Source organism: Drosophila ananassae, chromosome 2R, assembly GCF_017639315.1.
Source record: "Drosophila ananassae strain 14024-0371.13 chromosome 2R, ASM1763931v2, whole genome shotgun sequence".
NCBI lineage: Eukaryota > Metazoa > Arthropoda > Insecta > Diptera > Drosophilidae > Drosophila > Drosophila ananassae.
Genome location: NC_057928.1, coordinates 10497575 through 10635882, shown reverse-complemented (window position 1 = coordinate 10635882; position 138308 = coordinate 10497575). Strand labels below are relative to the sequence as shown.

General features: G+C 42.9%; 11 protein-coding genes and 1 long non-coding RNA gene across 16 annotated transcripts in view; 5 read left to right on the top strand and 7 right to left on the bottom strand.

Moving 5' to 3' along the window:
• The window catches only part of LOC123257068, a 3324-nt gene extending 2193 nt beyond the window's left edge, over positions 1 to 1131 (top strand). Inside the window, exon 1 of the mRNA XM_044714504.1 lies at positions 1 to 1131. This exon is cut by the window's left edge and continues 2193 nt beyond it. Within this exon, the coding sequence (XP_044570439.1) occupies positions 1 to 1131 (1131 nt within the window).
• Positions 1132 to 3663: 2532 nt separating this feature from the next.
• On the top strand, positions 3664 to 6987 carry LOC123257067. Its single transcript, XM_044714503.1, has one exon. The coding sequence runs from the start codon at positions 3664 to 3666 to the stop codon at positions 6985 to 6987; it is 3324 nt and encodes a 1107-aa protein (XP_044570438.1).
• Positions 6988 to 20147: 13160 nt separating this feature from the next.
• Positions 20148 to 21148, bottom strand: LOC6496458 (trypsin beta). Its single transcript, XM_001967759.2, has one exon. The coding sequence runs from the start codon at positions 21032 to 21034 to the stop codon at positions 20267 to 20269; it is 768 nt and encodes a 255-aa protein (XP_001967795.1). The 5' UTR covers positions 21035 to 21148; the 3' UTR covers positions 20148 to 20266.
• Positions 21149 to 21181: 33 nt separating this feature from the next.
• LOC6506420 (trypsin alpha-3) lies at positions 21182 to 22290 on the bottom strand. Its single transcript, XM_001957878.4, has one exon. It carries the CDS (start codon positions 22218 to 22220, stop codon positions 21291 to 21293), a length of 930 nt encoding a protein of 309 aa, XP_001957914.1. The 5' UTR covers positions 22221 to 22290; the 3' UTR covers positions 21182 to 21290.
• Positions 22291 to 22589: 299 nt separating this feature from the next.
• Positions 22590 to 23492, bottom strand: LOC6506419 (trypsin alpha-3). The gene has a single exon (XM_001957879.1). It carries the CDS (start codon positions 23490 to 23492, stop codon positions 22590 to 22592), a length of 903 nt encoding a protein of 300 aa, XP_001957915.1.
• A 13812-nt stretch (positions 23493 to 37304) lies between these two features.
• LOC6506418 (flocculation protein FLO11) lies at positions 37305 to 41599 on the bottom strand. Its single transcript, XM_032454758.2, has 3 exons — positions 41168 to 41599; positions 39983 to 40451; positions 37305 to 39337 (listed from the first exon to the last, which is right to left on the bottom strand). The coding sequence occupies exons 1-3, from the start codon at positions 41265 to 41267 to the stop codon at positions 37489 to 37491; spliced, it is 2418 nt and encodes an 805-aa protein (XP_032310649.1). The 5' UTR covers positions 41268 to 41599; the 3' UTR covers positions 37305 to 37488.
• A 15737-nt stretch (positions 41600 to 57336) lies between these two features.
• Positions 57337 to 61347, top strand: LOC6493521 (dynein axonemal intermediate chain 3). The gene is made up of 5 exons (XM_001957881.4): positions 57337 to 57920; positions 57985 to 58649; positions 58703 to 58856; positions 58915 to 60588; positions 60645 to 61347. Exons 1-5 carry the CDS (start codon positions 57673 to 57675, stop codon positions 61297 to 61299), a joined length of 3396 nt encoding a protein of 1131 aa, XP_001957917.2. The 5' UTR covers positions 57337 to 57672; the 3' UTR covers positions 61300 to 61347.
• A 2682-nt stretch (positions 61348 to 64029) lies between these two features.
• LOC6506417 (gamma-tubulin complex component 2 homolog) lies at positions 64030 to 66505 on the bottom strand. The gene has a single exon (XM_001957882.4). The coding sequence runs from the start codon at positions 66353 to 66355 to the stop codon at positions 64217 to 64219; it is 2139 nt and encodes a 712-aa protein (XP_001957918.1). The 5' UTR covers positions 66356 to 66505; the 3' UTR covers positions 64030 to 64216.
• Positions 66506 to 68616: 2111 nt separating this feature from the next.
• On the top strand, positions 68617 to 123802 carry LOC6493522 (triple functional domain protein). 3 transcript variants are annotated; one of them, XM_001957883.4, is made up of 17 exons: positions 68617 to 69021; positions 77968 to 78732; positions 78807 to 79127; positions 91903 to 92026; positions 92460 to 93239; positions 95600 to 95683; positions 96116 to 96239; positions 109111 to 109471; positions 109867 to 110547; positions 120150 to 120275; positions 120334 to 120917; positions 120978 to 121142; positions 121199 to 121931; positions 121991 to 122204; positions 122261 to 122377; positions 122432 to 122830; positions 123098 to 123802. In XM_001957883.4, the coding sequence occupies exons 1-17, from the start codon at positions 68842 to 68844 to the stop codon at positions 123295 to 123297; spliced, it is 5958 nt and encodes a 1985-aa protein (XP_001957919.2). In that variant the 5' UTR covers positions 68617 to 68841; the 3' UTR covers positions 123298 to 123802. The 3 variants fall into 3 exon arrangements, with proteins under 3 accessions (XP_001957919.2, XP_032309629.1, XP_014764429.1); XM_032453738.2 differs by lacking the exon at positions 68617 to 69021 and adding an exon at positions 71962 to 72476; XM_014908943.2 differs by lacking the exons at positions 68617 to 69021; positions 77968 to 78732; positions 78807 to 79127; ... (4 more) ...; positions 109111 to 109471; positions 109867 to 110547 and adding an exon at positions 117808 to 117957.
• Positions 123803 to 124030: 228 nt separating this feature from the next.
• LOC6506415 (ubiquitin-related modifier 1 homolog) lies at positions 124031 to 124734 on the bottom strand. 3 transcript variants are annotated; one of them, XM_001957885.4, is made up of 5 exons: positions 124630 to 124732; positions 124508 to 124575; positions 124374 to 124455; positions 124255 to 124303; positions 124031 to 124193 (listed from the first exon to the last, which is right to left on the bottom strand). In XM_001957885.4, exons 1-5 carry the CDS (start codon positions 124665 to 124667, stop codon positions 124125 to 124127), a joined length of 306 nt encoding a protein of 101 aa, XP_001957921.1. In that variant the 5' UTR covers positions 124668 to 124732; the 3' UTR covers positions 124031 to 124124. The 3 variants fall into 3 exon arrangements, with proteins under 3 accessions (XP_001957921.1, XP_044570658.1, XP_014764766.1); XM_044714723.1 differs by lacking the exon at positions 124255 to 124303 and having other exon boundaries at positions 124374 to 124432; positions 124630 to 124734; XM_014909280.3 differs by lacking the exon at positions 124255 to 124303 and having other exon boundaries at positions 124630 to 124733.
• Positions 124735 to 126432: 1698 nt separating this feature from the next.
• On the top strand, positions 126433 to 127216 carry LOC116655927. Its single transcript, XR_006507057.1, has 3 exons — positions 126433 to 126630; positions 126695 to 126784; positions 126844 to 127216. It is a non-coding gene; the product is annotated as an uncharacterized LOC116655927 (long non-coding RNA).
• A 1008-nt stretch (positions 127217 to 128224) lies between these two features.
• On the bottom strand, positions 128225 to 129111 carry LOC6506412 (transmembrane protein 70 homolog, mitochondrial). The gene is made up of 2 exons (XM_001957887.3): positions 128512 to 129111; positions 128225 to 128457 (listed from the first exon to the last, which is right to left on the bottom strand). Exons 1-2 carry the CDS (start codon positions 129007 to 129009, stop codon positions 128245 to 128247), a joined length of 711 nt encoding a protein of 236 aa, XP_001957923.1. The 5' UTR covers positions 129010 to 129111; the 3' UTR covers positions 128225 to 128244.
• Between the last annotated feature and the right edge of the window lie 9197 nt (positions 129112 to 138308).

Here is a 138308-nt window from a genome sequence, read left to right as displayed (position 1 = left end):
CTAGCTCCAGGATGCCGGATAACTAACCTAATAGCGAGGAGTTTTCACGAGAAGTACCATCATCTTGCTCACGAGACTGCAATAAACGACATCAAGGCTTCGTTTTACATCAGCCGCCTCCGAGTGTTGTATAAATCCGTGCGGAGTACATGCCAACGATGCAAGGTTGACAGTGCAGCTCCCAGACCACCCCAGATGGCACCGATTCCGAGAGCGAGAATAGGAAGCTTCCAGAGACCGTTTACCTACACAGGCGTCGACTATTTTGGCCCGTTATTGGTGAACGTTGGCAGGCGCAAGGAGAAGAGATGGGTAGCTCTGTTCACCTGCCTCACGTTGCGCGCGGTGCATTTCGAGATCGCCTATAGTCTGGACACAAGTTCATGCATCATGTGCCTCTCCAATTTTATGGCACTTCGAGGGACTCCGAAGGAAATATTCTCAGACAATGGTACGAACTTCAGAGCCACGGAAAAAGCCGTGCGAGAAGAGCTGAAAAAGATCGAGCACGATAAGATCACCATTAAGTTCGATGGCATAAAGTGGCGATTCAACCCACCAGGAGCACCACACATGGGTGGAGCATGGGAGAGACTTGTCCGTACAACAAAAGGAATTTTGAAAAACATTTGCCCAAGTTACTCCTTCAACGACGAGGGCCTGAGAAACGCCTTGATGGAGGCGCAATTTATCATCAACTCGCGACCGCTCACGTTCGTAAGTCTGAACACTGAGGATGACGCCGCTCTGACCCCGAACCACCTATTGTTGGGGTCAGCGAATGGATACAAGCCACTGCCAAAAGAAGGGATGAATCTGCAGCGTAGATGGATTGAGACTCAGCGCTTCGGGGACCGTTTTTGGCAGCGATGGATTAAAGAGTATGCGCCCGTATTAACCAGGCGCACCAAATGGTTCGAGAAGGTACCTCCCATAACCATTGGGAGCATCGTAGTCATCGTAGATGAGCTTCTACCCAGGAACTTGTGGCTAAAGGGACGAGTGATCGACACAATGAAGGCCAAGGATGGACAAGTTCGACGAGTGACTATAAAGACCCAGCACGGCGTTTTGGAGAGACCAGCAACGAAGATAGCGGTTTTGGACGTCGGCTTGGAGGATGGTAACTGACCACGAACCGGGATCAATTACGGGGGAGGGAATGTTGCCGCCGTAACAGAATTTTGATTTAAATTTGAATTGTTTAGAATAAGCACACATATGTAAACTTATCGATAGGTTTAGTAACGGCCAAAAGAAGGAAAAGCGTCGGCCATCGCTATTAGAAAGAAGAAGAGAAATACGGTGAAGTTAACGTGTGGATAAAACACGAAGTTTTTTAGCGCGCCTTTACACTTTTGTTTCAAGCTTTTGATTAATAAAGATTAATAAAGATTAATAAAGATTATTATTAAGGAACATTAAGTGTTTGCTAAAGAAACGTGGGGCCACACGTCCCGGAGACAACATTTCTAAAAAACTTCGAGTTCTAAAAAACTTGGTTCTATAAGACTAAGACCTCGTTCTAGAAAAACTTCGTTACCTACGGATCAAAGCGTCGGATTCCCAGCAGATAACAGCTAGGTCGAGCTGATCACGTCGATTACAGGAACGAAAGGACTTTGCGGATCAAGGCAGAGGTAAAGGCGTGGCTGCCCTAGAAAGAAAAGCTAGGTAAGCACGCAGATCGAACGAAGAAGCACACGTATACATGCAGACGCGTCAGAACACGCACGCCAGTTAGAGTGGAGCATGAACATAGAAGTGTGCCAAATTTGTGAGAACAAGAACGAGACAGCGTCAGAGAATTGGGTTCAGTGTGACGTTTGCGGAAGGTGGTACCATTTTGAGTGTGCCGGCGTAGAGGACGACATTGAGAGCAAGGACTGGAGTTGCGATTTCTGCCTTGCGGGTTGCAGCCACATAGCACCATACGGCAGTATGCAAAGATCACCGGTACAGCCTCAAACACGCGAAGACGCAATGGCCACCCCCGAACCCCACGACAAAGCGCTAGCTGTCGATACTCTAATCGATATGGCCGGCAGCGGAGAGAACACACACGCGCAGGAAGGAAATCCGGAAAGGAATAGGAACCAATTGCTTTTAAAGATGCTAGAGGAGAAAAGGCAATCGGAGGCAAAGTTTATAGAAGAAAAGTATAAACTTCTCATGCAGATGAATCCCACTGACGTACCGGAAGCCGGGATGGTTCGAGCTACAGATTCACCAACGAGCAGTCAAATAGCGGCCCGGCAAGCTATACCGAAAGATCTTCCAACATTCAGTGGAGATCCGGAGGAGTGGCCGTTATTTATCAGCACGTTCGAACACAGCACCACAGCAGCTGGATACACCAACGTGGAAAACATGCTACGTCTGCAAAAGTCGCTTAAAGGAAAGGCTCGTGAACTGATTAGGGATAAACTTCTACTTCCGAACCTAGTTCCAGATGTCATCAGCACTTTGAAGATGTTCTTCGGCAGACCAGAGCATATCCTAGAAAGAATGGTGGAAAAGGTGCGAAGACTGGCACCACCCAAAGACAGATTGGAGGCGTTAATAGAGTACGCGCTAGCAGTTCGCAACGTCTGTGCGATTATGGAGGCATGCGATCTGAAGGCACATCTTAACAATCCAATGCTGGTTAAGGAGCTCGTAGATAAGCTTCCCAACCAACACAAGCTAAATTGGGCAATGCAACCTCGCGATGATAGGATAGCAGCAGTTAAAGCATTCAGCGATTGGTTGTACAAGATCGCAGAGGCAGCATCTTCAGTAGTGGCGCCATCGTTTTACAAATCAGGCGCAGTTAACACTCACAACAGTCGCGCAACGCAAGGACAAGCACGATCGAACGCGAGCCAAACGGAAGCAGCTCAGCAGCAAGTTCAATCGGGGTGCGTGGCGTGCGGCGACATCAGTCACCGCCCACCACAATGTCAGGTGTTCTTGAACCTCGACACGCAGCACAGGTGGCAGATAATCACATCGAGTAAAGCATGTTTCTGCTGCCTCAAAGTACATCGCAATAGATGCCGAACCGGAAACTGTGGAATTAACGGATGTACAAGGCGGCACCATGAGCTACTTCACACGGAACAAGGCAGTACACAAAATCTCGTGAGTACGCATCAAGACGACAACTACGGAAGTCAATTCTTTCGCATCATTCCAGTTAAGCTACGCAATGGCAGCAGGATGATCGAAATCTATGCATTCCTAGACGAAGGATCATCCGTGACTTTAGTAGACGCATCTGTATTCCAAAGATTAGGAATACAAGGCCAAGCTGCGCCAATGTGTTTACAGTGGACCGCAGAAACAACTCGAATTGAGAGCGAATCCGTAAAAGCATCAGTCCAAATCTCTGAAACCAATTCCGATAGATTTTATTGGTTGAACAACGTCCAGACCGTTCAGAACCTAGCACTGCCAAAACAGACAGTCGAGATGAAAGAACTACGTAGCAGATTCCAGCATCTGAGAGACTTACCGCTAGAGTCCTATTCTGCCCAGCCGACATTGCTAATCGGGTCGAATAATTGGAAGCTAGCAGTCCCTCGCAGGATCCGAGAGGGGAAATGGAACGAACCGATAGCATCGAAGTGTATGCTAGGATGGACCATCCAAGGATCGACGAACCCCCAACGATCTATTGTCATGCATCACTGCGACTGCGATTGGCAGGAGCTTCATGACGACATCAAGGACCATTACAACCTCGAGACGCTCGTACCACGTAAGCTATATTCAGCCGAAGATAAGCTAGCAGTCAAAATATTAGAAACCACCTGCCAAGAGAAGTCAGGAAAATATGAAGTCGGTTTTCCGTGGCGTGGTGGCATCGACAAACTGCCAGAGAGCCGCGGTAACGCTCTGAAACGCCTTACCTGCATAAAGAAAAAGGTATCTCAGGAACCTGATATGTACGACAAGATTGACGCCCAAGTCAGGAACCTTCTAGACAAAGGATACGCGGTTAAGCTATCCAAGGAGGAAACCTGCCGTGAGAACAGCCGTACGTGGTATCTGCCGATATTCATAGCGCGAAATCCAAATAAGCCGAGTAAGCTAAGACTGGTATGGGATGCAGCCGCGAAGTCACACGGATGTGCACTGAATGACTACTTACTTAAGGGACCAGATTGCCTGAACCCACTCATAGAGGTCTTACTAGCCTTTCGTGTCAACAAGATTGCGATTTGCGGAGACATTGCGGAAATGTTTCACAGGATCAACATCCGTGAGGAGGATATGCACGCGCAACGATTCTTGTGGTATGACAGAAGCAGCGATAAAGTAGAAACCTATGTTATGCGGGCTATGACTTTTGGGATCAGTTGCGCACCATTCATCGCTCACTTCGTTCGAGATAAAAATGCAGAAGCCCATCAAGAAGATTTCCCATTGGCCTTAAACGCCATCCAAAAGGCGCACTACGTTGACGACTACATCGATAGCATGAGGAACGAACAGGAGGCCATCCAGACCACCAGACAAGTCATAGAGGTTCATCGAAGAGGCGGATTCGAGATCCGAAACTGGTCTTCTAATTCAAAAGAAGTCCTTAAGAGCTTGCAAAGTAATGGCAATGTTGGTAGCCAAGAACCTGTGGATTTTTGTTCGACTGAAAAGATACTTGGTATGTCCTGGGACCCACATAAGGATGTGTTTAAGTTTCTCTGCAGATTTGCAAGGCTGAAACGCGACGTCCTGGCAGAAAACATAGTCCCGACCAAGCGAGAAGTTCTGCAAGTCCTTATGTCGATCTTCGATCCATTAGGATTCTTGTCGTGCCACACGATTGGGCTGAAAATACTTCTCCAGCGTATATGGCGGCTAAATATCGACTGGGATCAGGAGCTGCCCGAGAAGATTCTGGAAGACTGGCGCCTTTGGAAAACTCTTTTAGGGCAAATCAGGATTTTCGAGGTGCCGAGATGCTTCTCCCCAGACACATCAGATCCCCGCCAAACGGAGCTCCATACATTCGTCGACGCCAGCGAGTATGCGTATTCTGCTGTCTGCTACTTGCGTGTAGCAATGGATGCCAAAGTCGACGTCTCTTTGGTGATAGCGAAGTCGAAGGTGGCACCTTTAAAACCACTCTCGATTCCGCGTATGGAGCTGCAGGCAGCTGTTATGGGAGCACGCTTAGCCCACAAGGTGATGAGCACGCGCAACCTGCGGATCGACAACGCCACATACTGGTCAGATTCAAAGACAGTACTGCAGTGGCTGACTATGGACCCCCGTAACTTTCATCAGTTCGTGATGCACAGAGTCGCCGAAATCCTGGAAACAACGCAAGTCGAGCAATGGCGGTGGGTACCCTCGAAGCTGAACGTAGCAGACGGAGCTACAAAGATCACCGACCAAACCCAGCAGAAGACGTGGATAACGGGGCCAGGGTTCCTAAAAGCTGAATCCAGCCATTGGCCAACATCGACAAAGCAGGAGAGCATCATCGATACTTCAGAAATACGGAAGCATGTGATGACAACGTGCGCGAGATCAGTGGTTATGTTCAATGCGCACCATTTCTCGAGCTGGCGGCGGATGTATAGAGCAGTGGCGATAATATTCCTGTTCGTCGATCGGTTACGAGCGAAATGCGCCAAGCAAGACATGCCAACAGCCACGACGATGGACCATGTGAGGAAAGCGAAAATACTACTTTATAAGCAATCCCAAGCCATCGCCTTCGCCGAAGAGTTGAAAGTGCTATCCGTGGGAGCGACGCTGCACAAAGGAAACAGATTGGTCGGATTAAACGCATATGTAGACAACGATGGAGTACTGCGGACTAGAGGCAGACTGAACTCAATTGACATAGCTGAAGACGCAATTATACTAGCTCCAGGATGCCGGATAACTAACCTAATAGCGAGGAGTTTTCACGAGAAGTACCATCATCTTGCTCACGAGACTGCAATAAACGACATCAAGGCTTCGTTTTACATCAGCCGCCTCCGAGTGTTGTATAAATCCGTGCGGAGTACATGCCAACGATGCAAGGTTGACAGTGCAGCTCCCAGACCACCCCAGATGGCACCGATTCCGAGAGCGAGAATAGGAAGCTTCCAGAGACCGTTTACCTACACAGGCGTCGACTATTTTGGCCCGTTATTGGTGAACGTTGGCAGGCGCAAGGAGAAGAGATGGGTAGCTCTGTTCACCTGCCTCACGTTGCGCGCGGTGCATTTCGAGATCGCCTATAGTCTGGACACAAGTTCATGCATCATGTGCCTCTCCAATTTTATGGCACTTCGAGGGACTCCGAAGGAAATATTCTCAGACAATGGTACGAACTTCAGAGCCACGGAAAAAGCCGTGCGAGAAGAGCTGAAAAAGATCGAGCACGATAAGATCACCATTAAGTTCGATGGCATAAAGTGGCGATTCAACCCACCAGGAGCACCACACATGGGTGGAGCATGGGAGAGACTTGTCCGTACAACAAAAGGAATTTTGAAAAACATTTGCCCAAGTTACTCCTTCAACGACGAGGGCCTGAGAAACGCCTTGATGGAGGCGCAATTTATCATCAACTCGCGACCGCTCACGTTCGTAAGTCTGAACACTGAGGATGACGCCGCTCTGACCCCGAACCACCTATTGTTGGGGTCAGCGAATGGATACAAGCCACTGCCAAAAGAAGGGATGAATCTGCAGCGTAGATGGATTGAGACTCAGCGCTTCGGGGACCGTTTTTGGCAGCGATGGATTAAAGAGTATGCGCCCGTATTAACCAGGCGCACCAAATGGTTCGAGAAGGTACCTCCCATAACCATTGGGAGCATCGTAGTCATCGTAGATGAGCTTCTACCCAGGAACTTGTGGCTAAAGGGACGAGTGATCGACACAATGAAGGCCAAGGATGGACAAGTTCGACGAGTGACTATAAAGACCCAGCACGGCGTTTTGGAGAGACCAGCAACGAAGATAGCGGTTTTGGACGTCGGCTTGGAGGATGGTAACTGACCACGAACCGGGATCAATTACGGGGGAGGGAATGTTGCCGCCGTAACAGAATTTTGATTTAAATTTGAATTGTTTAGAATAAGCACACATATGTAAACTTATCGATAGGTTTAGTAACGGCCAAAAGAAGGAAAAGCGTCGGCCATCGCTATTAGAAAGAAGAAGAGAAATACGGTGAAGTTAACGTGTGGATAAAACACGAAGTTTTTTAGCGCGCCTTTACACTTTTGTTTCAAGCTTTTGATTAATAAAGATTAATAAAGATTAATAAAGATTATTATTAAGGAACATTAAGTGTTTGCTAAAGAAACGTGGGGCCACACGTCCCGGAGACAACAGAAGGAAAATATGGCCCCCAACGATGGCTGTAACATATCTTGCCCAATTTCCATGCGATTCTTGCGCGGAATACCTTAAACGATTTGTAGATAGATTCTCCAGCATTCTGCATCAAAATCTAGGAACGAAATATTTTTTGGATTTTTTGTAAAAATTTCCAGGGGGTCCCCTTCAAAAGTGATGAAAGACGCATGGAAGGAAAATATGGCCCCCAACGATGGCTGTAACATATCTTGCCCAATTTCCATCCGATTCTTGAACGGAATACCTTAAACGATTTGTAGGTAAATTCTTTATCATTCTGCATCAAAATCTAGGAACGAAATATTTTTTCGATTTTTTGTAAAAATTTCCAGGGGGTCCCCTTCAAATGTGATGAAAGAAGGAAAATATGGCCCCCAATTTCGATTTTTTGTAAAAATTTCCTGGGGGTCCTCTTCAAAAGTGATGAAAGACGCATGGAAGGAAAATATGGCCCCCAACGATGGCTGTAACATATCTTGCCCAATTTCCATGCGATTCTTGCGCGGAATACCTTAAACGATTTGTAGATAGATTCTCCAGCATTCTGCATCAAAATCTAGGAACGAAATATTTTTTGGATTTTTTGTAAAAATTTCCAGGGGGTCCCCTTCAAAAGTGATGAAAGACGCATGGAAGGAAAATATGGCCCCCAACGATGGCTGTAACATATCTTGCCCAATTTCCATCCGATTCTTGAACGGAATACCTTAAACGATTTGTAGGTAAATTCTTTATCATTCTGCATCAAAATCTAGGAACGAAATATTTTTTCGATTTTTTGTAAAAATTTCCACGGGGGTCCCCTTCAAAAGTAATGAAAGATGCATGGAAGGAAAATATGGCCCCCAACGATGGCTGTAACATATCTTGCCCAATTTCCATCCGATTCTTGAGCGGAATACCTTAAACGATTTGTAGATAGATTCTTTATCATTCTGCATCAAAATCTAGGAACGAAATATTTTTTGGATTTTTTGTAAAAATTTCCACGGGGGTCCCCTTCAAAAGTAATGAAAGATGCATGGAAGGACAATATGGCCCTCAACGATGGCTGTATCTTGTCCAATTTCCATCCGATTCTTGAGCGGAATACCTTAAACGATTTGTAGATAGATTCTTTATCATTCTGCATCAAAATCTAGGAACGAAATATTTTTTGGATTTTTTGTAAAAATTTCCAGGGGGTCCCCTTCAAAAGTAATGAAAGATGCATGGAAGGACAATATGGCCCCCAACGATGGCTGTATCTTGCCCAATTTCCATCCGATTCTTGAGCGGAATACCTTAAACGATTTGTAGATAGATTCTTTATCATTCTGCATCAAAATCTAGGAACGAAATATTTTTTCGATTTTTTGTAAAAATTTCCTGGGGGTCCCCTTCAAAAGTGATGAAAGACGCATGGAAGGACAATATGGCCCCCAACGATGGCTGTATCTTGACCAATTTCCATCCGATTCTTGCGCGGAATACCTTAAACGATTTGTAGATAGATTCTCCAGCATTCTGCATCAAAATCTAGGAACGAAATATTTTTTGGATTTTTTGTAAAAATTTCCAGGGGGTCCCCTGGAAAAAGTGATGAAAGATGCATGGAAGGACAATATGGCCCCCAACGATGGCTGTATCTTGCCCGATTTGTAGATAGATTCTTTATCATTCTGCGTCAAAATCTAGGAACGAAATATTTTTTGGATTTTTTGTAAAAATTTCCAGGAGGTCCCCTTCAAAAGTAATGAAAGATGCATGGAAGGACAATATGGCCCCCAACGATGGCTGTATCTTGCCCAATTTCCATCCGATTCTTGAGCGGAATACCTTAAACGATTTGTAGATAGATTCTTTATCATTCTGCATCAAAATCTAGGAACGAAATATTTTTTCGATTTTTTGTAAAAATTTCCTAGGGGTCCCCTTCAAAAGTGATGAAAGACGCATGGAAGGACAATATGGCCCCCAACGATGGCTGTATCTTGACCAATTTCCATCCGATTCTTGCACGGAATACCTTAAACGATTTGTAGATAGATTCTTTATCATTCTGCATCAAAATCTAGGAACGAAATATTTTTTCGATTTTTTGTAAAAATTTCCAGGGGGTCCCCTTCAAAAGTGATGAAAGATGCATGGAAGGACAATATGGCCCCCAACGATGGCTGTATCTTGCCCAATTTCCATCCGATTCTTGAGCGGAATACCTTAAACGATTTGTAGATAAATTCTTTATCATTCTGCATCAAAATCTAGGAACGAAATATTTTTTCGATTTTTTGTAAAAATTTCCAGGGGGTCCCCTTCAAAAGTGATGAAAGACGCATGGAAGGAAAATATGGCCCCCAACGATGGCTGTAACATATCTTGCCCAATTTCCATCCGATTCTTGAACGGAATACCTTAAACGATTTGTAGGTAAATTCTTTATCATTCTGCATCAAAATCTAGGAACGAAATATTTTTTCGATTTTTTGTAAAAATTTCCAGGGGGTCCCCTTCAAAAGTGATGAAAGACGCATGGAAGGAAAATATGGCCCCCAACGATGGCTGTAACATATCTTGCCCAATTTCCATCCGATTCTTGAGCGGAATACCTTAAACGATTTGTAGATAAATTCTTTATCATTCTGCATCAAAATCTAGGAACGAAATATTTTTTCGAGTTTTTGTAAAAATTTCCAGGGGGTCCCCTTCAAAAGTGATGAAAGACGCATGGAAGGAAAATATGGCCCCCAACGATGGCTGTAACATATCTTGCCCAATTTCCATCCGATTCTTGAACGGAATACCTTAAACGATTTGTAGATAAATTCTTTATCATTCTGCATCAAAATCTAGGAACGAAATATTTTTTCGACTTTTTGTAAAAATTTCCAGGGGGTCCCCTTCAAAAGTGATGAAAGATGCATGGAAGGACAATATGGCCCCCAACGATGGCTGTATCTTGCCCAATTTCCATCCGATTCTAGAGCGGAATACCTTAAACGATTTGTAGATAAATTCTTTATCATTCTGCATCAAAATCTAGGAACGAAATATTTTTTCGATTTTTTGTAAAAATTTCCAGGGGGTCCCCTTCAAAAGTGATGAAAGATGCATGGAAGGACAATATGGCCCCCAACGATGGCTGTAACATATCTTGCCCAATTTCCATCCGATTCTTGAGCGGAATACCTTAAACGATTTGTAGATAAATTCTTTATCATTCTGCATCAAAATCTAGGAACGAAATATTTTTTCGATTTTTTGTAAAAATTTCCAGGGGGTCCCCTTCAAAAGTGATGAAAGATGCATGGAAGGACAATATGGCCCCCAACGATGGCTGTAACATATCTTGCCCAATTTCCATCCGATTCTTGAGCGGAATACCTTAAACGATTTGTAGATAAATTCTTTATCATTCTGCATCAAAATCTAGGAACGAAATATTTTTTCGATTTTTTGTAAAAATTTCCAGGGGGTCCCCTTCAAAAGTGATGAAAGACGCATGGAAGGAAAATATGGCCCCCAACGATGGCTGTAACATATCTTGCCCAATTTCCATCCGATTCTTGAACGGAATACCTTAAACGATTTGTAGGTAAATTCTTTATCATTCTGCATCAAAATCTAGGAACGAAATATTTTTTCGATTTTTTGTAAAAATTTCCAGGGGGTCCCCTTCAAAAGTGATGAAAGACGCATGGAAGGAAAATATGGCCCCCAACGATGGCTGTAACATATCTTGCCCAATTTCCATCCGATTCTTGAGCGGAATACCTTAAACGATTTGTAGATAAATTCTTTATCATTCTGCATCAAAATCTAGGAACGAAATATTTTTTCGAGTTTTTGTAAAAATTTCCAGGGGGTCCCCTTCAAAAGTGATGAAAGACGCATGGAAGGAAAATATGGCCCCCAACGATGGCTGTAACATATCTTGCCCAATTTCCATCCGATTCTTGAACGGAATACCTTAAACGATTTGTAGATAAATTCTTTATCATTCTGCATCAAAATCTAGGAACGAAATATTTTTTCGAGTTTTTGTAAAAATTTCCAGGGGGTCCCCTTCAAAAGTGATGAAAGATGCATGGAAGGACAATATGGCCCCCAACGATGGCTGTATCTTGCCCAATTTCCATCCGATTCTTGAGCGGAATACCTTAAACGATTTGTAGATAAATTCTTTATCATTCTGCATCAAAATCTAGGAACGAAATATTTTTTCGATTTTTTGTAAAAATTTCCAGGGGGTCCCCTTCAAAAGTGATGAAAGACGCATGGAAGGAAAATATGGCCCCCAACGATGGCTGTAACATATCTTGCCCAATTTCCATGCGATTCTTGCGCGGAATACCTTAAACGATTTGTAGATAGATTCTCCAGCATTCTGCATCAAAATCTAGGAACGAAATATTTTTTGGATTTTTTGTAAAAATTTCCAGGGGGTCCCCTTCAAAAGTGATGAAAGACGCATGGAAGGAAAATATGGCCCCCAACGATGGCTGTAACATATCTTGCCCAATTTCCATCCGATTCTTGAACGGAATACCTTAAACGATTTGTAGGTAAATTCTTTATCATTCTGCATCAAAATCTAGGAACGAAATATTTTTTCGATTTTTTGTAAAAATTTCCAGGGGGTCCCCTTCAAAAGTGATGAAAGATGCATGGAAGGACAATATGGCCCCCAACGATGGCTGTATCTTGCCCAATTTCCATCCGATTCTTGAGCGGAATACCTTAAACGATTTGTAGATAGATTCTTTATCATTCTGCATCAAAATCTAGGAACGAAATATTTTTTCGATTTTTTGTAAAAATTTCCTGGGGGTCCTCTTCAAAAGTGATGAAAGACGCATGGAAGGACAATATGGCCCCCAACGATGGCTCTATCTTGACCAATTTCCATCCGATTCTTGCACGGAATACCTTAAACGATTTGTAGATAGATTCTCCAGCATTCTGCATCAAAATCTAGGAACGAAATATTTTTTGGATTTTTTGTAAAAATTTCCAGGGGGTCCCCTTCAAAAGTGATGAAAGACGCATGGAAGGAAAATATGGCCCCCAACGATGGCTGTAACATATCTTGCCCAATTTCCATCCGATTCTTGAACGGAATACCTTAAACGATTTGTAGGTAAATTCTTTATCATTCTGCATCAAAATCTAGGAACGAAATATTTTTTCGATTTTTTGTAAAAATTTCCAGGGGGTCCCCTTCAAAAGTGATGAAAGAAGGAAAATATGGCCCCCAATTTCGATTTTTTGTAAAAATTTCCTGGGGGTCCTCTTCAAAAGTGATGAAAGACGCATGGAAGGAAAATATGGCCCCCAACGATGGCTGTATCTTGCCCAATTTCCATCCGATTCTTGAGCGGAATACCTTAAACGATTTGTAGATAAATTCTTTATCATTCTGCATCAAAATCTAGGAACGAAATATTTTTTCGATTTTTTGTAAAAATTTCCAGGGGGTCCCCTTCAAAAGTGATGAAAGATGCATGGAAGGACAATATGGCCCCCAACGATGGATGTAACATCCGATTCTTGAACGGAATACCTTAAACGATTTGTAGGTAAATTCTTTATCATTCTGCATCAAAATCTAGGAACGAAATATTTTTTCGATTTTTTGTAAAAATTTCCAGGGGGTCCCCTTCAAAAGTGATGAAAGATGCATGGAAGGACAATATGGCCCCCAACGATGGCTGTATCTTGCCCAATTTCCATCCGATTCTTGAGCGGAATACCTTAAACGATTTGTAGATAAATTCTTTATCATTCTGCATCAAAATCTAGGAACGAAATATTTTTTCGATTTTTTGTAAAAATTTCCAGGGGGTCCCCTTCAAAAGTGATGAAAGACGCATGGAAGGAAAATATGGCCCCCAACGATGGCTGTAACATATCTTGCCCAATTTCCATGCGATTCTTGCGCGGAATACCTTAAACGATTTGTAGATAGATTCTCCAGCATTCTGCATCAAAATCTAGGAACGAAATATTTTTTGGATTTTTTGTAAAAATTTCCAGGGGGTCCCCTTCAAAAGTGATGAAAGACGCATGGAAGGAAAATATGGCCCCCAACGATGGCTGTAACATATCTTGCCCAATTTCCATCCGATTCTTGAACGGAATACCTTAAACGATTTGTAGGTAAATTCTTTATCATTCTGCATCAAAATCTAGGAACGAAATATTTTTTCGATTTTTTGTAAAAATTTCCAGGGGGTCCCCTTCAAAAGTGATGAAAGATGCATGGAAGGACAATATGGCCCCCAACGATGGCTGTATCTTGCCCAATTTCCATCCGATTCTTGAGCGGAATACCTTAAACGATTTGTAGATAGATTCTTTATCATTCTGCATCAAAATCTAGGAACGAAATATTTTTTCGATTTTTTGTAAAAATTTCCTGGGGGTCCTCTTCAAAAGTGATGAAAGACGCATGGAAGGACAATATGGCCCCCAACGATGGCTGTATCTTGACGAATTTCCATCCGATTCTTGCACGGAATACCTTAAACGATTTGTAGATAGATTCTCCAGCATTCTGCATCAAAATCTAGGAACGAAATATTTTTTGGATTTTTTGTAAAAATTTCCAGGGGGTCCCCTTCAAAAGTGATGAAAGACGCATGGAAGGAAAATATGGCCCCCAACGATGGCTGTAACATATCTTGCCCAATTTCCATCCGATTCTTGAACGGAATACCTTAAACGATTTGTAGGTAAATTCTTTATCATTCTGCATCAAAATCTAGGAACGAAATATTTTTTCGATTTTTTGTAAAAATTTCCAGGGGGTCCCCTTCAAATGTGATGAAAGAAGGAAAATATGGCCCCCAATTTCGATTTTTTGTAAAAATTTCCTGGGGGTCCTCTTCAAAAGTGATGAAAGACGCATGGAAGGAAAATATGGCCCCCAACGATGGCTGTAACATATCTTGCCCAATTTCCATGCGATTCTTGCGCGGAATACCTTAAACGATTTGTAGATAGATTCTCCAGCATTCTGCATCAAAATCTAGGAACGAAATATTTTTTGGATTTTTTGTAAAAATTTCCAGGGGGTCCCCTTCAAAAGTGATGAAAGACGCATGGAAGGAAAATATGGCCCCCAACGATGGCTGTAACATATCTTGCCCAATTTCCATCCGATTCTTGAACGGAATACCTTAAACGATTTGTAGGTAAATTCTTTATCATTCTGCATCAAAATCTAGGAACGAAATATTTTTTGGATTTTTTGTAAAAATTTCCAGGGGGTCCCCTTCAAAAGTGATGAAAGACGCATGGAAGGAAAATATGGCCCCCAACGATGGCTGTAACATATCTTGCCCAATTTCCATCCGATTCTTGAACGGAATACCTTAAACGATTTGTAGGTAAATTCTTTATCATTCTGCATCAAAATCTTAAACGATTAACCTTAAACGATTTGTAGGTAAATTCTTTATCATTCTGCATCAAAATCTAGGAACGAAATATTTTTTCGATTTTTTGTAAAAATTTCCACGGGGGTCCCCTTCAAAAGTAATGAAAGATGCATGGAAGGAAAATATGGCCCCCAACGATGGCTGTAACATATCTTGCCCAATTTCCATCCGATTCTTGAGCGGAATACCTTAAACGATTTGTAGATAGATTCTTTATCATTCTGCATCAAAATCTAGGAACGAAATATTTTTTGGATTTTTTGTAAAAATTTCCACGGGGGTCCCCTTCAAAAGTAATGAAAGATGCATGGAAGGACAATATGGCCCTCAACGATGGCTGTATCTTGTCCAATTTCCATCCGATTCTTGAGCGGAATACCTTAAACGATTTGTAGATAGATTCTTTATCATTCTGCATCAAAATCTAGGAACGAAATATTTTTTGGATTTTTTGTAAAAATTTCCAGGGGGTCCCCTTCAAAAGTAATGAAAGATGCATGGAAGGACAATATGGCCCCCAACGATGGCTGTATCTTGCCCAATTTCCATCCGATTCTTGAGCGGAATACCTTAAACGATTTGTAGATAGATTCTTTATCATTCTGCATCAAAATCTAGGAACGAAATATTTTTTCGATTTTTTGTAAAAATTTCCTGGGGGTCCCCTTCAAAAGTGATGAAAGAAGGAAAATATGGCCCCCAATTTCGATTTTTTGTAAAAATTTCCTGGGGGTCCTCTTCAAAAGTGATGAAAGACGCATGGAAGGAAAATATGGCCCCCAACGATGGCTGTATCTTGCCCAATTTCCATCCGATTCTTGAGCGGAATACCTTAAACGATTTGTAGATAAATTCTTTATCATTCTGCATCAAAATCTAGGAACGAAATATTTTTTCGATTTTTTGTAAAAATTTCCAGGGGGTCCCCTTCAAAAGTGATGAAAGATGCATGGAAGGACAATATGGCCCCCAACGATGGATGTAACATCCGATTCTTGAACGGAATACCTTAAACGATTTGTAGGTAAATTCTTTATCATTCTGCATCAAAATCTAGGAACGAAATATTTTTTCGATTTTTTGTAAAAATTTCCAGGGGGTCCCCTTCAAAAGTGATGAAAGATGCATGGAAGGACAATATGGCCCCCAACGATGGCTGTATCTTGCCCAATTTCCATCCGATTCTTGAGCGGAATACCTTAAACGATTTGTAGATAAATTCTTTATCATTCTGCATCAAAATCTAGGAACGAAATATTTTTTCGATTTTTTGTAAAAATTTCCAGGGGGTCCCCTTCAAAAGTGATGAAAGACGCATGGAAGGAAAATATGGCCCCCAACGATGGCTGTAACATATCTTGCCCAATTTCCATGCGATTCTTGCGCGGAATACCTTAAACGATTTGTAGATAGATTCTCCAGCATTCTGCATCAAAATCTAGGAACGAAATATTTTTTGGATTTTTTGTAAAAATTTCCAGGGGGTCCCCTTCAAAAGTGATGAAAGACGCATGGAAGGAAAATATGGCCCCCAACGATGGCTGTAACATATCTTGCCCAATTTCCATCCGATTCTTGAACGGAATACCTTAAACGATTTGTAGGTAAATTCTTTATCATTCTGCATCAAAATCTAGGAACGAAATATTTTTTCGATTTTTTGTAAAAATTTCCAGGGGGTCCCCTTCAAAAGTGATGAAAGATGCATGGAAGGACAATATGGCCCCCAACGATGGCTGTATCTTGCCCAATTTCCATCCGATTCTTGAGCGGAATACCTTAAACGATTTGTAGATAGATTCTTTATCATTCTGCATCAAAATCTAGGAACGAAATATTTTTTCGATTTTTTGTAAAAATTTCCTGGGGGTCCTCTTCAAAAGTGATGAAAGACGCATGGAAGGACAATATGGCCCCCAACGATGGCTGTATCTTGACGAATTTCCATCCGATTCTTGCACGGAATACCTTAAACGATTTGTAGATAGATTCTCCAGCATTCTGCATCAAAATCTAGGAACGAAATATTTTTTGGATTTTTTGTAAAAATTTCCAGGGGGTCCCCTTCAAAAGTGATGAAAGACGCATGGAAGGAAAATATGGCCCCCAACGATGGCTGTAACATATCTTGCCCAATTTCCATCCGATTCTTGAACGGAATACCTTAAACGATTTGTAGGTAAATTCTTTATCATTCTGCATCAAAATCTAGGAACGAAATATTTTTTCGATTTTTTGTAAAAATTTCCAGGGGGTCCCCTTCAAATGTGATGAAAGAAGGAAAATATGGCCCCCAATTTCGATTTTTTGTAAAAATTTCCTGGGGGTCCTCTTCAAAAGTGATGAAAGACGCATGGAAGGAAAATATGGCCCCCAACGATGGCTGTAACATATCTTGCCCAATTTCCATGCGATTCTTGCGCGGAATACCTTAAACGATTTGTAGATAGATTCTCCAGCATTCTGCATCAAAATCTAGGAACGAAATATTTTTTGGATTTTTTGTAAAAATTTCCAGGGGGTCCCCTTCAAAAGTGATGAAAGACGCATGGAAGGAAAATATGGCCCCCAACGATGGCTGTAACATATCTTGCCCAATTTCCATCCGATTCTTGAACGGAATACCTTAAACGATTTGTAGGTAAATTCTTTATCATTCTGCATCAAAATCTAGGAACGAAATATTTTTTGGATTTTTTGTAAAAATTTCCAGGGGGTCCCCTTCAAAAGTGATGAAAGACGCATGGAAGGAAAATATGGCCCCCAACGATGGCTGTAACATATCTTGCCCAATTTCCATCCGATTCTTGAACGGAATACCTTAAACGATTTGTAGGTAAATTCTTTATCATTCTGCATCAAAATCTAGGAACGAAATATTTTTTCGATTTTTTGTAAAAATTTCCACGGGGGTCCCCTTCAAAAGTAATGAAAGATGCATGGAAGGAAAATATGGCCCACAACGATGGCTGTAACATATCTTGCCCAATTTCCATCCGATTCTTGAGCGGAATACCTTAAACGATTTGTAGATAGATTCTTTATCATTCTGCATCAAAATCTAGGAACGAAATATTTTTTGGATTTTTTGTAAAAATTTCCACGGGGGTCCCCTTCAAAAGTAATGAAAGATGCATGGAAGGACAATATGGCCCTCAACGATGGCTGTATCTTGTCCAATTTCCATCCGATTCTTGAGCGGAATACCTTAAACGATTTGTAGATAGATTCTTTATCATTCTGCATCAAAATCTAGGAACGAAATATTTTTTGGATTTTTTGTAAAAATTTCCAGGGGGTCCCCTTCAAAAGTAATGAAAGATGCATGGAAGGACAATATGGCCCCCAACGATGGCTGTATCTTGCCCAATTTCCATCCGATTCTTGAGCGGAATACCTTAAACGATTTGTAGATAGATTCTTTATCATTCTGCATCAAAATCTAGGAACGAAATATTTTTTCGATTTTTTGTAAAAATTTCCTGGGGGTCCCCTTCAAAAGTGATGAAAGACGCATGGAAGGACAATATGGCCCCCAACGATGGCTGTATCTTGACCAATTTCCATCCGATTCTTGCGCGGAATACCTTAAACGATTTGTAGATAGATTCTCCAGCATTCTGCATCAAAATCTAGGAACGAAATATTTTTTGGATTTTTTGTAAAAATTTCCAGGGGGTCCCCTGGAAAAAGTGATGAAAGATGCATGGAAGGACAATATGGCCCCCAACGATGGCTGTATCTTGCCCGATTTGTAGATAGATTCTTTATCATTCTGCGTCAAAATCTAGGAACGAAATATTTTTTGGATTTTTTGTAAAAATTTCCAGGAGGTCCCCTTCAAAAGTAATGAAAGATGCATGGAAGGACAATATGGCCCCCAACGATGGCTGTATCTTGCCCAATTTCCATCCGATTCTTGAGCGGAATACCTTAAACGATTTGTAGATAGATTCTTTATCATTCTGCATCAAAATCTAGGAACGAAATATTTTTTCGATTTTTTGTAAAAATTTCCTAGGGGTCCCCTTCAAAAGTGATGAAAGACGCATGGAAGGACAATATGGCCCCCAACGATGGCTGTATCTTGACCAATTTCCATCCGATTCTTGCACGGAATACCTTAAACGATTTGTAGATAGATTCTTTATCATTCTGCATCAAAATCTAGGAACGAAATATTTTTTCGATTTTTTGTAAAAATTTCCAGGGGGTCCCCTTCAAAAGTGATGAAAGATGCATGGAAGGACAATATGGCCCCCAACGATGGCTGTATCTTGCCCAATTTCCATCCGATTCTTGAGCGGAATACCTTAAACGATTTGTAGATAAATTCTTTATCATTCTGCATCAAAATCTAGGAACGAAATATTTTTTCGATTTTTTGTAAAAATTTCCAGGGGGTCCCCTTCAAAAGTGATGAAAGACGCATGGAAGGAAAATATGGCCCCCAACGATGGCTGTAACATATCTTGCCCAATTTCCATCCGATTCTTGAACGGAATACCTTAAACGATTTGTAGGTAAATTCTTTATCATTCTGCATCAAAATCTAGGAACGAAATATTTTTTCGATTTTTTGTAAAAATTTCCAGGGGGTCCCCTTCAAAAGTGATGAAAGACGCATGGAAGGAAAATATGGCCCCCAACGATGGCTGTAACATATCTTGCCCAATTTCCATCCGATTCTTGAGCGGAATACCTTAAACGATTTGTAGATAAATTCTTTATCATTCTGCATCAAAATCTAGGAACGAAATATTTTTTTCGAGTTTTTGTAAAAATTTCCAGGGGGTCCCCTTCAAAAGTGATGAAAGACGCATGGAAGGAAAATATGGCCCCCAACGATGGCTGTAACATATCTTGCCCAATTTCCATCCGATTCTTGAACGGAATACCTTAAACGATTTGTAGATAAATTCTTTATCATTCTGCATCAAAATCTAGGAACGAAATATTTTTTCGAGTTTTTGTAAAAATTTCCAGGGGGTCCCCTTCAAAAGTGATGAAAGATGCATGGAAGGACAATATGGCCCCCAACGATGGCTGTATCTTGCCCAATTTCCATCCGATTCTTGAGCGGAATACCTTAAACGATTTGTAGATAGATTCTTTATCATTCTGCATCAAAATCTAGGAACGAAATATTTTTTCGATTTTTTGTAAAAATTTCCAGGGGGTCCTGGAAAAAGTGATGAAAGATGCATGGAAGGACAATATGGCCCCCAACGATGGCTGTATCTTGCCCAATTTCCATCCGATTCTTGAGCGGAATACCTTAAACGATTTGTAGATAAATTCTTTATCATTCTGCATCAAAATCTAGGAACGAAATATTTTTTGGATTTTTTGTAAAAATTTCCAGGGGGTCTCCTTCAAAAGTTACCCCTTCAAAATACCTTAAACGATTTATAGGTAAAAAATGTTTGACGATTCTTCAATCTGCACTGAAATTGAAGAGGAATTTATCGGCTTGAAATTGAAATAGATTATCTTTATTTTTTCTCAGATTTTAAAACACTTAAGATCCACGATACATAATTGGAAACTTTGGTATAGACTCCGGGAAAATGTGGATCACCACAGCCATGGGCAAAGGAAACGATTCCGTAGGTGATACCACGATGAACCAAGGGGGCTCCCGAGTCGCCATAGCAATGGTCTCTTCCTGGAGCACCTGCGCAAACCATGTTTTCCGTGACAGGACGACCAATCCTCGAATAGAGATACTTGCACCGCCTTTCATCAATCAAATTAACCAGAGTGCCACGTAGCTGCTGCTCCGTAGAGGTTGAGTTTTCGTGTACAGTTCCCCAACCGGCTACCAAGAGAGTCCTTGGAACCACATTAAGTCCGGGTATGGGAAGCTTTAGGAGTTGTAGGTTAGAGTCCAATTTAAAAGCCTTGTCCACCATCAAAAGGGCAATGTCGTTGTCCAGAATGCGTAGGTTAAAGCTGGGATGTAGAAGAATACTGGCTACATTCCTTTCCTGTCCTCCCTCGGCAGGTGATGCGGAACCTGCTCTCACGAAATACCTATCCGGGTAGTGGACACAATGGGCTGCTGTCACCAGCCACTGGGAAGTAATCAGAGCGGCACTACAGCTATAACTCCCATGAACACTAACCGATGCCAGCCAGGGTGACACACTGATGGGCAGTTCCACTCCACCCACAATACGTTCCTGCAGCGATTTGGCCAAAATGTTATGGCCATTAAAGAGCAATAAAAATAGCGCCGTCAGCAAACCGCTTTGGGTCATTTTCAACTTGTAACTAAAAGTCGACTGCCTGACCGCTCGTTTGGTAACTTTATTGAGAATCAAGAATGCTAATGACCTGACCCCCAGCTGTGGCGAGCGACCTACTGAATTCGGCATGTAAATTAATGAGGGGCCAATATTCTAAAACGTGTTAGTTGGCTTAGTGTATAGTTTAATATAGTATTTTATTAAATCATTCTTAAGTTGAACGACCCACCAGGACTGGAATGTAACTTGTATGACATTTTTAAAATACCTAATACTTTCGTACAACTTTTTGCATCCACTTCACTTTTCTTTTTATATTGACATAGACACCTGGATAGTTAGCATTGGCACAACCAATGCCAAAGGATGTGATGCCATAAAGGACACCATTGTGGACCAATGGTCCTCCTGAATCGCCGGAGCAGGTGTCCCGATTCTTCCCTTTGGCACAGATCATAACCTTGTAGATCTTTATTCCCGCTTTCCGGTACATCTGACGGCACCTGGATCGCCCCACCATGCAGACTCGTGCTCTGCGTAAGTACCTTTGGACATTTTGGGCATTGGCCGAGGTGAGACCCCATCCGGTGGCCCAGTAGCACCTCGGAAATCTCTTTGTTTTGGGACTGGGCAGCTTCACGGGTTGCACACCCTTTCGGAACTTGAGGGGCTCCTTTAGCTTCATCATTACTAGGTCGTTCTTCATTGTGCGTTCACTGTATCCGCCATGGGAGACGATCTTCTGGACCTGGCGCACTTCTCCGCCACGCCTCTGCTGGGTAGATCCAGCTCTAACAGTGTAGCTTCCTGGCTTGCCTATTTTGCAGTGCTGGGCTGTGAGAATCCAACGCCTACTTATGATCACGCAGCCGCAAATGAAACTTTTCTGGTAATGCAGTGCACACTGGTAGGGGGCATTAAGGATGCTGATCTTCTCTCCGTTCACAATCCTGGTGGGCAAATAGTCCAGAGATTCGAGGGCATTGATTGCGGGATTAGTCGATATATTCCTGACGAGATAGCTCGGCCGAGTGACCTTTGGTTTCTCGTATAATATGTAGTGGGTGCCATTATCCTGGTAGTATCCAGCCCAGGCGGGACTTTGGAATTCTCCACGGAAATCTTCTTCTCCACTGGAGGCCACCAGAAATAAGCAGTAGAACAGTATAGCAAGTACATTGGCCTTCCCGAAAGCCATTTCTTTGACTGATCACCAGAACCACCGCGCGTCGACTGAGACTAGGCAGAATACTATATAAGCTCGTGACCTCTCAGCTGAAGGTTTACACTTTTTTTAGCCATTCCGAAAAAATTAGTTGGCCAATTAGTTGGGTTTTGCCAAAACTTAACCCACAGCCTTCCTCAACGAAACATTGCCAAAACAAAGTTCTATCTAGGGCATCTGATTAATTAATTAAATATGATAGAGAACTTTAGGTATAATTAATAGTCTTAATATTTCTCTTTCACTTTTAAATTAGTTTGTTTTTCTTTTAAGAAAAAAAAAAATTTATTTATAAATAAACAGGTTAAATAATTTGTATTTATTTTCTTATCGATTTATTAGCTAATACTTGTTAATACACTTTTTAATCCATTTAATAAACCGCTTCACATTTGTATAAACGCCAGGATACTTAGGCCTAGCACAACCGATGCCGAAGGACACGATACCGTAGAGAACACCCTTGTGGGTTAGCGGACCGCCGGAATCGCCAGAGCAACTGTCCTTGTACCGGCGGGCGGCGCAGATCATGTCCTTGTAAATTTTCACTCCAGTGCCCTTATATTTTTTCTGGCATTGCGCCCGGGGAATTAGGTCCACTTTAACGATACGGCAATATTTCTGGAGGTTAGCGGCATTCTCAGAGGCTATTCCAAAGCCGGATACAACAAAAGTACTGGGAAACTTTGTAATCTTGGGTGAGGGCAACTTTACTGGCCGCAGGCAGCTGTTGAACTTGAAGGGTTTTTTGACCTTCATCAGGGCAAGGTCGTGGCGCATGGTGTAATCGTTGTAGCCGGCGTTTGCCACTATGAGTTTCACGTCCCGCAGTTGCCCACCCCGGTTCACCTGCATGGTTCCAGCTCGAATCCTGTACTTGCCAGCCGATCCGATGACGCAGTGGTGGGCAGTAAGAATAAAATATTCCGTTATGATAATACAGCCGCAAATGCCGTAGCCCTCAAAGTGAATTGAACACTGAAAGTAGGCATTGCCACAAGTAGCCCTTGTGCCATTTATGATCCTGGTGGGGAAAGAGTCCTGTGTCTCCAATTCATTGATGAACGGATTCCTTGAAATATTTCCGAGTGTCGGGGGCTTTGGCTTCTCGTATAAGAAGTAGTGTGTGTCATTTTGCAGGTAGTATCCTGACCACGAAGGACTCTGTTGTCGGCCATCGATCCTGGCCACCAGGATCAACAGTCCCAGGGATACGATGAGTTCCAGAAACCGCTGGTTGTTCATTTTGATGACCGTTCGAGATGACTATCGGGGGATGACTGAAATGAGTTCACCTTTCTGATCCACCTTTCGACCTTTTGGCACGAGCTGTTCCCGCTGCTCTTTAATAGCTTTCATGATTTAACTAAAAACCTGCCCGACAGATACTTGGGCCATTTCTTTTGACCATTTTCATGGAGGTTATGGATGGCATGTGCAAATTTTAACCCAAGAAGTTAAGATTCTATACGAATTTATAATTTGCATAAATTTGGTGATTGTGTTGGATAGTTTCTAATTTTTTAAAATGAAATATTTATGCGACTTTATGGGATAGGGTCTTTATGGGTTAATCTTTTCCTGACTTCTTTTTCTTTTTCTATCTAGGTGGGCTATTAATCATGAAAGTGAAATGAAGCCAGTTCAATGCGGGATATCCTCAGTGTCTAGGTATTGTCTTTTTTGGCATGAAGCTTGTAAAAATTTCGCAATCAATTAATCTTTGTCACCCGCTCCCCCCATCCACCCACTTCTACCGCCAGAGACTGCCTGATTTTTTGCAGCAGGTTTCAAGTGCCCATTTTTGGTAGGGCACTGCAGCTCTTCCGCATGGCAGGCGGAGACAAAACAATAAAACTATTAATTTAATGTATATTTTGCGGAGCTTAATTATGTGCGAAATCACAGAGGGGACACAATGGACACAGCACAGGAATAATTAGGCAGCCAGGCGCTCGCGCACAAAAGTGAAAGGAGCAGCCATACCCAGCCTGGACTTGCACTTGGGGGCCGATAATTATATAAGCAGGCAGTCCAGGGAGTCGGGGCAGAAAGGCATAAAGGCAAAAAATTCATTAGCTCGGCGCCTATGCAAATTTTTCTGCTTCGGCTTGAATTTACGCGGGAGCTGCCAGCTGCCAGATAGCCGATAAAAGATAACGCTGGAATTTCACTCCCGCTTATCGGCGGCTTGGTTGAATGGAATGCCGCTTATAGGATGGGAGTGGGATTGGAACTGTGAACAGTGAGGATGGGGGATATCTTTGGGCCAAGTGGGCCAGCAATAATATCCGCCAGTTTCGTGTGGCGAAAAGCGTGAAGAATCGCAATTTGTATGGTTTAATTAAAAAATCTGTCAAATGCCAGGTTGTGTGCTCATTAATGGGTGCCCTGCCGCCATGCCCCTTAGGCCCTCCCTTGAAACGGCAAAATCATGCTTGACATAGCATGAACTTAGCTCCAGACCATGCCGTGCCATTATAACGCTCGATATGAGCGGCTCACGTTGATGTCTGGGGAGACTGTTGCCTGCACCTATGACAAACCAAACGCCAAAACAAAAGACTCAGGCAACGAACGTGGTTATTAGGAGCCTGTCGCTGCGCCTCTTGCATAATATGTTGGGAACATTGGGCCAAATTGATTTTTAATTATGGCCTGCCATCAAAATGTTGAAATATGAAATGAGGGGTTGTCTGTTCTGAGAAGATATCTCCTTTGGGAAGTACAGTAGAACTTCTAAAAGTCAGTTTTCAAGCGATTTTTTTTGCGAAGACTAAATATAGTGGGTATGGGATCTATGAAATTGTCTTTAGATGACATCATATGACCAAATCCAAAGAAAAAGAAATTTAAATCCTCGTTATGATCTACTGGATTACCCGCAATTCGGTGGCCCCAATTAAGCCATTAAAGTGCTCGGCAGCAACTTTCATTTTCTGGCATAATTGAAACATAATTTTTGTAGTGTAAAGTCGCAGCAGCCGGCACTCAAACACGCCAAGAAAATTTCACCCATTTCGCACGTTTCGAGCCGGCCCGATCCGAGTCGTTAGTTAATCATTTGATGGCATTGCGCAGCCTTTTTGTCAAGTCAGCACGCGAGACGCACCCGACCAGATAGCCACTCAACCAGTAGAAGATATCGGCAATTATCACCGGAGTCATCAGCTGCCGATACCGATAGCAAGTACTCCACACTGCACTCCACAGATTCCAGCCCCAATCATCCAACTCCCAGTCAGTCAGACCAGGCGCACCCAGCTCCTCCTCATCCAACCCGCTCGGGATCCGCCCATTACTGGGGAGAATTGTGACATTTAGATACAACAAATCATACCAGGCGGGGGATCATTAGGTTGCACCTGAAAGTATTTGGCATACTTTTGTAAAGAAGTAATTAAATTGAGGTTTTGGGATTTAATTACTGGAAGAAAACTTTATGGAGACCTTAACCCTGCGTGTATTATATTATCTGTTTATTTCTTCGACTCATTATATAAAAGATATCCCCAAAAACTAAAAATGATCTGATTTTTTTGGGTGTGTGTGCTGGTGTCTCCGGCTGTCTCGTTTTGTATGTCAATGGGTGTATAGAAATCGAAAGTTTCACATTTGTCAATTAAGTGTACCGAGTGGTGGCTCTTGTTGTTGCTGTTTCCACACTTCATCATGCGAGGCGGACTGCAGTCTGTTGGGGAGTTGCAGTTGAAAAGCGGCTGTCAATGAAAATGAAACTTTATTGAGATTTTTGTCCCCCTCCTCGATGCTCCTCTGGAACCCCATACGAAATTAATTAGAAAAGTGCCTGCATTTGTATCGGCGGCCGTGTCTGTTTGGGTAGCTTAATTGCTTTGACGTCTCCGTCTTGGTTGGGTATGAGGTGTGTGGTGTGCGTGTGGGGTTATATAAGTCGTAAAATACTTAAGCCATAATAATCTCCAATTGGAAACGACTATCACTTTTACTATCACCCGACTGGGTGCTGTTGCTGCTGCTGCTCCGACTCATAAAGCTAACAAGCGAAAATCGCTGACTCTTCTAACCGACAATTCTCGTATGGCAGTGAAAGTAAATGCTCAACGGGGAGCGGGTGACAATGTTGCAACCGGCCCCAGCACCTATGCATGTACTCCTGCCTCATGCCACGACTTATGCAATCAATCTCATCCGTCAGCAGCATGATCGAGCTGCTCCCGCTGCTCATTAAACGCACATAATTGTTATATCGATTCAGGCACCTACTACTACTACTCAGGCCCGCCAACGATCGACCGGTTGCATTCAATGGCCAAATTTGGTTAAATAATGCACGGCCGCTTTTACTTGACCAAAAAACCAAAAGACCAAAAAACCTGGCTGGTCTGTGAGCCAGCAACGAAAGCGAAAGTTCTTTTGTCTCGCCATGTTTCCCAAAAAGCAGCATCGATTCTTATCATATTGGAGGGTACCCACAGCCATACCCATATCCCTACCCCTGCTCGCAGCCCCGCATCCCCGACTGGCAGATTTATGCACTTTTCATTTCACTTAACAACAACAAGAGCAAAGCTGCCTCCGGTACATGAAACGATGCCGAGCAGCCGTTGCTTGCCGGCAACTTTCTTTGCCACTCTGGTCGGATCTGGAGATCCATGCTTGGTGGCTGGCTCTCCGGCTCTGGATGGCTGGGGCGATCGAAATTATTATGCGCATATGGGGGCGCCAACATTGGGACACTCGCTCCTCCTCACCCGATTCTTTAAATTGCCACTTGCACTTGACCGAGCACCGAAGTGCCACATTGCCGCAGTGCCGGTGCCCCGGTGTGTCGCTGTGCCGCAGGGGGAGGCGGAATCTCGGCCAGGACATCGCAGGGGCTGGGGAACGGGCAGTGAAAACGGATGCACAGTGACATTGTTAATTTGTATGTACAAATGTACGGAGGAATAAAATAAATTGGTTGACATGGAGGCTGTAATTTAAGATTGATCGAGAGCTTACAATATGTGTTTCAGATGAAATAATGACTGCAATTAGGGTCATCGATACCATAATTATTTGTTGGCAGAAGGAGACTTTTATTATTAAACATTAAAGACTCTTAATTCAGAAAAAGTTTTGTACAAAAGTCATTATAAAATCCTTTTTGTTTCAAAGTTTTAAAGTGATTTACTTTTCTCAATTTTATAGTTCTGTCAAGAGGCTTTTAGAAACTTCATTAAAAAGGTCCTAACTTTTTAGTAAACTCCATTAAATTTTAATTAATCTTTAAACCACTGTACCCTGCAAGGGCCACCCAGAATGTGCGACAAACTGGGCCCCAATTAAGTTTGCAGCATTTTAATCGAGCCGATGCGTTTTCGGGCATTAAGTTTTGAGTTTTTCAGTTCACAGGTTGGTTTAATTTGTGAAAGTTTTGTGTAAACAATCGCCTGGCCTGGGCCTGGGCCTGGCCGAAAAACCCTCGAGGCCCTCGAACCTCGGTGGCAGTCCTCTTTCGGCCATAAATTCAATCAGGCGTGGCCACGGGGATCGAGATCGAAAGAGGTGTACACGAGATGGGCAGACGATGTCAATATATCTTCTATATACCGTACACATAAACATATGGCTTCGGTTGACATTGGCTTAAAATATTTGGAGTAAAACTGATTTAATTGACGTTGACGTTGCGTAATCTCCAGCATTGGCCCTGGCCCTTGGATTGGCCGCATCCTGTCAGTTTAAAGCGATAACAGCACCAATCAACTGGCCAATAATGTGGCATAATTGGCCAGCCCATTGGAGTGGAGCCCCCCTTGCCGGGTCTCTGGCTAAACTGGGTTAGTGGCGCCGGCGCCTGAGCCAAAGCCACAGCTTTTAAAAGGAAAACAAAAATACAAAAAATAAACCAATCGAGGCCCAGGGAAAACTGCAGAAAACGAAGCCAGATCGTCGACCAGTTCGTGTCATGTGATTTTTATCGTTAATAGGAAACAACTGCAGCAGCAGCAGCAGCAGAAAAGCAGAAAAGCTACAGAGACAAGTACAAAGCCAAAGAGCCGCCGATTGTTTTTGTTTATTTTTTGTGGGCTTAGCTAGTTTATATACTATAGTATCGAACTGGGACTGCCAGAGCAACAAATGTTGCATTAACATGAAAAGGGTTTTTATTCAATTGCAAGCAACATGCACCACCAAGACACTATACTCTAAAATAAATAAATAAAATATCAAGTCGAATCTGTGAGTCATATTACACCATAAAAAAAAGGATCTTTGCTAAAAATTATTAGAAAATTATTAGAAAAATATGCCATGTTGTTTGTTTGTAAACAAGCTCTCATCTTTCTTGGCAAAAAGTATTCAGCAGCTGAAAAAGGGTGTTCCTTGGAAATGTTTATCAAAACACTCGTAGAAATATGATATTCTGCGTGTGTGATTCGAGAAAAGTGATCAATACACTAATCTGGCGGTTTGTTTTTGTTGTCCCGCAACTTTCATAATAAAATCAACAACGTAATCAAATTGCAAATGCTTGGAATACATATAAAAAGTAAGCAAAACAAATTATGCAAAATGTTTTAGGCACGAAGCCCCAGCATTCCCAGTTGCATTTGCAATCCGTTTAAGGCAACACAGCCCCTCACTTTCCCGCCCAGATCGCCGCCAGATCTTCAAATCTTTTTAGCCAGGTCAGTACTCTCACATTCACCGCTGACTGCTTAACTGACGGACAAGGTCTTCGTCATTTCGCTGCCATATCCATTGCCATTTTCATTTTCATTTCCATTCCCAGCTCTCTCCTCTGTCACTGCATCTCATGCTCCTCCAAGGATAGTGGTTTGCTTTCCAACGAAATCGAAAGTTCTGCCGGCGTGCGAAACTCCTTAATCAGTCCAGTTCAATGGCAGTATAATGGCTTAATGAAGCTAGTAAACGTAACCTCTTATATAGTCATGGCTATAAAAAATTCGGTCCATACAATTGCCCCAATAAATGGCTTACGACTCTTGTGACTGCCAGTTTGATTTGTTTGACTTTACGGGTTTATTTTTGATTAAGAGTAGTTATTTATAATGGAGAGTAACTATTGGTATTTTCAGATTGATTTTAAAACTAATCCAGGCTTTACTTTTAAGGAAATAGTGGTACATATATAAAGGCATTCTTATTAAGTAAAATAAATTAAAATAATTTCATTTATCAAGACATCTTACCATCGCCTTTATTTCACTTTATTATTAACTTTCAGCGACTTGGCATTTCCCTATCCGGATCGGGTATGACAGGTAATGAATGGACACGTGGAGGATCGGTGATTGTCGGTCAGTCAGCCAATCAGTCAGGGGACTTTCGTTTTCGGTGTTTCTCCTTCAGGTTCAGGTTCAGGTTGGATGTTGACAAAATGCATCCGATGCTGCCATCGGTGGCATCGTCGGGATGGGAGAGAGCTGGGCGTCGAGAGCGACAAGCCATGGAAATTAATTATAATTGGCCCCGGTAAATATGCCAAGATGCGAAATGCAAAATGCAAAATGCAAATGCGAGATGCAAACTTGTTGGCAATCAGCAAAATCAATCATCAGGTGAGCAATTGACGAGCGGCCGCCAGCAGCAAAATCAGAAAATCTGAAAAAATCACCGGCAGTGAAGCCAAAATGGGCAATAGAGTTATCAATTTTAGTGCCAACATGTCACATTGCCGTGGTTTTATTTATTTTTCGCCTGTTTTTTTTTCCTTGCAAGTGAAATTCGGTGGCAGGTGGGCCAGACAGGCGGTAAGTCTGTGTAGCAACCTTGGCGTCATTTTCTGTTCAGTCTCAGTTTCTGTTTCACTTTTATTATTTTTCCAATACACCCCGTCTCAGAAACCTCAACTACCCTGGACCTCTTTTAGCCAAGTCGTGTTAAATGCCGCGCTTAGTGCGTAAAATTTTATTTTATAGCACAAGGCATTAAGATGCGACGCTCGAAAATAAAGTTGTAGCTGAAAGCGTGTAAAATAATAACCGACTACAAGCGTCAACGAAAAACAAGAGCCTGAACAAGCCAAGGTGAAGTGTCGCGTTGCCGTGCCCCCGGGCTGTGCTACCTTTCCCCTCTCTCACTCACCTAACTAGGATGGTGTCATTTTTATGGCCCCGGCTTGTTGCACTTTCGTTGTTTATTCATCAGAGTTTTAATCAGGTGCGGTCCACTGGACACAAATTAAATAAGTATGACCGCACAGAGCGACCTACATTGTTTTAAAAAAAAGCTTGAACAATTTTTATTAAATATTGAATTTTTAAGGAGTTTTAAAGATAAGAGAATGATTGTATCTTAAAGGCATTTGGAGGAGTCTTTTCGGTCGAAACTTTTCTGAGAATAGCTAGGAGTAGCTTGTGGAATTAAACTTGATTTAAAAGGTGGTGTTGTAACTGTAATAGGTAAGTTTTCGCTTGGCTTTGAAATAGGAAACTGTCGAAAAGTTTTCACCAAGAATTACCAAAAATTAGCCAACCACCTTCGTGGCCATTTCGACCATAATTTGAGTAATTTATTTTCTAAATTGCATTTAGCTTATTGAACTGCACGCACGGCACGGTCACTCTGCCACTGCAACTGCAATTAACACTGTGCATATGCATTCACATTTTGCGTCTGGTGGTGGTGCTGATGATGTTGCAACCGCAGCACTTACCATTTACCACTTACCACTTACAGTCTGCCTCGGCCAGACCCAGACACTGACTTTGGGCCAAGTGCAGCAGCCACTCGAGGCGGGCTTGAAGTGCAACGAAATAAGGGGGCCGGGAAGGGGAGTACCAGTACCAGGGTGCAGGTATCGTCGCATTCAAATCTTCCGCATGTCAAGGTCAATTAGCATTTGGCCGCGCTTCGAGATTCAAGATTCCAGCCCCGAGCTTCAAGCTTCGAGCCGTGGAGCTTGTGCGTGATAAAAATGTCAAAAGGTTTTCATTGGCATTTTGATGTGGTTATTGCCGTTTAGCGGCTTAGGCTCTTGGCTTAGCCATCGATAAGTGTTGCCATCAGGTCGAGTCCACTCCAAAGATACTCGTACTCTTAAAAAAAACACACAAACACTATAGTACTTAGTCTGACTCTGAAACGGACAGAAGGCGGGGGCGTATCTGTGTCTGGGGCCGTGTCATTGAACCTTCGACTAGATAGAAAGTGGTCACTATCCTTGGTGATCTATCTTAGTGGCCAAAATAACATACCTACAACAGAAAAGTTTTCACTCCTTTCGCTTTCATTGCAATTACCAAATACGATTCTTATTTTCAATTTCAATATGACGACGACGACAGGCACGACAGCGATCGCACATTGGTTTCCAATAATACGGTCTGAAGGTCAACTAGGGGGCTTATAATATTATAAAGATAGGAATCTTAACTTGAAATTTCTCAAAGGCGAGATCAAGGGTAAACCAACTTCTTCAATGTTAACATGATTTTCTTACAGGAAAACTTCTTCGAAATATGTTATAATCTCTTCAACGTACATTAAAATCCTTCCAAATCCTTTAAGTCCCACACCACTGTGCCCGATCTATGAAGGAGAAAAAAAACGGCCGCGACAACGCAGCTTCGCACCAAATTTGGAGCCAGGAGCTGGAGCTCCAGCCAGCCGATGCCAGGCCATGGCAATAGCAATAACAATAACGGTCGGAGCAGCTTGATGATCGCTCCAGTGGCTCCAGCTCCAGCTCTAGCTTCAGCTTCGGTTCCAGCTCTAGCTCTACCCGGCGACCCCCAACCCCAAACCCCATCCCAAAACGCCACGATTGGTGCTCCTGCGGCGCAGCCAGAGAGATGTTGAGATGTTGGCGATGTTGTTGCCGGGGCCTATTACCATTTGGCTTAGTCAAATCGTTTGTTATGTTTTTATCTTGATGTCCAGTCACCTTGATTTGTTGTAGAAAATGCAATTTTTGGCATGCTCGTTGGTCTGTCGGCTACCGTTGCGAAAAGTCGAAGGAGCGCGGAGGCTCTGATGCCATCGATGCGTAGGGTGAATCGCAGCTTTCCCAGACACCGATCGCCGACCGACCGATGTCGTGGGTGACGGACTGCCAACGAAAGTGAAATTACCGCTGACGGTTTAGAATTGAAATTGAGCGAAAACTCTGCGCCCATGCATCAACCCCAATCAATTTATGGGTCTGCCTCGGCGGCTTCAGGTTCAATGCACTCTCCTCTAACCAACAAATGATGGCTCCCTGCGGAGTTTATGCACTTAAAAATATTTGAAGTTGTCTATCATGGCATGTCTGCATGTCTATAAGAAATAATAGATCTCAGAGATTAGAAAAGATATGAGTTTGTCTTTTTTTAGTCCCAACTTTTAAGCCTACTTTGATTTTCCAGTGTCGAATGAGATCGAAATCCTGCCGTATGCCGGTGTCAAAGTTCATCGCATGTTTTTTGGTGGGGTGGGCTGGGTTGGCGAATCTAGAAAAATGCCACATGAAATCGGTGAAACATAAAGACAATGGGCAGACGTCGACGTTGGATGCTTGTTAGGCCTCGAACAACTTGAAACAAACAAACTGAAATGCCGCTACAAAGCAACAAAAACCAAAACAAATAACAAGCAGCCAGTAAACAATAACAAAAAAAGGCAAACAAGAAATTGTTTATGTTGGTAAACAGAAGCCGATTTACTCTTTGCAAATTGAAAAGATTTTCCCAATAGATTTGGTAAACAAACTTATATATCTTTGCTTAAATTATGGCATCTATTTAGCACTACTGATTAGCACTCTTAAATTAATAAAAATAGTATACTTTATAAATGATTTGAGGTAATACATTTTCTGATAAGTAATCTTGAAAACTTCAAACCCCATTCAAAATCTTACTATACCCCTTTGGCAGAGTTACTCTTAAAAGAAAAAATAATGCAAATTTAGAGGGAGGATTGGCGGATCATTTGTTGTTGCCTTTTTGGTGGCTGTTCGGTTGTCATTATTTATTTATGCCCAAAACGTTTCATTTTCATTTGGCTTTGGCCAAAAGGGAGACATCGTTGTATTGGAGTATTGGTTTTGGTTTCGGTTGGTCTGAAACCTGAAAACTGGGTTACTGGCGCCTGTTTCGGGCTACAAGATCGTGTCATGCGATTTCTATCTCTGTGTGACTACGAAAGCGACAACCACAGAGACAACAACGTTGTCGAACTCTGAAGAAGAAAAACCCCGAAAATCGAAACAACCGAATCCCACTGACAGTGGAGAATGAGAGCTGTGTATTTGTCCGTAGGAATGGTAAACTATATACGTATGTATTTACCTGGGTAGTTGATTTTGGGGGACTGTAACTTAAACTGGGACTGCAACTGCAACTGCAACTGAAACTGCCGACTTCTGCGACTTCGACTGGGACTGCTTTGAAAACAAAAGTAAAGTGTTTGCGCCTGCGGCGTGGGCAGGAGTTGCCTTCGAAATGGGACATATAGCGAGCCGATCTCTGACTCACAAGCGCCGCCTCTCGAGCCAGTAGCTTGCGATCGAGCCCTGGGAGTGGGTCATTCAAATCTATCGCAGATGTTTTCCCCCAGATCGGAGGCAGATCAGGAGGGTAGGTGGCGGTTCTGTAGGGCATTCAATGTTCGTTCTTATTAAATTGCTCATGGAGAGAAAATGGTCGGTTATTATATATTTTAAACCATATTTTTTAGAGGTTTTCAAAGAAATTATAACCTAAAAAATTTGAGATTCTTTAAGGTATTCATTATATCTATATTAAGCCATAATAATAGTCAAAGCCCAACTATTTGTTTCAGTGTAGGTGGCGACATGTGTGCTGAGTTCCTCAGCAGTCGCACAACAAAATAGTCACGAATTAGCGCAGTTCACATGGAAATGACTTGGGCTGGGGGGAGACTTGGGTTGGGGTGGGAGGAGTGAGAGTGGTCAGGGGGTGGGGATACAAGGGTAGGGCCAGCTCAACATGGCTAAGAATATGCAGCTCAGTTCCAGATGTTGAAAAACACACACACTCATGCAGAAAGGAGGGAAGGAGAGGAATTCTGTTGCAACTGCGTCTGAAGTTCGTTGCCTAAGTCTTTTGTTTGGCTGACGCATGAGCGAAGGAACTCGAGTGGCTGGGTGTCCCAGCTGGTTTATGCGCCTGACCGCACCACATCGCACCACCTACGCACTCGCATTTCCATTTCCCTATTAGTATTTCCAACACCCCGAGTGCCCAGTTATCAACTGATAAGTAGCTTATGTAATGGCCCACGAAAATGGGTTAAAAGTCGCTCTGACAGTTTAATTTGACACTTTTTGGAACCTCAGTTTTGGACTCGGTCTCACTCTCACTCTTTCCCGCTGTCTCTGCTTTTAAATTTTTCTTTTTTTTTCTTTTTTTTTTTTGGTTGGATGGTTGGCTGGAGAGCAGGGATGACAGAGTGCTTTTTGTTTTGGTATTTTCTTTCATATTTGCTTAACAAGATTGTGTGTATTGAATTGTCATTTCTCTTGACAATTTAATTTGGATTACGCGGAGGCTACTGAACAGCACAGAGCAGTGCAACACAGAGTGCAGGTCGGTTGAAAGGCACAAAGTAAGATGATTGTTTTTATACAAAAATATATATGTGAAGTAAATGATTTTTGTTTTATTTATGTATCTTTGAAAAATGTTTACTTTGCCTCATATTAAATGATTTCAGTGGCTTTTTATAAACTTACAATTTATAAAGTTTTTTATGTTTAATATTTATTTTTTTAAAAGCTTTTAGGTTAAACAAAAAATATACCTTTCTTCTTCAAAGAATAACAGCGTATTAAGTGGAATAGTAATTTTTGAAAGAAAAAACTTAATTTTCTATGTTTGGTAGCCTTTGTAGATATAATATTTTTAAGATGAGTGTATTTTTTTTTATAAATATTTTATAAAACAGAGAAGTAAAATGCTTGAGTTTATTCCTGTGCTTTGAACACGTTTCAGCCCAACTTGATGGCCTGCAAAAACAAAAGGCTGTGCCGAAACGCATCGAAGTCGAAAAAGTCACCAACCAGCGGGCCACTGGCAGCTGGAAGACAGCTCCGAAACACCGAGAGCCAGAGCCGCAGACGCTGAGAGCCAAAGATTATTAATGGTCGGCCTCCTCCTGCATTTCCGTCTTGACCCAGGTTATGCAAAATGTTGGCAAAAGGCCAAACGAAAGCAGCCGAAAAGTAGAAATGTTTGCCTAACAAATGATTGCTATTTGGCCAGTGGAAGCGGCAACAAGTGCGTCGATGCGGCATTAAATGAAATGGAAATGAAAAGGCAAGCCATTAATTGAAAATGCGCATGCGCATGGCCAGAGTACAGTGCTGTGGAGGGTTATGTTAACCGCTTGACTGATAACATTTAGGCCAAAAGCGCACTGTTAAATGAGGTCGAAAACTGTTAGCCCCGAACTGTTATCGTGGTGGCAAGGTAAATGTAGCAGGAAGCTCTGTTTTTGGGTTGGTGGCAAGCAACCAGGCATTGTCTCAATGATTTTCTTTGATTTTATCGCACAATCAGTGCTGTTGCAGCCTGTTGCATAAACTTATTGATTTGCTATGCTAGCCGTAGCTGTTGTGAAGCTGAACATATAAACAAATCAGCTGCTGCTTGCCCCCAACAGCAATTGCATAAATCAATTTTACACAGAAAATTTGCTGTTTCTTTGGAGCGACGGACAAGCGGACAGGAGGACAAACGGACTAGCAGACTGCCTGCCCACAGTGCGTATGATCCAAACATAGCCTGGCACATGTAAATTTGATTAAAAGCACGTTTTACCACCAAACCGTAAGCTCGACAAGCTCCAACCAGAAAATGAAGTGCTAAAAATGAATTTCTTGCCTATTGCTAATTTCCACTGTCTCGGCCAAGAGATGACGCCTCCACTTTTGATAAATGAAAGTAAAAGTACAAACACTTGCACTTCATAGATCATTAGCGGAGTGGCTTTTAGTTTTTGTTTTTTTTTTGTATATTTTTGTAACGTTTTGTGGTGTTTTGTGCGTTGCTTTCTGCGTTCATTGAACGCTGGCCATGTAAAAGTCATTAAAAATAGAAATGCCACAAAAAAAAAAAAAAAACAGAAAACAAAACGAACAAACGGCAACCCATCAAAACTTGTTCTTTCACTTTCAATGTCATGCCACAAAAGCCGCAGAAGACCTTCAACTTTTGGCCTCCCCCTTCAAAGTCTCTCTTTTCTAGTCTTTCCGATTTATGTATTTTTTTGTGTTGTGATTTTTTGTTGGCGCTTTGGGGCAACTGCTTCTTCCGCTTGGAAATTAATTGCGGCATAAAGCAAACATTTTGCGAGTCAATGTACGTAATTTGAAAATCGTGCCAAAATAGATGCCACAGACAAACTCAATTTTGCTGGCTGCAGGTGAACACCGCGAAAGAGATGGCAACTGGGTGGCAGAAAGAGATAGGCAGCAGCAGCAGCAGCAGCAGCAGCATACCGACCGGACCGATAACACCCCCGCGAATATCCAATGCAAAAATATATGCCTGCTTGTGGAGTCATTTGTCTGCATGTCGCTTTGTTGAATTGTCTATTTGTTTGCCAAAAAGTGCCATGAAGACAACTTGTTGTTGCCATGTTGCAAGTGTTGCTGTTGCATTTGGCTTTGCTTAGTGCTTTTTGGCTTTTTGCTTTTGCTCCTTGCCTAAAAGCAATTTCATTTGTTGCCCCTGCTGCTGCCTTGGCTGCTGCGTCCACAACAAATTACTATCATTGCTGTTAATAGTTCATTAAGTCACGGACGGGAGAGACATGGAATGGAAGCCAAACCGAAGCCGTATGGAATCACGGCTACACGGAACGTGAAACCGTAAAACGAACTTCAATCCCGCTGCAAGTGGCAGAATAATTGAGTGAACGGCAAGATAAACATTTCAATTTTGTTATTAAGTCATCAATTAGACGAATTGAAATCAGACTTGCAGGGTGAATTGGCCGTTGCATTTCATCGATTTTCGGACATATTTATGTATTTGCGGAGCAATCTGAAAGCCATTAATGTTTCGCAATTAAAAGGTAATAAAAACTTCTTTATTTTTGGGTTATTATGGTATTGGTGGGTCTTGGTAAAAGTTATGATTTCTTTCGCAATCGTACAAAATAGTTTTAATCTATCTATGTTAAGTGTTTTATAATATTTATAAGTTGAAAGCTTTAGATTCATTTTCACAGAAAGTTATGGCAGTTAATTGGTAGGCAAGACTCTTTATAATTATTTACAAAAACGAGCTGTTTCCTTAATTTATTTTAAAACAAACTCATTACAGCAAATATCGCAGCGTTCGAGAGTGGAATGATTGGGTTTTGTGAGATTTGAGGAACTTTCCTGCAAAGCTGTTGGCTTATTCTCCTTGCCAGCCAGGGATCCTCCGTAATTCTTCCGCATCACCCAGGGAGAAGTCCGCCGGGAACTCAAAAGGGAAGCCGTGTAGGTGTGCCTACCAGGACTGCAGGATCTCAGAGATTGCAACGTGGCCGTGGATCCTCTCAGGATTTCTAATCTAGCCAGAGCTGCCTCCAGATCTGAGTCCTCGTATCCCTCCATTACCAGTTGATCGGGCGACTGGCTGAAAGACTTGACACTCGGAGTAGTCAGCTTGCTCATGGGCTGGATGACCACGTCCAAGTTGCTGCTGTCGGTGGACTTGGCGCTGGAAACACGCGAAGGCTCTGGTGATGATATCTTTGGGGTGGATGCCACAGCTTCTGGGGCTTCTGTCTTTCGAGGTGATGGTGGCATTGAGGATAGATTATGGTTTGTGGAGGATTCCGGTTCTGGACTGGGACTGAGCATCCTCAGAGGTAGATGATCTGCATGAATTATTCCTTCAGGTTTCGATTCTTTTTTTGGTGTCCTTCTAACTGTAGACTTATTTAAATCTATGAATGATGACTCTGTGGATGGTAATATTGGCTTTACTAAAGTTTTTTCTACTTTCAAAGGACTCCTATCCGGTTTTCGGAAATGTAGTTCGGTGTGAGATGATTCCCTTGAAGGCATAGCACGATTTTTCAAGGGAGTTTTAATTTTCTTCATTGAATCAAAATCAGTATGTGAGTCTTCAGTCGATGGCAACATCTTATTTTCGAAATTATTTGTAGAACTTAAGTCTGTAGAGGAAAGTTCTCTGGATGGCATCGTCAAAGGATCTTTTGACTCGGGATGTTCTTTATCGGTTTTATGAGAGCTCAATTCAGTAAAGGTAGACTCCCTGGATATCCTAGTTGTATCCTCATATAACCTGTTAGGTTTATGGGAACTAGTAGTTTTTTCCACTTGCAAAGAATCAAAGTCCGTATAAGAATGCTCTCTAGATCGAACTGTTTCCTTCTGCTTTGGTTTGGAAACGTTCTTTGAACTTTTATCCAACTCCAAGTAAGAGGATTCTCTGGAAGTAGTCAGGCTGGAAGACACCTTCGAAGTCTTTTCTCTTCTGGAGTCTTTGACTGGGGTGATCGGCTGCACTGCCCTGTTTCGTCCTGTGGGTACGAATTTTTCCCTGTCAGGGCGTAGAGGTTGATGGATTAGTCCGGTGCTCATTCTCCGCCCATAACCTGTTACTTCCGGAACGGCAGATGGTCTACCCCTGCCCCAACCGGATATCCGCTCCACAGGGGCTCTCTGGATTCCGGAACCGATGCGACTGCGATTTCCATTGGTGACCATGGGAAGAGTGATGCGATCTCGCTGGGGATTAAAGTCAAAGGCCCTGGAAGCTCCCGGATTTGAGAGCCTCGAGTTAGAACGAGAGACACTAGCGGGCTGTTCGGAGGCCACGAACTTCGCAAACTCCCTTTGACCCTTGCGAGTAGGAGCTGGCGTTACGTGACCACTGGACAGATCCGATACGGAGGCACTGGAGAGTGAGTTCCCGTCACTGAAGTGACCATCATAGTGGTTCGGCTTATCCCGGAGACTCGTGTGGTCCTGGTACACTGAGAACTTGTTCTGGCTGTGAGCGAAGCTCTCGTAGGGCTTGAACTTCTTGCTTTTGGCCAACTGATCGGCGAACTTTTCCCACTCGGTGGTGCTGGGTCTCCGCTGCTCCTCCTCCTTAATATCCACGAATCTGCGACGAACCTTATGATTTCTAGGATTTTGTTGTTTGGCGGAAGTGTAATTAGGTATTGTTTTGGAAAGATATTCAGAATATTGTTGTTTGTGGGGTGTGTGGATTTTTGTGTAGTGTATTTTATTTAATATGTGATTGTGTAGGTAACTTGGCAAGACTGTCTGACATGTGTCCACGGACAAGAGAGGGAGGACATTTCTAGTCTGTCAACCCCCCTTTAAAGTTGCTCCTAGTTTTGCACAAGTTTTCTATATTCGATGAGCCGAACAATAGATCGTTTAGTGTTTGATATTCAAAATATTACCACAATTCTACGTACAAGACTTTGCTGTTGATGTTCTTGTTAGTTTGAGTTGCTGGGATCGCAAGTAAACAAAGGCAGGATATATGATATGTACATAGAAAAAGAGCAAGTTTATTTACAATTTACATACAAGTTAGGAGAGAGAAAGAGGGAAGAGAGCAATATGTTGGTAAGATATAATAAATGTATATAATATTCGATTATCTACGACGGAACGGGTAACTACGAATCATAAGCGAACGTTGCTGGTACAAACTACGCGAAAACTTCTGGGTGCAGTGGCGCTACGGATTACGGATTACGGATTTGCGATGGGGCTACGGGTTGCGATGCGACAGGTGCTCTCTAGGCTTACTTACTCCACGGGGGCGGAGGATTCGGTGGCAGCTGGCGGGTCAACTGCAGCTGGGGCGGAGTCCTCGGTTGGGGCAGCAGGAGCTGGAGAAGCTTCCGCCGCCTGGGTGACCTCGGCACTGAGTTGCGCCATCTCCTCCAAAGAGGGCTTTGGACTGGGCGGACTGCCCTCCTCCTCGTTGGCCAGAGCTCTCTCGATCTCCGGCTCTGGGGTGGAGGTTTTCAGGCTATCGGCATCCGCCTCAACTTTGGGAGTTGGAGCACGCGAAGAACTCATCTCCGCCTCGGCACTCTCCTCCTTGGACTCCTGCGGCTGCTCCAAGTGCAGACCCTCCATCACCTTGTGCTTGGCCTCGTCCAGGACCTGAGTGCCTTCCTTAAAGGCATTGCCCAGCTCATTGGTAATTCCCGCCACGGCACTGCCAACGGTCTCCTTGGCCGTGTCCAGTCCGGTGGTCAGTGTTTCCGAGGCGTCTGTGGGTGAGAGAGGAGAATGGAAACACTTTCATTTGCCATTTCCTGATTAGAAAGCAAATACATATAATTGTGCAGTGGAAGAAAAAGAGTCCTGTTGTTTAGTGAGGGTTTTAAAGGATTACATCAAGATTTCTTGGATAACCAAAGGCTCTATTTTGAAAGAGTGCTTAGTGTTTAACTATTTAATATTGGTGTCCTCCTTTTTTTTAAGTGTATTTTTACGTATAATATTTTTAAGTCAATGTTTTGCTCTAATTCGTTGACGGCTTGGTCACGCAACCAAGTCGTTTTTCTTCATATGCGTTAAATAAATGTATATAAATATGGTCCGCCCGGGTAATGGCAATGAGCCAGCTTTCACTTGCGACCCACTGCCAACTGAAATCGGGCCGAAAGGCTCCAACACACAGCACGCATTGCTTTGGCCAATTGTCCTTTATTACGTGGCTTGTTATTATAATAATGCGAAATGTGAGCACATTTATTACGTACATACGAACGCGTATATCGAGTTTCTTTTTTGGCATTAAATGGTTATTCACTTGTCGGGCTTCTTATTAATTAGGGGGATGTACATTATCGATTTGGGTGTTGGGTCAAGGATTTGTCACCTTGTTTGTACTAATTTGTCAAATATCAAGTATACGCCCGGAGTGCACACTGCTTAAATGCCATCTGGTATCCGATAAAAACCAGTCTGGGGCAACACACACCTTCGACCACGGCCTCGCCCTTCTGGCGGACATGGGTGGCGGCTTTCAGCATTTCGCTGCCCGCCGTTGCAACCATGGGCGTGCTGCTGGCACAGCCCATGACTTCTCCTCCCGGGTTGGACTTCGAGTCTTACTTATCCGGCTGGCCAGACAATCGCCGAATCATGCCGATCGGATTTGGTATCAGTGCAGGAATGGTCACAGCCGAGTTGTCGGGAACGAGGATTTATTAATATCGAATATGAATATGGCAAAATAAAAATACGCCCGCCTTTGGTCACGAACTCAACGCAACTGAGCACTGACCCAAAACATTTGCTGGCCAAGTGAAGGGTCAGTTCGGCACTCAACCACCTCCATCTCCCGTTCCGTTCCTCTAGCTCCAACCATTACCATTTCCAGCTCCATCTATAGCTCCAGCACGCAACAGGACCGGACCGTGGAGTACCTCCAGAGTTTGCATGTGCGTTTGCACTTCAAATGAAGCCAAATTGTTGAGGTCATGCGCGTTGGGCGCACACTTACTTACCATTTCCATTTCCATAGTTATAGGCCAGCTCTAAAAGGGTTCTAGGTCTGCACGAAAATAAGGCGGGGCTGTGATTGGCAAGGGCTTGGGCCCCGGCATACCCGGTACTTAAATATATTTGCCATTTTTTGCTGCCCATTCAAATTAGAGGAAAAATAATCAAAGTTTTAATTCAATTACGTTGTGCTTTGAAAGGATGTGGAAGGATAACATTTTGGGCAAAGACTTTGACACTTATTTGAAAGTATTACATTATAGAAATACTTGTATCAAAAATGTTTTAAATAAAATATTGCACATTTATTTTGCAACTCAAAAAATGTCTCTTACTTTTTCCTACTTAGACCTTTTTGTGCCTCCTCTACAAGAAATTTGACTTAACATTCTCTGTTTGATCCTTTATAAGATCTTATATTAAATCTAAACATTTAAGATTTTTACATTTCCTTAAACCTAAAACATAAAAAATGATATCATATAAAATTAATTATTAAAATCATAAATTTAGAACACTAATATACCCCAGAATTATGGGAATACCTGTAAAAGAATGAGAACAAAACCAGGGAAAGTGAAGAACACGGCTTTGGGTACTAACACCCATGTCTTGAGTGTGTTGTGTGTGTTTGGTTTGGTGTGTGTGTAGCTGAAGTAGCGTGTCCATCCAATAGGTGGCGTGCTTTCGATTCGAAGACAGAAATGGCTGAATGTGTGTCTGTTGGTCAATAAAAGCTCCCAGCCCGGTTATTATTTATAGAACGCGAGCCAGTGTCCAATTGTTGCTCTAATTTCCATATGGCATATGGGTTTTTGCTGAGTCCCTTGCCCATGAATGACTGGATATGTCCGGTCGGGTTGACAGTCAAAATCAGATAGTGTAGAAAGCTGCGATATCGATTCGGAGCACTATTCTGTACTATGCAAATGCAGATTGTGCTAGATTTAGATAGAGCCCACGCTCCACACTTGAAACACTCTGTTTTTTTGGAGCAAGATCTTCCCCCCAAAATGCCCTTTTCAAAAATTGATTGATTTTGATTTATTTTTGGCAGTAACAGCTCTCGGTTTGTAGTGTTTCGATCTGCAAACGAGTGGCTCTGGCTCTTGAATGCCTATTTCTGCCGTTCGGTGATTTATGTCACTCAGCCAGTGACAGAGCTTTTCATGAGCCAATAAAGTTGTCCATGTCGCTTTGTCATATTCATATATCATGGCCAATACTAGCATCGTACACCCGGCGACTTATGTCACATGGTCGGTCCCTCGAAAAACTGGAGTATGCAGTATGGCAGAGCATGGAGTATTGGAGTCTGAAGTCTGAGCCTGCGCATAAACGAAGTTTAAGTGCGCGATCGAAAGACTTCAAGACTTCAGTTTCAGTATGACGGTGACAAAACACAATTTGGCCAGGCCAAAACAGCAACAGCAACAGCAACAGCAAACAAACCAACACGAAAAGTCGCATATAAATCAGCACACGCAGCTGGTTCATTAGACTCTCCATTCGGCTCTTGACGCTGCCATTTGGCCTGACATTAATTACATAAGCTAAGCGGCGCTTAATTATGTGCTCAACAATAGACCAAAAGTGCTTGGGACCCATTCCCCACAAATGATGTAATGGCCTCCCCAATGCGAAAGTGTTTTTTTTTTCGCCTCTTGATACCCTTATATCTAAGAGATCTTTTGGGAGTTACTTGGAAATAATAAAGGGAGGTTTCCCCAGAACTTTCAGAACAAGTTGTTAAGAGATCCAACCTGGTTATTTATAGTATTCTGTCTTGAAGTTCCTCCATATTAAACTCCTTAGACTCCAAAAGGGTAAACGATCTTCGGCCTCCGCCTCCTAGTCCATCATATTCCCAATATTGTCTGGTGTTCACTTTCAATTCAGCCAAGAATAATGGCAATTGTGAGACAGGTAAACAACACACGAGCTGACAGAGGGACGGCCGAAAATAACAAAAACCTGAGACTCCAACCGAGACAGCCACAAATTCAGATTCAGCTTCCTTAGCAATTTGTATGGGGCTTTTGTCTTTGGCGACAGCTTCCTCAAACACGCTTTTGAACTTGGAGGAGATCGGGACTGGGATTGGGACTTCGGGGCGGCATTGTCTGGATAGAAGTCTGTATTGGAGAGGAAAAGGAGGCGGCGTAGGGGACCACCACCACCACCTTGGGCATAAATTGTAATTATGCCTGCCACCGCAGCGGACAATAAATCTCAAAGTATTTATCGTACAACATGACAGAAGTGGGTCGTACCTGAACCCAAAACCCAAGCCCAAAAAAACTGAAAGATTTTTCCCGATTTTGAGTGTTTTTTTTTTGCATATGAAAAGGAAAAAACATTTAACATATTTACCCACAACAATAACGCAAGAGTCAAACATTTTAAATGCAGTTATGACTAAATGCAAAAGTTATTTTTATGTTCAATGCCTTTTGTTGGGGGCTGTCGCTTAAAATTGTGCGCATAACTTGGAACATGAAAAGTTACTTAGAGTCGGAGTTAGCGGGGCCTTTAATTAAAAGCGACAGGTTTCGATACATTTTACTTTTGATACACACTGTTTGGTTGGTACGTTGATGAAGTGCGGTCGTGTTGTTTGCTTTGATGCCGTTACTGTTCGCTGTTGCAATTGCATTGGAAGTTGCACTGGAAGTTGCAGTTATTGTAATTACATATGGCGATCTCCAATGCCGCACCCATGTCGAGGACCGAAGACTGTTGACCCACATTCCCATTCCATGCCACACCAAGTCGGACTTTGAAGATGCAAATGGAACCGCATCGCGATCGCAGACGGCGCCAAATTTATGTAATCAAAACCAACCCAAATGGATGCGATGGCCGCCATGGCATTCAATGAAATTGCCAGCTTGGATTCGAATTTGATGATGTCAGCAGCACCACCACCACCTCCGACACCACCACTAGCACTCCACCACCAGGAACAGACCGAAAATCGGAGGCGGCAGCAACCCAAAACCTAGACAAAAAGGTTATCATCATCTCGAGATCTTTTGTAAAAGTTGGCAAATTTCACTCGTAATGCAATCGCACGCAATGTCCGGTACAAAAAATATCGAAATTATATTGCCAAAGGGAAAGCCACTGGCTGATGGCTTCGAATATCTTTCCTTTCTTTAATTATATAGACGAGTGTGAGCAGGGGAGCATAAATCATATTGACACTTGGACTTAATTAAAACCATCCTACAAAGGCAAGTTCTAGGTGAATTTTTGTAGAAAAATCATAAATCAATGCGGCGCGCAGGCAAACTAATAAAATTCAATTTGTAATCAGAAACTCTTGCAACGCCCTTCGAAATGAACCAGAAGACGAGTCTTCAATCAGTAGGACACATGAAAAAATAGCTTTAAAAAAACAAGGAAAATGGAGGGTATAAATTAGAACTCTTTTTGGCTTAAACAGGAATCTTTTCTGGGCAAGTTATCTCAAGCACTTTGTGAAAAAATTTATATTATGATATTAAAGTACTAATCTTTTTTTCCTGTGCATCTTACAGCATCCAAAATACCGCAACAGTTAGAACCCAAAGCGAATCTTTTGGACGGGATCCGAGGGGAGTTACGGTCTCGCTTTTGACTTCTAAGAATGCAGCTGTTCCAGCGGCGAGACTTCAGCTTTTGAGCCCATAAAAATGAATATGCCAGGCGGCTGTCAGAAAGCCAATGCCGCAGCTCTTCAGGCGGCTACTCAACGCAACCAAACAAATCCAGAGCCAAAGCTAAAGCTAAAGCTTAAACAAAAAAAAAAACTTAACAAGAAGAACCAAAAACTCACTCGTAGTAACAACAAAACAGCGATGAGAACAACACAACCGGGCTGAGTGTTGGCTTTTTGGAGTGACGTTTTGGGTTTGGCATCACAGCATCCCAACATCACAGCATCAGCATCAACCTCAGACATATAAACAACATCGACCGGGCTCCAAGAAGAACAAAGTCAGCGCCGAAGTGCCCACGGGCCTAGAGACGGTCGAAATCGGAGCGTGAGAGCTATGAATGGGTCTCGTGATTTCAATTTTTGCATCCTGAAGCACTTGTGGCTGACAACCCTCATGGTTCTGGGTCAATCGAAGGGTTCTAAAGTGGGTTATTGGCAAAAAATGTATGTCTAAATATAGGTTTCCGAAAGAAGTAACTATTAGACTGTCTAGACAACATAACGAATGCCATTTAAAAACAGAAACAGACTCACCCTTTTATATAATCTATATTTTTATGGAATACAGATGGTTCAGTTTCTAAAAATGTTGACTTTTTAGAAAAAACTGCTGCACAAATAGGGCCTAAGAAAGGTTTATATTATTGGTCAGTTTAAGACAAGTAATCGAAAATTAATAAACCACATGTTTTCAGACCTTAAGGGAGTTGAAAGTTATAAGGAACATCGGCGATTGATTCCCATCGGAGTCTTGTCAGGCGACCATCTCTAGACTCGAAGTCTTCAGGTCCATGACGAGCTCCATTCCATTTCATTTTGGCCCGTTCCATTTGGCTGTTTGGCCCGCTTTGTTTACGCCGTTAACCTTGGGGGCACAGCAGCCAACCGCGACCGTCAAGAAGTGAAAAAAAAAATTAAAATCAAGTGAAAAAAATGTTTGCAAAATATTCAGAGCCAGAGAAATGAAATACCAGAGGAGAAGAAGCTGGGATTTGCATGCCAACGGAGTGGGCGGGAGGTGTTTCGGGTAGCTGGCTGGTCTGAGCCAAGTGCCAGAGTGATTGACGTCAGTCGAGCGAGCCGACTCGAGTGCAGTTTTCTTTTTCAATTTACCAAAGCCAGCCAGAGCCGAAGTCAGCGCCAAAACCAAAGCCAAGCCGTGTCTTTTGTGGGTCAGGGTCAGGCGGGCAAATGTCAAACTAACCGCAGATGCACACATGGATCTCGTGCCCCTCCTCCACCTTTTGTTGTGCCCCAACCCGGCGTGTAATTGCTTACGCACGCGACCATCGAGCATTGGAGGATTGGGAATATCGGACTTGGGGGTATCGGAGAGTGGACATCGGACAGGGGACATCGGGTATGGGGCATAACCACATGTCCATATCCACTTTCTTTGCAATTTATTTTGGTTTATGTGTTTATCGCTTCTTGCAAATCTGCGGAGAGAAAAAAGGCAGGAATACGGCTGCGGTGCGGCAGCAGTCGGCAATCAGCGACGGTGACAGTTGGGGCAACTCCCACTAAGCAAAAAGCATGAAAAAAGCACGCAGAAGGAGCCCAACCCAGGGAGCAGTCCCCAACAAAGTCGCATGATTTATGACGCGTAATTTGCGTGCGCATGCGCAAATTGCGCCATAACCTTTGCATTTTGCTTTTTGCCTTTCCTCGGCAGTGGCTTTCCACAATTCCAGCAGCTTCCTGCTGACAAATGACCGGGTTAACCCACTGACAATTGGTTCTTGCCAATAACTCGCAGAGCTCTGGGAAGGCAGGAAGTTCTTAAAGCCTTTTTTGTAAGGAATCTTGTAAGCCTCAAATAACTTAAGATTTTTCCTTTGTCGAGAGTTTTTTTTTTGCATGGAATTCTTCTTAAGCTTGTGACTTAGCCTAGAAACCTCAAAAATCCAAACTGTTTTGGTAAAAAAAGGGCTTTTAGGCTCCAGTGCCTTTCAAAATGCTGCCCACAAAAAGCAAACATTCCAATCGAGGTCAGCTGTTCATCAATTTTAACTAAACACATAATATTACCTAACAAGTTTACGGCTCTCTAGATGGATGTTTCTTTTTCTCATTGTTTTTGGTCAATAACTCTATAAAATAATGTTTGGAATGCAGGTATGCAGGTAAAGGAATGTCAGTTTCAAAGGTTTCTTCAGCCGTTTAGTCAACAAATTTGTCTTTTATTTAATTAGAGAGAATCATTATAAATTATTTATCTTTATAGTTATTAAGCCCCTTACGTATAAGAAATTTTTGGCCTACTCTATATCGTCCAATGGGTTAAGAGTGCCGCACTTGAAAAAATAAAATAAAAAGCAAAAGTATGTCATTTGCATTCTTTCGGGTTCGACTTGAATTACTCGACAAGACAGACCAGGCCGATTAAACGAACTCAGGGGGGGATCTCTGCTGGATCCGGAGAGATTCCGGGTTAAGGGGAGTTCGGCCGGGCCGACTGATTTATAATTTCATTGAACTATTACCAGAGCGACAGTGTTCGGGGGACAGCGCTCGCCAAATTGATTAACAATCAAAATAAATCAATACACAGCCTCGGAGCGAGAAACGTCAAAAATCGCAACGAGCAAATTGCAATTGCAACACTTTCGCTGCAGATTTTGTTTTTCACACTTGATTTACATTTTAAATTGAAAAGGCTAACCAAAACCGAAACCCAAAACCGAACCGAAAACTGAAAACTGAAAACCGAACCAAGCGCTGAAAACTGAAACCCAAACTGGGATGTTGGATGTTGAATGTTGGATGGTGGTGGAGTAGAAAAAAAAATACAAAATTTCCAGCCGGCAGGCATGAAAACTCCAAGACGAATTGGGCGACATTGTCAGGCGGCGGCAGTTGAGATTGTTGCATGGATTTGGGGCATGTGCAATAGTCGAGCCAAGGCCCAAGCCAGACGGCCGGTCCGAAACCGTTTCGACCATCTCTCCGACCCCGGGGTCTAGACTGAAGTCCCCCCACACTCGTCTGATAAAGAGATCAATGGCAGCGAGGACTCTGCAGGTGAAATGTCAATTCCACACTAAACCCACGGAGTTATACCTCGTAATTTAAGTCTTAATCGTCCACGCCATAATGCTGTTAAGCCGTCTAATTGAAGTTTCACTTTTCCGCCACAAGACTCCCAGTCTGACTGTCTGGCTGACTGCCTCGCTGGCTGGCTGGCTGGCTGACTGTCTGACCTCTGTGCAGATACATTAATTATCTGTAATGAACGTTTACACTTATTTATTGGCATTAAATCATCGTTTAACGCGTTTCGAGCATGCACTTTGGCGGTCCCGTCGTTCCTCTTTTTAGTCCGCATATTGTCAGGCCATGAACGGCCTTCGAATGCATCTGCTTGGTGCTCTCAAATCACTGTAAGAAATATATTTTAATCAAATCAAACTAAGAGTGATTTTTTACTATACCATAGCCTTACTTTTAAAGCATTATTTGACCAAAAAATGTTCAGGATTATTTCGGTTTTAGGATAAAGCATCTACTTTTTCTTCGAGTGCCTGGATATGCATGTCAAGTGGCTGCAAATTAACTTTGAGGACGCTTCCGTTTCTTTGTAGCCCGGACGCTTCGTTTCTAAGCGGAATGATATCCGATAACGCCGATGCCGAACGCGAGTTCATTGGCATTTTGTGCCACAAAGCAAATGCTTGCCACTTAGTAATGAGTTATGTGCCACCAGGCAGCAAGTCAGTGAGTTGCCGACTTCCAATTGAGGAACACTGGAGCAATTATAATCCACAGAGTTGTGGGTGGGAGGTGCCTTTAAGGACTGAACACTTAAAGATAAATAAAATTCATAAATTAATTACATTTCTCAGAACTAAGTAGTTAATCAAGCCCTTAAATAATCATAAAGATTTTAAAACCCTCTGCCACTGTGCAAAATATTGGCAAGACATCTTATCTTGGCTAATCAGAAAACCTCCCCAGGCAGACCCTGGCACATTGTCTTTGGCATCAAGATCTCAGGCCTCGTTATAGAGTTTGTTATGTTTTATGTATGGGCTGAGTGCAAATCAAATATTTAATGGTTAATTAATTGAATGCGATGAGGCAGGTGGAAATGCCAGATTCTATTGAGATGTTGATCGGAGATTTTCCGCAATGTGGGTGTGGATACCTGAATCCATCAACTGATTGCTGTTTTGGCCATATCCCAGTTGGCTAATTGCAGGCTCTGGCACAGCATAATGCCATTAAGGCCTGACGATCCAGCGCATAAATATGTTTATGCGGCAGAGCCAGTGCCGTGGCAAGGAAAAACAGTGGTAAAAAGTCAAATGGTGCATGTTGAACACCCACAAAGCATAAATAAAAACGGCAACGGCTTGAACCATGGCTGGAAGTGGCAAACGCCACACAAAAAGGCTAAAAACTTAAAAGCCAAAACTAAAAACCAAACCAAAACGACAGACACCCCCGTCCCGGACGTCACAGCGCCAGCACTCATGTCTGGATCCGTGGCGAAGGTGAAAGTGTTTTTGTTGGCCCGTTGCAATTATATTGTAAATGATTTTATTATTTATTTGCTGAATTAATTTTGGCCAAGCTCGTAATCTGCTGTGTGGCAGCAAGTGTGTCTGCCACCAGGCGAGGGGGCAGTACGCTAGTGGCAGGCGGCCTGCGAAATATTCCATATAAATATTTATGTTTTAATTAAAAAGGCCACAAGGAAATTGAAATCGCATAAATTTGGAATTTAATTTGTAACGCAATGAGAGACCCCCTGCTTTCTTTCCTCCCCATTTCGATGTGTGAGGAAACTGTTGGGGTTTATTTGATTTTTATAGGGTGCAATTTATGAGTGCCATTAAGCCAAATTAAGTTGTACGTAGTTATTTGATTGTTTATGGCAAATTACTTAACCAAATTTCAGTTATCCGCTCATTTTTCCACAGACTTAAATGCATGGATAGAAGCTGTAATTTTCAATCAGAGCCCTACTTCTAATTTATGGGTATTTAAAGGAAGTTTCTTCTGTCAAGTAGGGCCGTTTAGGCTTCGATTTATTTGCCTTAAATCAAGAGCAGACCCTTGGGATTAGATACACTCTGATCTTAACTTTATTACCTCTGATTTTATAGCCTTTGGACAGTAAGACTGCACCTGAATAAAAAATAGGACTACCTTTTGTTCATTCTAAAAGCAGAGTTCATATTTCTGAACACATTTATGAAGCCGCACTCGTCCTTCGCGACCTTCAGCCTGTCATCCCAACGAGACATCCTCATCCTTCCTCTGGAAGCATCTGCCACCGATTTGCAATGCTTTTTGGTGCAGCAACTGGTTTCTGTTTCTTGTACAATTTTTTCGAACATTTTCCCCCCAATTTTACGTGTTCATTATCATACGACTGACTTGCTGGCTGGCTGGGAGCTGGGTGCTGGGAGATGGAAGCTGGAAGCAGATGCCATGTACAATGTAGTTTTTGGACACAAACGAAAGTGAACTTTTTAAAGCCTGGCCAAAGTATTTTATTTTGTTTTTTTATTTTTGTGGCAATATTTTTGTTCACATCTCTCTCGCAGGCTGCTGCTGCTGCAGCGAAACGTGTTGGACTCGGTCTTGGCGTTTTGTTGGTTATTTATCGTCGCTTTTTTGTGATTTAACATATGTACGTGATGCTGTCGCACAAAAACAAAGAGCATACGCACCCAAAAGTACAACAACTACAAAATATTATCGTGATTATATATTAATTTCATTAATAATAAATAATTTCACTTTTCATTTCACTCGGGCGGGCGAAAGAATGCGAAACTTTCGTTGCGGGTGAAGCTGTTTTTGGCCATCTTCTCCCATCTTCGCCGGCCACTTTGCTGGAAGTCATAAAGGCCAAACGCGGCTGGAAAGGCGGCTTAAATGAATGAGACGAAACAAAAAAAAAACGAGTCGAGACGGTGGCCAAAATCGATGGCTAAATTAATTGCTTCGACTCGGCCGCGCATGCGTATACGTAATTTTTTCAGATTTTTGATTATTAACTGTTAATTACATGCAATTTTTCATCATGCACATATAGGCGGCAATCATTCAAGTTTTGCCGCCAAAACGGCCAATCCAGGCAATCCGGCCAAAACGTCAAATGTGTGGGCTTATCCCAAAATCTCGGCAACAGTCGCAGCATGTTAATTGCTCCAGAAAATTGAGTTATTTTCAGCTATTTTGATTGCTGCCTGTTGACCTTTTTTCTGCAGCCCCTTGGAGGTTCTCGGTATCTGGCTTTGTTTTGATCTGGCCAACACACCCATGAAAATGTCAGGCAGCAGGCACTAGTTCTTGGCCGGGCAGGCCAACTATAACTTCTGGCAGTGGCAGCGGGTATGAGTCGTGCCCGTCGATGTTTATCGTCACCAGCATTCATATATATCCGCAGCTATTCCGAATGCTTGCCAAATAAAATTAAAATTGTAGATTTATATCGATCTGAGTAGCGTTCTGGCCAAAATACTTGAATCACTGGAAGGCATAGCAATACCCTCGAACCTTAATGGGGTATATTTGTCCAAGTAATTGAGTCTTAATTCTTAAGCACTTTTGTCAATTAATGTGAGAGTCTTTGGTGTGAAAATGTTCCCATTTTCAATACAAATATCTTAAATTTTAATATAAAAGTAAGTGCATGAAAGACTTCTTATATTATCTCATCTTAACAAGCTTCTGGAGTTGCCTTTTTCGATCGTCATTGTCATTTATTTGGAGCCTGAGAAAATTAATCATTAAAGTTGCCATCGGGGGCGGTAAACTATGTAAATTTTCGATACTTTTTTTTTTTATTTTTGTGCACACCGGAAACGAGCCTTAATTTTCATGGGAGTTTTCCATTTGGCACCTTGCTCGCCCCGTTTCCCCTCCTCCACTCTCCATAGATGCAACTGGAAAGTGCAACACCTGTGGAGTGTGCGTGTGTTTGTGTTTGTGGAGGCTTCAATAAAAATGTAATTACGCCCTCTAATGACGCACTGGCAACATCCAATGTGGTGTCTATCAAATGGGCCCCATAACTGGCATCTTGCAACGCCAGGGGGCAGGGAGCATGGGGCAGTGGCAGCGTGCAACCTGCAACCTGCAAATGCCCCTGACACTGTGCGTCCATTAGCAAAGGGGGAACTGGGGTTAACCGAAGAGGGGAGAAACCAGCGGGAGGGACCACTCCTTGGCCACCGCGATGGCCAGTTGATTGATTACACATTCGCCGCGTGGGCTGCGTTAATGCTGATGTTGCCACGTCGCCAAGTGGGGGAATCGCCGGCCAGGCAGCAACCTCCGACAAGATCGTAATGATCGCCAGATATAACCATCTACTGTGGCAGTGTCGGTGGAGTGATGTCATCTGTGGCGTTGAGGAAAAACAAGCGCATTCAACGATTATAAAACAAATTGTCTCTCCCATTATTCGGACCTTGATTCGGCCAAATGATTTATGAGACCTCCGAGCGATTGAAGTTTTCTGCGGAAAATCGGGTTCAAAGCCGCCACCGAAATACGAGTAGTAGTCACTTTCCTTTTCGGTTGCCACATTCTCGTAATTCTCGTCACCAGTAGCCTGGATTACCTCAGCCTATGGAGGAGTCGGGCAAAATTTCGCTTTCTACGCCAAAACTTTGACAGCGTGCGGCTGAAATGTTGCACGTTTGACCAAATTTGGTCACAGAGCTTGTGGCCGAGACTCTCGGCTGCTCGGTTGGTCGCTTGGTTGGTTGGTTGGTTGGCTTGTGGCCCAAACTTCAGCGCTGGCCGTGATGCAGCGACCTCCTCCTAGGAGGAAAATCCAATCCAGAGGCACAGGGGCCGGAGCACGCTCTGGTAGCTTCTTGTCGCCGTATGTCATGCGCTTTATCTTGATGACGCTGGGAGTCATGAGCCCGACCAGGTCCTGAGTCTTCAAGTCTTGGCCCGAGTCTGATTTCGCTGTTTAACATAGTTAGCTGGGCCGTGGGCACTAGCTACACGGATCGAAATACCTATTAAAATAACTATTAAGATATCATGGGTAATAAACTTTAATAAAGTCAGGACATATTTCCTGAGAAGATAGTAGTACCTTAAATGTAAAAGCTCTTTGAAATAAGGTTCTAATAGTACCCCCTCCATTTCCAGATTTTTTTCAGTGCCCTTCAATTGAAACTGCGAGGGATTTTCACCGCAATTCGGTAGCTGGTTGTTGCAAGTAGCGCTGCTGCCCCAAGTACCCGTACGTAGGTAGGTTGATGCAGGTCAGTGCACCCTGGCCATGTGATTAAAACGCTAAAACGCAGACAATCATAAATATCAAATGCGCCATATTTTAGGGTCTCTGCGGTCTCTGTGGGTTTTTTCCTTCCATTTTCCTGTATCCAGTTTGTTGATGTTGTGGTACCTTTGGGAGGGACACAGAATGGTTTCACTTTTGTTTGAGCGACACCTGGCGGAGCGCTGGTGGTGTGCTGGTAGAGCGCCCCGTGAGTCACAGTTGTATCCAAAGTTATCCACCAAGTGGATACCACAAGGCACTACCACGGACGAACTGAAAAAGTGCATCATAAATTATTTTGGCTTTGCAGCTTTGCTCATTCCAACTTTTTTTTTCTTCTAAGCATTTTCATTTGCCAAAGTAGTCACATGGTTAGTGGGGTTGGAGTGCCGGGGTGCCGTGGGGGTAGCAGACCACATTTGTCGCCGGGCCGAGCGAAATCGAAATTGAAATTGAAATCCTGGTTCGGCCGCAGCCTCCGATCCCAATTCCAATTCCTATTCCAAGACCCAACCGAAACTAAAACCAAATCCAACGGCAGCCGCACTTTTGGTCACGAATGTCGGTCAAACGTGTTTTGTTTGCTATTTTACAACTTTAAATATGCCAACAATGGCCACGGCACCTTTGGATGGCTGGATAGGTGCCCCACCCACCGTCTGATCCGTACCTGGCCACATGCATACCTAATTTGTGTGCATATTTCTCGGGGGATTATCATTGTCACACGCCCGCCACAGGGAGAGCCTCCAATCTGCCACGATCTCTGGGAGTTTTTCCACTTCAATTACGATCCGATGCGGTCGTAGGTTTAGTCTAGGTGGGTTCTAATTTTCAGCACATTAGGGGTATTACAGAGAGTGGATTACAAACTTTCTTTTTATTATCACAATTATATTTAAGCTATGATCACAGGCATTTTATCTCTCAAATAAAGATATTACTCGAAGGCCTTCTTATTGCCAAAAGATTAACTCATTTTTCTGCTCCACATATAATTATAATTACGGGAGGGACTGTACATCTCTTTCCAGTCATTTGTCGGCAATTTCCCTTTCACCAATTTAAGAGCTTCCTCTCGTTAAGACTTTGCAATCTTTTCTTGCCAGCTGCTTATTAAAATCAAGCGATATTTTCACAGTCTGCTGGCTCTTACACTTGTAAGCAATTACCTCCATTTTCCATGGGAACTGAGAAACTACTTTGCTTTAGAGCAAAAAATAGTAACAACCAAATATGATAAAATTAATTAATTTTATCGCAAGAGATCGACAAGAATACTGGCCTAATTTGATTTTAAGCATTTCCTTCTTGGAGCGTTGCTCATACGCCATGTTGTACTGCCGGGTGGCGGCAGCGGCCAACTATTTAGCCCAAAAACAAATTTCTCACATAATTCACAAAACGCCGTAATACGGAAGCCGTTTACGGCTTACATAGCTGGAAATTTCACTCGACTGATAAGTCGGTAGGCAAATTTTCGGCACTCAAATTTGAATTTCATGTCCCTTTTATCGGTGCGACTATCTAACGCTTTAGCTCAGTTCAGTTTCAGTTCAGTTGCTTTTGGTTTTTTGGCTCTTGGATTTATTTTGGCCACTGAGTCTGCTGTGCTGTGGTGTTGGACCCCCCGACTAGTAGAATTGGCCATTGTTGGCGGTGGTTGGCGGTGGCTTTTTGGCAAATTTGCCTGGCCATAATAACGGTTCGTGCTGGGGGGTTTTCGCCTTATTGGGCGGTCGCGGTCGGTTCAACGGATTGATGTGCCACTATGTGAACAGAGTTTTCCAAACACCTCCAACTCCACCTCCTCTGGCTGCCGAAAAGTTATAAAATATAGAAAATTATGCGCATCGGCTACTGTTGTTGTCGCTGTCATCAAAAGCGGTGCCGAAAGTTGGATTGGTTTTTTTTGGGCTTTTATTTTTTGTTTTTAACTTGGCAGACTCCTGCCTCCTGTCGCCTGTTGCCTGCCGCCTTTGCTGGCTGGCACTTAACACCTTTTTGACACACAGCCAGCGACGTCAAATGCAAATGAAGATAAATCGCTGCCTCTGATCTTTTTAGCACCTTTTTGCATACATTCCCCAATCCGCCAAAGCCAGCCAAGGAGATTCGGTGACAGCGCCACGAACATGCAAAATTTTGTCGCCAGTTGTACGACTCTAGTCTGCTGACTGCTGCTGACTGTCTGACTGCCTCCTCGGTGGCAGCTAAGGCCGATGTGGCACAGCGGTGCTAGCCATTGCCTACGACTTTTGGCGATTATGATTGCGGCAAGGCCCAGGCGTCTGTAATACCCTCTAAGGTGATTATGAGGCGCTGACTTTTAACACTCGGCTACCAGCTAAGCACCTGGAATGTGTCCTGAATTTCATACATTTTAATGGTTATAGTTTTAGCTTTAACTTACTATAATATAAATATTTGAAGACTTTTATAAATTCTTATAAAAGAAATTGGAATCAAATTAGATTGTCTTACAAAGAAACTTCAACTAAATTCAAGTACTTCCCATGATTCTTTATTTATATCTATCGTATCTCTAGCGTATTTGATCTTCTGTATAGAGTTTTGAACCCTTGATTCTCCAACTGAAAGGTGTTGAAAAGGTCAAGGAGGTAGCTGGGTCTGCTTTGGATGATATTTCCTCAGTCACACCACACTTCTCCCCAGGCATGTGTTTCAAATTTATGCAAAGTTGCCAATCAGAAAATTATCGGCCTGCCTCAATGCTGCCTCCATTGTGGCACTATTGTCATTGTTGTTACCACAGGGGCACTGTGTGGTAAATGGGAGACGGATCCACTTCCTCAAGTTGCCTGGCCTGGGCAGTATTTGTGGCATGCCACCAACTATCGCCCGGCGACTATCGGCAGCTTGTCGCCACTTTTTTTCTTTTATTTAAATTACGAAATGTTTTGTCAACAATTTGTCCTGTGATTTATTGGCTTTTGTGGCGCGGCTACAGCTTGCAACTTGCTGCTTGCTGCTTGCTACTTGCTACTTGCCACAGGGTAGCAGTAGGTACTCGCACAATTGCCGGTGTGTGGCTAATCGGAGTTGCCAGTTATCAGCGGGATGAGTGACAGGTGCATAAATTGCATTTAAAATCGAAAGTTCGGCAAAAAACTAAAAAAAAAAGTGAGCAAGCAAGAAACAAAATAAATAAAAAGACGCCCAGAATGAAAGTGAGCGACGTGCATCCATTAAATGTGTGCCACTCATGTGGCATTCAGTGAACCGCCACACGATGGTGGTGGTGGTGCTGCATCGCGGTGGTGCATTGACTCGGCTCTGTTGCAGCTGTCCATCAGAGAACTTTCGATTTCGATTGCGTAGTGCGTCAACTGGGAGACTTTCCATTGTGGCGTTTGTTGAACCGATCTCGTCGTCGGGTATGGCCTGCGCCAGCGCCTGCTCCTGCGCCTGGGCCTGGGATTGAGGGGGCGGAGGGCGCGAGGGTCACTGGGACTCGGACAACAACCGCCACAGATCGCCGCAGCAAGAAACACATATTTTTGTGTGGCAGTGGCAGCAGCGGTCTTGACGTCCCCGTGAGTGACACACAATTGCGTTTTTTTGCGCATAGTTCCGTATTTGGTCAAAGATAATGATGTGAAATGCAGCAACAACATACAGACATAGACAGCAGCTACAGTTTCGGTTTCAGTTTCAATTTCAGCATCTTTGGCCAAAGAAACAAGACAACAAGGCAATCACCCACTCAAAAATTGTTGAGGAAAAATTGCCAGGCCATGTAAATGAGTGAAAATGCTTCGACTTAATTCTGTTTATGTGCGTCCGCGTTGCCAGGACGATCTTCGAGAGAAACTCGACTGACAAGCTCGACTGATTCGGTGCGCATGCCCCGGATTGTCATGACAGAGTTTGTTCCCCGTAGCTGTCAGTGGGGAAATAAACAAATAAACAAACGAATCGGACGGAACCGCCAGGCGAATTCCCGGCACAAATAGACCAAGTTAACCTGGAACCGGAATAAAAAACGAAATCCAACATGTCGGTGGAAGAAGGTGCGCCCTCGATGGCCAGGTTGGACAGTGAGACCGGGACTCCACCCGAGGTTGATCCCATGGATGCTCTGGCCGCTGCCCCACTCTCAACCAGGAAGCACAAGACCTATCTGAAGAAGTTTAAGGAGCCCGATTCCGACGAGGAGATTGGTGACTTGCGAAATCTGTACAATATTCAGGAGTCCTGGCGAACTCTCATGAACTTGCCCAGCTGCCAGAAAATCATGGTTTCGTAAGTTCCACACTTAATCCATTTAAAGGTTATCCTTCATATAAGAATCCTTTCATCCTTTCAGAGAGAGGGCCCAAAAAATCCTGAAGATTGAGGTGGGCATCAATGTCACTCAGGAGTTCCCCTGGAAGCAGGTCCAGTTCAAAGATCTGCGGGATGTCCTGTTCGATGAGCTTGAGAACGTGGCGGAACTGGTCAAGAAGTTCAAACACTTTAATCCAGAGCACTATGTTCTCCTTGGCTTCTGCCCCATCTTGACCGAGTCTGACGACGATCCCCCCGAGGGCGATCCGTTCATCTGCTACACGAGCATCAAAGAGTCCAAGCTGGCCATGGGCATCATCCAGAACATGGAGCACTTTGATCGGTGGAGGATGCAGCGACGCTTGCGCAAGAAGCCCCGTCGGTGGGTGAGTCAGGGTACCGAGGACGAGATGACCATCTTGGTGGAGCACTTCAGGGACGACCCAATCGATGTGGAGATCCAGAGTGTGTACCCCATTCAGGAACCGCGCCACGTGGCGTTCACACACCGAATGACCCGGGATGTGAGGGATGGCATAATCGAGCTCCTGCCCAACGAGAACGTCAAGTGGGATAATGTTACAAAGAAAAGGATCAACGTCGCCATCCAGTCGGCTCCAGCCGTGGTGGAACGGGAACAGCAAACTAATCCCACATTTCCTTCCAACGCCTGGTCCCAATATCTGTACGAGATTGATGATGATGGTGGGTTAGGTGACTCTGTTCTTCGTGACCTCCATTTATGCATCCAATTATAGATCTGGAGTTGGACGAATCCGTGGTGGACGAGGAGGAGGAAAAAAAGAGAAGCCAAAAGAATTATGTGCCCGCCGAGAAGCCACCGCCAGAAATGTCCGCCCAAATTCAATTGTTGCTCAACACTCTGGACTTCAATCAGATTGATTGTTATAGGTGGATTGATATTTCCGATTTTTCTTGCAGGATTCTAACCACTTTTTATGTATTCCAGGGATGATTACACCATGATTTCAAGACGCCAGGTGGTTCAGTACACTAATCCTTACCTTCAGGAGTTCCTATGTTTCGCCAACATCTCCAAGAGCAACAAGCGCTTTGTGGCAGGCCAGGACTGGTATCCGAAGCTCTCCGGGTTGATTGCAGTTTCCTATGCGTTTAGTACTCCAGCCTCGGTGAATGAGGCTTCCAACAGAGTGGACTACGTGCAGCGGGCCGTTCTGGAGCCAAATCCTGTGCTGCTGTGGAGCTTCTCCGACAATCTGGACTACAAACTGGAGTTTGAGGCTCCGATCGAGACGACGCAACTGGCCTTTTGCCCCTCAAACGGCGACATCCTGATTGGCGGTTGCAAAAACGGTCAGATTGTAATCTGGGATCTGCAGGGGCGTTGCGAGAAGCTGGAAGAGGAGGAGTACTTGACTGCAGCCCAGTCCAAGTATCGGATTATGATTGGCGAGTACCTCAACTGGACCATCGACATTGAGGACAATCTGATTCCCCCGGCCACCATTTCCCCTCTGGACTTATCGCCGAAGGGTCAGATCACCGGCTTCTATTGGCTGGGCCGTTCCATGTACATCAATCACTTCGGCAAGGTGTACAACGATCCGGACATGCGGGTCACCCACAAGTTCTTCATTACTTGCGCCTTTGATGGGACAGTCAGCTTCTGGGATCTGGAGGGCGGAGCGGCGAAGGCAGCAAAAGATAAGATGCGCAATCGTATGCTGCCCAAGGAGCTGTCCTCCAACGAGTCCGCCTTCAAGTCGCTGAGGATTAAACCGACCTACAATATTTACTTTCCCGAGCCACTGACAGGAATCATAGCCGACACCTCGTGTTATTCGTGCCTCACCCCGAGCATGAAGCTTATCCACGCCAACCCGTCCAACTATCCCATCAAACTGATCCCCAAGGATCCCCCCTCCCTGAGGCAGAGCATGATAGTGTCCACCTTTTACGGGCACATCAGTCGGATCGAGTGGCAGGGCATCTACACGGAGGGCGATCCCACGGAGACCATCAACAGCTCGATGCCTTTCGCCATGGTCCACGATGGTCCGGTGGTGATGATGCGCAAGAATCCCTTCTACCCGGAGCTGTTCGCATCCATCGGACGCAATATCCTGGCCATCTGGAAGGAGGACTACCCATACTCGCCAATTTTCTGGAGGCAGCGTGGCTGTGATCTCACCGCCGTGGCTTGGAGCGAAACCAGGCCAGCTGTTTTGTATTTAACCAGGATGGATGGCATCCTTGAAGCTTGGGATATTCTGGCTCGCGATGACGATGCCTGTTTGAGCGAGATCCTCGGCGGAGGAATCATTACCAGCATTTCGGAGCACCGACCCTCGCTGCCCTACAAGATCCTGGGCATCGGAGACTACAACAGCAGCATCCGCATGGTGAAGCTGCCACACACCTTCGACGTGCCGCTCCCAAATGAACTGCAGCAGCTAATGAACTATGTCCTCAAGGAGGAGCGCCGCAAGGTGGGCATCCAGGCGTGGGAGCAGAAGTACTACGAGCTCAACAAGGACATCATAGAGGCGAAGCGCGAGGCGGAGGCGGAGACCCGCAAGGAAATGGAGCGTCTGGAGAAGGAAGAGCAGTTCGCGTCGCGGAAGCGCAAGGCCGACGAAGAGGGTGGCGAGGAGAAGAAAGGGCAAGTACTTGGACATAATCCTTCAAATTAGGGCTGATATTTATCCTTGTTCTCAGGGGAACTAAAAAGAATTATGCGGGACTCAACTACAACGAAAGGATGGCCGTCAAGTGGGACGAGCTAAACCTGAACAGAATGATGACCATTCTGATGTCTCGCAAACAGATGGACCCCGAGAAGCTGGCCAGAGAGACGGCACTGGAGAAGGAGAAGCAAGCCTACGAGGCGGCGAAGAAGAAATCCCATCTGGATGTGCTAGCGCGGGTGGAGCATGAGATAGCAGCCATTAGAGCCCGCATCCTGCCCGCTGAAGTACCCGACTTCCAACGTTCTGAGATGATCCAGGAGCGGGTGAAGCGGGAAGTGGAGCTAGCGGACACGTACGAGCAGGTGGCAGCCGACTCCTGGGAGATTCTGGGCATGTTCAACGAGTTCAAGTCGATTGACTATATCGAGTTCCTGGAGCGGGGCCGACAGCGCCGCCAGTTGCTCGATCAGTCGCTCGGCGGGAACACGGATCGACTGCTCTGGTATCAGGAGAAGGTGCAGAATGGTGAGCTGAATGAGTGTCAGTTCGGCTACGAGTTCTTCAGCTCCCAAGGACACCCCGATGGGGAAGGTATATTGGATGCCCGGATGAACGTCACAACCCAGACTAAATCAGACACTACCCTTATTGTGGCCATAGACATCAAAGAAGTAGAGGAGTAGTCCTTTCTTCCTTTCGAATCCTTAATAAATGTTTCTTTCGGTGTTAAATCATTGTGTGAGAGAAGGCTTATGACTATCTCTTGACTTATTTATGATATTCAACCATCAACGTATTGACTTGAGCTGGCATTTACCGCATCTGTTCAGCCATTCAGACGTGGCCATTGAAAGTGAGGAGCCACCGACCATCAATTGGACGACCCACCCACCTGGCTAAACGGTTGACTGCCTCTGGTCGCTTGCCAAATAAAATTTTGGCTCTCAATTAGGGGTCCGACGAACCTTGAAGCCGTATTTCCGCTCACCGGCCAGCTGGCGGGTTCAAGTTTATGACATTTCTAGGCATTTCTAAATGAAGTCATCCCGCGCGGATGAGGCGTGCCACGGGTTTAATGAACCTGCCCCCTTAGCAGGGCCACCCATTCCACAGATCTTCAAAAGCGCAGCTTGCGAAATTCCCACGGCCGTTCCCGGGACTCGTATTGGTCGGTCACTTTGCACAATGCCTCCACATCAGTCGGCTCTAAACTGCAGCCAACTCCGAGTGAACTCCATTCAGCCGGGCCAAAAGCATTCGGCTAAATGCAAACCGACAGCGGCAGTCCATCATTTTCGCAAGCAGATAATGATATACATTTCGGAAGCAATGTATCTGAAATTTACCATAATTTCGAGTGCATTATTATTGGCCCGCTCTGGGCAGTTTTTGTTCGATTTGCTGTTGGAGTTGGAGTAGGAGCTCCGTTTTGTTGCGTCATCATCGTCAGAGTCAGCCTCGACCACCTGTTGTCCTTAAAGCGATAAGTATTAAGTGATTTCTGGAGCCGGAGAGTTTCCTTTTATTTATTAATACAAATTTTGTACGCTTGCGTGCGTCTGCGACTGCGTCTGCAAGTGAGGCAAGTGCATTTACATAACAATTGGCCTTTGAATTCAAATTGGCAGCCGACTCTGGCCAAGACGCCAAGACGCCAAGCGGCCAAACGGCCAGCGAGATGCATTAAAATCTGTTTACCGCCATTTAAAATAATTTACGATCTTATGCAAATTGCCAGATTCGATGCACTAGCCCCCGTGACTCGGCATAAGCGCTTTTCCCCCCCAAAAGTCCCCCCGAAAGTATAACTTGAACACTCGCACACACTTCGATTGTTCACGCCCATTGTGAGTTGGCGAACAATATGGTTGATCCGCAGGAAAAGGGGTCTGAAGTTACAGGTGTCGAACCTATATGCCAAACTTACACCACACTTGTCGGGGATACTCGATGAGTTCGGAGGGGCCAGACCTGTTGAAGCCAACAAGCTTGGGTTATGAGTTCAGGAAACATAAAATAAAGTTATGTCCGTTGCTAAAAATCCTTGAGCTGAGAAAGTTTTATTTCTTAACAGATATTCACACTTTTCCTCCGTTAACAAATGCAGATATAGGTAGATATAGATCTTTACATACAATTGTAGCAAGTATAATATTATAATTTTGGTCAAATATATGCAACGTCCTGAATAAGACATCTCAGACCCTATAAGGAATGTATTTATTATATATCCTATACCTTCCATAAAATTTAACTACCGCATATTTCAAAACTTACGGTACCATTACGCGTCTTGAACTACTACTATCAGCTACGAAGTGAGAGGTCAAAAATGTTAAGGGTCAACAAAGCAAGCGTTGCTTTTTCAAATTTCAAATTTTCAGAGAATAGCTCTGAGATTTTCGTATAAATAGAGGCCTCTCGGACAATACCAGTCATTCAGGTTCGTCCTTCAAGTCGACAACATCTTATATTTTTTTTATCCATTTTTATTTTAATTTTCTATTATTATTTATAACATTACCTGTTCAATTATCGAGCTCATTCCTAAACTCTCGTCTTTGAGCCATGGTATGTTTGGTTCCCATCTTTTTTTCCATTTACATATTTTTCTAAACTTGGAATATTATCATGATCTCTATCAGCTCCACGGCCTCATGTAAGCGAGTCACTTCCAGGACACCTACCTAAATAATTTATTTTTTTTTAAACTTATACTTCTTTTCTCATTTTCATTATTTTTATTAAGTTTATTTCCAAACTTATAACTTTATTTTTAAATTTAATTATGCCATGAATTCCTTCTTGGCGTCTTTCCTCCATATTTCTGGATAGCGACGAAATGCCGCTGGACTTCTACTAAAATGGTGTTCTTCAAAGCCTCTTTTATCCTTTTGTTATATTTAGTTGTGCCATAGATCCTTTCTTTTGGGAAGAAGCACTGCGGTGGTACATCTTTTATTTTTGAATCTCTTATATTTCTGTTATGCTTTTCTTTATTTTTTTTGTCCTTATTATTAAGACCTGGACAGTTACAGAGAGTTGTTCTATTCCTTTTCCATTATTTTTATTTAATTATTTTAATTTGGGGATATATAATTTTAATTTGGGGTTCTCGCTGTGGTGTGACAGTTTCCGTCTAAAGTCTATTTCTTCCAATTATTTACGTTTTAATGTGGATCCTTAATGAATCTTTTCTATCCAACTAATCATTATTATCATGCGATCCTCCAGCTTTTAATTTGTAAAGCTTTGCTTCTAAATTTTAAATCTTCGCAAATTGTATTATAACTTTGAACAAAATTATGCAGAGGAAGTAAGAAGAGGATAACATCTTCGATCCTATAACTAGTAAGCAAACTAGTCAGTTTTTGTCTTCAAACTTTGATCCTGCCGAAATTATCTTTTCTTTCTCGTTTTCATTAAAAAATATATTTGTCAAACAAACAATCAACCATTTAGCCTAAATAGTGTCTAGAACATCTAAACTTATTTAAAATTTTTGTATCATAGTCCTAAAGTAACAAATGATTTGGCTAGACTGAACAGATCTCTAAAACAAAAAATAAATAAAATGACTAGTTTAGGTGATTAATCTGATTAAGATTCAGATTTCTCTGGAGACTTGCAAAATTCATCGAGTCGTTTCAGTAGCTCCTTGCAGGCATCCCGCTCGGCCACCTTGCCGCCAGAACCGCTGCTCTTGGCCAGTTCCCTCACCAGCTCCAAGATGCTGCTGATAAAGCTTCCAAACTCATCCTCGTACTCCCTGACTCCCTTCTGGAACTCCACCGGATCGCTGCCGCCCGGAACAGACTCGACAAAGCCGCAGTAGTTAAGGCATACTTGTCCCAATGTGAACAAGGACTTTACGAACGTTGTGGCCGACGAGAGAAGTCCCAGACGTAAGATCTCGTCCAAGGTGAGCCGGAACTTCTTCACGAGTTCGTCTATTGTCTTGGCTTTCTCGACCACCTCCATGAAGGACTGCCAACGTGACTCGGAAATGTGCTGGACGATGTGGTTTTCCAGGTGGAGCATGCACATTTGCATGCGGTCCCGCAGAAATTGGGATTGGGCGGTTTTCATCAAACCCACTCCTTCCACAGGGGTCTTCCACAACGTAGACAGCTGGCGACGGACGTAGGACAACAGAAGCAGTACCCGCTGAACCACCTGCAGCTCCTCCAGCGGCTCGGAGTGGAGGACGAAGCTCAAAGGCCACTTGACTTCATAACGCAGAGCCAGCGACTCATACCCATATAGGGTCAAGTTTTCGGTGACCTCCTCTTGATTTTCCTTAGACTCCAGCAGTTCTGACAGCTGGGTGGCTGTGTCGCAGGCCTTAAGTTGACAGCGCAGCATGTCCTTAAAGGGATCATTGTATTTTTGCAGGACCTCTGTTAGTAACGATTGCATTTTCTCGGGAATCAGTCTTTCCACACTACTTTGTAACTGCTTGTGGCAAACGTCGAGTAGGGCATCCGCGAATCCCTCTTCTTGCATCAGGAAATAAGACCATAAATTGCGCAGATGCGACTCCAAATGGTGCTCCTTCAAAAGAACCTCAAGCAGTTTCTTTGCCGGCAGCTCGTAACTGTCCTTTATGATCTCCGTGTGTTTGGTTTCCCCAGGAACATAGCATAGTGGCTGCTGCATTAGTTTCATGGTAACATTGCATTGCCGCAGGATATTCAGGTACTTCCCGGCCAGGAACATGTGCTCTCCTTGGGTTAGCAGGAAGTCCGGTAACCTATCTGGTAAGATCTGGTATCGGTGGTGCCAATAGTCGAAGCAACACTGCTCCGGAGTCAGCAACGTGCTGCTCATCGTATTCGGCCGTTCATTGTCGTGCACGAAGAACTCGTTTTGGGGGTCATAGATGATACCCTTTTGTGTCCACAGTTGCACAATTTTCATGTAAGCCCGCGTGACGTCGCCCAGGACCTTCGCTACCCTAGCCTTCAAGTCGGGGTCCGTGAACTTCTGGTTTCCAAAGCTCTCATCCAGAAGAGATAGAAGCTGAGCGCTGTTGACTTCGCCGCGAGCAACTTCAGCCATTCCGGAGAATAGCTTCAGGGTGCCCAGCCATGGACGCGCCTGCCGCACCAGGTCCTTGAGGTTCAACTTCTTCTCTTGCAGGTCCGTCTCCAGCTTGGCCTGCAGGTCGTAGTACTGCTGCATGGTTTCCCCAAAGGCGGTGGCCAAGGCAAGCCGAGTCCTGCCACAGCTCGGTGTCATGTTGGTCTCCTCGATGAAGCTCTGGACACTGATGTAGTAGCCAATCAGGGGCAGCAGCTCATTGGCCAGGCCGCGAAAGGCACCACTGAAGGCGTCGTCCAGCCGGAAACGCACCTTGGACACGTCCATGGCACTAATCTCAGCTATCTGATCCGCCTGGATGTCCGGCTTAATGTGAGTGGAGGGCACTCCGGAAAAGGCATAGATCAGATCCTTTATGAGCAGCTGCTCCTGCTTCTGCAGGGTCATCTTGGACAGATCCTCGGTTGGCACATAAAAACCACCCACATTCTCGAACACCCACGATTCCTGGCGCGGCATCTCCGGCAACGAGTTCATGCTGCGACTGCGTCCTGTGCTGCCACTTGCTGAGGCACGGCTCTTACTATCTCCGTGTTCGCTGCTGTGGATGTTGCGCATCTGACGGTCCAGCTCCTCCTTGCTAAAGTGGAAACGGACCTTGTCCGCGACGTCCTTGTCCACCTCTGGAGGATTCATAGTTCGGAGTTTGAAAATATATAAAGAAATTTATTAGAAGTTTGAAATTCTTTGGCTTCGGCAAGCAACAGTGCTCGGATATTCAACGCAAACTAGTAAGTATTTGAGATTCATGGAATTGAGGCGAAGGATCAAAACGAATGGAATGGAAATGCCTACTCCTCTTTTTTCAGCAGAGTCTCTAGCTACTCATTTCAAAGTATTCCAACCACTTATTTTCATTTCAAGGCAATACCAGTACCAGGTAGATTTGGACACCCAATGGAGAATCAGAATTAGCTTTAAAATTCATAATGCGGGGCAGGGGGGATCTCCACTCTCTTCGTGAGTCGTACCCAGCGGCGATGTCTTTGGTTCGGCTTCCGGGGAAGCCTCCAGACACAGGTGCCTGTGCCACTCATAAGAAACCCAAGATCTGAGCCGCCCAGCTGTCCATCAATGGGAGAAACAGCTGAACGTGATGAGAATGCTCCATCAATTTCTCCGATGGTGGGAACTTCGAACTTTCTATGTGCCCGCATCCAAAAAATTCAGTACACACTGAGAGAATTGACAGTGCTTTAATAGCTTACAATATCATTTGCCTTTCCAACCAATTAATTATTTCTTTCAGTGCATATATGTATGATACTCGAAAATATCGCTCAGGGAACAAGATAACCATGAGAACACTTTATTTATGGGCTTTTGTCGCGTGAGTGCCACTTGTGGTGTTTCTGTTGCTACTGTTGCTGATGTTGTTGCTGTTGCTGTTGGTGTTGCTGCTGTTGGTGCAATTGTTGTTGCTGGTGTTGCCCCCCTTTTGTTGTTGGGCTCGTTTTCTCGTTGTTCTCATTCTAAACAATGCAAATGCAACGTCAGCCTCAGAGCCTATGCCTCTGCCTCTGCCCCAGCCTCTGCCTCGGCTAACTACAGCGTTGCCGTCGACAGCAACATTAGCATAAATAAATAAATAACCGTACTAGCAACTACTAGCAACAACAACAACAACAAAGTGCTCTAGCAACATGGGCAAGAAAATAACAACAAAGCGGCGAGCAAGCAACATTAATCTGAAAAGCTTTCGATGGACGTTCCATGGGCTTTAGACATCGTCTTCGCATTCTGTAACACAGTAACCAAAAACACTTGTTCGCCTTCGTCGCCTAGCGGCACTTGCACTATAGCTTCGGGCAGGGGAACTGCCTAGAAACGCCCACACACCCAAGTACAGTGGCCCAAGGGTTAAGGTTTATTAGCCATGAGTTAGTTGGAGAAGTGTTGTAAAGTCCTATATAATCCTAACTTCCGGATCTCTGACTTACAGCTCCTTTTTTTGTTCACCTTACAACACTAATTAATTTCCCATCTCACTCGCCCCACTTTCCCAAAGTGTTGAGGTGTAAAAGCCATGAATTAGTCAGAGAAGTGTTGTAAAGTCCTAGCTAGTCCTAGCTTGCTGATCTCTAACTTAAAGCTCCTTTTTTTGTTCACCTTCCAACACTAATTAATTAGAAGAATAACTCCTTTCCCATCTCACTCGCCCCACTTTTCCAAAGTGTTGAGGTGTCTAAGACATGAATTAGTCAGAGAAGTGTTGTAAAGTCCTAGCTAGTCCTAGCTTGCTGATCTCTGACATAAAGCTGCTTTTGTCCACTTCCAACACTAAATAGTTACCCATTTGCCCCACTCTTACTCGCCCCACTGGAAACACCTTTTCCATCTCACTTGCCCCACTGTGCCTAGGCCGTGCATTTCCTATTACAACAGCAACACCTTCGCCTTCACCGTTAGTTGGGCTTCCCCGAACGTGTTGTTTTTGTAGACAATCAAATCGAGTGCAAAGCTCAGTAAAGGTACTCGTTTTTTTTTTTATTTTGGGGCCACTCGGGAGGGAGGAGGTGCGATCCACTAGCGATGTGCTTGGACTGCAAAAACGCTTCGTTTGGGGCTCGATGTTGTGTTTTATTTTTTTTCAATTTTCAGCTTTTGTTTTTGTTAGTGTTTCGCTTCGCCCCAACTTATTGCATTATTTATGTAGGAGCAGGGCATAGCCATCCAGCCAGCCACACGCATTTTGTATAAACAAAAAGCAGAAGCAACAAAAAGTGAGTGTATCGCACCGGCGGGTGACAATCGCCACTGCACCGCCATAGCCCCACCGGCCGCCACCTTCCACCACCCACTGCCGTTCGTTCCCTCACTCTCGCACTCCGCTCAAGTGTCGCGGCTCTCTTTCACTCAAGGCAGCAACGTCGAGCGGCAAAAGCGGCCGTATTCTCAGTCAAACAACAAACGCAACTGAAGTAACAACGAGTCCGCGTACCGTACTACCTACCTACCGCCCCCAAAAATAAACGAAATAAAAGTGAAATTCTATTAACCCCCAGGATTGTAGCTGACAGTTGCCAGAAATCCAAAAAGTTGCAAAAATATCCATCGCGATCCCCGGGAGTTATGATATTTGATTGCCCGTAGACGTGGGCCGGTCGAGTGCAGAGTGCTTCATGTTCGAGCTGCCCAGCCGGGAGCGGATAGCGGGCGGAGTGGGAGTCTGGGTGCAGCGCCTCATCGTCCTCGCCCTGCATATCTGCCAGTTGTGTCGCGGCTGGAGCATGTCCTTCGCCCGCCACCGCCAGGAGGCGCTCAAGTGGATTAAACGCCGACTGGCGCGACGACGATGTCGCGTAAGTACACTGAAAAAATAAGATCTAGAAGAGAGGTCTATATAGATCCTTTACTTCCTTATCTTAATCAGAAGGACATACATACATACATAGTTTCCCTAGAACTCCCAAGAACTTGTTGATTTCATTCATAATTTTCCCTCTGTGTAGTGTATCCTTCAAGTCATCCCAAGTGGGTCATCAGCTCACCCCCAATTCTGCTAGTCTTTAGCCGGAATTCAATTAAAAGTTATTCAGCCTGGCAGCGAATTCAATTAAAGACAATCATTTCAAGCTTTTGGCGCAATTTTTTAGCTAATTCTGGTTTTCCTGTGAATCGGGGCACAGCCGGCGAAATGCCGAAAGAAAAGGGTTAGAAAAGTTTCGCACTCGCGTGACTCGCTATAATTTCTCCATCAAAAAACTGGCGTGGTCTGGGGTCCGACTGTCTGAGGCTTTGTTCCGTTTCCGCAGCTACCTTTACTTTCTGCCGGGTAGGTGTGTCCATCGACCTGCCGCAGACGTAGGCTTGGTTCTGGGAGTACTCTGGTGTTCCATCCCCAATGTTGCAGGCCACCCCTTGGAAGGCTCCTCGCCAACCACCCACCCAGGATAAGTTGGCGTTGAGCGATTATGGCTGTCAGGCTGAAAGGCACTTCCAGGCTATTATCAATTCAAACAAACGCCAAAATGTGAAACTAACCGACCGACGAACAGCCGTTAAAAGCCCCCAAATTGTGCAAATCGAATGGATGGGCTTTGGCTTCAGCTTTGGCGTTTTATGAAAGTTGACTCTGCCGTTGATTTTTGGCAATTATTTGTAGTTGGCATTTCTGAGTTGGCGATTTCGAAATTTCTGTGTTTGTAACAATTCGGATCCCAAGCAGAGCACGTAGAGGAAACATTTTTTAGAGAAAGAAGGGGGCTACGGCGTACACCCGTTGCATATCAAAGAGTTTTCTAATATTCAACTGCCACTGATATGAGCCGAAAGGCAGTTAACCCTTCAATTTTATGACTCAAAAGTATTATGGTTATAATCCAATCAAAAACCATAAACAAATTTGTGAAATAATGCTCTTCACTTAGGGAGAGAGATCACAACCCCCAAGAGCCCTCTGATTTCATTTATTAATTAGTCTTTATTGAAACCAGAATCAAAGCACGACTCTGTGATTCATCGCTGGAGAGCACTAAGTCTGGAAAATAATTGCCTTTAATTGCATCTCGCGATGGCGGAAATATTGATACTGTTGCTCACAGCCCCATTCCGGATGAAACTTTATTCTAATGCTCGTTCGAATTACGAGCACAAATGGAAATATGGCAGAGCCCCGGGAGGAGTACTTAATACCTATATTTATGGCCCTCGGAGCGTCTAGGCCCCATATTGTTTATCCCGCCGATAAATGTTTATACTCGCAGATTTTTTGTGAAACTGAAGCAGGGCAAACACTCATCGCGTGTTCCGGCTATCGAAACGGATTTGAGGAGGGGGGATCTCGGATCCAGGAACCCAAGACCCCTAGAAGGAGCTCCTGCCCCAGCTCGTTAGCGTGTATTTTCTGGACAGCCTGAGACCGTAAACAAATGCCCGTCACAAGCCATAAGACCGACAAAGTAGCAGGCAAAATATATATCCAACTTATATATGACATCCCATTTGGTACATAATAACTCGACAAGTTCAAGGCAGACGTTGAAGTTGTATGTCTATATGATGGTTTATATTCACAAATATGGGATACAATGCAGGTCGAGGGATGGGCCCAAAAACCGGAGATGGGGGAGCCCGGCGCGGAGCAAACAATAACATTGTGCATAAAACAGACCTCTCGCAGGTCCCCCACATCAAACAGTGACTAAATGGAAGGGAACAATAGGTTTTCTATAGTTTCAAGTCGAAGTTTCAGATACTCTTTCTATGAGAAACAAAACTATGGTTCTTATATAACAGATACCTTAGAAATCATAACTTGATTATTGTAATCACTTGGGAGTACTTGATTCTAAAAGTGGACTAGTTCTTTCCCTGTTTTATTAATTAATGTATCTTGGCATAACCCCTGACAAAGCCAAGATATCCTTACCTTGTGCCACCATAAATCACCGGTAATTGTGGGTGTGTTGCGCTTATTGTTCCTGTAGCTGTTGCCATTGATGTTCCACGAGCGTCTCTTGGCTGGTTCGGAATTCAATCAAGCGCTGCTGCCCCACGTCACTGCTGAGGTTGAGTCAGATAGTCTATCCGTCAGATAGTCAATCCGTCAGATAGCCTACCCGTCGGACAGTCAGTTAGTCAGCTGAGCTGAAGCCAAAGCCCAGCCAAATTCAAATATCGCGCATTCATACAAAACGTTCGCACGCATGGAAAATCATTGAAGCCTGCAATCCGGCCTATCCGGCGGACTGAAGGGGGATGGGCTGGGTGAGTATCTGTGAGTTACACCCTCGATTCGCTGGCGCTTTTCCATTTGGAGCTCGCTCGTTTCAATTTAGTTGGTGCAAAGCGGCCGCCGCAAACGCTTTGAACTTGTTTCCCGGACAGACGAACCCCGGGTCTCTCAGCCCAGCTCCAGCTCTCAGGTCTTCAAGTCTTTCCTATTGATCTCCTCGAACGATTCGCAAAACGCCCCATACAAAAAAAAAAAACTAAGCAATATTTGTGCGCGTTTTGATTTTTTGGCGCGTTTTTCATTTGTTTTGATTTCTTTCGACTGGAAAACCTTTCTGGCTTTCTGGCTCGGGCCTCGAATCACTTCTTTCTCGAGGCCATGGGGGGAATGAAAACAACTACGTATTGATAAATTGCCAGCCGACGATTTCCGTCGTGACCCGCGCGTTATGCAAAATGCTCAAATGTAAATAAATATTAAAATAATACACAAAATCACGAGGGGCACAGAGGGTTTTTCGTACCCACTGCCTTCCTTTCTGTTTAAAAATAAAAAAAAAATTACAAAAAAGGCAGCCCTGCCTTCGCCTTTGTTGGTTTTTGGGGCCTGTGTTTGTGTATGATTTTTTGCTGTGAAAAATGAAGTGAATTTGTAAGAGCTGCAAAGTGAATCGCCAATGCAACAATAATAACAAGGAGTAATAAAAATAATAATAATAATAATAATGCAAACCGACAAATTTTGGAGTGCCAGCCTTGGAGGATTTTCTTTATTTATGAAAACAATAAACGCAACAAGCGAGGGTACGCATTAACCGGACCCCAAAATCCCAAAATCTGAACCCAAATCTGGATTGCCGGGCCAGGTTGGGTTTCCTGGCACGCATATAATTTGCATGTGGATATCGGGGCGATCTTTATGAACGGAGAAGCTGCGGCAATGGCTGCTTATGTAATCTGGAAAATATTCATGAAGCAATATGCTCGCCTCCGCTACGGAACCCAGGGTCCCCCCGGTCCGACACTGATCTGGCATTCGTATGCGGCCATTCAGTCAGAGACGGAGACTGAGGATGTGGAGGTAGGTTACCGTCTATATATAGTATGGGGGGGCTTATCCTCCATTTTCTCGGGGGTCAAAACGAGCCAGGGCTTGGCGGCGGTTACCGAGCCCTTTATTGATTTAAATTGAGTCATTTTTCTCAGTTTCTGTTTTCTCAGTCTGGGTTTTGGCCATTGGCCAGTTGCCAGTTGCCATCGGGGGCTCATACAAAGTAATTGTAGATTAATGTGGCTAGCTTTAAGTGAGCTCTCAAGACGAGAGTTCATATTTTTTCGGCGGTTTCTGAGGCTGTTTCGGGGGCGTGAAAGTTGATTTGTGATTAAATGGCGGCGGGTTCGTTAAGGGAAGTTGGGGAAAGTTTTTCAAAATTACCTGAAGTTTTGGGAACACTTTATAGCTAAGGGGTTTTTTGGCAATGACCTGAGATGCAGGAGCGCCTGGGAAAAGACCTTACTTTACTGATTCCCCCGACTTGTAAACAGAATGGAAGTACATAGTTCCTGATTTTTTATTAACTCTTCGATTGGAAGTTTCCGACACTGAACTAGTCCGATCACACCTCCAGTGTTGTTACTCAATCAGTTACCAGGGCACTCTGCTTACCATATATTTCGATGTTTTCCTTGACATTCGACTGCGGTGACAGTTGCATTTCCCGCCCATTAACGAAACGCGATAGCGCGGCACTCGCAGGAAAATTCAAAGCGAAAATGCAAAGGAAATAGCCGAGATTCGGCTGGCTGAAAGCCAAGTGCTGGGAGCCAGGTAAAAAGTTGTCAGTGGCGGCATTGATGGGTCTCAAAGCCCCCTACCCTCGCCACAAATAACCGAAACCAAAGTCAAAGCCCAGAGCCGGGTCCAGACCACCAAACTAGCTAAACGGACTGTCTGCCCCCATTGATAATAACAATCGGGAAAAGTAAGAGACGCAATAATTCAACGTAAAGTGTTAAAATGTCGATATTAATTGCAGACTGGCAGCAGTAGCAGCACTTGTGTTAGGACTCCCAGTGGCCATCCATTCCCCCATCCGATCCTAGCCTCCTCCGGCCGCCCCAAATGCATTTAAATAAATTGCGATTATGCCGCAAATGTGGCAGTCAGTGCACCGATCTTGGCACTTGCAAAAAATTCACTTTAAATTACATGAAACTGTTTAATAATTTTTAGTTTTTAAGGGTATTTGTTAGCTCTAGAAAGGGTGAAGCTAATGATAGATTTTCTCAAAGGGGGACCTTTGAGTAAGGACTATTTTCTTTCAGTGCGGAATGGGTCCTGGTCTTGCACTTGGCCTGGCCTGCGACTGGCAATGCGCTAATAATATTTATCAGTGGCTCATTTGTTGGCCGGACGGCGGACAAGGAGCACTGCATTCGATGGCCAATAAACCAAAAAAGCAAATAAAAATTGCTTTGAGCTGGCAACGGTGGCTAATTGCACCGCCTGTTGTTGGTGCTACTCCTGCTGCTGCTGCGGTTGCTGTTGCTGTTAACTTGGCCTGTTGCTGGTTAGCCTGGCCAATTGGTATGAAAATTGGTGGAGGCTGCAGTTGCCATTGCCTTGTGCATCCGCTCGTCAGTTTTCGGTTGCCGTTGCCATTGCCGTTTTCCAGCCACATTGTTCACCGTCACAGTCACAGATACAGATACAGATACATGGCCAGCCACATCCGAGAGCCATGCATATTTATTTATCGCAGCTGAGTTTTGCATTTTAACTAGAAATCACGCAAAAACGCCGCAACATGCAACAAACAAAAAAAAAAAAAAAAAACGACAGAAAAATCGAAAATGCAACAACTACTACGACGATGACGACGAACTGCTTTCAAATCGAATCTCCAAAGCTGTTAAATGTTGATGCAGTTGAGAGCTATTTTCCCTATGTTTTCCAACCCTCACCGCCCGTTTCCTTGTAAAAAGACACCAAGACATGAAATCTTTTTAATATTTTCCCGCGCACTCACGCACGACGTGGGAATTTTCATCTCGCGACTTTGAGTTTTAAGTTCGTCTTCGACGTGGACTCCGACTACGACTTTGACTGCCAACTGCAATGAATCCGTTCGAGCCGAAACATTGAACCTTTCATAAAAGTCAGCCAATGGCAGAGACGGTTACTCAACGCACGAGATGCAAATTTGATATAGGAAATGGGTTTTGTAATCGAATAATCTGATCTGACCTATAAGTGGAAGGAAATGCTACGAGTTTCCTTTGAGTATAGTTGTGGTTACTTAATGTCATAACTAAGAGGCTTAGTTAGATAATTTTCCAAGTTAGAAGCTCGCTTTTTTCTCTTGAGAAAGCCTTGGGGGCCTATGCCAATAACTTTTAAACATCTCTGACTATTTGTTTAAAAAATAGCAGAGAAATCGAATTAATAAATCAACTATGTAAACTGTAAACAACAAGTGTTGTCCCACCCAAAACATTATTAAGGCTTTGCTATTTTTTCAAGCCAACTATGCAAATGTATTTTCTCAGGGGCCCACCTCCGCTGGCCAGTTTCTCTTTCTTCGACCCCTAGTCGGAGGTCAGGCCGGCCCATTAACGACACGCATTCACATTTTCAGTCATTTCCAATTGCCGGCCGCTGTCACTTAATTTGGGAGCAGTGGCAGTTGCAGCCCACGCACTTTCAATTGCAATTTACCCGGGCCGCGATGCAGTTGCATGGAAAACAAACTTTTACGATCGATACTAAAAAGTATTAAATGCGGTAAAGGCTGTTTGAAATCCAAGAAATATATCAAAGATACAAGCCATTAATGGATAGGTACTCCTATCTGGGGAAGAGTGTATTATTAGTCTTGTGAAGAGTATTTTTGTCGTGGCCAATACCCATTTGTTTTTCCAAAGTGTGGCTCCATCTCCCCCGCCATGAGACCAACCTGGCTGAAAAGTATGGCGCCCCGTTACTATCTCCAACGGGCAGTCACTCTGCCAACTAACAAATTAGTTACTGACGCAATATTTCTGTGTATCTTCGCGCTATCAAAATCACACGCAATAAATTTAATTTGTTTTGTGGGCAGCTCTGTCTTCTGTCTCGCAAATGGCAGTGGTATTCGGAATTGGAAATGGCAATGGCAATGACAGTTCCAGCGTATAGCTTTTGGCTGTTAGGCTCCTCCAGTGGTAAGGCACAGGTGTTTCTGGTGCTGCCTAGACACGGAGGTTGTCCAATTAATAAAAGAAAACGCAGTCATAATGTTTTGATTAACACAAATGTGACAAGAGATGCATAAAAATTAATTTCCAATCTTGTTTCTCGGCGTCTTGTAAAGCGGCAGCGGTTGGGGGACGGGCGGACTATATATCTTTTAGGAGTGGATGATTTGGGTCAAAGCGGCGTTAGGTGAAACCATAGATGCGTGAGAGAGTGCTGGGATCGGATCGGAGTGGATAGCATCGGTTTAGAGTGGAGTGGAGCGGTTTGGATAGCCCCAAGGTTGTTATGTCGGTGCAGTGAAGCGACCTTCCTTTAATGGCTTGTCCAGCCAACTAGTGCAACATTTTCGATTTCCTTTTGACGCGCGGCCATAATTTGAACAGCGGGCTAGCAGCTGTTACTCTGCTTGCCGTAAAAAAAAACCACAAAAACCCAAACCACTGGTCAGTGGCCACCGGCCAGCGACGACCCACTGCCCAAGACTCGCACACGCACCGCCAGTCGAACGCCCCCGGGCGGGCCAGGCCCAAACCAGATCGGCCGGACCAATTAATTGATGAGCAGACCTGGCAGCAAATTGCATTTGCCTGTGATTCCTTCTTCATATCATGCGTGCCACTGCCATGGCCACTGGGCAGTGCTCTTCTCCACCAGAGGCAGCAGAAAGTCAGAGCCAAGGCACTGCCAGAAAAGGGCAGGCTCCATCATCGGAGTGTCTAGATTCTAGCATGACATCTCTGGGAGGTTTCTCTCAGTGCTTGGCCCAAAAAGAAAATATTGATGATATATTTATTGGTATTTATTGGCGTCGCTTCGGCCCACTTCAAAGTGCCGGCCCGAACAAATTGTGGAAATTTATAAGCTTCGACTGTTGTCGAAGAAATCTGTGCCTCCGCTTAGCACCAAATGTCAGTGTGTTGGTGAGTATCTGTGTGAGTGCGCAGGCGCCAAAGGCGACATCTGGTGGCCATGGCTGGCGCTCTCTAGACCTGGCCAAAAAGGACCTAAGCTGTCAGTGTCAGGACTTGCAGCGCTAGCCGAATTCCTCAGCGACTTCAGTAGACAGAGTCGGTTGGGCGTGGAAAGGCACTAGCCAGTAGCCAGTGAGTGCAAAATGGGAAAATAAATGGGAAAAACTAAGAAAAATCGAAAAGTGCCGGCACCACCGCACCACAATGTCACATTGTTGTTGGCCAAGAGCATTTCGGTTTTGTTTGTTTTCGGCCTGGCAGCCCAAAAATTTAACATGCCAGGCTTTGTGTGTTGTATGTTGTGTGTGTTTTGGCCAGAGTCTTCCAAGGCCTCATCCCCCAGTCCCGAATCGCATCCACTTTCACTGCAAATTTGTGCCTCCCTCTTCGTCTGTGTGTGTGTGTATTCCCAAAAGAAAGTGAATTCTACTGTGCTACACTTGACCTATGACAACGACAACTGAGGCACCAGATACAGATACAAATACAGTGGCTGCCGCTGCCGCTGCCTCGCCAACTAACTGGCAACCGAAACGTTTGACGTTTCATTTGATTGTCATGCAATGCCACACAATGCCGCACTCCCTTCCAGTCCTCTCCTCTGGTTCTCCAGTCTTGTCTTTCGGATCAATGCTGTCCCCAATTGATTTCTGTTTAACTTTTAACATGCAACAAGGCAGCCCTGGCCGCATAAGCTCCATTGTGGGGCTGCGTTGGATGGTGCGGCATGGTGGCATGTGCAACGATACCTGGAATGTGCCGCAGAATTTCCTGGCAATAAATATCCAGAGAGTTTGATTTGCTAATTAACTGAAATTGCAGTCCAGAAAGTGTTTCAAAGGCTATGTTACACTTTCAGGACATCTATTGACTTTCATGGTTTGTTTAAGGTCAAAGATAGTAGTTTAAGGATAACAACAGGACTCTTTTTCTGGCTCTTCTTCAAAATATTTATACCAAAAATATAGGACACCTTAACAATACAAACTTTAAACCACCTTTTGTAGGTCAATCTCCCTAATTAAATCACACTTTTCACTTAAAGTTATATTTTATTTTGATGCTAGTAACTTTTATTAGCCTTTTCCCCATCATTTATGGATAGAAAATTGCCACCAGTTAGTTTACTATTTTGACCCACTGTAGCCGACACAGTGTCGCCCTCTGTTGCCTGGGGCAACCGTACGAATTGTGTTTAATGCGGCTCTTTGGGGGAATTGCATGCGCCCAGCCAAAGAACTTTGGCCCATTTGAAATGCGGCAATTGTGTATCTGGCAGATACACGAGCGCACTCTGAACTCCACACGTGTCTACAGTATTTATCTTTCTTTACTTTTTTCTTTTTTTCTCTGGCATTTCGCAGGCTGACACGAACATCGAGGCAGGGCGAGCAGAAGCAGAAGCAGCTGTTTCGATTTCTGTTTCTGGTTCAGGAGCAGGAGCCGCAGTCGGAATTGGAATTGGAATTCCAGAGAGCAGCGAATTAGCTGAGATCTCGATACTGAATGACACGCAAATCGATGTTCCCCCAGGGGCAGGCGTTGGAGGAGGGATCCTAGAGTCGCCACAGCTCTTGACCAACGGCAGGGACATGAAAGGAGCCAGAGCTGCGCCCATAGCCCGCAATGAAGAGGTCGACGAGGTGGATGTCGAGGTGGCAGACCAAGAGGCGGACCCGGAGGTGGCCGAGGTGGAGCAGCTGTCCGCGAATGCTAATTATGTGTGCTGTCGATTCCCAACAACAACAACTGCAACCGCGACTTCTGCAACATCGGCAACAGCAACTTTGAACCGCAGCAAGTCGCGGGTTCGCAGCTATCTCAAAAAGTGCAGGCAACGTTTAACGGGTCAGCAGCCCAAGACAAGCTCCGCCACCACCACTACTACCACTACCATCATCCTGGTCAGAAATGAGCCAGCCACAGCGACCATTGAGGAGAGGGAATCCGAAGAGGAGGATGAGGACGTGGAGAGCCTGGGGGAGGACGACGAGGAGACGGAGGGCAGCGCCAGTGCCTATACGGATGCCCTGCCCATCGACTGCCGCCTGAGTGCCAATGTTGAGGATCCGGACCAGCAGGCGGTCGTCGAGCTGGAGCCTGAGGAGGAAGTCCCAGTGGAAGCCGAGGTACATAGCTACACTTGAAGAAAGTTTTTAGTTTTAATTTTCCGTTTGAAAAAAATGCTTTTCTTCATTCACAGACCCAAGTCAGCGAACTCCCGAGCTCCAGCTGTGGTCCCTGCTCCTCCACCAGCCCTGATCCAGTCGCAGTTCCTCGTCAGCAGTCCGTCGACATGGAAGTGGATGCGGACACGGACGACATGCTGGCCCGGCTGATTGACAGCCATCTGTCGCACATTTATCCCGTCTACTGGGCACGCACGCGTGCGATTTTAATCCAGCAGGCACGTGAGCGACTCGTGTGCGGATTCGACGGCTGTTTGCTCCGCTTCGAGCAGGGATTCTTATGCAAATTTGCACAAATTGCCGCCGCACTCCGATCGGCTCATCAAATCGGCGAGGTAAGTTTCAGCCCAGAACCCACTCGCGAAATCCGGCCAAAAGATATATCATTTACGAGCGGCAGCGAAATTAGCCGCAATTTGAACTGGCTCTCCCATTCGGAGGACTGGCAATGCCAACGAAGTTCCTTAATCGCACCCAAATAGTTTGCTTTGGTCTATCCGACAGTCAGAAATTGTTGGGTAACTGCGCCGAGAAATCGCTGGGAAATTAGGCAAATCTGGGAGGGATGTGATAAGTGTTCTCGAAGAAAATAGCTCTGGAAATTACCTGGGTGGAGTTGTTACACGCTGTTTACGATTCCACCAAAGGGGTTTGCTAACAGGCCTTAATTAAGAGCTGGTTATTTGTTAAGTAAACTTGCCTCAATTCTTATGTTTCTTATTTAGTTTGGGACCCACAAATGTTAATATAAATTAAACAACAAATGGGCTCATACTCATATTTGACCCCAAAGCATACAAGATCTCAATGTGCCCCCAGCGATGGGCATATCTTTGCCAAAATACATCCGATTCTTGCGAGGCATACCTTAAACGATTTGTAAATAGATTCTTCATTAGTCTTCATCAAAATCTGGAAACAAAATACTTTTTCGGTTCTTTGTAGAAATTTCCAGGGGGTCCCCTTCAAAAATTATGAAACATGCGTGGAAGGACAATATGGCCCTCAACGATGGCTGTATCTTGGCCAATTTCTATCCGATTCTTGAGCGGAATACCTTAAACGATTTGTAGCTAGTTTTTTTTATCATTCTGCATCAAAATTTAGGAACGAAATGTTTTTTCGATTTTTTGTAAAAATTTTCAGGTCTCCTTCAAAAATGATGAAAGATGCATGGAAGGACAATATGGCCCCCAACGATGGCAGTATCTTGGCCAATTTCCATCCGATTCTTGAGCGGAATACCTTAAACGATTTGTAGATAGATTCTCCAGCATTCTGCATCAAAATCTAGGAACGAAATATTTTTTGGATTTTTTGTAAAAATTTCCAGGGGTCCCCTACAAAAGTTTTGAAACATGCATGGAAGGACACTATGGCCCCCAACGATGACTGCATCTTGGCCAATTTTCACCCGATTCTTGAGCGAAATTGTTTTGTTTTGTGGTCCATTAAATTTTTGAGGAACATCCGCGAATTCCGCATTCTTCTTTAGAGTACTTTTTTTTTGCTTTGCTCATTTCAGGGCCATATTTTTGGTATTGATTTCCTGCAATCTGATCGCATTCCTCAGTTCTTTAATTAATCATTCAAGATTCCGTGGCTCGTTACCACGTCCATATGGTTTTTCTTATCAAAAGTTCAAACTCAACTGCGAATACAATTACCATTGTAAGAGGCTTCTGATATATTTTTAAATATGCCATGACAACCAAAATATTTTAAATAATTATTTTCAAGAGTTTGTATTGTGTATATATCATAAAAAAAAATTAAAAAGCCATTTAAGAATTTCGCCAGCGTAACAGTGCCCCTTCCATAAGCTCTGGCTGTTAACAGGCACTGTTAAATAAGGCATAAATTAACAGAGGCTTGCAAACTGTCAAGAGAGCGCCGCAACAGCGCGAGAGAGACCGGTTAACAGAGGACGCCTAACAGAAAGCTAACAGAAGACCATGCTTCAGATACTCGTTCCGACGAATGCGTACTTTATGCCCCAAACAAGCGGTCTCTGCCACAGCGGAGTCGTGTGGCCGTCAGATGGAGATTTGAACTCGCGACGCGCAGTCTTGTGAGCGGCAAAAGGCGAATACCAATAATAATAATACCCTTCGAATGCGACTCGAAGACGAATATATGTGCAACAAGCAACTAGCAACGTGCTACCAGCAACGTGCAACGTGAATCGTTGAATCGCTTAATTCGCATTTATTCGTAGTTTCGCAGTTAGCAGGCTGCCTGCTGAAAGAAATGTGCCAAGTATCTCAGAAATAACATGCAAATATATTGAAAAAGCGAGCGCACTCAATCGCGAGAGTGATGCCTGAATAGTGCCTGAAAAATACGTTATAAAAAGTGCCTTAATGTGTGATCTTTTTACAATCTGAAGGAAATAATCATAAAAGTGCGAATCAGCTTTAAATATATCCCCATACTAGAAGTTAAATCTTTATAGCCGACACATCAGCGTTAATCAGAGGATTTTCTCGCCAAATAGTTTGAGGTAATTTCTGGTTTTCACATTTCATTTTATTGGCCCCGTTGAAGTGAAGTTCATTATCATTTACGGCCAATAATTGTGGAGTGCCGAGATCTGGCCGAGACCCAAGAGACTAGTGTGTTTAGAGTGTAGTGTCTAGTGCTTAGTGCTGTTAGCCTGTCCCTGACCTCAGAATTCATTAAAAATCAATTGTTTTCCAGTCGCAGTCTCAGTCTCAGTCGCAGTCGCAATCACATTCGCAATTTGCATACTTATTACACACGGCCAAAGGCCAAAACAAAAAGACCACGGAAGCGTCCTTCGGGTCAGCCTACGCGATTTGTTAGAATTATTTCAGCCAAGTCGTGGCTAAAGGTTTTTTGTCTTTTATTTTTTGTCTTGTTTTTTTTTTTAACTCAACTCAATGACACAGTGGTGGCAAGTGTGGGTTGCTCAGCCAACTTTGGCCCCTTCTAAGCAGCAACAAAATCGAATTGTCCATGGTTCTGGGCTCTCAGCGGTTATCAGTGTAATTTATAATAATTTTCGTAACGCATACGCACTGTGGAACATGTGGCAGACACAGACACACTAACACTGACATCTGTCTATCCACCCGTTATCCGTGGGAGGCAGTTGAAAATGCTTTAAAGCAAAGTGCTCGGCATGACCCACTTAGCCCGACCACATAAACTTATTTGAATCAATCAGCTCTGCGAGCACATTTGCCGCTGATTTGGAGTCGTAACTTTGTGGCATCTGTTGTGGCATCTGACCTGTGGCCACTCGATTTGCTGCTGATGCTGCTGATTCTGATGATGTTGCAGTTGCAGCTGCGTCTGCATGTTAATTGCTATTTAATTTGTGCCCTGCCTCTGGTGCTTCAGAACCAAATGGAAGTTGCGTCGAGTTTGGATTTTGTTCTCATTCGCCCCGTTCGAGGCACGTTCTGTAATTTAAATCGCCTTTTGTGCGCAGACGCAGCTGAAGAGTGGAATTGAAATTGAAAATGGTTGGGATTCGGTATGGGGGTAGAACAAGTACTTTATAGGGTTTTGCCCGGTTTTGTTCTGTTTTGTTTCGAGTTGCCCCCTGCTCCCGGCTCCTTCTCTCTGAGTGCTTAACCGTGAGCGGAAATTGTGTATTAAGTGTTTTCCAGCCAAGGGAGCGTTCGAGGGGGAAGAGATCCGTACAGTCTGCTAAACAGATTCCATTTAAACTTTGATTTTACACAGAAAACAAATTAGGAGATTTTCTATTGGATGATGCTTAAAAGATAGGAAGAAACTAAGGGATTTTTTCATCTAGAAACTAATATAAAAAGGATTGTGATGTCTTTAAGGATTACATCTGTTTGTTTAAAGAATCTGAAGTTCTAACTTTCGTAAAAGTATCTTGTCTTAGAAGTCATATTTTTTAAAACAATTATTGGGAAAATAACTATAGAAAAGAAATATTTCCATAGCTTATATGATTTTAAAAACCCCTTAAAAAGAAAGCCTCAGATAGTACTTAATTCTACAAAGTAATACAAATATTAAATAGGCTTTCAAAAGTAATAACTTATATAAAAATTGGTTAAGAGCGTAAAATGTGCGTAAAGTGTCTCATTAACTTAATTTATGACAGAGTTTTAGCTTTAATAGTTTTTGTTTTTTATTAGTTATTTATTTATTTTTAGAGTAAATGGAATACATTAAAAACTTTACTATGCGAATAAACGAGGTCATAAAATATTGGCATGACTGTTTGAATATTTGAGAGTTAATTCCGTTTTTAGGAATTTGCAACTAATTGCAACTAAAACTGAATCTAAGCCTTGTAACAAAATATCAAATATTTCGCTCAGTGTGCTTTAGATTCTCTGAACACGGCATATCACTTAGCCAAACAGCAATTACGATTAGCAGAGTGAGTAGTGAGTAGTGTAGTGAGTTGGGTGAATGCGAGTATGTGAGTAAGTGAGTGAGTGGAGGAGCTTCCGAGTTGCATTTGAAACGGGCCATCAATCGAGCCAGGGATCGGTGCAATAATTTGCAGAAAAGTGCTTTGAACTGTGTTGAACACAACATGATCGGCATTTGTTAGCGATAATGAATTGAACATTTCTGAAAACATGTTTGTACATAATTTGTATGCAGGCTCTAGGGGCCGCCACTCATGGACCCAACTCAAATACTCCATGGACTTTGGAGTCCAGAGTCCGTGGCAAGGGGGTACGGAGTCCGGTGTTCGGTGTCCGGAGCATGGCGTCTGCAGTGTGTCTGAATGTCTGTCTTATGGCCATTTGCCACCACCCTCGCCCCCCTGGCAGCCAGTACTTGTGTTGGTCTAACTAAGAGCATCTGGCCAAGACATTTGCTGTTTGTTTTTGCCCGCCCAGAGAAAGACAAACGGAGAATTAGAGACTTTCGATGAGGGGCTGGGGTGGTGGCTGGACAGAAAGACAGAAAGAGAGAAAGAGAAAGAAAAACATTAAGAAAGAGATGGAGAAATGTGCAAAGTGTAAAGTGCATATTTATGGCTTGCATAAAATAACTTGTAAAATTCAGTCACTCCGTCCGAGTGTCTGGTCGTCGCTGTGTGTTCATGTGAGTGCATTCGCCATTCGAACACGTGTTGTTTGAATTGACTCTGCCGCTATGGCATCACAGATCACGCGGATATATGCATATATGTATATACTCCTATATTTGTGTATATATAGCTGGACGATCGCCGAGGAAGTCGCTGTTCAGGATACGGATGAAATGTGACTGGACTCGGCAATGAGCGCAAACATTTCAAATAAACTTCCACTCCGAATGGGTTTATTATGCGGCCCAGTGTGCGCCGTTTTAGCCATTATTTTGACAGAAATATGTGAGGCAGCATTAAGATGGCAGTTGATGGGTCAATGAGCTCCGTGACTCCATGTTCTTAGACCAAATTACTAGGATCGGTATGCCTGGCCATTCATATCTTTTCACTCTGTTTTTATAAAATGCCAGCAATTTGCTGCGTAATGCCAACAATTACTTACCTGGACACCTTTTGCCGCCACACACTTGCCACTTCATTATAAAATACTTAGTCATAAGCGCTGTGTCGCCCCAAACGAAAGAAAGGCAGGTAAATGCATCTGTTTTTCCTCAGCCGGCCAATAGATTGAGTTACCAGACACGTGGGGAGAGGGCTATTATAGCCACAGGGGCACTAGCTATAAAATATATTTCACACAGAAAGAAATATGTGTAATATATAGTATTCTTTACTTGATAGATAGCTTCTATGTCGGTTGTGTGTTCTACAACAATCTAGTGTGAGAATTTCTTTATTCTAACCCCACCTTTTCTCAGAAAGGGATATCACGTAGTTTGGTTTTGTTCGGTGCATCTGGGCAATAGATACAAATGCATCCAGAAGATAGCCTTGAATAATTCAAGCGCGTGTGACTCGCTTAGTAATTAACCCAGCACAAAAGCCGCAGGCCAGCGATGGATGAGTCGCGGCTTGGCCTGGGATTGGGCTTGAGCTTGGGAGGAGGAATGGGATATGGCGACATGGGGGCATGAGGCATAAAGCTTGTGGTCTGGGGTATGGAGTTTGGGGCATTTGGGGGCAGGCACGTCAAGTGGCAGACACCGAATCCGCACGGCGCTCACAGAAACACTCATGCATATATGGATACTTTTGTTCCTGCTGTTGTGTCTTCTGTCTGTCTGATTATTTTTATTTTTTCCTTCATTTATTTGTTTGTTTTTCGCCCGGGCTATGTGCTTTGTCTCTTTGTGTCATCATCGCCATCGTGATTATCCTCATTATGAGCATGTTGCGTGGAGGTGAATGCTTCCTGCAATGCCAACAGGTAGACCAAGACAAAGGCACCCTCCACGCCCTCAATCCCCCAATCCGCCATCTCCCAGTCCCAGTCCCAGTCCCAGTCCGTTCCATTTTCAATCCTCTGGCCAGACATGAACGCGGTGGGAATCGGCTGCTTCAAATGCCACTAACGCTCCGGGCAAAGCAAATAGTTACCTATAAATTGTGCTGCGAACAAACGAAGCCGTCAAATCATCCCATGAATGACTGACAAGCCCTAGCGACAATTGTTGGCTCTTGCCCCAGCCACTTCTGCCAATGCACCACAGCACAGTACAAAATGCAACAATTGCAACAAAAAGAGAGCCACGACCACGACAACGACACGCTCTAATAAATGGTTCAATAATAAATTACCCCCCGGTTCAGGTTCAGTTTCAGGATTTGTTTCGGCATCACGTTATTTGGGCATTTGTCAAGTTCAAGCGTAACTCTCGTCTTACACTAGTCAGCGGGGTTTCAAGGGCTTTAAGGCCTGGACAGATGGCTTGGGAAATTATTAGAACCAATGGTTCATCATTAAAATAATATGTAAAAGAATATATGTTAGATAATTGGGTTCTAGTATATTTTACATATTTTAATTACCCTCTATCCTGAATTACTACTACTGAAATAATTCCTCATACAATAAAATTATTACCAGCACAACATACTTTGGCTTAAGTGCGAACAAAAATAGTCAGAAGAAAACTAATCCATAGTCTCTGTAATGATTCCCAATAAAATTAAATTTTAAGAGCCCATAATTTTTTTAATAATTTTTTTATGGTGCTGAATCTTTCCTGGGGAAACCTCACTTTTGTTTGGCAGTGTTAACGACACCTTGCCTGAGGGCCGCGGTTGTGAGTAGGATGTCAGATCGCGCCACCTTCGTGATTTGTGGCTTTAGGGCACATGTGCAACAAAGGCAGCACAGCAACAGCAACTGCAACTGCAACAGCAACAGCAATAAGCAACCAGAAACATCAAGAGCCAAGTCGGTGGTCCCCAAAACTCCTGGTCAAATGTCCATCTGTCCGTGAGTCCGTTTGTCCGGGCAATGTCTGGCTTTTGGCCGCCGGATTAGCATTGAAATTGACTTCGTGCTGTGCTCATTAAAATTTTACGTGCATAAAGTTTATTTCGATTTGCTCAGCCTTTGCTGTTGTAGTCTTTGTAGTTGTCCTGAGTTTGGGTCTTTAGCTTTTCCCGATTCCCGATTCTCTGAACCAAACAATTACAATTTCGTGGTCACAACTTAGAATATTTCCCAGAATTTCCAACGAAACAAATATGTATTTCTGCGCTACTCGTTTTCCACTTCCTTATTGAAGAAGCCAATCGCCCCAAAAAAACCCTTCAAATAAAAGAAAAACAAAGTGAAATGCCTGGGCAAAGGAGAAGATTCTATCGGTTACTACGGTTATTGGCGACTTAATGTGTTCTCTTGCCGGTTCGATGTATTAACAAGTTTACGGCCGTTTTGGAATTGATGTGGCTAACAACTTTTTCAATTACCCAGTCCAGAGAAGAAACGGCAGAGCAGCAGTTGAGCAAACAACACGGACACAAAGCGATCAGATCGTCATCATTGTTGTGGATCCCGCTCCAGAGTTGGCTCCTCTTGGCCTCCTCTGGCTCCACTTCTTTCATGCCCCATTGGTCGTTTGGTTATTATGCCATAAAAACTCGTTTTCAGCTGATTTAGCCGAAGTTCATGATCAGCTGTGAACTGAAAGTGGTTGATTGGAGCAGCACTTGGCTCTCGAATGCCATTCCGACCATCCACTGATCCACCGATCCACCGATCCACCGAACCACCGATCCAGCCATCCAGCAATCCAGCCGTTTGGTCCAGAAGAACCTCCGCCGACCGGTTTTTGCTGTTACTTGCTACTCGTGCCCCGCCAATTGCACTCGTAATTGAGAGGCCTGTGCTGATGTAACAGCAACCTGCAACCTGCAGCAGCCTGCAACTGGCAACTGCAACAGTATTTTCGCTTCTTTTTTTGTAGGTCTTTGAAGTTCCCTTAAAAACGAAACGGAACGGTCTTTGTTATCTTAAGCGACTTATTCCGATTTCAACACCCAATCCAGGGCCAATATAAGCAACAACTTCCTGCCACAGACAGCGGCAAAAATGTGTACGTATGTCTGCTCCCTCCACCGAGTGTTGCACCAAAATGCAAACTGCAATAATTCGCCTGGGTGATGCGGGGGTGGTGCCGGGCTGCGAGGGTGGTAGTGATGGTGGTGGTGCCGAGCTTCCAAGAACATTGCAGCGGTGGCATTCCGGCCATGCAGCCACCATGACAGCCTAGACCTGATCTATTTTTGTCTCACTCTGGGTGCCATCTATGCGGCTCCTTCTCCCTGCCTCCTCCTTGTATTTGGCGAAAAATATGCCCCACACAAGCTCAGCAGATAAATACACAGAGAGAAATAATAAAAACAACTGAAATGATTTAAAAACTTATTAGGAAGTCCACTAGGAAAAGTTTATAGGCTTATAGCTTATAGATAGCTTATATCAAAAGAATTCATTATATTTTTTTAAGTGCATATATGTTATAATATATATTTAAGAGACCTCTCCTCCGCCCCCACCCTCACACACACTTGCAACCACATTCACAGGCAGGGGAGCACAAACAATTTGTAGGTGTGGCCGGAATGATCCGAATCGAATGTGGCATCTGCATGGGCACGGACATGGACGCGGCGGTCTTGGCTCTGTCTCTGCCTCTGACTCTGGGATGTGCCTGTGGTTGTGCCCCGCGTTGCATGTTGCATGTGCATGTTGGTGGTGCCGATGACGTTCCGCTGATGGCCATTCCGCGCCAGATCAAGCGGAAATGTGACGTTGACGGCAATAAATATAAAGTGAATCGCTTTGTTAGTGCAAAAGTTCAAAGCTGCGTTGTTCCTGCCACACTGCTGCACAAATATTTGGAAAGAACGGGTGGGAGGGAGAGCGAAATGGTGCAACTAATAATAGAAAAGTCGGAACATTTCGGATGGTAATCGATACAGGAAACATGTGGAATAGGAAATCAATTGGAGCAGCCCAATAGGAAATGGCGAAAATAGCCGATTAAACGCCAGAATAAATCTGGTCATAAAACGTACGCCTTATATGTTTGTTTGGAAGCTGTTCCGGAATGGGAATTCGCTTCAAATTCTATTCACTGACCTATTAAAACTCCAACAATACTATTCTCTGGGCATTTCTATAAATCTTTCTCGTAATTTGTGAAAAAGAAGCTTTATCTTTCTGGAAAGATCCGACATCCCCAGAGGGGGTTACATAAACATTTTCTTGAAAAATTCCTTTGGACAAAGAAGCACTTTTTTTCCATTCAATTTCAAAGCTGTTTTTCACCAAATAATGAGTCAACAAATTAAAGTCCCACCTCCTGTTGGTCAACCCACAACATTCATTTCTGTTTCTGCAAGACACATTAAAAATTAAATAAAAAACAACGAGTATCAATTGTTGGCCATCGAAGATAATTTGGCCAAAAGTAACGGCGGCCCATAAAAAATGGCAAACCATCCAAAAGTCCGAGGCCGGAGTTCGGACTTACACATACGGATAATTATCGAAATGCTGGCGGCGCTTTTGACCAGGTGTGGCCCTTTTTTCCCAACAAATTAATTATGGAATGGCTTGTCTTTGAAACTGGGCAATAGGGAAAAATATTCGAAACAAGCCAGTCGACAAAAAATGCCAATTTAAAAATAAAAATAAAATGAAACCCCAGCAGCGCCTTTTATTTTTACAGCCTTTTGTGTTTTGGCTTCTAAAATTTGTTGAGAAAACAAGCCAAGTGCCGATGAGTGTGTCGAGTTTTATTTTTTTATATTTTTCTTGTTTTTGTGCAACGCCCTGTGCGCCTTTTGCATGCGTAATTTTGTTGGCTCCGACGGTGGTCCCCAGTTCTGTCCCAGTACCCAGGCCCAGTCCCAGTCACAGTCCCAGTGCTCGGATACACTCTGGTATACCCACCCCAAAAAAACACTCCAAATCCAAATCCGTGTACGACTGCACCCGCATTGAATAATTGCCATAGGCTGGGCGCCACACGCCGGGACACGGCCATTCATACATTGGCAGAGAGCCGATGTTTCTTTTTGGCCACACACAACATACCCCTGGGTATGTGGCATATATCTGCATATATGCTAATGCCTGGCATGTCGGCTTGATTACTCATATATATAGATATATATACGACCCGTCGATCCGTTGACTGCGTCGCCTGTTGATGGGTTTTTGTTTCGTTTCGTTTCGTTTTGCTGCCGGTCGGTAATTTAGTTTTCAACATCAAAGGCGTGGGAATGGTAAAAAAAAGATATATATACACCGACAATATTGGAATGATAAATGCGTTGATCCGGGACAGGATTCAGACAAATCCTTGCCGAAATCTGTCGGCAGATTTATGACCAGGCCGCTCAAAGGCCCACAAAGCCAAAAGCCGCCAATGGAACGGAAATTTGTCGCCCCACAACAAATTGAAAAAAAGAACTTACTAACAAGAACCAAAAGATACATTTGTATCTGGGTTGTGGTGAAATAGCTTGTACCCTTCGTTTCTGGGAAGAAATTTGCTTTCCGGTGTTGTTATTTAAGAGTCCCAGAAATTTATGACATTCTTTTTTTCTAGCCTGGAATTTTTAAGGGTCATTTAACTTTTAAATTTTTTCATGATTTTTGGCTTCTCTTTTCTACAAAGTCTTAAATATATTAATGATTTGTTAAATTTTGTTTAAATTAAAACATAAAATCACTTTTTCGACCTTGAAAGTTTTCCGGACAAGCGCTCAATATTTCCAAACTCCGCCTTATGTTTTTAAATACTTTCCGATCGTTAAATCCAAAGATCACGTGCAGCCAAGATGCGAGGGTTGGTTTAGAGTAGGCGACACCATCTCGTAAAAAATGAAATTAAAAAAATAAAAATAAAAAAACAAAATACAACAAAAAAAAAAAATACGACAAAAATGACAATGACAAGCGGCGTCCGAGCGACGCGCGCATTTGGGTCAATGACGATGAAACTGAAACTCATTCCAATGATTTAGAACCCCCTCGGATTGGGTCCAATCCAATCGGTTTGGATCGGCTCTGAGATCGAGACGACACCGGCGCACTGAGAATGGAACTTGGATCTTGGAGCCGCCAAGTCAGAGTCAAAGCCGGGAGCATTCAGGCGGAAAATGTTACGAAAATCATTATATTAGCATGTGGCGACAGGGGTTTCATACGATGTTACCTCCATGAAAGGCACACAAAAAAATATATGAGATAATGAGATAAATGTTAATTTAATATACATAAATTTTTAATATTTTTCCTTTTTAAAATACAATAATTTTTTTTGATTATAACTTCTTAGGTAATGATATTTATTTTCTTTAAAAAGTATTTTCTATTGAGATTTCAGTTAAAATTGATTATTTTAACAAGAACTCCTACATTTATTTGAAGATTATATGAAAGTTGAGAACATTTTATTTCTGTGCAGATTCAAAAACATTGTTTTTTTGAAAAAAAGAGCGTGAGGAAGTGGTTGGGCTGTTGTCGTTGTGTGGTTCGGTTGATCGGCGATGATCATTTTGTTCAATCGATTGTAAACGATGCGTTGCGATCGTTGCTGCGGCTTTGATCAAATGACAAAATTGATCATTTTCTGTTTGAATGGATTTCGATCGGCGGCGAAACCCCATCTTCTGCTCCCCATCTGAAATAAAAAAGACTGCCCCCTCTGTGGAGCAACGACAACAATTGATTTATGTTCGCTTCTCTCTCTCTTTTTGTTTGGGGTCTACCCCACTCTGTCGCTCCTTGCTGGGTGGCATGTGCAACAGAAAAATAAAACCAAAACTCAAAATCACCAATCGCTTTGTTACCAATAAAATATCCAAGTTTTTGTGTTGAGTCAAAAGGCGCTATAAATCAAGCCAGTGCGCACCTTTTTTCCCCTGTCCATTTTCCCCCAAAAAAAATAAACGAGAAAAAATAATACAAATCGAATCGAAAACAAAGCCAAGCCAAAATCAAATGCAGAAAAAATCTGAACAACTGGCAAATTAGCAACATTGCGAACAACAATTAATAGGAAAACCAAAGGATTGAGGACCGGGCTCTTAAAGCTCTTTCGTTTTTCGGTCGCGGGACTCTAAATTCGATTTCACATTCCCGTAGGGGTGAAATCTGCGTTGAGTTTTTCAGTTTTTTTTCCAGATTTGTTTTTTGTGCTTTTGAGTTGGTCAAACGCTGAAGGTAATAACCAAAAATTAGCAAAAATTGCCAAAAGTTTGACTTGCATGATTTATCTATAATTTTGCATCGCCATCGCCTGGCCAGGCGGTGCCTGGCTGCCTAGCTGCCTGGCTGGGTTTTTTCGCTTTTTGGGCACTTTGTTGCCACACTCGCCATCTCCGATATGGAAAACTGGCAGACAAACATGGGGGAGACCCCCGAAAACAGTCAGCAGGCATCCCAAGCATATCCCGGCTCTGACGTCGGACAGTCTAGGCCATTTTTAATATGCCAGCTTTCCCAGTCTCAGTCTCAGTCTCAGTCTCAGAGTCAGTCCAAGTCCCAGGTCTCTGTTGGGGTTTTGGTTTCAGTTTTTTGGTTTCCTTTCCGCAGCTTAACACTTGCGGGTGTTGCAGCCTGCATTTTAGTTGAACGGCCAAACATGTAATCCAAGTAATAATAAAAATTTGCAAATGATTTCGTTACTCAATCTGCAATCACCGACTAACTTATCTTTCAGTCCTGGTTATGGCATCCCGGCTGGCCCCTGGCAACCCCCAATGGAGCGCTTGTACTGCAGCTGAGCGACTCTGAGATCGCGCACGCACTTCGTCCGGCGGAGCTCTACCTCTGCATCAAATTGGGTAAGTGGGTCGCCTTCAGTGGATACCTATTCCTCCAGCTAGCCCTTTCCATGCCAATGATTACCCAGTAGGGGGGCATGCAACCAGCAATCAACATAATCGCTTGCCCAACTCGACTCGACCAGCTTGCGATCAGTTGAAATGTGTGTAGAATCGACGCGACTTAAGTAGTACAAATTATCAACTATATCCGACAATTTTTAAGGTATTTTAATCACTTAATTTTAACCTTGAGGTGGGGAGAGGTTTTACAAGCTTGTAGGTAATATTTAGTTTTTTATTTGTTTTTAAATGTGTAATTTTTAAAGATTATGATTGTAGTTTTTTGAGAAGAACTTTGAAGTACTTAGGAGCCTGCAGTTCCAATAACTATATAAAGTTAATGAACTCATAATTAATATAATACATCTTCTATCTTTTTATTCAAAACCAGAAACCTCGACTAAAACCGAAGCGGAAACCATACCGCGACTCTATGCCGTTTGGCGTTCAACACGGCCCCAGGAGACCGTCCAGAGTCAGTGCATCGACCACGAGAATCCCCGGCAGCTGCCACTGAGCGTGCTCCAGCTGGAAATGACCACGGCGGCGGCGGCAATTATGGCGGCAGATGGCGGCGAGTTGCCCCAACTGTTGCAGAATCTGCTGGTGAGCGTGGAGCGCAGCATTGAGCGTGTTTCGTTGAACGAGCTCCAGATGCAGTTGCATCCCGGCCAGGGAGAAGATCTGCTCGATGAGGCCAACAACAATAATAACAATAATAGCTGCATAGGCCTTGGCATTGCTAGTGGGATTAACAATAGCAGCAATAATAGCAACAGCAACAGCCTGGTGGGATCACCAAAGTGTGGATTGCGTCGCAGCGACTTGATTACCAAAAACAAACTGTTCAACAACCGTTACATGCTCCGGCGACTGACCAATCGGCAGGACAGCATGAACTCGACCTCGTCGGGCAACAGCAATGTGAGCGACAGGAGCAGCAGCTCGAGTTCCAGTGGCGGCGAGGAGCTCCTTACCAACAGCATCGAGGCCAAAAAGCGTAGCAGCCACGGCAGCAACAGCACCAACAACAATAATAACAACAATGAAGCTTGTGGCACGTCCACATCCCCCGCCCTGCCCCTCTTCTGTCTGGGCAACTCATTTCCGCACATCGACAGCGACGAGGAGCCATGCGACAGCGGCAGCATGGAGAAGCACCAAAGTCTGGGTAAGCAGCTAGCAGCAAGCAGCACAAGCGGCGTATACGTAATATCGCATTACGCATGCGCCCCGTCAGCCGCGGGCAGTTCAAAAACCACTCAGATCTAGCTCGCTATTTGTCAGGCATTTAAAACGGCACACAGAGAAATATATTTAGTAGGTTAAATAATATTTATTTGGGATTACTAATCGATTTTTTTACAAATTTAATTCAAAATTATAAACTCCCCCTGAATTAATCAAAAAATGCTTCAAATACCCCACATTTTTGTTAAAAAAGATGGCTAATTAAGATAAATCTGTTGAATAACAAGCTTGGATATTTGTTGTAAACATTTGTTTGTTTTTCACTGTGCACCTGCAACGGTTGCAACCCGCAGTTGCAACAGAGCGACCAGTCCACAGATAGCTTATCGCAATTTCTGGGCGTGATTTGTCTTATTTGTTTTGGAGCTCCGCTGCCCGACTGGATCGTATGCAAATCTGTGAGCCCGAACTATTCAATTAAACGCCCCGGAGCCAAAAGTCGAGCCAACCCAAAGTGGAGTTAAATATGCGCTCATTTTGAACGGCGCTTTGATGTGAATTTTCGTGGCGGGGCAGTGGCTCCACCATTAGAGCTCTGATAACGCTCGACTTTAGCGCTAATTTGATATATTTTCTGTTCATAAATGTTGCCCGGCACTGGATTCAATTAATCCCCAGATAGTCCACAGATAATCACAGCTGGAGGTGGGTTTGGGATGCCCTGAATTCTAGCGAAAGTATGCGACAGTGAAATCTTGACCAAAATCACGGCCAAGATGTTGTTTCTTGGAACCTATCCCAATGGGTGGGTTGTTGTCTAATCTATTTTGGTTATTTGCCAACTTCGTAATAGAGATTTCATAATTTCTGAAAGGAACCTAATCACATGACAACTGCGGCCATTAAATCTTTGAGCCATTCTCAATTAAGTTCAAGCCTCGAAAAGTACCACTTCTATCTATAGCCATTATTTCTTAACAGCCGTTCTTTATTGGCGGCCCAAAGTGCCCCTTCAAAATGTTCCCATTCAGAGAACGAGGAGGATGACGGTAGAGGAGGCGGACGGTCGTCGCTCGCCGGCAGTCGCGGCTTTAGCCATTAGCCATTAACTTGAACAACAGCGGCAAACTCAACCCACGGCATCCGGCGGCGAGACGCGGTTAGCCGCAAAATATCGTTGTCTCTGTGGCAGCGACAACGGTGCAAATGCCTTTTAATTTGTCAAAGCCTAAAATATGAAAATTAAATGAGAAACCAAAGCAATGCAATGGGAAGCCACAGTGGTTCAATAGACGGTTTTGGGGATTTACTAAAATTAAATGATATTATGGGGCTGGAGTAGGACTTTATGTTTTTTGAAAGGTTGCCAAAATTCAGAGTGTTAATTTGGACTTTTATTTTGTTAATTTATGATTGAAATATTTACTTGAAATATTTTATACATTTTTAAATATTTATCTCTGTTTCAAAATAGTCTATACAGTTTCTAAAAACTTGCTTTTAAAGGAAACCTTGCTCTGCTTCTCTAGCTACCTCTAGCTTATGGTCTTTAAAACTTTCTGCGCCAGCCCTTTAAAGTTCATTTCATTTAACCAATGTGATTGACCTTTTTGAAATAGTTTTTATTGGAATTTTCCCAACTATATCCTCCCACTGTTCGCCGGAATGCGTTCAACTGCGAGCTGGCCAGGGTGTGGGTGCAATTTGCAAGCGGGCATAAATCAGTCGACAAGTGCGGGGGCTATTGTGGTCTGGGCTATTGAATTACAATGCAACGGGTCGCATTCGTTTTTGTTTTTTGGCTCTATGCCGAAGCAATTTCCATGCCGCATGCGGCATGTGGCAACAGGTGGCCCAGCCCGACTCGGCCCGGCGAGGAGTTCAACTGTTTCGAGTGCAGAATTTCCCGAGACGCTGAAATGTGTCGCATTTATCATAGAAATATTTGTCGCATGCGAAAGTCCCCGGAGCAGTCGACAAAAATTTATGATGAACTCGTTTTCGTTTCGTTTTGCCACAAAAAGTAGCTGTGGCAGCAACCACGAGCCACGCCCCCTTCCGAGAGAGCCGGTGTGGGCTGTTCGGCAGCATGGAATTAATCAAATGACATTATTATGCAAACGGTGCCAGATCCTGGACCAGTTTTCAAGGTTCCGTCGAGCGTTTAAAATACAATTAACCCATATTTAGACTGACTACTGGTCTCCTTTATTTTCGTGTGAGTTTTCTTGAGATGTGTTATTTCTGGTTCCCATTTATACACTGAACAAAAATGCTATATATCTAGGATATTGGTATAAGATTACTTATAACTCTTTAATTTTATTTCTTTCTCTGTAGAAACCTGCGAGACAGAGCTCCTCCTGCCCAGCTCGATCGGTGAGCTGCCCGAGAAATTGCTGACCAGTGGCGTCTACCTACCAGGTGAGCATCCACATCCCCCATACCCATCCCCGATCACATTCATTTGGGCATCTACATCCTAGGTGACAAACTTTCCATTTTCGCTGCCGCCCGCCGCCTTGATTCTAGACTTTCACTGAACCGAAAAGCCAAATTTGCTTATAAATTGGAATCGCTTTGTAACGCCCCGCCAGGCAATTTGCCTCCAGCCATTTCCCCATCGATGGCGAAAATTGGTTAGACATAAAAAATTTTGAAGAAAATCATAAACTTGGCGCTTTTCAATTAATTCGCACACGCTTTTTCGCACATTATCGAAGTGGCCAGGCCACCCAGGGCGAACCAATTCGATGGATGTGTGGAGTGTGTGTGATTTCCCACACCTCCAGATGGTTTTCGAATCTCCTATCTCTGGGCTTATTTTTAATGTAATATCTTTTATTTTTATTCCAGGCACACGCACCCTCCAAGGCGACCCACTTGTGACTGTGGATGCTGCCTGTGTGGCGTCCGCCGGCCTCAATTGCTACGAACTGGCCACTCTGCTCCTCTGCTACAGCACAATTCCCGATCGCAGGTGAGTGGGGGATCTTAATCTACATAACTATATTTATGCAGAGAGAGAAAAAGTTCTTAAAAGTTAGTTCTACAGGTTCTATTCATCTAGAACTTTAATGCTAGACTCTTAGTCATCTCACTATTTCATCAAATAGCTTGTCATCTTTAGTAAACACTATTTCTTTCAGTGCCAATCTGTATCTGAATCAGAATTAGAATCAGCTCCATCGGTTTAGTGTCAAAGTAACGCATGGGAATGGGCTCAACGAGCAGCTGTGGGCAATCGCAATGGCAATGGGAATCTGGCAGAACCAAAAACCAGAACCAGTACCCGTACCAGTCGCAGTTGCAGTCTCAGCCGCAGTACTAGTACCTGAATCTGCATCTGCATCCGAATCAGGCATTTCAATTTGTCTGGCAATAAGTTCATAGACATTCAGCCAAGAGAGCCGGGCCGGGACCGGGGCCCATCCATATTTACGAGCAGATATGCAAATGTGCCAGCTAGTCAGTTTTCCTGGCAATGCATTGGCTGGCGCTGGGAACGAAGCGACAAGCTGCGTTTTAAGCCTTTAAGACGTTTCGGTTCCCACTCCCTCAATAGAATTCTGGCCGCCCTGCTCCACCGATTCCCTAGCCCCTGGCCCCAGGTCTTCTTAGCCATTCGCCGAATGCATGTCAGTCAATTTGCCACTTTGGCTAAAAGGAAACAAGCAGCAACGGCACCGGGAACAAGAACGGGAACATCGAACAGCACTTGCATTGTGAGCCAAGAACTTTGCCTCAGAAAATAGAACAAAAGTCTGGGCTAAAAGTCGATAAACACTGTCCAACAGGGTTGGCTATCTGGCCCAGATCTCTGAATTAATTCAAGAGGTTGCCCCAAAGTAAATACATGGTGGATTTCTTACAAAAACTAATAAAAATAGGTCGAGTGTCATTGGTCTGAAGGATAATAGATTAGTTTGTTTTTAAGAATATGAAAGTGTATAAAGCAGAACTTTGCTATATTCCTAGGAAATTCAAAAATACAAAATCCAATTCATTTAAAACGTGATTAATTTACGGGATCACGCCAAAGGTCATGGGAAATGTTGTAAAAAAATCTATAAACTTCGGGGAATAGAGTTTTCCGTGGAGGACAGTGTAAATTAGAATTCCACTCAGGCTGGCTGGGCTGGCTCTGCTGGCACGTCTTTAAACGGGGTTCAGGGGTTCTAGAATTCTGGGGCCTCGAGGGTTTGAGGGTTCGAGGGTTTCTGTGCGGCTTCCCTTTAAAGAGCGACCGAGAGGTATGGATGTGACAGAAAGAGACCGAGGCCAGAACTGCAGGCATATGAATGATTTTTTTTTTCGTCCAGACAGATTCGTGACACTTTAAAAATTTATGATGTGAACTTTTATTTTTCTATAATGGATGTTGGTGTTTTTTTTTTATTTTTGTGTAGCTTAGTTTGGCCAAGGTTCCACACAATTCCTGGAAATATTAGAAAATCTGTGAAATCTAAATCGACATAAGAGAACACTCGTATCTGGCGGCCACTTAGAGTTGCCATGCGCGATTCCCGTTCCAGTTTCTCAGATACTCGTACCACTCCAGCTTAAGATACATCTCAAGCTCCAGCTCCAGCTGCAAATTATAATCACGACGGGTTTTAACTTTTAAAAAAATATATATTTAAACTTTATTAGGTTTCATTCCGATCTTAAGTCTAACAAGGCATTATATCTTAACCTAAGCTAGATTCCGACTGACCAGGCTTGAGCTGATTCTTTTCCTTCTTGGTTCGGGATCTTCCCGAAGTATATTACGAATTGAATTCCGAAGAGAATTTCCCGAATGGGATTGCTGTGATCAGCATGGAAAATTTGGGTATCAATACGGATGCTTAAAAAGGGGAGCCGCAGTGGCGTGATTCTAGCGGATGTTTAGTCTAATGTTGTTTTTGCCGTGGCCGGCTCAATAGGGGGAATTTGTTTATTTCATTTCTCAAGCTTGGTCTTCCGTTAGGGTGCTAGATGCGAGTGTGGGAATGTTTATATTATAAAGACTCAAAAGAGCTTGGTGGCAAGTGCCCAAATAATTGTTTATAATATTCATATAAAATATGGCTTAAACTTCTAGTTAATTCTCCCCCTCCTAAGATGAATCGTCCCGATTCATTACAATTGTGCGGTGAGGGAGGTGATTTTATTATTAAGTTCGGCAAATGTTATTTCAATATTTCTTTCAGATTCAACTTCTGCAATGGATTCTGCAGTGGTTTCGTTTTTTGGAATTTCTATTTCTTGTTCAATATTGGTTCGTTTTAATTGAATTTGTTTTAGCATTTTGAATATTATTTTACGTGATTTATATATGGCACAAAGGATAAGTATTACAATTAATAATATGAGTTCAAGGGATATTTTTGTATTTCCTATTTTTACAAACGGGTTTATAATGCTTATGTTGTCTAAACTTAGTTCGGAATCGTTGGAAAATATGTAATCTGTTATTATATAATTATTGTATTTATACTGTGATATATAATCCAACATTTTCTGTTTTTCGTTGATGTATTTTATATTATTGATAATTATGCTTTCATTAAATAAAATCAAAAATGCGCCATTTAGTTTTGTTTCGTTTACAATATTTTCTCCAGTGAGGAGAATAGCGCCTTCATCTAAATTTTCAAATTGTTTATTTTTTTCTCGTATTTTTGAACAGTTTGCCTTTTTTCCATTTAAGAGATTTATAAAACACGAGCTCTCGTTTGAGAGTTTACAATAGTTATTGAATATTTCTTTTTTAAAGTTTGTTATTTTATAGAATTTTCCATTACAGTATGCTGTCTTATCGTCTATTATTAATTTTCCATTATTTTGGGCAATTGCCCTTGATGTGTACAAGCTACAGATATTGTTTATAATTGGGTATTTTATGTATATTATAAGTAGGTCTTGGTTTTTTATTATTTTAAAAGTGGAGATGTCTAACAGATCTGATAGTACAACTGGTTTATTTTCGTGTCTAAATATTTCTTTAATATCTTGTTCGTTTAGTATTTTCGTATTAAAAATGTCTATTTTTGCTAAGGTGATTGTATCGATTAAATTTTGGATATCAAGTGTAATTAATTGTAGTCGGTGTTGTCTTACTTTTGTTTCTTTGTTAACAACGATTGTGTTAAGAATTTTGGTCATAAGTTGGACTTCTTGAAATATACGTGAATTTATTGTGAATTGTTTGTTATTGTTTTCTGTCAGTTCGTTAATTTTGTTTTCTATTCTTATTAAGTCGTCATGGTCTGGTGTACCTGCTAGCCATTTCCATGCTGTGCCCAATTCGTTAATGCCCCTTTTATTTCTTGATGGTATTAATTGGGACATAAGAATTTTAATAATGTTTAGATTTTGGGAAATGTCCCAGTCTGAATCTGAGTTGCTGTTGTTAGTATTTTTATCTTCTATTCTAATTATTTCTTTGTAAAAACTTAGGTTTGTGATATGAAAGAGGTCCTCGAATGAGTCATACGTCAATACATCGTTTTCATTCTTCAGTAGTAGGTATTCGTTGTTAGTGTAGTCGATTATTTCGGAGTGGCAAGTGATTATCAAAATGGTGATGATAAATGGTATTTCCATTTTCTGTAAAATATGGCTTATTTAATGTTGTCTTTATGAATAACTCGTTTCCTATTATTAATGATTACTTTATTGGGTAAATTTTCCTGAACGACTTGTTTTTTAAATCTGGGACCTAATTTGTTTCTTTCTCCGTGTATTTTCTCGTATACTACTTCTCCTACATGATAATTTTTATCTAATTTATTTTTATTATGATAATCTAACATTTTAGTTTGTGCTGTTTGTAGTTTTAATGGTAAGTCACTGTGATCTATTTTGTTGAATAAAATGTCGTATGGTTTTTGATTTGTTACTGAATGAATTGTCATATTGTAGCTTTTTGCTGCTCTTATAATAACTTCGGAATATTCTAGGAGACGGTACTCATCTTTAATACAACGAGCTATCTCAGTTAGGGTTGAATGGGCTCTTTCAACTTGTCCATTCGAAAGGCTATGTCTGGGGTCTGCGTAATGGATTGAAATACCAGAACGCTGTAGGAAGGATTTAAATTGTGCTGATGTAAAGCTAGGTTCGTTATCTGTCATAATCGTTTTAACTTGGGGAAATGTTTGAAGTATTTCATAGACTTTTATATCGATATTTTTTTTGTTAGTAATTTCTTTTACAACGAGGTATTTGGAATAGGCATCAATGCAAGTTAAGAAGGTTAGATTTTGCGCGTAAAAAATGTCAATATGTAAGTGTTGGCCTTCTATTTTTGGAATGGGGGCTTCTCCAATAGGTATTTGAGTCGGGTTTCTATTATATTTGTTCGTATTACAAATTTCACAATTTGTTATATATTCTTTTAATTTTTTGTACAGATTCGGCCAATAGTATAATCTGGTTATTTGTTTATAATTTTCATCTAATCCTCGGTGCGCTCTACAGTGTGTTTCCTCTATAATTATTGCTTTATCGTCATTATTTGTTATGTCTACAACAAAACTTTTTGTATATACGAATTTATTAATGAAGTTATTTTTTAATTGAACTTGAATTTCATACAACACTTCAGGAGTACAATGAATCCCTGTATTAATATTGGGTTGTAGATATTCTTTAAGGACTGTAACTAAGTTTTCTGGTTGATCATATTCAATAATATGACGTTTATTTTCAAATACATTTATCTGTTCATGAATTGTGAATTTTCCCTTTGCTATTAAAAGTTGTTGTTTAAATTGATTAAGTGGTTTTTTTGTTTCGCCTATAATGTTACTAAAGCTACTTTCGGCTGAGTGTTGGGTTCCGTAATCCGTGGATTCTACGTCTTCATCTTCTGTAATATTATTTATTTCAATTCGGGACAGTGCGTCTGCTACTACATTGGTAGTACCCGGTTTATACAAAATTTTTGGCCTGAAGCTTTCTATGTAATTGAACCATCGTTTTAATTCCACATTTGGGTTTTTATCCGAAATTGCGTATGAGAGTGATTGATGGTCTGTATGTATTTCAATTCCTGATACTCCGTACAAATAGTTTCTTAGGTTTTTTAATGCCCATACTATTGCTAAAAGTTCTTTTTTGTTAGTCGCGTAATTTCTTTCAGTTTTGTTAAGGGTTTTTGATATAAAAGTGATTGGGTATCCGTCCTGAGAAAGTACTGCTCCTATGGCTACGTCGGATGCGTCAGTTGTTAATGTAAATTGTTTTGAATAGTCTGGTTGGACCAGTTCTATTTGGCAAATTAGGTGTTCTTTGAGTTCATTAAATGCCTGTATTGCAGTCTCGTCAAGAGTAATTAAAACATTTTTTGACATCCTCTTGGATATTTTTCCATTGGAACCTTCTAATAATCTAGTCAGGGGTTTGGCAATGGTTGCATAGTTTTTTACAAATTTTCTATAATACCCAGTGAGACCCAGGAAGCTACGCAGCTCTCTGATATTTTTGGGAATTGGGTAATTCGATATGGTGTCTATTTTTTGAGGATCGGTTTTAATAACGTTTTGCGCTACTACATATCCTAAAAATGAAGTTTCTAATTTAAAAAATTGAGATTTTTCTAATGATATTTTCATATTGGCTTTATGTAAAATATTAATGATTGAATTTAGGTCTTTGAAATGTTGTTCGAGGGAGTGAGAGAAAACAATTATGTCATCCATGTAGACATGGCAGAATTTACCAACATGTTCTCGAAGTATATCATCCATTGCCCTCTGGAAGATTCGAGGTGCGTTTGTTAACCCGAATGGCATTCTAATGAATTCGTACTTTCCGTTGTTAATTGAAAATGAAGTTTTTTCTACGTCTGATTCTTTCATCAAAATTTGGTGGAAACCTGATTCTAAGTCTATAGTACTAAAGTATTTAGCTTTTCCTAGATTTGATAAAATGACTGTCGGATCTTGCATGGGGTATCTATCTGGAATCGTGCTAAGGTTTAGTTTCCTGAAATCGATGCATAATCTATGTTTAGGGGTGCCATCTTCATTAGTACCTTTTTTTGATACTACAATTACGGGTGAGTTATAAGGACTTTTGCTGGGTCTAATGATTTCATCATTAATCATTCGTTGTATTTCTTGATTAACAAATTCGTTTACTGCTTGTGAGTATGGGTATTGCCTTGAGTAAATCGGTTTATCGTTTATTGTGTCTATTTCACAGCGAACGTCCGTCCGGAATGGTAAATTTGTATTTATTTCTGAATGTACTTTTTTTATTGTGCTTATTATTAGTTCAATGTAGTTTTCTGTATCGGTTTCGTCTATATTGTTTTTTACATTGTTTATGCCAAAAATATTTTCGGCCGTGTTATCTATATTCTTTATATCGTTTGAATCGGATTTTACATCGGCATCGTGTTCAGTGTCTGAGTACCCTGAACCACTTGAGGGGTAGTTGTCGGAAATCTGACTTTTGGTGCATTTGGAACCTGAGTATTCCAAATTTCTTGTGTCGGAATGAACATCGACGGCGTGTTTGGGTTTTATATAACCCAAACTATTAGATTTGAAATTGTCAGAAGTATCGCTGATGGTGCTCTTAGAACTTAAGTGTTTCGAATTGTGTGTGTCGGATTGAACATCGACGGCGTGTTCGGGTTGTATGTACCCCAAACTGTTGCATTTATAATTTTCGGAAATATCGCTGACAGAGTTTTTGGACCCTGAGTACTCTAAAGTGTATATGTCGGAATGAGCGTCGACGGCGTGTTTGGGGCTTATATATCCCAAACTTTTTATGCTAAGTGAATTCTTGCTTGACAAATTTTCGTAGTTAAAATATTTGTCTAATATATATTTTTTTAGTGGAAGTATGGTTGTTTCTTTGTTTAGTTCTAATAAATTTATTTTTTCATCATAGTGCAATTTTTCGATTTTTCCCTTACATTTTAGTGTGTCATTGTTCGTGTCAATGACTGCTCCTATCTTTTTTAGTAAATTGTATCCTATTAATAAGTCTGCCTTTAGGCCCTCTATTTCGTAAAAAATTTGTTTTGTTTGAAAAATTGTTATGTAGTGGCATTTTTTTATTGTTGAGTATCCATTAACCGTGGATACTCTTTTGTAAATGGGCAATTCTATCCCGTTTTGGTAGGTACCTTTTTTTATGTAACAGGCTGTGGCTCCTGTATCTATCATAACATTAAGTTTTTTATTAATTTTTTTGTCAAATCGTAATATGTGTGGCAGACCTATTCTTCTCCTAAAAAATGTTCCTCTTTGATATTATTTATGCGCATTTGTTTGTTTCTAGGTTGAGCAGATGACTCAATTTGTGCGCGTTTAACTGCCTGTTCTGGTTGTTGGAATGAATTATATTGGAGGCTATTTGTAGTTTGGTATTGTTCACCATTTGGGAATACTTGGTTACTATTTTTATTTTGGATTTGGATGCTGGAGTCCACTTCCATAGGTTCGCTTCTGTTTTGGTATGTATTATTCCTTTGAGTCCAAGTATTATAACTTGGATAGGGATTATACCGAGTGTTATTGTGTTGATAGCTATTATGGTTTTGGTAGCTATTACTATTTTGGGGGTTATTTTTATTTTGGGAATTATTATTATTCTGAGGAGAACTTCTATTGTTATGCTGATAATTGGGATTTTGTCCGTTATAATTTTTGTAATTGTCGTTGGTTCTGTTCAGGCGCAATTGATTGCCCTGATTCTGACCATCAGATCTATAATATGGTTCGTTTTGGTTTCGTTGGTTATCGTTATAACGGCGCTGAGGTGCGCTAAAACGATAAGCGAACTGTGCCCTCATATGATTGCTCTCCATTTCTTGAACTCTAGCTAGAGCGTTTGGTAAGTCTGGAGGATTTAGGGAAAATAACATGCCAGAAATTGGGCCGTTTAGGCCAGTTATGAATACCCTCAAGGCATTTTGTCTATGTCTGAGGTTTGCTTCTGTAGTTATTGGATTTTCTTTTCCGTACGTCATTATGGTTTTATTTATTAAGAGGGTTAACTTTTTGTTAACCAAATTATAAAAGTCCATAACAGAAAATCTGTTTTGTGTCAGCACGCTTAATTCTTGTTCGATTATGTGGATTGGCCTCTTGTCGCTAAAGACAAAATCGAGTCTGGCCAAAATAGCGTCAAAGTTCAATACGGTTCCATGGTTTGTTAAAGCGTCATTGGCTTTGCCTACAATCTTGTTTCTTAAAATGGTTAGGGCTACAAAGTACCGACGACTTTTGCGGACATAGAGTCCCATTGCTGTTTCAGCGGCTTCTCGCCAAGCTACGTAATTGTCTAAATTTCCAGAAAATTGGGGAACGGATTTGACTATTTCTAGTGTTTCGTCGCATGGAATGGTATCGTCAATCTGTTCGATTTGGAATTCGGTCACTAAATTGGATTTGGAATCCAAGAGAGAACGTAACGTTTTTATTTCCTCATGTAGTGGTGTTAGGTTGTTAGCTATCAATCGGACAATTAGGTCTGATGTTAGTGTTTGTTCAGGTGTTTGTCGGCTTAAATTAGCGCTATGGCTAGTAGATGGACCGTTTGAGTCTGTCATTTTAAAGTTTCTTAAAGCGTTTATTAATTCTTCCAGTATTAATCACTATTTAGCAAAACAGCAGGCAATTTTTTTCTTGAATTTAATTTAGTATATAATTGGTATATTATATGAAATATATATAGACATATTTTGAGACGGGGATTTATAAAAACACAATAGAGGAGGAAAAAAAAAAAGGTTACATATAAATTCAATATAGTGTCGGTGTGTAAAATAGGATTTACATTGATGTGTTTTTTATTTTTAATTATTTATTTTTTTTATAAAACTAAACAATAATCTATCTCACGTTTGTGATTTTTTTTTGGTGTTCCTCTGATGAAATTGCTTTTTTTTTTTTTCTTCCTTCCCAGTCCTTTTTCCGTTGAGTGGGGGGTCTTCTGCCGTTTTTTTTTTTTTTTTTTTTTTTTTTTTTTTTTAAATATAGGTTTTTGGTTTTTAATTTATTTTATTTAATTTTTTTTTCACTTTTTTCGAGTTTGTTTAAGTTTTTACTTTTTATTTTTAATCTTTTTCTTTTTTATCTTCTTGTTTGTCGGGGTTGTTTGTTGTGTTTGTGTGTTTTTTTTTTTTTTTTTTTTTTTTTGTAATTTTATTTTAGTTAATTTTTTCACTTTGTTCGTTTGATTCTTTACTTTTTTGGTGGTTCAAAATTTATTCATTTGTATATTTTGTTTTTGTTCTCTTTTGTGTCACTTTTTTCTTGAAAAAATTCCACTTAGGGCGTTGAGGGTTAATTTTTTTCACTTTTTTGAGTTCGTTTGATTTTTCACTTTTTGGTGGTTCAAAATTTATTTAGTTTGTATATTTTGTTTTTGTTCTCCTTTTGTGTCACTTTTTTCTTGAAAAATTCCACTTTGGGTGTTGAGGTTATTCTAGTTATTACCGGTACGTGATATAAGTTTTTTTACATAGAAACCTTTATTTTTCAGGTCTATGATTTTTATTTGAGGCACTCGCGAATATCTTTTTTTAATCGATATTTTTAATTAACGCGTGCCCCACGTTGGGCGCCAATTATAATCACGACGGGTTTTAACTTTTAAAAAAATATATATTTAAACTTTATTAGGTTTCATTCCGATCTTAAGTCTAACAAGGCATTATATCTTAACCTAAGCTAGATTCCGACTGACCAGGCTTGAGCTGATTCTTTTCCTTCTTGGTTCGGGATCTTCCCGAAGTATATTACGAATTGAATTCCGAAGAGAATTTCCCGAATGGGATTGCTGTGATCAGCATGGAAAATTTGGGTATCAATACGGATGCTTAAAAAGGGGAGCCGCAGTGGCGTGATTCTAGCGGATGTTTAGTCTAATGTTGTTTTTGCCGTGGCCGGCTCAATAGGGGGAATTTGTTTATTTCATTTCTCAAGCTTGGTCTTCCGTTAGGGTGCTAGATGCGAGTGTGGGAATGTTTATATTATAAAGACTCAAAAGAGCTTGGTGGCAAGTGCCCAAATAATTGTTTATAATATTCATATAAAATATGGCTTAAACTTCTAGTTAATGTGCATGTTGATGTTAATTGCTTCAATGCCAATTGGTAAAACGCGGCCAAATCGTGTAGAAAACTCTTTGACAAACATTTGTACAGATTTGTGGTAGCGGTGGCAGTTGCAGGCTCACAGTCTAAAAAAAAATTTACCTAAAAGATTGAATATTTCAAACTATAGAACTTTCAAACATAGAATAATTTAGTGAGTAAGAAATATCTTAATTTTAGATTTTTTAAATGCTAAAAATATTAGTTTTTTTTACAACTAGAATCATTATTTTTTCTGTCTGCAAACTTAAGTTTTTAGTGACTTTTTTTGTTGGTTGAAAATGAAATAAAAACTGGTACATCAGCAGAAGCCGCCTCATCATCATCAGTATCAGCATCTTATCCCCAGTTCCCCATCCCAGTCGCATCCAGATCTCACTGACCTGACTCATGACGAGCTAGACGGACAGGCGGACGGACAGACGGACAAACCATTGACATTATTTGCGTTTGTTTGCCGACATGTGTAAGGTATTCATTAGCTGCCTGTCCAATTCCGAATGTCAGCCAGATGGACAGCCCGAATGGCTGCGACGGCTGATGGCTGCTCACGCAAATATTAGATGTTACTCCAAGATGTTTGGCCATCGTACAGTTTTCACCGCCGCGCCACCAGTGTCAACATGGCCACTCGCCTTATCCGGAGCTTACATCATTTGTCTGGGCCAAAAGGCCTGACCCCGACTCTGACTCCTACTCCTACTTCGACCCAAGCTCCAACTCCCACCCCTTCCCGACTGGGCCATCTCCGATGCCAATCCACAACTCCCTCCTCCCTCGTGTGTGTGACAGCTTGCAATTAAATTTGTTTTTATGGACAGAGTTTGGCGGGCAGCACTTCTCGGAATCGGAATCTCCGACTGCGAAAGGTACAAGAGTCCGGAGCTCCGGAGTGCGGGCACTCCACTCCGCATATAAATATGCATGCCCGCGCATAATACGGATATAAAAGAAAAGCTCGGGTTACACACGCTCGACCTGGCCTAGGATTGTGCTCATATTTTAATGCGTCTTGCCCTACTAAATCGGGAAAAGAGAGAGCATTCACGGGCACTTCACAAAACCCACAAAATGCATCCATCGTCACCTTAAATCAGCAAAGGTTTCCAATTATAATTACCCATGAAGGGGTTAAAGTCAATGGCTTGAAATGCTTTTTAAAAAGTTCACAGAATACGGTTGTGAGACTTACTTTTAAAGCCAGTTTCTTGGGAATTAATTAAGCTGAGTTTTCGAATAATTCTCTGGAAAAATAAAACCACATTGAGGGTAAGAGGCTTAGAGTATTTTTTGAAAATAAAATGGAAAGCTTTCTTGACAGTCCTTAGAGTGATGTTCTCAAGAGCTTTGTTGATATAATGTTTGTTTACAATTATTCCTAAGTATTTCCTGGATAGTCAGCAAATAACAAAAAGCTCCTATTGAATCTGTGAAGTTACGTTGTTTAGGAATCTTTTAATTTAAAAGAGAAAAAAACATAATTAGCTTGAATTAAGCTACTTCTATAATTATGTGAAAATTAGGTAAGTGTATTCCCTCTTCTTGGCGGATAAATTACGGAAGAGCCTCGGGCTGAGTTGAGTACACAGCCTGCTTTGAAATTGAAATGCCAGGCGCTCTTTATAGCCGCACTGTGCGGCATCATTAGGCCGCACATTTCAAGACCTGGAGGCACTGCAAACACGCCACATCAGCGGATCTCGCGGCGGAGCATTGCGTGCAATTTGCAACTGCAACAAATGCAACTGGGGCCCAGGTTGGCTGGCGGCCTGCCTATGAAAACGGGGGTGGACTTGTGGACTTGTGGCTCTGACTGCCAATTGCCATGTGAGACTGAGAGACTGAGAACCGTGAATCGAGACCCCGTCTCCGTGGCATGCGTTTACAGTTAGCTCTTTGGGCCACTTGTGGCAGTGAAGCAGTGAAGAATTCCTCAACTTGCAACTATGCAAACTTTGGCTAAAGTGTTAAGACACGGCTCTCGAGCTCGGGCTCGAGCTTCTGGGTGCCTTAATGCCCACCGGCTGCCATTAGCAGCAATTTTCAATTTTTATTTACGCTGATTAAAAGTGGCTACCAACTTGTCATAGTTACGTGGCTTTGGCCCGCTGATTTACTGAAAGGTAAAGTGCTTCATCTGGTTGTGGGCTAACACGGAGACTCCGACTAAAAGCCAAGTGCAGAGGCCGCTTATTGCCAATTAAGCTGAACTTGTTTTGGGCGTAGCCCAGTTGGTGTGTTCTGCTCGCTCTTTGGCTGTCGATCCCCGATTTCCGATCGCCGATCACCGATCACCCAGCCTCGAGATATGTATTACCACCCAATCCGCCCAAGCACTGAGATTTTCAAATAATCAGAGCTGGGCAGCCCACATGCGAACCAGTTCACATTGAAGTCTCAAAATCGATAGAAGTATTTGGGAGGTTATTATAAATTTTTAAGATTAAAAAAGGGGAATAGTTAGTGATTTATATTTGATATATATTAGCTTGAACTTTCAATACAACTCTTAAAAAAATGTTCTTAAAAAATCAATAAAAAATTATACCTAAAAGGAATATAGTTAAAACCTATTAGCCTAATCTGAAGTATATCAAAAACTATCTTTTCGAACTGGTTCTCTATGCCATCTCTGATCAAAAGCAAGCCATAGTCTTTGATTTTATTTATGCGACTTGACCAAGAAGAGCACCTTGGCCCGATCGAGCCACAACTCATTACTCGTTTCTCATTGCCTTTGCAGCTCCTGTCCCACCCCGACAACACCCGGAACGACAGCAACAATCAATGGCCATAAAAGTGCAGAGCAGCAGCAGCAACAGCAACAGCAGCAACTGCAACACCAACAGCATCACCTACAGCAGCAACATCAGCAACAGCAAAAGCAACAGCCACATCCCGCCCAACAGACATTTACCATTTTAATTGCCATCGAGAAGTCGCAGCACTTATGCGTAATCGACTTAATTTGCCAAAGTCTCAGACTCTTGGCCAAACAAATTGGTAATTGTGAAATTTTGGCCGTTTGCGCCGAAGCGAGTCTGCTGCAATTGTGCAACGAGCAGCAGCAACAGAAGCTGAAGAACAATAACAGTGATCGGCCGGTGAGTTTCCCATTTTACATTTACAGTTTAGAGCATGACCTTTTCCATTTCACAAGAAGTTTACACAGAAAAAAATAGTTAACCAAAGAAGTTAATATAATTTACTTCAAGTCAGAAAATTGCTTAGCTTCATAGAGCTTAAAATTTAAATGTTATTTGTTCAAAGTACTTAAAACTACTAGTTATTCCTGAAAGAGTTTGATTATCCAAATAAGGGTCCCTATTTGTTTTCTGTGTAAAAGTCAGAGGGCAGGATCAAGAGGCCAGACAACGGGCTAACGCCCCAGCCTGATCCCCAGCCAATTAACCCTACGAACATGACCAGCCCGGTAAACAGAACTTGGCCACTAATGACATCGAATCCCCTGCTTTGCTCTGACTCTGACCCCAAACAGGAGCCCGCGTCGCCCTCGTCGCCATCGCCCCCATCGTCCCCATCGCTGCCATCGGCGTCATCGCCATCGCCATCGCATTTGGTTAAATTCATTAGCGTGGACCAAGTCACGACAAGTGTTGCGCCATCGCAGCTCCCCACCGGACTGCTGCCTTCGGTGCCCGCCCTCTCGGAGCTGCCCGGCCAACGGCATCACGACGCGGGCAAGTGGCGGGAGTTTTTCGCCCAGCTGGAGGCCTTCCAGCGCCAGTGCTCGGCGGCCGGGGGCCGTCTGGTGGCTGCCCTCAGCGACATCCGGGCCGCCGATCTACAGGGATTGCCCACGAGGCGTCAACTTTACGGCCAGCACCGTGCCCTCAGTCGTGCCCTGATGGACTCCCAGCTCCACAGCCTGCGCAAGATGGGGGCGGGTCAACTGTTCCTCCTGCAGGAGCTGGCGCGCGGCATAACCACTGCTTCTGGTAGTCCCAGCAGCCCCAGGATATCCTCGCCAGCGTCATCTCCGTCAGCCACTCCTTTGGTGGTCCTGAACCCAGATGCCGCCCACAAGCTACGCAAGGTGACCCTCCTCTTCAACGAAGTGGACCGGGCTGCCCAGCGACTAGAGCAGCTCACGGAGCAGCGACGGGAAAGACTCCGGCAACTGACCAGACAGCGAGCTTTGGAGGATGAGATCAGTGAGGTGAGTACGCTACTACTAGAGGGTACAATGTATAGAACCACTTACCAAAATATCTCCAGAAGTCTAAAAATATAGCTTATAATCTTCATAGCTTACTTATCATCCCTAGAATACCCGTAGCTCTGATAAATCCTATGATTTATAGCCCAGGCTAGATATTCCCTTGAGTCTTCTGCAAAAATGGAAAGTATCCTTAACTGACACTGCTCCCTAGGTTCGGCGATCGATTTATAATATCCATAAAATGGGTTTCTCCCGGCAACTTTGTAGCCCGATGTGCTAGAGGCTTTAATGAGCTGGGCACTCGGATTTGGGTTCGCTGACAGGAAATGCGGCAGGCACATCGAAATGCGAGTGCCGAACGCCGAATGTATCTGGCAGATAGGCGACGCACTCACCTGACATTGTTAATTGAATATGCATTGCATTTAATGCTGGCTTTATTAATTTATTACGCGCATCCGCTTAGCGTTCGCTCCACGAGGCAGTTGCAGTTGGAGGCATTAGCTTTAGGATCGAGTTGCTATATCTCGGGGGAATTGAGAGATGAGGCTGCCAGTCGGCGTCAGCAACCAAATGGAGCCGTTAGATAAGCCGAGTGAAGCCAAGGCAGCTGCGTGGATGCAACAGCATGTGAGTGACCAGATGCATCTGCTGCAGCTACTGCTTCCTGGCATTTTAATTGACTCGTTAATGAGTTTTGGCCAAAAGACGAAAGGGCTGCCATCGCTACCGCTACCGTGCCCGCCATGAACGTAATTGCACGCGCACGCACCCACAACGACTCGTCCTCTGGTACTCATATCTCCCGGCAAGTATCTCTGCAAAATTAATCAGCGGTGACAGTTGCAGCAACGCCTTTTGGCCAGGCTAATGCAATTCCTGCTGATTAATCGCAATCATTTGTTGCGGGATTAGCCAGTGCTGCTGTTTACATATTCGTCATACTTTCGCGCCACTATTTGGCCATTATTATCATGATTGTTGATGCTGCAGCGGGCACAGAGAGCGAAATTATTGAAGCTTGAAGTCTTTAAACTGAATTTCCAGTCTCTTAAACCCTTTGGAAAATAGCCAACATTTTTCTACGTGCAATGTTGCAGATGCAGTTTTCTTGGCCAACAAAAGTATGTCAAATTGCAAATACACGACACGCAGCTACCACACATGGATCGAATACCCATTCCCATCCCCAGCTCCTAGCCCAAGATGTATACAGATACGTCGACGAAATCCTCAATTTCATTTAATAATTTGCGGAAATTGGCATTTAAAAATTTGCAGTGGCTTGTTAACGTTTCTTGGCCTTTTTCACACGCTCCCGCGCACTCCGCTCCGTTTTGAAAAATGTGAGGCCATTTATCTGACTTGATTTTGAGCAAAAATTGAATTTTAATTGCCAAACGAAAAGTTAATGAGAAAAGTGAAAGCAAGGTTAAAGAAATTAAATGCAATCTTTCCCTCTACCTGGTTAGCTGACGATGTGCTTTGCTTTTCTCAGTCTCAATGTTTGTTTTTTTCTGATTTGTGTGATTTAGCGATTTTTTCAATCGATTTGTCGGCAGTTTGGGGCACCCATTGATTCGAATTCGCATTCGGATTCGCATTCGATTCGACTCGTTGACTTTGCCACTGGCTCTGCTCATTTCATTTGATTTGATTTCATTTCATTCATTTCCATTTCAAAAGTAGTTCACCGATAAGCCGCTGCCTGTCCATTCAACTGTCCGTATGTCGGCCTGAGAGACTGACTGAGACTGTCCGTCAGTCCGCCTGTCCGCTTGTCCGTCTGTCAGTTTGTCCGTTTGTCTGACTTGTCCCGCTTGTCATATCGCGATCGGCGCTAAAATCATACTAAGAGATACTTACGAGTATTTAACACCAACACGCTTTCAATTAAAAAGGCGTTGACAGCTACCAATTTTGTGCAGATCGTGATTGGCTTTTGTGTTGTCCCCTTATATCTCTTAGATACTCTCACGAACTCTTTATTTTTGGATAATCTGACAAGCCATTTTCTAATATAGTTTATAAGCCTTGTGACACAAAATATGTCTAAAGGGAAAGCTCTTAGAAACAATCCATTAAACCATTAAAAACCCTGACTATTTCTTCTCAACATTAATAGATTTCAAGGTAGTTTCGGAGATTCCTTCTGGTTCATGGGAAAGTTATACTATCTAGATTCTAGAATCTAGGGCTATTTACAAGTTGTTAGCATAGTTCTGCGGATTTTGCTTTTTATCGAAGGCAACCATCGCGAAGATCTCTGGTTAGTGTATTCGCTGCTGGCCGTGCCAATTGATCTGGGATTCATCTTGTTTCTTTTTAATTAAATATTTAATCCCCGCCACCAACAGGCGATGCCAAAACAAGCCTAACACACAAAACTGGACCACGAATAGCGTCTCCAGTCGACGGGCCAACCAGCCAGCCAGCCGGCCGGCTAAATAATGTCGCTGTCGTCCATTAGGCGTGCGCATTCAAACAAGGTGCGAAAAAAGATGCCGCCGATGTTGCTGATGTTGCATGTTGTTGCTGTTGCTATTGCTATTGCTGCCGCTGTTGCTGCTGTTGCTGTTGCTGGTGTCGCCATTTTGTGGCCAGAGCAACCAGCTAGCTGATGACATTATGATGCGATATGCGATATTATATCTAAATTGTTGATCGGCTGCATTAACTGGGAGCTTTGGAACTGGGCGCTGGAAATGGAGATGGAGTTGGAGCTCAAGCTGAAGCTGGAGATGGAAGCTCGAGCTGGAGATGAAGGTGGATTGCTCCACAAATATGGCCATGAGTTGGGTGAAAGAGCTAAATGCAGCTGCGGAGACAGATAAATAAACATTGCTGACGGTGAAATTGGATTTGCTTAGCGCGCTTTCTTTGAGTCTCTGAGATGCGAGTGGCTGCTGCTGTTTTTTCTTCACTCGCATCTATTTCTGTGTTTTTTTTTATGCGCAAATTAATTTGCGCCTTGTCGGCGGGCTTTGTGCAATGAAAACTATGTTTAATTGTTTCGCGCCTTGAATTGCCAACTGCCATAAGGAGCGTTTTGCTGGAGCATCTGTGTCGCGGAAGCCTGGTCGCCTGGTCGTCTGGTCGCCTGTTTGGGCCAACTTATTTATGGCCCCTGACATTTGAACCCCCGTCTAAGGCCAGGAATGCGGTGGCAAACAACGTCTCTTTCCCCTTTCTGATTTTTTTTTGGTGGACTTGCATAACCACAAAGTCCAGAGAGCTAATAACGAGAAGACCGCAGCTGCTTTTGGCCAAGAACTGGCTGCATAGAATTCGGTCAGGCGAGAGCCATGAAAAATGAAGGCTTATTTACTGTCGACATACCCAGTCCCGGGCGAACCCCTGCGACATGGAGCCCCGGGACCCCATCCACAGTGGCATTAATAATAACTGCATGCATTAGCCCTCGCAGGCATAATAAGTTTTTCCACCCAATAGAGATGGACTCCCAGTGTGAGAAGCCGCCTCCATTTTTCCACATTACGTTGAATATGTTATTTAGCTATTCAGTTATTCAGAATTTTCAAATGGCCAAACAGTGGAATTAATTTAATGACCCCGTTGCATAAAACACAATAATTAATTTTCCATATAACTCATAGAACTGGTTATAATAATTTAAACTCCTAACGGTCCCAAGTCGATTACCCTTAATTGCAATTAGTTGGCGGAAAATGAGATCTTGATTCGGGACTTTTTCACTTTGTCCTCGATGGCTTTATCCCAACTGTCAGTTGCTTAGCCAACTGTCGATTAGTCGCTGACACTCGGATAAATGCTAACCAGAAATTGAGAAATCAAAATAAGCTAATAAGCACTCTGGCAGCTTGACAAATCTTAAGTGGGCCATGAAAACTGGGCGAACCAGACAGGGAGAAGGCTTAAAAGGATTTGTGGTTGAGCTGGACTTAAGGCCGTGTTATTTCGGTTTTTGTTAAGAATATCTTGATGATTGGGGTGTGTCTATAAGGAATTTATATTCTTTTGATAACAAGCTTCGAGAATGAATTAACAAATTCCCTATCAAATAATTGAAATATTTTCATATTATCTTCGAACGGAAACCACTCGTAACTCTTTAGAATTCCCTCATTTCTTTGTAAGCTCGTGCGTGATGGGATGTATCACTCGTGTCCGCTGTCATCTCTACTCCTTGGCTCCCAAGATACTCGTACTCGTACTCCTGGTCGAATAAAATGAACACATGCTTGCCGCAAGTGCCGCCAATCGCAACCGGTTGAGATTGTTGCATGCAAATGTTCCACGCGAACAAACAATGCAGCTCCTGCTCCTCCTGCGCCTCCTACTCCTCCTGATAGCTCCTTCACCTGACCATATTTCCATGCTGGCCGTGTCATCAAAACGGACGTTAATCATACGCTTAGCAAGCCAGCCATCGCCGATGGCAATCTTGGCCTGGCTGGCTGGCATGGCCTGGCCTGGCTATCCCGTCTTGGCCTGGCTCAGAATGTCCATGGAGAGCGTATTTATTGAATTAACACTGGTCCTGCTCGGGGGACTGGGTCTGGGTCTGGGTCTGGGAGTTGGACTTGAACGTGGACTTGGAATTGGAATTGGTTTTCATAACCGAAGGGGTCTGGCAATCGCAGACAACAGACAAAGTGTAATTGTTGTCGCCGCCAGTGGACGTCAAAACGTAACTGTCACATTGGGTTTGACATGTTTTTTAACACTAATTTTACACGCATTTTTAGAAATCGTCAACTTCATCAACAGCTGTCATCATTTTTTGAGCGTCGTCACGTCCGCTCCCCAATGCAGTTGGATTTGTGGCTCCACAAGTATCTGGAGTCTTGTTGGTTGTTGGGGTTTTGGTTGGACAGTGTCGCCAGATCGACGATAAGCTCTACACTCATAAAAAATTATAGTTTCTTACTTATGGGATCTCCCTTTCTAAATTCCAATACCAAATAAATTTCTCCATTTATCCCAAACATTTCTTAAAGTGTACCAGCCCCGCCTCTATTTTGATGATGCACTTGCTGCGCCAAAGCAGCTTTACTGCCAGCAGCAGCACCAGCCACACCAGCAACTTGCAACAGCAACAACGGTTGCATGCAATATTGTCACCACATTAACGTCTTGGCCTTTTGTGGCCACAATTTATGACTCGGTGCGTGTCGCAGGGATTGAGATTGGTGGTGGCTGGATGGCTGGCTGGCTGGCTGGGGCTTTGGGCTGGGTTTTAGCCGGCTTCGTGCATCTTGGCTGGTTTGGAAAGTGAAAAATAAGTAAAATTGTAATCGCCTTTTGCCGTAAAATAGTTAAACGAAATTGCTTTATTACCAGCCATGCGTGCCTCGGCGTTTTCCACTCATAAACCCCTTACTTGGCCCAGTGGGAGATCGAATAAATGTGGGCCCAAAGGGATTAGGCCGGCAATAAAACTCGAAATAAATCACCTTGCTCCGCACACGACTGGGTGCTAAGAAAAATTGACATTTCAATTGGTTTCCCCGCCTAGATATATGAACTACATACATATGTTACCATGGCATCCATTAATGGTCGGCTTTCATGTTTAATGTCTCACTTGGCGCACTCGCATTCCGATCGCAATTCCTCTGATCTCTGGGCCAGTTATCGTCGCTATAATTTCTAACACGCTGCCATAAATTCAAATTCAAAGCAGCAAAAAAAACTTGGACAGAAATACTTAAAAGCCAGAGATAAGCTGGCAGCGATATGCTTCAGAAACCAAGAGACACAAGACATCAACAAGCCAGCACAGAGAACAAATTAGCCAACAAGAAATGAGACAGCCAACTGGCAGAGCATATCATTTAAGTAGTACTTCAAATAAATTACCCAATACCAGAAATAGAAGTCGCAGAATCCCCAAACAACTCCACAAATAAGTGGAGTTCGTAAATTAAACCGAATTGGCTAATACTCTGAGGTAACTCGAGAGCTGCGGCCAGACTTGACCAAATTATTGATTACTTCTAAGGAATGGTTCAGGTTTTGTGTATATCACACAGTTTTAAGGCTAAAGTTGATGTAAAAACATGTGATTCCCATTAATTATATCCATGAAAACGGAAATTGTAATCCATTATGACTTGAACCATATGTTGACATTGTCCAGCGCTAATGAGCCATAAACTTGCCACATAATGACTTACAGAACCAAGCTTCCTAGGAGTGAAGGCCAAGTCCAATTGCCAAATCGAATCACCCACTCGAAGGGTACATGAAATGCCAATACTTTTTTGTTTAGCTTGTCTGTAATAGCAACAACAGCAGAAACAACTAGAATAACAACTGCAACATTGGCGACAACTTTGTAAAGTGTCAAAATAAATTCGATATTGTGGCTTAAAAAATGTTTATGGCCAGGAGATAAATGCGCGACATTTGTGTAAATTACAAGTCAGCAGCGAAAGGAGCTGGAAGCTGAAGCTAAAGCTGATGCTGATGCAGGAGCAGGAGCAGGAGCAGGAGTGGCCACCACTGGAAGCCACGCATGCTCACAACTAGCCGCCGACGATATTGTTGCTGCCAGCCAGCCAGCAACTTGCAACGCAACGCATGTTGCTGTTGTAGGTGTTGCATGTGTTTTATGGCGCATGCGATCAACTTGTAAAACTGTCACGTTAAATTTGCGTTTTATGTCAGGCCGCACATAGGTTGCAAGAGTTGGAATAGCCGGGCTTAGGAGCTCTAACATCATCCCGAGAACAGAGTGCAGTCAACTCGAATGCAGTGGCTTATCAGCACAAAGCGGCTCCACATCCGCCGGGGATGGACTCTCCGGCTTATCGGGCAACCGTTGCAGATGCATGATGCCACTGGAAGCACCACAGGCGGATGGGTGACATTTGCCTATTTACTTAAGTACACGGAAGGAAAACAATGCTTGTGTATAGTATGAGTTAAGATACTACAAGATGGCTGGGACTTCTCCGTTTTCTCTCAGTGTAAGCAAATGCAAGACACCGACATTGGCGACATCGTCATCGGCGGTCGGTAGTGGGTGCCGGCTCCCAGTCTAACCCATTTTTTCTTCGGTTTCTTTGGCTTTGATTTAGTTTGGTTTGGCCTTTTGTTTACGTTTGCTAATTGTTTAGATTTTATTGAATTTCATTGAGTGCCGCCTGTCAGCGACGAGGACGGAAAGTCGGAACGAAATTGAAAATGTCTCATTATATACCACACAAGTACATAGACCGAGCGATGCAGAGCAGTTGACTTTAGCTTTTCCACTTCCAGTCGCGATTCTGAGCTGCCTGTGGCATGTTGCTGCAGTTTCTGTCGCGTCTGACGGACTTTGTTGGAGTTGTTAGCAATCGCGCCATGATCGGCAGTGAGGACGGCCCAAAATCGGATAGACCAGGCGCCGGTAAATTGGCAGCCGAAATAGCCAATTATGTGAGTCAGCGGCGAGAGACATTCTAGAGGATTGAGACGAGTTGTGATCCACTTATCGACGGCTATTAATAGTTCACAGTTCATTGATCGGCCCACGTCGCGGCGTCTTATCAGCATCGGTGCGGTTAGCAGTGAAAATCCACTTGGGGCCGGGCTTTACTAAATCAATTAATTAATTTATGGCCCGCCTGTGCGGGGTAATCGTTGGGAAACAATCTGCCGCAGCCTCATAAAGCCAAAAAGGCCAAACCCCAAACCCCAAGCCTCACTCCGGCGCGCCGGTTCGATTTCAATGTAAACAATTTGTGCAAGCCGGCTCTCCATCTTCCCCAATACAGGGTGACGCAAATCCATTAGAGATCGTAGTGCTATCTGATCCATCTGGGTCTGGGTCCCATTCAGAACCGATTGTTATGACATGTTTCGTATATATAATGACATCATTCCCCGGACGCGATGTGTTCTGTTTTATTTGATTGGAAATAGTTGAGGCACCAAATTGAACTGCCCAAGGTCCGATTTCAATGTCCACCTTAATTCACACTGATCTGGATGTCGGTTGGTAATAAATAAACACACTAGTGTAATGATTGAATGGTCAAAAGAGTGTTTCTTCTAATGACCTGTTGGAGGCAGTCTTTTGTGTTCTTTCGTGACTTAACACTCAATAATGTTTCAACTAAATGAAAGGTTTAAACCAAACTATTTATACTATTTTACTGGGTTGAGTTTATTCTAAAAACTATCTTTATATATTCTACAAGCTATATTTTAACAATTTATTTAATCAAGAAAGAGTATGACAGACTCTGTTCAATGCAATCGCCAATCCACCCTGTTGAGTCCAACTCCCCGCTCTAAATTTAGATTAATTAAGGCATCAAGTCAATTAAGAAATCAAGTTGATTGCACCACCCTGTATCTACATGGCTTAGACGATTGTTTATATATTTCTTTATATATATATATTTATATATACTACGCTGCTGAAAACCCGTGCCTGCCATATCTGATGAGCATGAAGAGTCAGCGTCTCTGACAGCCGATTGTGCGGCAACTGTGAAACTGGAGCAGCTGTTTCGAGCCCCTGCTCCAGTTCCTCTGCCCGATCTCCTCCAACACCCCCTTTTCAACTCCCACCTCTCCAACGTCCCTGGAGGTTTTGGTTTTCATTCATTTGGATGGGAACAGACGTGGACATGCCCCCAAAAGAGGTTCGGAGTTACTATCTGAAAGTTAGAAACGATCAACACTTGAGAAAAAGTTGTGAAAGGTTTATTCCTTGGCTTGAATTTAAGAATTTAAGTCAGGAGTTTTAAATATATGTATTAATTGGATAGAGCTACCGATTTATAGGCATCTTTTAGAAAGGAAACCCTAATCTTAAACCCTTTATTGTAAATCTCGACAACTATTTCTTAAATGCTCCAAATATTTGAATAAAAATAAAAATAACTAGAATTTGTAGTAAACCTTTTGTATAACTATTGTTTCCTGTGCAGAATTACAGATTTAGGAGCTGGGGGGAGAACCCAAAAACGGAAAGTGAATCGGTCGGTGCACGCGCCCGCGTCTCCCCCTTGGGAATCGGGAGTTGGGTGCTCTCTGGGATGGTTATACTACATAGCTGTGGTATGCCACAGTTAGCTGGTATGGAAGCTGGTTAGGCTTCGTTCCGCAGCATCATCATCGGCTTTGTCGATTGTATCAATTCAATTGGACGCAGCAGGTGATTAAAAATTGGTTAGAGCCACAAAATTATCAATGTGAGATCGTTGATTGCCCCGTGGCTGTTGTGTTTTGCTTATTTTATTTATTTTGTTTTTTTTTTTTCGTTTCTGGCCATGTCTACCTGTGTGGCTATATTATTGTGATTTCCAATACCTTTGGGAGGCCAGAGCTTCATCATACCCATAGTTGAGTCGTTTTATTTGATTTGTGTTCGATTGGATTTTAATTTGTAAAGTGGAGGCTAATTAGAGCGTCGATCATTTCTATGAGTTTCACTTTTCAGTGCTGGGATCTCGGGGATCGGGGAATTGGGACTTGGAAATGGGGAGGAGATGACTGTGGCGATGAGGAGATACATTTAGATATAGTTGTCGATGGGGAACCTTGGCCTCGCGTGAGCTTGTTAACATCGAGTTGAAGGTTTCCCACTGATTTCTAATGCTATCGTCCTATATTTTAAGGTCACCTCTTGGCTGGGCAGCGACGGAGCTGAAAATCTGCAAAAGTTTTCTCAACTGCACTGGGACGACGAGTCCCAGCTGAGGGCCCAAGAGCAGGAGTTTGAAAAGTACTACTTCATTGCAATGGTAAGTGTTTAAGACTCCTTTAAAGAATTGATCATAAAAACCATTCGTGAATCCACAGAAACATTTGGCCAAAGGACGAGATCTGCATGCGGCAGCCTTGAAGGTTTCCGTTCTGAGCGAGAGTGCCAACAACCTGAAGGCAGCCCTGGATCAGTTCGGCCACAAGCTGGAACTGGCCCACGAACGCTTCGAGTCCGTCGGGCACCTCCTGCACCTGCTCACCCAGCACCAACGGGAAAGCGCCGGGCGAGAGGAGCTGCAGCGCCTGGCGGAGCAGCTGGGTGCCACAGCGCTCCTGGAGAAGCACTGGCCGGCGATGCGGAAGAGCCACTCCCTGCCGGCAGCCAGCAGCACTCCTGCCACCTCCAGTGGCAAGCGTGTGAGCTACCGCTGCAGTTCCGGCAGCTCTGGCTCCTTTGAGGGCGGCCCCTCCGGTGGCAGTTGCAGCTGCTGGCGCGAAAGCCGCAACCTGGAGGACATGGACGAGCCCGAGGAGGAGGAAGAGGAGCAGGACTGCGATGGCGGCGACGGGGAGGAGCAGCAGTCCAAGATTGCCGACTCCGGCGTAGGCGTCTGCGATAACTGCGAACGTAATCCCAAGCTGGCCAGGATCTGCTCCTGCCAGAGTCTTAATGAGAAGAAGTGAGTTATGCAGATAGTGTATATTGTATTGTATAATATTTGTGTACCCTTCTTTTATAGTCACGATGAACTTATGGAGGATGAGTGCTTCGGAGATCGACCATCGAAGCGGTACATAGACATGCACTCGCCCATGGAGGCGAATGCCCACTTGCAGTGCCATGGTTCCAGTCTAGAGCTGCCCAAGCTGGAGGAGTTGAGCTGCCTGGAACCGAAAATACAAAAGTGAGACCAATCCTTTATGGATTTATATACTTATTTTAAATCTCTATGCCATTTAGAACGCTTCTATTGATCATGCGCGAGATGATTGGTACCGAACGCGACTATGTGCGCTCTCTCTACTACGTCATCGAGAACTACATCGATGAGCTGCTCCGGGAGGACATCCCGCAACCGTTGAGAGGTCAGCGCAATGTGATCTTCGGCAACATCGAGAAGATCTTCGAGTTCCACAACTCACATTTCCTGGGCGAGCTGGAGCGGTACGAGCGGAATCCCCTGAAAGTGGGTGCCGCCTTCCTCGAGATGGAATCCAAGTTCTACCTGTATGCGTTGTACAACAAGAACAAGCCAAAAAGCGATACTCTGCTTAGCGAGTACGGCAGCTCCTTCTTCAAGCCCAAGCAACTCCAGCTGCAGGATAAGCTCGATCTGGCATCATACCTCCTTAAGCCGGTCCAAAGAATGGGAAAGTATGCTTTGCTCCTCCAGCAGCTGGTCAAAGCCTGCCGGAGTGTAGAGGGGCCTGCTCTTCAGGAGATTGCCGCGGATGTGGAGGAACTGCAGCGGGCAGAGGAGATGGTCAAGTTCCAGCTGCGTCATGGCAATGATCTTCTGGCCATGGACTCCCTTCGAGATTGCGACGTAAATGTCAAGGAGCAAGGACGTCTGCTGCGCCAGAATGAGTTCCTTGTGTGGCAAGGACGCGGCGGCAAGAAGACCCTGCGTCAGGTGTTCCTCTTCGAGGAGCTGGTGCTCTTCAGCAAGGCTCGACGCTTTCCCGATCACAAGGTAAGCATTTTCTACAACAATACAAGTACATTGGCTAATTTTTTCTCCGATTTTTGTAGAATCTGGATATATACATTTACAAAAACAGCATAAAGACCTCAGACATTGGACTCACTGCCCACACTGGCGATTCGGCCACCAAATTCGAGATCTGGTTCCGGAAACGCAAGCCGGATGATACCTGGATGCTGCAGTGCATGTCGGAGGATATCAAGAATGCCTGGACCGAGGAGATCTCCAAACTGCTTTGGAAGCAGGCGAAAAGAAACAGAGGTGAGTTCATCAGAGTCTTAAATTTCAATAGCTTAACTCTATTTAATCCTTGACAGAAATTCGTCTGGCGGAGATGTCATCGATGGGCATTGGCAGCAAACCCTGCCTGGATATTCGACCCAGCAACAATCAGATCAGCGATCGCTCCATTCCCTTGGCCCAGCTGAACAAGAGTAAGATCCATTGTCTGATATTGATGGAAAGATCTTAATAGAAACCTTAAATAGCTCCCAAGCTGCGTCACTCGGAGCCCGGAAAGGGCAGCATGCGTCGCCCCAATTCGCTGATCTCGGAGAGTTCTCTGTCAAGTGGCACCAGCACAACCAGCGGCTCGTCAATCAGTGGTGGCTCATCGTCCGGTCACCATGACGGTGGTGGGGGACGGCACAGTCTACACTTTGGTAAGCTGCCCGGACCCCATAGCACTGGATCAACCACATGCAGCGCCACCTTGGAACTAATCAACGAAACGCAGACCCTTAAGCTAGGGAAGTCGCAGAGTGGCGCCAGTGGCAGCACCAAGGGATCGGAGCCAGGCGGCAGTGAGGGCGGAAGCGGGCAAGGACTCGGAGGCAGCAAACGACACCACAAACGATCGACCACAATTGTCAGCCAGCTGTCCATGGGTATTGAGCTTGAACTGTGTTATTTCTTCTAGAGGCACCCCGTAGATAGTAGTTGATCCCTGTACATAAAAAAGAGGAACCTCCCAGTATTACTGTATATAATCCCAACACCATACCCCTTTGAACATCTAACCCACAAACCGTAATCCGTTTCTGTGTCGTGTGCTGCATGTTTATGTTGAATGTTGTATGTTGCTATATGCATATGTATGTTGTGACTGTCCGCTAAGATTTGTACTCACATATATGAATATCCCCCCAATGCAGAAAGCGGCATAGTCTCGGATATCTGTGTCACTCCGGATCAGGAGCAGTCGGCGGCGGAGAGCAGCCGTAGCAGCTGGTCCACGTCCACAACATCAGCATCGGCGACTTCAACGACCAGTGCCTCCACGGTGATCCTGCGACGATATCGATCCTACGCCCATGCGGCGGAATCCGCAAATCCGGACGGCAGCGGCAAATAGAGGAGCTGCTCCTAGAATTTATATAGCGAACAATTTATAGCTTTAGCAAACGGTTTCATCTTCGGTATCATAACGATGAATCGCTAATTTTATTTCATTATTTTTGTTATTTATTATTTATTACACTTTAGTTTCGTTAATTTTTTGTCACATTCTCCGTATTTGATTTGGAAAATCGATTGAAATTATTGAATTCAGCGTGTCAATGTCGAAGCATATTTCACATATATGTATTCTATGTATGTAGATCTTAAATCCCACAATCGAACCAGTGCACACGAAAACCACATGAAACATTAATCATGGATAATACGAAAGGGGGCGGATAGGATGTGCCTCACGCCCACGTATCTGAATCGAAGATCATTACGTACAGCTAGATGATATGTAAACTAAGTGCCTACATTTAAATATAATACATAAATCTATATTTAAACAAATAAATGTATCGTAAATAGTTATAAGCAAAAACTTAAATTCAATAAATTTTGCTTCAATGTCAAAACCGGTCCGGATTTTTTATTTAAATATCCCGCCAAACCTAAATAAATACCGTGGTGAGTTTCTTTTTGAGTCAACTTATAATTCCCAAGTGCTTTTTCGATGCGTAGTGGGTTATATTGGAATCGTTACCATATGGACCGATGTACGTGATGAGACATCAATCCCGAGTCGCTTGCGATTGTGTGGGCCCTTTTCCAATTTTGGGGAAGGGGACGTAATTCTGACACTATTTTAGATTTTTTTCTTTTTTCATTCAATAGTTTTTACAAAAATAAGCATTTTACTTAGAACTATTCACTTAGAACTAGTCGGACCGACGTCTTCTAACCGCCATGAAGTGTTGATATGAACAGAACGTTGTCGTTGGGTTGCAGTTCGTAATCCAATTCACCCTGAAATAAGATGTAGGCTTAATTATGGAAATTTTGGCGAATAGTTCAATAATATTCCCACCAAGAGCTCCCAATCAGTATCATTGATCAGAACCAAAATGCCGGGTCGTCTAGACAACAAAACCAAAGTATGCGACTGTTATTTAAATAAAGTTTTTTGTAATTTAATGGCCAACTTACACTGTATCTCCTTGAAGAAAGAGTTCCGGTCGCTCTGTCAATATGTTGGCATGCATCCACTTTAGCAGATTAGCAATATTCCCTTAAAAAAACCATAGTAACAATGGAATTTTTAACCAATTCATAAAACTCACATTTTTTTGTGCCATCCAGGGCCAACTGGCGTCGCTTGATGTTCCCAAAAAGAAGTTCTGCCCCTGCGCTGCAAGTTAAATTAATAAAATTAAAAGTTCCAATTAAATATGCTTTTATTTACCTAAATTCCAATATTATTTTCAATTCTGCCGTGCCCATGATTCCATATGATTTGACTAGAGTGACCAAATCAAATTTGGAAACTATCGATATATCGATGCTTCTTCAAAGGAATGAAGCTCCAGAAAATCGTAACGATGGAAATGAAGCTCCAGAAAATCGTAACGACAACTTTACATATTCCGTAAATTCCAGTATTCTGCCGCGCAGAAATGTAAAAATGGAAATTTAAAATTTGGAATTATTAAGCAATTCAAACTATTCCTGGCTTATTTAAGGGAAAAATAAGGGAGTTCATTGTTTTAGATTTGATCATTTATTAGTAAAACTAAATAGTTTGAAAGTCAAATGTGGATGTGCAATGTGAAATGTGCAATTTTATCCAAACAATTAAAGTCATTAATTAACATTTTTCTATTACTAATTTATTAAAAACATTTAAAATTACATGGCGAAGCCAGCGCCACAGGAGACACAGGAGATTGATTAATATCAGTCTAATCTGTTGAGAAAAAATTGCATATTAATATTAATTTCATTAATTATGTTTTTCTAACTTACCCAATATGCAATCGAGGATCTCCTCCGAAACTTCATACAAATCTTCTTGTCCATCCTCCGCCGTATCCTCCAAGGCATCCCTCCGTTCGTTTTTTTTCCTGCTCCAACGCTGCCGTAAATCCAGCATCTCTCCAACTGCCTTGTACATTATATCCTTCCGTCCCTTGCACTTAAATTTTTTGTGCTGCCCAAGGTTAGGGAGCACTTTTACATATGGGCAATACGGGCAGCTGTGAGTCTTTGGTGCGTCTGCACACTTCTCAAAGTGTGCAGAATAGTTTCTTTTCGTCCCACATTCCATTAAACAGAGTGGGCACTGTAAGGGGTCGTTTGTCCACAATTTCCCATTGGCGTCTATATGTGTCACCTGCTTCCATTTGTGTTAATATTTCGCGCGGTAAACGCGTTTAGCCTTTTTCAAAGGTGGCGCGCCGTCTTCCACCACCAATGGCTCCGGCGCTGCCACCACCGGCCGCCTTTGAGGGGCCACAACCACCCGCCTTTGAGGGGCTGCGCGCTTAACAATTGTTTTCTTAACAATCATTTTCTGAAAGAAGATTTTTAGTAAGAACCATGAGACTTTCTACGGATTACAATACGGTACAATACAATATAATCCGAATTTCATAAGGATCGGCCGACTATATCTTATAGCTGCCATATGACTGAACGGTCGGACTTAAGTATTTTTTGAGCTACACGAAAGGAAAGCTAACTTTGGCATATTGAATTATTTTGCCCAAAGAGTAATCTGTACCAAGTCTCAACCCTCTAACTTAAAAAACACCACAGTTATGGCATTTCCGATCAATCAGTTATATGGCAGCTATAGAATATAGTCGACCGATCCCGTTCCGACTTATATACTACTTATTTTTTTGACCAACCCTTTTTTATGTTTTTAAGGTTTAATCGACAATAAAATCAACAGATTTCGTGAAATATTCTTATGTTAAGTATTTTTAACAAGAGGATTGGACAAGTATATTAATTCTCATAAGGATCGGACAAGTATTTATTCAATATATATAATAATAATCTTATACATACAAAATTATACATTTTTACATAATTTCGAAACATTTTGAATTTGTCGTGGACGTCAATATCGTGGTTCGTATGAAAATGCAATTTCATTTCCATCCGTTTCCATGTGCATTTCGAGCGAGCTTTCTAACGGGACCTCAAAAGCTCCAGCAGCCATCTCTTACTCTTGAACAGCTGATTCTTTATTTACATTTTACCCGCCATGGAGCTCGTATACAATTTAAAGATGTTCGAAAAGTATAATTTCTCCCACGCATTCAAATTTTGGATGGATAAACGAAAATTGGAATTGGAGAAAGGGAAGGTGAATATGAGCAGTAACCTCAACTTCATCATCGAAGGTGATGAACCATTTTTCATCGCTTTCGATGAATTTCACATGAAACACATTCAAGTAAGCAATAATACAATAACACAATAATAATATAATAAATAATAATAACATTTTTATTTTACAGAATGCTCCTAAGTGTTTCCATGGGTGGAAAATGTTTGCCATTGCGGCGTCCAATTTAAATGGACACCTGCAAATCATACATTTAAAAGCTGTAAGTGTAATATCTACACAAACCAAATTAATTTATTAAAATAAATATTCTATTTTCAGATGTCGAGTGGGATAGGGAAATTGGGGTCCGTCGCCATTAAGGATAGCGTAGAAGAAGTGCTCAATTTAATAGAAAAATCGCGCTTAAAAAGCAAATTGGCCGGCGCAGTGGCGGACAAATGCCCCTCGAAACAGGAGGCAATAGCCTTCTTACAACAAAAACAAGTACCGGTGTTATATGACCTAAACCATTTTTGTGGAACTATCCTACGGTTAGGTCATGTTGATAAGATTTTATCACACCTGTATCTTGATGTTTCATTTTCGAAACATAATTTTGTTTCATATATAACAAAATTTAAAAGTTTAGTCGGGGACACCGTCCCAGTGGATTTGAAGGATCGATACATAGACGAGGCAAGTTTTAATAAAACTGTTATAAAAAAACATTTAATAATACTTTTAACCTTTCAGTTGCTCAGCTTGGAATCCTTTGTGAGGAACGTGTTCCAGGTGTATCCAGAAAGGAGCACGAATTTAAAATGGTTGAATTCGAACCATTTCGAAAGAGTGGGCGCTTTGCTAGTTAGCAAAGCCCATCTCGGAATGGAAGAAGGATTCCAGCAAAACCCTTGCTGACCCACAAAAGGCCATACAATTCGTGGCGACATTGGCCACTGTCATTGTGCAGTTGATGCACAAAAATTTAAAAATCACGTAAGCATTCATGCACATATTTTATAAAATTTAAATAACTAATATATATAATTTATAGGCGTGTTGCACTGTCACAGTTGCATCGCTCAGAGGAGGATACTATCGAATCCGAAGCAGGACCCTCGAAAAGAGCCAAAATGGATTAGTATTTAACTTATCTTATCTATAAAATCTGTTCCAGTTTTGATTTAAAAAATAGTTTAATGATTCAACTTAAAATATACTTTTAAAAATTGATTTCCTACTTTTTTATAAATCAAAATGGTTTTATCTTATACATCACATAATTATATACTTATTTTGTAGTATTCTGTTTCAGAATCGGATGCGTTTTGTGCGTCTCCTTTATTTTTAAAATTTTAAAGCAAATCCTCTTTAGAATTTGACAAAGACTATGAAAAACTATATAAAGAAGGTGATTCTTAAAAAAAAAGTTTTATCAAGAATCAATATAAAGATCAATAAATATTTTTCGCTTAATTGTCAGAGATTGCGAAACTCGAGAAAATAATTTGATATATACTTTAGTTTTTAAGCTCTTTAGTGTATGGGTTTTGAGAATAAATCAATATATCCTTAAATTTTAGTTTAATTTTAGAAGAAAGAACAATTGAAAATACTAGAAACATTGACAATCTCCCTCGGGCCATACTATAACTTAATGGGCAAGTTCAACCAAATTCGTCTTTTAAACGATAAAGATATGGAAATAAAACAATCCAAATTGCTTTTGGTAATCAACATTTATTGCTGCTCCTTGCTTTTCGCAGTCTTATCCTCCCTGACACTAAAATCCAGTTTGAAATCAACAGGCTTATCATATCCCATGATTTTTACATAGTGTTCAGGGTCATCGAATAAAGCGGGATCCACAAATAAAGGTCGCTTATTGACCAAAAAGGAGGTGAACATACCGGGGACCTCTGGCACCACAACGTCATTGGGTCGAAACTTTGTCTGCAAATCAAAAAACTATAAACACAGAAAGCCAAAAACCATGTTAATCCATACCTTTATTTTCTGCAGAAGAATTGAAATTGTGGTGGCCGTGTATTCCTCCGTTTGTGGATTGTAGTGCAGCTCCGTCACATACTTTTTGGTAATGAAGTGCAGAAGCAAAGGAGTTACAAAAGTGAAGAAACCCCCAACGGAACAGAGGAAAACCGCCATTCCTGTCCCGCCGATTTTCATTCCCTGCTCCAGGAGAATCGGCTGAGCAGCCAATCCGGCAAGACTCGTGCTCAGCGAAAAGAACTTGACCAGCTTCATGCGGGGAGCCAAAGTTCCGTAATATATACGCTGCAGTTCATCCTCCGATCCGTCGGATTTAGCGGCAAGCCACCTGCTTGGTAGCTTTTGCTGTTGCAGCTGATGGTGTTGTTTTTGTAGTGCTCCATAGGAGCCGGCGATGTATCTGCTTTTTCCTGGCAGGTGGATTTGACGGGTTGCACTACCAAGGCATGCAGCGAGCTGCGCCCCACGTGGGAGTACTGTTCTTATAGTAAACATTTCCCTTTTTAATACAAATTTTAATAAATAAAATCAGATGTTTTTAAGAGAAGTTAAATAACAACGACGTTGCCAGATATTCAAAACAAAACCTCATTCCAATCTGGTATTTTTATTTTCTTGATATATTTTATACCAAAATATTTTATACCAAAAAATTCTAGTATGAAATTTTTAAACCAACTGGAGGGAAATTTTTTGATTCATATTTTATTTATTTTTCATATTTGCGTTTATTATAATTAACGCAAGATAGTTTTTAGCGAATTCCTTAAATATGTTATAACCCATCGAAAAACGGAATACCATTTATGAATCAGAGAACTATTCCCCTTCAATCTGCATCAAAAGATTGAAAAAATCAAGAACACAAAATTTGGCCCATTTTCTGGCCAAAATCATGATGGTACCCCTTTGAAAAATATCGAAAATGGGGTCAAAATTTTTGTTGCCAGGTTTTGATGTGCAATGATGCTACTCGGAGTTCTCAGATCGGGAAGGTATGACATTCACGGATCATCCAAGTATTAGCCGAGTTATACACATTTTCCCTCCAGGGAAATTCGAAATCTGGAACAACGTTTCTGATATTTTTTTTATTTTCCCAAAATCTAAGATTTCCATTCAGTTCTTAGCGAATATCTTAACTATATTGAAATCGATCGAAAAACGGAATACCGTTTATTAATCAGACAACTATCCCCCTTCAATCTGCATCAAAAGATTGAAAAAATCAAGGAAACAAAATTTGGCCCATTTTCTGGCCAAAATCATGATATGAGAAAAACCCTTTGAAAAATATCAAAATATAAAATATTGACCCCCTTTGAAAAATATCAAAAATGGGGTCAAAATTTTTGTTGCCAGGTTTTGATGTGCAATGATGCTACTCGGAGTTCTGATATCGGGAAGGTATGACATTCATGGATCCTCCAAGTATTAGCCGAGTTATACACATTTTCCCTCCAGGAAAATTCGAAAACTGGAACAACGTTTCGGATATTTTTTTATTTTCCCAAAATCTAAACTTCTATTTTTCGATCGGTTTCAATATAGTTAAAATATTCGCTAAAAACTGATTTGAAAATAAATACCATAATATTTGTATCACTTTTTACAAATAGGCAAAAAAAGTCTTTTGCGAGAGTATTTCTAGACTTCCCTTTATCCACATTAAAATATCTAAATCTATAAACTAGCCACTTAGCTTTTGAAAAGCGCTTGTTTTCCCAGCTGATGCAAACAATGCGTCCCACAAAGTGGCAAAGGTCGAGTGTCAACTGGAGATTGGAATGGATTAACAATTAACAGTGAGAACGGAGGCGTAAAGTGGAACCCCTGTTGTGGTGTTATCTGAAAACCAAAAGCATGCACAGAAAACTGGCATGTGGATCGGAATTAATATGCTCGAATTAATGGCAATTGATAGGTGGGTGGATCGGGCCATAGGATGTCCTTAAATGTGGTCCAGTACGCACATAAATTGTGCATTATAGACCATGTGCACTAGATACGGCTCTAGTTACCGCCACTCCACTTTTGGCGGTGGTAGTTGACCACATTTTTAATTTATGTTGCTTTAATTGCTTAAATCGAATTGCATGTAGAGGTTATTTGGTTATATGGTTACAGTACTTATGCATGTTATTTATTTTTTATATTTTTGTGAAATTGGAATAGTAGTGAGCCGAGTGTACGCCTGACTGAGCTGCACTTTCGCATCCAGTTCCACATAGAGTTGACTGACAGGCGGGCGGAGATCTTAAAATTGCTTTAATACAGAGCGTCCGATTTCATTGGGCTGCATTCAGGCGTCACTAATCAACAATTTTCAAAGTGACCAAAAATCGCATTTGATTTTGAATTGCCATTGCATCCGTTGCATCCACAGCTCCACTGCCCAAGTCACAGCTCAACTGGCTGACATGTGCCCCTAGGCCCACTCCGACCAATCCTGGCAATCCTTTTGTTATCCGTGCCTTTTGTTGTCATTTCATTATTGTTATTTCATGCATCATATTCATTCCCCGACTGTCGTCCATCGTTGTTGCTGCTTGGCAATTGTTTGGCCGAAAAATTTCACATGCAGCAGGCAAAATAATTCATCGCAAAAAAATCAACGCTGATATATATGGACGAGCTAGTGGCAGGGCAGGAAAAATAGTTGCCACTGCGGCAGGATGGGGAGCAGGAGAAACAGCATATTGCTCATTCAAATTCGCTGTGATATCAATTTATTTTTATGCTTTGGTGACGACCTTTTTTATGCAACCCGCTCCGCCATAATTCAACCACCTTGCCCCACACTGGGGCATAAACAAGCCACCATAAGGACCTACATGGAGGTCCTATGCCGTCTGATTGATGTGATTTTCGATTGCAGTTGGCAGTTTGTTTTATTTCCCTTTTTTTTTTGTGGGTCGCCCATTGGACGGCGGCTTATTTGTTTTAATGGCTTTATTAATTTATCAAATTATGCCATATAATTAATAATTATTGTTCATCCTTCGAAACTCACTCAAAAGTTTGCTCAATTGCCCCAGATCCACTGAGCTCTGGCTCAGCCTTTTGAGTTCTGGCTCATTTCTGCAAAGTTCGAAGGACTCGAAAGGACACCAGTTCGATGGCAGCTACAACTGGTTCGACCTATCCTTCGAATATGTTGCAGTTGTCTGTTGGAGGGGCTTTAAAAGGACTCGCAACTTGGTTGATAACCTGGTTGGATGTGTCCTATTGCGTTCGATGCAACTTCGAGGACAGGGTCCTTGAAACGATAGAGTCCACAAAATAATTTCACTCAAACCGTGACTGAGTGAAAAGAAATTGGGGTTGTAACCCCTCTTATACGACAGAGTATAATATATTTCTTGTTTAACAAAAACTTGAGTATCCAGGACTTGGATTAAACTCGAGCTATGGATTCAGGACTATGAGCTTAGAGTCATTTTAGCCCCTGAAATGCGATTAGGATGCGCTTTACAATTAACATGCTAACGAGACCGCAGAAAACGACACAAAAGTGTCACCTCAAAGGTAAAAAAAGAGCCTGAAACACAGAGGTCAGAGAAAATGGGTGGCGATGGCGGGTCCTTTTAGTTGGTGGTGACACCACAGACAGCCCTGGTGGTCCTGTAATTGTAGAATTCGTAGTATCAGTGGTCTGGCGCGATGTGCAATAAATCATTTAAAATTCACTTTAACATGCGCATGCAGCGGCGAGAAAATTCTGAGTTTTTAGTTTCCACCGTTGCCAGGGGCGTGGCTAAATGTTAAACTAAATGCTGGAATAATTACAAGCTTAAAATATGCGGCAGGGGGCGAGTCAAGTTAAAGGAATTCATACATATCAGCTAAAAAAAGAAAGCACTTTTGGCAGTAGAGGAACCTGGAAGGAATTCGATAGCGTGCAGGTGGGAGGTGGAGGCCCCCGTTCCTCACTTCCATTTGGCTTCATTGTCAGGCCAAGTACTCCACCCTATCCCCTTTCCGGTTCACCCAAGCACCCATACACCCTTATACCCGTAATTCATGTTCACGCTCACCCGGAGCCATTATTATGTTTCGTTCCGTTGTACTCCGCAAATTGGTAGTTCATTTTGAGCACATTTTGTGCCTGGCTGGTTATTAAATTGGTTTATAATTTATACGCTCGTGAACTCGTAATTTCCTCCATTTAATAAAGACAAATGTGTAGCAAGTGGGTCAATTTTACGAGTGCCTAGCAAGCTGCGATCTCTGAGTTATGAGTGCAGCAGTTGCAGCAGCCAAAGGATTTCTATCGCCATCAGGGCAGAGTCTCTGGTTGCCATGGCTGCTCCCCAACAGGGATTCAATCGGCTCCCATCGCCAATGCAGGCAAATTAGTTGCACACTAACACACACAACCGAGAGCCTCCTTAAAACAATCGCCCACATTTTATCCTTTTTCAGGCATACTAGTTGCCCCGGCAACGACAAAGGAAAAGTTTCACCATCTGTGCTGAAATAATTACTGACAAAGCCTTAAATATTAAATTACACACTTATTTATTTTGGGCAGCCCCCAATGAAGCTCGTTCAGTTCGAAGGACATCGGCAAACCATCGCCGTGGCCATGTCCTGTTCTCACGTACAATGTCCTTGTCCATGGCTGCAACAGTGTGCGAATACGCAATGTCTTCGCCAGCTATTCAAATACCCGTACTCCTCCGTCCGACAGCCACTCCGGTTAGAGGGGACTCCGTACTCCGAAGCTCTGGACTGCGCCACTCTGGTGTTTACTTTGTGGTTATTTTGAGGCTACAAGTTGCAACTTTTACATTTACGAGAACAAGAGCAAACAGCAACCGTAGCAACATCCAGTCGGGAGCTGTCTGGCAAGTCCCTTCTATTCCTCTTCTTTTCAGCTCACCGAGAAAAAGGATCATCCCAATTGGTTAGCAATTTGTTATTTTTTCGACGGGAAAATGGCTTTAAAAAGTAGGATTATGATTTGGTTATCTAAATAAGAGTTTCTTTAAATTTTTTTCGAAGTTTTAAAAGGAGCAATACATATCCATAAATTAAATTTTTAAAGGCAATCAGTATTAGTTTGCGAAGTATAACACATTGCAGTCATAAATAAAGATTTTTGATGAAAAACATTTTTGTAACCAAAGGAAGCTTAATGTTTTCTCTGCAGCTACCAAAGCCCTACCAATCTACAGGAGTTCCCTGCTCCGATGCTCACCTTAATCTAATGAAAATTAAATGCCTGCAAGGGGCATCAATCTGTAAGAGGCTGCCGTATTAAAGTGTCCTTTCATTAGCCCAGTTACGGTTGCCAGCACCACCCACTGTGATTCAGAAAATGCAACTTAAATTTCAATAAAGTCCGAAATGGTACTTGCTCGGCACTGCAGTCGATTCAGCCTGGCTGCCATGTCCGATGTCCGATGTGCCATAGTCGTCCGATGTCCGATATCCGAGTGAGCGAGCATGTCTGTCCTTCCGCTCCAGCACGCAGCGAGATTCAAGCTGTCTGACAGCGTTTAAATCAAAATTAAACCCCCGAAAATAAGCTGCAGCTTCGAGTGTGAGTGGGTGCCGTAAAACAGCTGCCACTGTAGCTGCCACTGCAGCTGCAAGTGCAACACAATCAAGGGTCTAAAGTCATTTGGCTTTGTTGCTGCCATCGCAGCACACTTGCCCCATTATGAGTATACTTTCAAGGGTCCAGCAATTTCAGGAAATTCTCAAGTATTCTCATCAAATGTGTTAAATTAATTCAAATTTCCTCTCATATCCTCATCGATTCTAAGTGTTTTAACGGTACATTTCATGTGTAATTTCTTCCCTTTATCAACATCCTTGATAAAATTTCAGTTCTTGCCAAGTTTGAAGACACAGGAGGTGGAAGAGCTACAAAAATTTCAAAGTAATTACGGCTAATAACTTAGTTACCTTCACAAAAGACAGGCAGTGACTTATTCACCTTTGGTTTCCTAGATTATCAAATGTGTTTACCATACCTTGTCGCAAATAAATAAATTATGACTTTTAAACAGTCACTCAATTGACCCACAAAGTCTTATTATGAATTTTCAATGATTTTAAATGGTTTCTCTTTCCAAATCATTGAACAGAATTTAATTGTTTTTGCGACAGCACAGTTCTGTTTGGCTTTATAAAAGAAATTAGAGTCATAGTTCTTAAAGAGAGCAAGCTTATTAGTTTTGAAAATAAATTTAAATAAATTGTTAAGCGATAAAAACCTTTAATTTAAATTTACTAACTTTCTCTTTAATTAAACTATTGGAGTTTAAACTAAAAAGGTTAAGGAAACTAAAAAGAGTGACTTTGAATTGTAAATAATTTTTTTGTTGGGCAAAACTCGGGTAAAATATTTTTTATGACCCTTGGCCAGTTTCTTCGGCGGTCCCACGCTGCGTATACGTAATGTTTTGTTGGCTTGGCTTTTTGGTCGATGCAGGCGCTCTGACATAAGGGCGTGTGTGCATCCGAGGCGATTTAATAAAAATAGATGAGTAAACCGGCATTAGACAGGACCCTTCACCCACCTCTGCCCTCTCCCTGCCCCTCTCCCCTTCTAGCTTCATAGCTGTCTCTCTCGTACACCCCATTGGCTTTGTGCCGTCGTCTCACTTCAAGCGTTACAAATTCAACTTTAAGCGTTTTGACGCTAAGTAGTTGATGGCAGGCATTGGGGTGTTCAGGGCTCTCGGGATACTCGGAGGTCCTCCCCATCTTCCATCGCCCATCGCTCATCTCCAGATGACTGTTGATGGCGATGCCAGGGCAACCACGATTGAGTGCACTCCCACAATATTTCCTTAGCATATATCAAAAGTTATAGTTAAAGAGTTGCCCGTTGTTTGCCGCCACATCCCAGCCATCCCAGCATATTCCAGTGCATCCCATCACAGGTCCCCATATCGTCCTGTGTCGACGTCACAGCGAACTTCCTTCCGGCACTTTGACTGCCGGGCTGCTTGGATGGCTGGCTGGCTGGCTGGCTGGCTGCTGCCTCGATGGTTGGCTGGTTGATTTTTGTCTGCCTTGTGGATCGGTTCCTGGTTTCTGGATCCTGGAACCCTGGCCGCATGCACGCATCCTTGAAGCCAAATTGAAGTGTTTGGCTGAGCACAAGTGCCCAAAATGTGCATGAAAACAGCTTACAGCAGCATGAAAATTTCTGACAAGATGTCAGCAGGAGATGCGGGGCCCAGGCCAAGGGTTCTCCTCCAACTCCTGCTATTGCAGGACGTTGCAAAATTTTTGGATGGCAAAAGGCAGCGCAGCCACTTTCACGACGATGACGATGATGACGATGACGTTGCTGATGATGTTGCCGTTACGCACATCGTTTGGCTTTAATATAGCATTATATTGTTGCGCATATTTTGCTTTCATATTAAAAATAGTGCAGTTCAAAGGGCCTCGAGAATGCAACGTCAGTAAAGTAGATGCATACAACAAAAAATTGCAATAAGCTTAGGTATGCTGATTAAAAAAATACACAAAAGTGAATCGGTTTACTCGATAGGAGACTGAAAGCTTCAAGCTCAGGAAATAAACAAAATTTTTAAACAAATCTCTTCTGAATAATGTCCGACACATATTTATTTTTATGGCCTAAATTGGTAATATTTATGCAGGATATCGTGTGCAATCTAATATCGTACGCAGGAGTATTTTAATTTATTCCTCTGTTTAATTTATATTTTTATTAAGTAGGCCAAGTGGGTGTTGCACTTAATGTTACAAAATAAGCTTGAAATACTTTAAATATTTAAATGCCTAACTCGGTCAATTGACATCTCTTCCCCCGAACTGAGTACCAATTTTAAGCTCGAATCGTCGAAGTCCTAGCCAGGATATATGTATGTATTCATAAACGAACTTTATTCATTAGCGATGGTGGCGGCGGCGCCTTCGTTGCGCTTACTGCAAAAATATCAGCACACAAGTTGCACGACTCGTAAACGAAATAAGTTTTCCTTTTCTGCGGGAGTTCTTGTTATGAAATTTAAGCAAGTTGTCATAAAAATGTCGCCCCCATCGACACGCCCACTCAGCCAGCCCAGCCCCCGCTTCAAGCTCACCGCATTTGGATTTCAGGGGCGGCGATAGGGGGAGGCGCCAGGGGGAAGGTGTCAATCCGCACTGCAAAGTTGGCCAAATCCACAGTGTGGTTGCAGGCAACTTTTGCTCTTTCCGGTTCGTGGCGAAAGCCTTCGAGGATGCAAGCGTGGGACCTAGTCGGTTTAAAGGGGGTGGTGGGTCGAAAGCAGCTGGTGCAGCATTGCGTGCAAATTGTTGATACACAGGAAACAACACTTTGTGGCATGAAATGTGGCAAGAAAAACTAAACAACAAGTAAAACTTAATGTCCTATTATCATTCAAGGTTTTAAAGGCATAATAATAAAGGTTTAATTAGATTTAAATATTAGTATATAATATTATTCCCGTGTAGTGTTGCAGTTGCTAATGTTGCAACTATGGTTGTTGCTGGCGTTGTTGCCTCGTTGTTCGCCACAACTTTCCGGCTTGCACGATTGACACCTTTTGGGAAATGTGACAGCTTTAACGGAGCCTGCAGCCTGCAGCCAGCAGGACTTGCAGTTTAATTTGCTGTCCAGAATGGAAAGCCTACCTGGGGGCGCTTCGAGTTGCCCCAACTACTAGCATCTTGCAACATCATCATCACCATCGTCAACAGCTTCTTGGCTAGTTTCGTTGTTTGTTGCCAGGTGCTCTGGATCTACAACTTTCTTCACCAATTTAATAGATGGCATTGTACTAACAACAATACGGCGGGGATTTGGCAGGGGGCATGGACTACGGAAAACGGAATACGGAATACGGAAAACTAAACGTGCCCAATGCAAGATTCCGGAGAATTCGCATAAAAACTTTCAACCTAACTTGTGCAAGTTCTTTTAATTTTAATTAAACGGATGAGCAGCAATTAGCGAAATAAATCTGACAATTTTGCAAATGAGCCGGCATGGCGCCTGTTCTTGTGGGCGTGGCCGACTCTCCGGCTCCGTCTGCCCCCAAAACGAGGATGCGGGTTTTTCAGATTAAATTGAGCCTCCGAGAGACAACCAAAAGGAATAAAAATTGTGTTTTTCCCGCATCAGTTGGGGGAGAGAAACTTGGCCTCGCCTCCTGGCCCAAACAATTCGAATAACCATGCAACAAATTCCGGCGGAAAGGCGTGAGATTTGAGGCGAGGAGAACTCACTTAAATTCAAGTTAACAGCCCCCGACAGGAGTTCTTTTTTTTCCGGCAGTTCGGTTTTCTGCAGTTCGCAGCTGGCTTTTTCAGCGGAGCATAGTTTTGGCTTCGGTTTTTGGTTTTGGGTTTTTTGGCTTTTGGGATGTTGTGGCTTTGCTTCGCCTCCGCTTTATTTTATTTTATTTTTTTTCCGCCTGGCATTTTATATTCGTTTTGGCTTTTAATTGAGGGCGCTTACTTGCATTTTCGTTGTCACTTTGCGATTTCGTCTCGACTTTAGTCCTCCGACTCTCCATCAAACCACCACTCCACTTCCCCATCAGCCATCAGCCCTTTTGCGGAGCATAATGGCCTGCACTCTGCTTTGTTACTTGCTATTTTTGCATTTAATTGCGAAAGTTTTTTAATTAAATTACTGCGTTGAACATCTGTGTCAAGGCGACGTTTTCGGGGGCATAATCAGGGGGGTTAACCTTTCCGTCAGGTTATGGGCGTCCGGATCGGTGAATCCCCATATAACCTATCTACAATCTATAATGATTGACGCATCGCTTATATTTGATCATCCGTATTTG

Coding starts and splice junctions, on each gene's coding strand:
- LOC123257067 (XM_044714503.1), top strand. CDS start 3,664: ATGCATCACTGCGACTGCGATTGGCAGGAGCTTCATGACGACATCAAG.
- LOC6496458 (XM_001967759.2), bottom strand. CDS start 21,034: ATGACCCAAAGCGGTTTGCTGACGGCGCTATTTTTATTGCTCTTTAAT.
- LOC6506420 (XM_001957878.4), bottom strand. CDS start 22,220: ATGGCTTTCGGGAAGGCCAATGTACTTGCTATACTGTTCTACTGCTTA.
- LOC6506419 (XM_001957879.1), bottom strand. CDS start 23,492: ATGAACAACCAGCGGTTTCTGGAACTCATCGTATCCCTGGGACTGTTG.
- LOC6506418 (XM_032454758.2), bottom strand. CDS start 41,267: ATGGGCTGTGCCAGCAGCACGCCCATGGTTGCAACGGCGGGCAGCGAA. Junction 40,452..41,167: donor GGGCGAGGCCGTGGTCGAAG/GTGTGTGTTGCC, acceptor TCTCACCCACAG/ACGCCTCGGAAACACTGACC. Junction 39,338..39,982: donor GAATCCTCCGCCCCCGTGGA/GTAAGTAAGCCT, acceptor ACAAAATCCTAG/AAATCATAAGGTTCGTCGCA.
- LOC6493521 (XM_001957881.4), top strand. CDS start 57,673: ATGTCGGTGGAAGAAGGTGCGCCCTCGATGGCCAGGTTGGACAGTGAG. Junction 58,857..58,914: donor AATCAGATTGATTGTTATAG/GTGGATTGATAT, acceptor TATGTATTCCAG/GGATGATTACACCATGATTT. Junction 60,589..60,644: donor GGTGGCGAGGAGAAGAAAGG/GCAAGTACTTGG, acceptor CCTTGTTCTCAG/GGGAACTAAAAAGAATTATG.
- LOC6506417 (XM_001957882.4), bottom strand. CDS start 66,355: ATGAATCCTCCAGAGGTGGACAAGGACGTCGCGGACAAGGTCCGTTTC.
- LOC6493522 (XM_001957883.4), top strand. CDS start 68,842: ATGTTCGAGCTGCCCAGCCGGGAGCGGATAGCGGGCGGAGTGGGAGTC. Junction 96,240..109,110: donor AGCACAATTCCCGATCGCAG/GTGAGTGGGGGA, acceptor TTGCCTTTGCAG/CTCCTGTCCCACCCCGACAA. Junction 122,205..122,260: donor GCAGGCGAAAAGAAACAGAG/GTGAGTTCATCA, acceptor AATCCTTGACAG/AAATTCGTCTGGCGGAGATG.
- LOC6506415 (XM_001957885.4), bottom strand. CDS start 124,667: ATGGGCACGGCAGAATTGAAAATAATATTGGAATTTAG. Junction 124,456..124,507: donor CCTGGATGGCACAAAAAAAT/GTGAGTTTTATG, acceptor GGTTTTTTTAAG/GGAATATTGCTAATCTGCTA. Junction 124,304..124,373: donor TTTCTTCAAGGAGATACAGT/GTAAGTTGGCCA, acceptor TTTGTTGTCTAG/ACGACCCGGCATTTTGGTTC.
- LOC6506412 (XM_001957887.3), bottom strand. CDS start 129,009: ATGTTTACTATAAGAACAGTACTCCCACGTGGGGCGCAGCTCGCTGCA. Junction 128,458..128,511: donor TTCTTCTGCAGAAAATAAAG/GTATGGATTAAC, acceptor TTTGATTTGCAG/ACAAAGTTTCGACCCAATGA.